We start from the raw sequence: 120375 nt of genomic DNA, 5'->3' as shown, positions 1-120375 counted from the left end.
AAGGGGTGAAACTTGATGGCTCTTCGAGCCACACTATATGCTCACGGCTATTACCTTCCTTAACACGCTTTACATGCACCCGGACGGAATGGCATACTTATATGCCTCAAGAAAGTCTAGAAATGAGTCATCAGAGCTAATTTTGAAGTGGGCTTCCTTGAAATAGCTTACTTTACTCAAGGACCCGTCCTGACGATACAATGGCGACACGCCATCATCACTCTTATGGCTTGATGAAGACATGCTCGAGGAAATTCTACAAAGACGCGAGGAAAATTTGTTAGACGGCTGCACAAAAAGAAAAAAGAAAAGAAAATCGCACACTAGGCCCCACAACCCAAGACCGCAGGAGCTGAGCAAGCCATGCCAGGCCCCACAGCCTAGACGTTCCCACTCTCGACCCAATGGCCTGGTGGCCCAATCCAAATGGAGAGGGGTTGGCGCCCTCCCACCTCCCTTTTTCTCTCATTTCATGCACGAGGCCCAAGCCCAGCAAAAAAAAAAAAAAAAAAAAAAGGAAATGAAGCATGCACATCATCGACCCATCACCAACCTAACCCATGCCAGGCCTAGTCCAACGCTCAGCATCCTAACCCAAGCCAGCCATGCGCTGAAGCCCTAAGCTTGCACTGCCAGCCCTTGACCCAAGCCGAGCCACCACCGCACCATGCTACCCACAACAACAGTGTTGTGGCCACTTCAAGCGCTTTTTCAATCCTTCTCGACCCATGTCGAACCAAATTTCAAACCCCGAGGCTCCCAAAAAATTACAAAGACAAGGAAAAATTAATTTTTTCTTACCTTGCTACAGCGTGAAGACGAAGAAAGCAACGAAAGACGATCCTTTGCACGGGCAAGTGTAGAAGATTGCTAGGGGAGGGGGAACAAATATCCTCTAGCTTTCTCTTTCTTGTAGGGTAGAATGAATTGCTCTCTAAAGTTGATTTAATTATCTACTTAAGATAGACTTAAATAGACTTTAGGGGTAATTTATTTCCCTTTCCTAGAAGGATCTAATTTCCAATTAAAGAGGGAATCTACATCAAAATACAAAACAATCCTATGTTTCCTAAAACAAGAGAATATCTCTACACCTGCTACCCTTTCCTGCGACACATGGACTTTTGGGTATAAAAAGATAAAATTACCCTTGAGGCACACTGGGATTCCCACGAGCATGCATGACACGCCCTGATCCAAATATTCCCTGAATACTAGGATAGGCACGTGTTGGCCGACACTCGAGGGTGACGAAATGCATTTATTGAGTCAAATGCTAACAACAAGGGATAGATAAGACTTAAAATATAAAAGAATAATGAATATGCATTTAAGGAACGTGTTCATAGCATACAACTAACTAGAACGCTAAAAGAAATAATATAAAATTGAATGAAACAAATGATAGATCCTGCACTAAGAGCACTCGAAGATGCCAACGCGAAAGTACCTTGACGCCAGGATTGTATGTCTCGATTCTAAGTCATGAAGGGGCGCAAAACAAACATGAGTGAACCAGGTTGATATATACACACACACACACACACACACTAAAACAATTATCAACATACTAACCTCAAGGTTTTATGAATACACATATATCATGATAAAAATAGGTTTTCCAAAACCTAGGATGCCGTGCAATGTCTCAAATCATAACTCATATATATCGTAATCACTAGTGAATGTCTAATAACTTTCCAGGCCCCATGCCAACTCCCCATCTTTGTGCCAACAGCCAGAGGAAAATTACCATTAGGCCTTGTGCCAGCTCTTTGTCCCTGTGCTAATAACCAGAGGAAAAACACTTCAGGCCTTATGCCAACACCATAACTGTCGCCCAGGACGGACCAGAATATATCCCTCGTCCCGTAGTGGAATATGGACCACTAGGTAAATACAAAACCATTGAACATATATATATATATATATATATATATATTTGAAAAACAACTTCATAGTATAAAGTCATCCATCATTTATACCATAAAAAGGTGTTTGAAACATGTTCTAAATATTTTATCGTCATCCATCAAGTATCCTATAAAGAACATGGGTTATAGGAAAAATAGTAATAATTCAAACTAGCCTCAATAAGCATGTTATCTCAAAGCGTTTCATAGAACATAATTGTTAAATCATGCTTTTCCATGTTTGCATTTCTACTATTAAAACATACATTTTTAGAAAGCGTCCATTCACAGATACTTTGCCACTGAATAGCTATGCAAACTAGTGAATACAAAAACGCCACAACAATTGCCCCTAAGCACATAAATGATACAATTAATCAAACTCTACTCAACCGATTTAATTTGGGAAAACGGACTTCAAAAACGAGTACAGGACGTCGAAATTTCGGACGAAACTAGAAAAGTCAACCCAAAGTCAAAGTCAACAATCAACGGTCAGATCGGGTCAAAGTCAACTGTTCAGGGGTCCGAGTCGGACCAGGTCAATCGGGTCTGGGCTTAGGGTTCAAGGGTCTAAGGGTTTTGGGTTAAAGGGTATTGGGCTTGAAAGCCCGAGCCAATGCCTTTGGGTTTTTAAAAAGAAAATAAATAAATAAATAAAAATAATTGGGTTGGGCTTGGGTAATCCGGCCTAAGGCCTAGACTTAAAAGGATTTGGGTTTGGGGTAATTGGGCTGGGTCTCAGCCCAAATGGGTTTGGATTTCAAGGCAAACGGGTTGGGTTGACCTGTTTTTAGGCCAAGCTTTTGGTCGGTTTCTGAGTTGATTTCCAAGGCTCATAACTTCTTCGATATTCAATGAAATTGGGTGATTTAAAAAGAAAAGTTGTAGTACACAGCGAGACGAAGAGATTGATACCTTGCATGCCGACTCGTCATGGTTTGGCCGGAACTTGCCTCAAAAAGGGCATTGCTTGCCGGAAAACTGGGAAATAAACCTCCGAGTTGTTTCTCACCACAAACCTTCACCAAAGCACCTAAAATGAGTCCTAACTAGAGTTTGATCAGTCTAAGAGAAAGATTAGAGAGAGTTCCGAAGCTTACGAAGGTTGAAGGACGAGAAATCTCGCCAGAGTCGAACTCCAAACAGTGGGGGTACCACTGTGCAGAGAGAGAATACGAGAGAGAGAGAGAGAGAGCGTGGTAGGGTGGTGTGGTGGTGTCGTCGTCAAAGTCTCCTTGGGTGTAAGGTGACTGGGTGTGTGTGTGTGTGTGTGTGTGAGATGATTCTTGGAGAGGGAAGGAGAGAGTTGCAGAGAAAAGGAGAGAGATGACTCACGGGTCCAAGGGAAAAGAGAAGAAAATGGGCCGGGTAGGGGATACCAAAAAGGAAAGAAGGCCCCACGGGCACACATAATAAGACCCAAAAACAATTTTTTTTAAATAAAAACCCAAAACTATATTTAACATCGGGAGTGGAGTGTAACAACGCAACAGACAATAACGGTTCAATCGAGGTCAAAAGTGATCAAAATGATATTTATTCAAAACCCTATCATCACTCTTCATCAAATTCTCCTCACAAGATAACTCCCAATCATTCTTTTCAAATTGGAATTAATTACCAAATTAATTGCAAGATATTATTTGACATAATATCTTGCAATTAGAGCAAAAATTCCACCATAACTCCAAATAAGGCTGGCCACACCGCTATATATAGCCCCACATTTCCCCCAAAACCTAAGTTATTTCTCCACCAAAAATTTCCAAACACTTTTTCTCTCAAATTCTAACTTTGGCATCGGAAATTCTTCGGCCAAAGCCCCCCCCCCCCCAAAAAAAAAATCATCGTGGATTCATGAGACTTTTGGCTTTAATCTTAGATGGTATTATTTTGCAGATGCATTTTCATCAAATGAAAAGATGACGAAAATTTCCATCCACAATTATGATCTTTTTGTTCAACACATTGATTATGTCTGGGTTCAAACTCAGTTTCAAACCCTCACCCCTTATTTACTTTTCAAGTTCCAAGTAAAATGTCAGGGATTTACTTTTCATATTCTATTGGGCCTCTATACATTATTTATTTGGGCTCATAGGCCCATGAAGCAGTCCAATATAGACGCATTCCTAAACGAAGGGCCCAAATCCTTCTGGAATTCACAAATCTAATGTCAAAGATAACTCCTGGAACCAACAAAAATTCTAGAAGAACATCAAAAGCTAATTTCTCTAACTTCATTTTTGTTCACCACTATTTAATGTAGTGTATGTTCATCATCCTATTTATTACCGATATATGAGTTTGAATTCTAAGATTTGTAATTATCAACAAAAATTCTAGAAGTAGGGGTGGGTTCGAAAAACCGAAAACCGAAAAAAACCATACCGAAAACCGAACCGAGACCGAAAAAACCGAACCAAAAAAAAAAACCGAACCGAAAAGGTAAAACCGGACCGAACCGAATCTGGTTCAGTTCGGTTCGGTTTTTGAGGTTTGAAAACCGAACCGGACCGAACCGAACCGAAGTAAGGCAAAACGACGTCGTTTTATATTTAATTATAAATTAATAATTTTTTTTATCTTGAACGGCGTCGTTTTAGGCTAGCACTCACTAGCACTATCGTCTTCACTTCAGTCTTCAGTTGTTCAGTCTGAAAGTGAGAAAAGAAACCCTAAACACTCCGCCGGCCTTCCCTTTCCCTTATCCTCCTCTGCAGCACTCTCACTCTGGACCATCTCCTTCCCAGCTCCGCAGCTCTTCCGATTCGTCTTCTTCCTTCCCTGTGACCTGATGCAGTGCTGCGACCTGCCTCACACATCGACGCCGTCTTACTCTCTCTCAGTCTCTCACCCCCGTGACCTGTGATCAGTAACCCGCGCGCGACCCACGACTTCCTCTCGCCGTTTCTAGTCTCCAGTTTTGACCCACAAATTCCCTCATTTGCAAGGTTAGTCTCTCACCCAGTCACCCTGCTGTGTGCAGATTTTTTTTTCTCGATTTCATTGGTTCTGTAGACATTTCTATTGGGTGCTATATTGCTATAACCATTGTTTTAATTTTGGTTTATAAACATTATTCAGACATTTGTAATTTTGGTTATAAACATTGGTTCTGAATCTTCTGATTAGATAAATCATAAACTCATGAGACACACTGACATAGCAGATGTTTATATGCATAATCCTGCATCAACATTTTTGCCTTTTCTGCATTTTCTGCATAATCCTGCCTCTAATATAGGTTGTCCTTCATGAAATTCAGGGGTAGTTATTTCGTTTGGTGTTCTATCGATCTACCTTGGCTTTACTCCCATAGCACTCTGCCACTCTATGTATTTTAATTTTGTTTCCTTTGGGTTGTGCTTTAATTTTGTTTGGCTTGGCTTCAGTTTGTTGTATTGCATAATTTTAGTTTACTATCTACAATTACAGTGAGTGAGATTACTCTCGGTTTCAATATCTAATTGGGGTTTTTTTGGTAATCAATTTTTCAGAGCTTTCATTCTTTCCTGTATCTAATTGGGTTTCTTTACAGGTACTCTTTGTTTCTTTGTAGAGATACGACTATCATTTCAAGCTTTGCAAATTTTGTGGTGATACTATTCGGTAGGTTCTTACAAATTTTATTTTTGATCTGTATTTTTCTTTCCCCAAAAGATGGTTCAATTACAGAAGTTGTGTATATAACTGTCAATGTGGCTTTCGAAAAGAAAAAGGCTACATTTTTTAGCATATATAGAACAAAGTGTTAGTTTTGTCTGTTTTATCAAAACGTATGTTGAGGGAAATGTATGATTCGTATTTGACACGAGTTTCATTATTAAGATCACTTTCATATGTTACCTAACTGTTATACTAATTTTTCTCATGTATCTTTCACCAAAATTTTTATATGGGAACGAATTATCATGATTGATCAAGTTATTATTACTAAATATGTGGGCTCTAAATTAGTTACCTAACAAAGTCATTGGCTCCAGCTCCACCATTACAAGCTGGATCTCAATTCAAAATTTTTGCTTATCACTTAAAAAGGGTTTTAAATATTATGCGCAGTCTAGACTCTACAAGCACATTTAAAACCAGTTTAAGGTCATTAAAATCATAAGGAAGATGCCCTATATAAAATATTAACTTTTATCATCCAATCAGAGGGTTCTTCCTCTTCGGAACAAACTCCAACCAACTCGAAGTATGTTCTGAGGCTTAATGTCGCAATGTATGATTTGGGTGCTGCACTTTCCCCTCATCAGACCTTAGAGAGAGTGAAATGCAATAATGCATGATAAAGAACCCTATATGATAAAGACCACTGTACCATTCCTAAGCTCCACATTGTTTTCCAAGTATTGCATGATAAAGAACCCTATATGATGTAAATTTCCATTTATACATCCATAATTTTCCTTAGTTTACTAACCAGTACTAGAAGACAAGCATGCATCAATGCATTTCATTCTTAATCAAATTGCATCTAACTTAGTGCAGTTTCTTAAGAACCCATTCCATTGTCATGACTTCATATTAAATTGTTAAAACATTTCTACTTTTAATCATGTTGCGTAAGATTATTTAGGACTCCAGTAGCAAACAATCTGCAAGTATAACCCTTAGAAGCAAATAAAGTTGGTTATAAGAAAAGTTCCACTAAACATTGAAAATATATATTGCAGGCCCATGTTGTTTACACGCACCCACACAGAAGTGTTTCCTAGCTAAAGAAACAATGTGGTAGTTCGAGGATGAAATACAAACAATGATTTCATGCAATTTACACTAGGCTTCAGTTATGCAGAAATTTTTCATGAGAAATAATAATAAAGCAAGCTGCTTCCATTAGTTTCATACAAGGAAAAAACACCCATAATCAGAAATAATGCTTTCCTCTCCTTCAAAGACAAGAACTTCATATGTTTTGTATCTTTGCTTTTGCATGTGCATCGTACCTTTGCTTATTATATGTTTTGTATCTTAATTAGATGAAGTCAAGTGCATCAAAGGCCTCGAGCTCAAGCTCAAACTCAATGAGATCATCAAATAGCTCCCGTGAAAAAATAAACTCACCTACTTCTACTCCATCGCAAGTAAGTTATCATCTCTAATTCTCTATACTTTCTCTATGGTTCTTATGTCTCAATTTATTTAATAATTAATTGTAATGATTCTTACTCTTATTTTTGAAGGACATTGTTGGTGAATCAACTCCACCTCAAGCCCCCATGGTGGCAACTCAATAAGCTCCTCTTACTCAACAAGGTGGCTCAAGTGATCAAGTAAGTAAAGAAGACACTCTCTTGGATTCACTAAAAAGTCATTCAAGATCGACAATTTGGGAGCATTTTGATAGGATAATTGAGGGAGGTAGAGTTAAAGGGGTGTGCAAGTATTGCAACAAATCGTATATGGCCGACACGGATAAAAATGGTACAACTAGCATAAGAAATCACTTAGCTAGATGTAGGAGCTATGGTCCTAATAAGGAAATATTTGCCGCAAATAGGCAAAAGATCTTAACCTTTGCCGACACAAAAGATAAGTTGGAAGCTATTGGTTTTTCTCAAGTGAAAGTTACTAAGGCTTGTGTTGAGATGATAATTATAGACAAGTTACCTTTTTCTTTCGTCGAGGGAGATGGTTTTCGTCATTTTTGCATGTATGCATGTCCTTTGTGGAGAGTGCCTAGTCGTAAGACAATAGCTAAAGATGTACTTGGCTTGTTTTACTCCGAAAAGGAGAAATTGAAAAGTCAATTGAAAACATTTAGGGTGTGTCTAACAACGGATACATGGACTTCTATTCAACAAATAAATTATATGGTTTTCACCGCTCATTTTATTGATGATGATTGGATGTTGCATAAAAAGATTTTGAACTTTTGTGTCATTCCAAATCATAAAGGAGAATCCATTGCTCAACTTTTGGAGGAGTGTTTGGTGGAGTGGGGCATAGAGAAGGTATTAACTATTACGGTTGACAATGCTTCGGCAAATGATTCCGGCTTAAGGGATTTGGTGCACCGAATAAGTGGGTGGGGGATTCCTAATGCACTTTTGCATGATGGAAAGTATTTGCACATGAGGTGTGTTGCTCATATCCTTAATTTGGTGGTGAATTATGGGATAAAGATGTTGAATACCGCCATACAAAGCATTCGTAATGCGGTTAGGTATGTAAGATCTTCCCCTCAAAGGTTGGAGAGCTTTAAAAGGTGTGTTGAGAAGGTGAGAATAGAAAGCAAAGGGCTTGTGATTTTAGATGTGCCTACTAGGTGGAATTCCACATTTTTAATGTTAGAATCGGCTTTGAAGTTCAAGATGGCTTTTGATAGGTTGAAAGTAGATGATGGTCATTACCTTCCTTACTTTACTAAAGAAAATCATGATAATATAAGGGAGGGGCCACCTTCGACTCATGATTGGAGTGAGGCGGGAATATTTGCATCCTTTTTGAGACCTTTCTATGAAGTCACTTTAAAAGTGTGTTGTTCTAATACTCCAACAATTCATACTACTTTTGGTGATTTGTTTAAGATCAAAAGTCTCCTCCTTGAAAACAAAGATAATGAATTCTTGTCTATGATCTCCATGTTGATGCAAGAAAAATATGACAAATATTGGGGTTCAATTGATGATATGAATCAATATGTTTTTATTGCACTTGTTCTTGATCCTCGTCATAAATTGGAGAAGGTGGTTGATTATTATGAGATACTATATGGCGAGGATGAGGAAAAAGTTGAAATTGCAACCAATGCGGTGAAAAATTTGTTGTTTGATCTTTACAAGATTCATGAAGAGTTGTCTTTTGATACACAACAAAGCACAAGTAGTGTTGGTAGTTCTCAATCGGCAACTACAAGTGGAGATCCTTTATCAAGCATGACAGAGATTGAAAGAAAGTTGAAAGAGAAAAGTGAAATGAGAAAAGCAAAGAGAGCCCGTATTGTGCACAATGATTTGGATAGGTATCTTTCGGATCCATTTGAAGGGGAAGAAGAGGCAAACTTTGATATCTTGAATTGGTGGAGGGTGAATGGGCTTTCTAAGTATCATATTTTGGCACGAGTTGCAAAAGAGATTTTAGCTATTCCCGTATCAACCATAGCTTCGGAATCCTCCTTTAGCACAAGTGGACGAATAATTGATCCATATCGTAGTTCTTTGAGTCCAAAAATGGTGGAAGCTTTGATTTGTACACAAAATTGGCTTAGGTCAATTCATGTAGCATTACATCATGAGCCAACCATTGAGGAGATTGAACTTTGTGAAGAAGTTGAGAAAGGTAATTTTACTTATTCCATTTGGTTTTGTTAGAACTTAGACTATTTTAATTACATGCTTGCTTTACATCATGTTGACATGTTTCATTTTTTATTTGTATGTAGAAATGGCAAGTGGAAACTCAAACAAAGGTGCTATGTTGCCGCCTAGGCCGCCTAAGCATTGAGCTTGAGGACTTGGAAGATTTTATTTGTCCCAAGACATGAAATGATGAAACGTTGAAGGTTTATTTGACTTGTGTGATGTTTATTTTAAATTTGGACTTTTTGAAGACTTAAACTTTGATGTTTATTGAAGTTTGGACTTTGGAAATTGGAAGACTTGATTGATGATTCTAGTTGGAACTTAGAAGACTTAAACTTTGGATTCTCATTGTGGTTTTGTTGTTGAATATGGTCTCTAAGGTTATGATAGTAGTAACCACTTCTCAAATGGCATATCTTTCCTTTTATGTCAAATGTAGATGTGTAAAATTGATTTTATACTTGTAGGTTTTCATGTGGATGACTTTGAAGAAGTGGCTTTGAATGTGAACTTTCATATTTCCATTTTTTTTTTTAATAATTTTGGAGGGAGAAAAAAAAAAAAAAAAACCGAAACCGAACCGAAATAAAATTAAACCGAACCGAACCGAACCGAAATTTCGATTCGGTTTCGGTTTTGAGAAAAAACCGAACCGATGAGAACCGAACCCAGCCCTATCTAGAAGAACATTAAAAGCTAATTTCTCTAACTTCATTTTTGTTTACCACTATTTAATGTAGTGTATGTTCATCATCTTATTTATTACAGATATATAAGTTTAAATTTTAAAATTTGTAATTATCCATGTGAATTTTAAAATTCAAATCCATCTAATAAATAAGAAGTAAGCATTATTATACTAATGATGGTGAGCAAAAATGCCCTCTATTTTCTCTTCCTGTTCTGTGGTTTCTTAACCAACACGAACTCCGACTCTGATTTCTGAGAACATCAAAAGCTTCCAAAGACGACCAACGAGCAGAGGGAGAGAGAGAGAGATGGATTTCGAGCTGAGAAGAGCGAGAGAGAAGCTAGAGAAGGAGCAGAAGGAGAGGAAAGAGAGTGCGAGGCGGAAATTGGAGAAGGAGAGGAAGGCCAAAGAGGAAGGTAAGAAGCAGAGAGAAGCCATTGACGCCGAGCGGTCCAGACGCCTCTTCGATGCCGCCCAAGCCCAACTCAAGGTCCCTTCTCAATTCCCATTAATTAATTTCCGGATTGCTTTTGATTGTTGAAATTGGTCATTTTTTCTTCTTGAATTTAAGCTTGTTTTGTACACTGATTGCTCCCACTGTTTAGAAAGGGTGTTTGAAATTGCATTGGGTTTCGAAATTTTGTGACTTTATTTGTAGAAAATCGCCTAGTTGTTCGAAAGCTCATGACTTTATTGGTAGAAAATCGAGTATTTCTTCAAATTTTTATGACTCGATTCATAGAAAATTGAGTAATTCTTTGAAAATTTATGACTTTATTGATAGCAAATCTTCGCTTTTTTCGTTTATCCCTGTAAATTTTAGAACACACAATGGCAATCAATGTCGTTGGAATCGAATAGCTAGTGCCAGATGTTATTCTTATTTTTTCGGAGCATAGGCCTTATGATTACAATGTGCCCGTGTAAATCTTAATGGCTATTGATTTGTTCCTACCGTCCTAAATGTACCAAATATGTATCACATGAATTTGAATCAGTATGGACCTGCTTCCTTTAATCTACATTACCTAAAAAAGCCGTATTTTATCTTTGTTATTAGGGTAGTGATGTGGGAGGTTCAAATTTTTTTCAGTTGATTAATTGGTTTTTTTTTTTTTTTTTTTAATAATTCCAACTATATTTCTTCAGGCTGATCAACAAATGCAAGAAAGTTTACTTGTCGGACGGGGAATCATGTTTTACCGCGTATTTGAAGCTGTACGTTGCCAGGGTAGTGGAGATAAGATTAAGTTGCCAGCTTCCTGCTTCAACGAATTGCAAGATCAAGGTGCGTTTGATCAAGGTCCCTTGTACTTTAAGTTGTCAACAGTACATCAAGGGGGCTCGTCAGAAACAATTGATGCTGATAAGGAGAAGGGTAGGAGCACGCATTCAGGCGTTTTGGAGTTCACTGCAGATGAAGGTTTTGTTGGGCTTCCTCCTCATGTATGGCAGAACTTATTTCCGACTGATACACCAAATATTCCTTTGATAGAAGTTCTCTATGTCTGGCTTTCTAAAGGGACTTATGCAAAACTTCAACCTCTTAGGATAGGTTTTTCAGACTTGCCCAATCACAAGGCCATCCTCGAAACAAGCCTTCGTCAGCATGCCACCCTTTCTCAGGATGATATATTTACAGTCAACTACGGGGAGCTGGTATATAAGTTACAGGTCCTTGAGTTAAAACCCTCTTCAAGTGTATCTGTTCTAGAAACGGATATTGAAGTTGACATAGTTGGTGCTGATAATGATTCGGAGAAGACTCATGAAAATGTCCTAAAACCACTTATATTTGGAACGTTAGAATCTGGAACAGTTGACGAAGGGCACTACACGTATTACAAGTTTACCATAGATAATGATACTTGGGAGAAAATTGCTTCGGGAGATGCGAAAGTTGAGGTGAGGATAGAAGCGGAGCCAAATTCTGGAGATACTGATATTTACATCTCCAAGCATCCTCTAATATTCCCAACAAGGCACCAGCATGAATGGTCATCCCATGACATTGGTTCGAAGGTATTGATCCTTGGCTCAAAAGACAAGAGCTTGGAAGCAGTAACTTACAGTGTTGGTGTGTACGGGTTTAAGGGAACAACCAAGTACCAAGTATCAGTGAATGTTCAAGATGACAGTAATCGGACGATAGGTCAGCAGGCTGTTTCTTCCTCATCACCAATGGACATGGATACTGTAGAGTGTAAGAATTGTAAGCGTTATATACCCAGTCGCACATTATCGCTTCATGAAGCCTATTGTAGCAGACATAATGTTGTTTGTCAGCATGCTGGTTGCGGAGTTGTTCTCAGGGTTGAGGAGGCCAAGAATCACGTCCATTGTCCGAAATGTGAGCAAGCTTTTCATCAGGGGGAAATGGAAAAGCACTTGAAAGTGTTCCATGAGCCACTTCACTGCTCCTGTGGAATTGTGCTCGAGAAGGAAGAGATGGTAAGAACTATTCTACCCCTCCTCCGTATTGCATCATTACATTTTTCATTTACTTTCATTGCTAAAAGTTTTCTTTCAAATTAGATCATTAACTATGAATTTCTTGTAACGGGCCTAATGGCTGAAATTTTCTGTTTTTGCCGTGTGTTCAGGTGCAACACCAAGCATCCGTTTGCCCCCTTCGCCTAATCACATGTCGATTCTGTGGGGACATGGTTCAAGCTGGAAACTCTGCTATAGATGTTCGGGACAGAATGAGAGGATTGTCTGAGCACGAGAGTGCATGTGGGTCGAGAACAGCCCCGTGTGACTCATGTGGGCGTTCTGTCATGCTGAAGGAGATGGACATCCATCGGGTTGCCGTGCATCAAAAGAACTAAAATCGTCACACGCAAGTTCCAAGTTTCCCGGCATTGTCTAAGCTTGCTGGCATGTGTGTTTGAATTGCATCCTTTGTGCATGTGACGATGCATCTGTGTTGTCTTGGACAAACAAGTGGGAACATTTGGGAAAGATGTCTGCCCACTCGCTGCTGCGGATTATTTGTGTTTTCCAAAGAAAATATGTTTGTTAAGCTGTCTGACAAAAGACATTGTAGTCCCAATTTGATATCCTATGTGTTTTTCTTGTGTATTCTTGATAAACTAGCGTTTGTATAAATATAGAGAATGATTCGTTTGGGACGTGTTTATACATGTGTCTTACAAAAGACATTGTCGACGCACCTCAAAACAAGTCTTTCTCTTGCAAAGAACAATTTTGTCACCATTGAATCTCTCATCATCACGTGATTCACGTGTTCAGAGAGACGAGTAACCAAAAAGGGACATGCAAACTTGTATCATATGTTTGCAAGGCCAAATCGGATTAATAATCCATGTGGTGATAAATTATTCGGAAAAGTGCTCTTTTGGTAAAGCTTGCTAACAAATTTTATCCAAAAGTAAGAATTCTGTCAAATCTCTGTTAGGATTTAAACCCCTACCCGACCATCATCCCTTCTCCACCATCTTTAGCTCCCTCTCTTTCAATGAATCCCACCACCTTTTTCTCTATAGTCATGAGTCACCTGCAATTCACTCCATCTATGTCTTATATTTATCAAAATTGCTACTTTTATCACATTTTTTATACCACATTTGTATCACATCTCTAATAGAAGTGGGGTCTGCCAACGCATTTGGGTTACATTTCTATTAAAGATGTGGTATAAAAAATGCGATAAGAGTAGCGGGCTGCAGCCGAAATGTATGCTACTGTATCCAATTGATTGCTATCAATATAAATTCACATTTTGACATTCCTAGTTCTCTCTGTGTTGGTCCAAGTGATTTGACTGCGATGAACATTTTGTTATGGTGGATTGCAGGAAGCAATGACGAAAGGTACACTGGAACGCACAAGAGAGCCTCCCAGTTTTCAACGGCGAAGATGACAGCGAGAACGACCCCCCCTGCCCAGGAATTTGAGAAGGTGCCCGCAGTTGTCCTGACAAAACGCACTTCTCAAAGGAATACACCATTGCCAAGCAAATGTAGCGGTTCTTCATCAGCATCAACTCCCGAGGACGATGCTCAGAAGGTCATCCCTTAAGAGGGTGTTGTGAATTTTGTTTTTCGGCTTAGGAGGTCGACATATCTGCAATCCAGAGGGGGCATTGTAAAGGAATTGTAGGGGGCATTGTCGACATATCTTACCACATTTATTAGGAATCATCTCCAAATTACGAGGTCTCTATGTTTTGATGTCCCTTGATCTACGCTAATCGGACCTAATGTGAGAGCTGCCCTAGGTGGGATGCGCATCGTACTTAGACCCACCCACTGTGAAATTGACCCCGAGAGATACTCTGATGTAACAATGCAAATATCCACAAATATTGAGGCCAATTTTTAGCAATATTCGTTGGACCGGTGACGTCATTAAAACTATGCATTAATAGTAAGAAAGTCTTTTTACTTCTTATGTCTAGTGCCGCATACGAAAGATAGGTACAAAAATAACTCGTTAGACTGACTCGTTAGTCAGCTTTAGCGAAGTTTATCTCCAACTCCACTTATCCTTGTGAACAGTAGAATTTCTTCGTCCATGGAAACTACTTTACTTCTTCCACAGAGAACCGAAATTCCACAAACCAAATCCATCGCATTGATCCCAAAAAAATGTTGGAAAATAAATTAAAAAATCCAGCAAACCCTTTCTCCTGATTGGACGGTGCATATTTAATGTGATCAAAGTAGAAAAAAATAAAAACAGACAATGCATTCCAGCTCATCTCTGATTGGCGGGTTGGACTCGGCTGTGGGGCCCAGTCGACTCATACTGCTCCTCCTCTTTCCTTCTTTTCTGGTTCCCCCGGTATCTGACTCTTGTGAGAGAGAATTGACGAGGTGATGACGGCTGCGGATGCGACGACGTCGTCTTCGCGGTCGACGGCGGCGGCGATCCCATCGAACCTCGCTCTCCTCGCTGCGCTCCTAGCATGCGCTCTCGCTCAGTTCCTCAAGCTCTTCACCACCTGGTCAGTACAATCTCTCATTTCTGCAGCTCAATTTTGCGATTTGAAATTAAATTTGGAATTTCTAGGGTGAAATTGGTGTGGAATTCAGTCTTTTGTGAGTGTTTTTAGGTACAAAGAAAAGAGATGGGACTCGAAGAAAATGCTCGATTCCGGCGGGATGCCGTCGTCACATTCCGCCACGGTGACGGCTCTGGCCGTCGCCGTTGGCCTTAAGGACGGCACCGGAGGACCTGCCTTCGCCATTGCCTTTGTCTTAGCTTGCATTGTATGTATAAAAATTTCAACCTTTTCCCTTCATTTCATGTTTAGCTGCAACGTCGCCGTTTTGGTAAACATATGTGAACGTTTTCAGGTTATGTATGATGCCTCAGGAGTGAGACTTCATGCTGGTCGGCAAGCCGAGGTAACTCTTTGAGCTTTGCGTTACATAAAATTGTAATCTTGTTTTTTTTTTCAACTCGTTATGTTGTTAGAATGTCAATTTGAAAAATCGATTGGGTTGGTTTTTGTTTGGATATGTGCCTCGAGTTATTAGTATTGCACAGTAACATATCAGACTGCTTGATAAGTAGAATGTTTTCACACTTGTGTGTGTGATAATCGTGAACTATTGTTGCAGTTGCTGAACCAAATAGTGTGTGAGCTTCCTCCAGAGCATCCTTTGTCCAGCGTTAGACCTCTGCGCGATTCACTTGGACATACTCCGCTACAGGTTTGTTGCACTACTCTTGATTGTTGCACATCCCTTGAGATTTGAGTTTGTCATGAGATTAGCTGTGTTTGCTGCCTATGATTTGTTGATCCCATTCTGCATTTTGGTCCTCAAATTACCCACCAAATCAATACAGAATCTCCGATTTAACGATAAAAGGATTGTTTTTCTCATAATTTGTTTTCCTACCCCGAGAAGTAAATCAGTTGAACATGTTTTGTAAGCAATGACACGATGTGCGACATAGCTGTCTAATGATAATTCGTTTACACGTATGCAATACTCCTCTTTCCGTGTCTGGAAATGATGTTATTTGGTAGATGTTGTTTCACCGGACAAGACTGGAGTGTTATTCATTGACCGTCGTGTATTTTTCGCTGATCACTAATAATTTTATCAGTATGAAACAATCACAAGGTATTGCTTTAGAATAATTCGGGCTAAAATATCCATACAACGTAGTTAATCGGCAAGTCTTGGTGACTATTTTTCATTTGGTTTGGTCTCAGGTTGTTGCAGGTGCTGTGTTGGGATGCATAGTAGCTTACCTAATGAGTAACACCAAATAAGATACCTTTGCGACCAAATACCGATTCTTTGAGCTTCACACTAGTGGACTGTTAACTAGATGCAGTAGTTTTGGCAACGACAGAGAAAGAGCTGATGTAAGATGAACTCCTAGTTTACCGAAAGCGTGTAATGTAAAGTTGTCTAGGGAATAGGGGCCTCCACCCAAATGTTGGGGGACTTCTAATTTTTTATGGATTTGAACATTGTTCTTGTTGTGTATACCGAAGTTATCTTCACTGAATAAAGACACCCCTTGTGAAACTCTTGATGTTCCAGCTGATGTTGTTCCTATTTACTTGCGAAAAAACTAAATTATCAAATTAAAAACTACTTAATTAACAGAAAGATGCTTGGAGAAAAATTCCTTAAATGAGGAAGGGATGCGTTTCATTGCCGCTGGGTTCTAAACAAATAACAGAAATGGAGAAACAGAAACGCAAAAGTGCAGTTTCAGCTTTCCTTATTAATTGATTGACTCGGTTCAAAACGTTTCCTTCAGTTCTCTCTCTCTCTCTCTCTCTCTCTCTCTCTCTCTCTCTCTCTCTCTCTCACACACACACACACACACACACACAGATTGCATGAGGAAATGAGAGGAAAAGTAACCATGGCCAAGAAGAGAGCTTCTTCATCATCCATGAGCCGGCTTTTGAGCTTCGTTTCAAGGCTATTCATCGTTCTCAGCGTCTTGCTATGTCTATTGGCTTTCCTTAGACTAATCCATTCTCAGTCCAAGGACCAACCACCAGTCTTTGCATCCCCAACAAGGTTTCCCGCTGCCATTCACGATAATCAATTTGAAGGCCCTCCAAAAGTTGCTTTCCTCTTCCTTGCCCGCTGGGATCTTCCTCTTGATTTTCTATGGAACACCTTCTTCAAGGTTTGTTTGATAATCTTACATCCATTTAAAATGGTTGGATCAGGACTGAGTAAGAAAACAAATAACAAGAATGAGGGTTCATAGATCATAACCAAAACATGAAGAGAGAGAGAGAGAGAGAGGTTTTGCATCTTTTGATATGTTTTGTTGGGACCTTTGCAGAATGGTGATGCCGCAAATTTCTCGATTTATATCCATTCGGAGCCTGGTTTTGTGTTTGATGAACCAACCACGAGGTCTGCTTTCTTTCATGGTCGACAGTTGAACAACAGCATTCAGGTGCACTTTTAGCTTCTTCAAGTACTTCTACAATTATGGATTCAATTTGTTCGTATCTTACGCTGTTTTTAACATTGACTGAAAATTTTGTTTCAGGTAGGGTGGGGGGAATCGAGCATGATAGAAGCAGAGCGCATACTACTCCAAGAAGCTCTGCGCGATCCAGCCAATCAAAGATTTGTCCTTCTTTCAGACAGGTAGCTCTTCACCTCTTTCATATTAACCTCTTCCAACCACATTGCAAGCCAGTTTTCTAAATTTTCGTGTAAAAAAAACCTCTGAATCATGTTACTAATTCTTTTCATCTGCTTATTCCATAGCTGTGTACCTCTATACAACTTCAGTTACATTTACAACTACATAATCTCTTCTCCAAAAAGCTTTGTAGACAGGTATATATGGTATCTGCATAACGCAAATGGATTTGTTTTGAAATACCTTTAAACTTGTGTTTCCTGCACATCGAAGAAACAGCGAAGCTGAAATTTTTTTAGTCTGTGCGTTATAGCTTTGTTGATGGTCATGCATTTCGTTATGATCCGAAGATGGCACCTACTATACCTAAGGAGAGATGGCGTAAAGGATCCCAGGTCTTACATCTGTTATCATCCTTGTATATTTGTTAAATTGAGAAAAAAATTATTTAAAAAAAAAAAAGAAAACAGTTTAGGATACGCAGACAATCTTCTAAATTTTGGAATTTTTCATTTCAACATATTAATTCTTCCTCCATTGAGGTAATGTCAACTTGATCGCAGTGGATAGCTTTGGTGAGAAGACATGCAGAAATCATCGTCAATGACAAGACCGTCTTTCCCGTCTTCAGGAAATTCTGTAAGGTATGCAGGGAGGCATTTACAAGTCCTATTTCCATTTTCTGGAACATTTTGAAGAGTTTTGAAGACTGTTACTTTACAGTGATCTGTAAATTGTTTATATCTTGATACCTTGCAATGTTGCTCGGTTTTCAGCGATGGCCGCCTGGAGATTTAAAATGGAGGAGGAAACTTCTTGTGAGTTAATTCCATCCTTTTTAAGCTTTACTTGAGAAAGAAGAAAAAGGTTTAGCCATTTTCTGACCTTCTAAGAGTATGTATTTGCATGTGTTTGTTTTTCACAGGCATTCAATTTCGATATCAAGTATCTATTGCAGACATTTGAGCAAAAACGCAATTGTATCCCCGACGAACATTATGTCCAGACACTACTTGCAGTAAGCCGATGTTTTTCAATCTTTTTTACGTTAACTTTTTAAATTTGAACTGATTTCGGAATGTCTATTGGCGAGTTTTTCATTCAAACTCTTGATGATTTGTGTATTGTAATAAGATAAGTGGACTCGAGGACGAACTTGAACGAAGAGCACTGACCTACACATCATGGAATCAGTCAGCAGCAGGAAGTAAAAAGAGATCTTGGCACCCTATAAAGTTCGATTTTGCAGACGCGGGGCCTCAAAAGATGAGAGAAATTAAGGTGAGTTCTTATATCGAGGTTTTTCTCCGGTGCTTCACTTCTCAAGTGCGAATAACGGTAATGTACTCGCCGGATACCCTAGCTACCACTCCGAGGGGAGCAATGTACTAGTCGGACAATGTGAAAGTGCGACTGCACAAAGTGCAGCGCCGAACTGTGGAAACCGCTTACGTAGAAACAACATGACACTAAAAACAAGTCTCTAACACTGATTTCACCTTGCTCTACAGGATATCGAACATGTATACTACGAGTCTGAAGGCCGAACGGAATTCTGCCGTGCGAATTCCGAAGTCGCTCCTTGCTACTTGTTTGCAAGAAAATTCACTCTTGGAGCTGCTGTGCGGATTATGAGAGAAGGTTTGGTTGGTCCGTACGATGTTCGTTCAAAACCAAATATATATTAGGCATCTGGAAAAGGAAAGAGAGATGGAAACAAACAACGCTTGCAGCATAAGAAGTTGCCAATTTGACAGTGGTTGTATAAGGCAAAACAGAAACAGCAGGCAACCAAACCGAAAAATTGAAAACTTTTTTCTAAAGTGTTATAAATAGGAAAAGTTAGAGAGATAATATTTACTAGGGATATGAGAGAAGCGGATGCAAAATATTACACTATTTAGTTCGTAATTATAACAAAAATATTCCAGGAAAATAGGAAGGAAGGGATACTGATATTATTACTTTCACTTCTTTTCTTTGATGTGTGTTGTAATCACACACAGGAGTGCTCTTTATATAGAGTCACATCCGTGACAAAACAAAATGTGAAGTGATTACTCATTTTGAACACTTCACATAATAACAAACTACTGTGGTCTTTTTGAAAACTTCACATAAAACAAATATATTACCATTGACATTCATTCTCACAATTTTGAAACACTAAGTGATATATTTTGTTATTAAGCTCTAATGGTTAACTTTAAGTTTCGGTTAACACTACTAGTACAATAGAATCCCAAATTTAGGGTTCCCATTGGAGCAAATACACCTTTAAATGATCTTTATAAGTTGCAGTGTGATCTTTATTTTAAAAGTGTTTATTAGAAATGTTCTATATACGAGATATAATTTTTTTATAACATAAAAAATATAAAAAAAAAAAAAACTCTTGTCTTTTTTAGGATTACATAAAGTAGTAACATAGCTAAAAGGAAAAATTCATCAATATGGGCATACATATGTCTGCACATACTAAACATTCTTACTACATTATGTATCACTTAATTAACCTGTAGTTTTTACTGAATGTGTTTAACGCTGTAGTGCGACAACTGCATCGAATTACACTTTTTACAACCACAAATTACATACACACAAACCTTAGCAAAATTTGTAGACAAAATGTTCATAAATGAAAGTTATTCCATTAAAAGATTTTGCTTCATCACTCTACTTGTAATTGTCACTACATTGCATGATGTGTTCTTGCTTTGTTTGTAACTGCACATGCTTCGCGTTTCTGAACTATTTAATTCTATAATCAGGACATCCATAATCTATTTCATACTATTATTAAGAGAAATGTGCTTGTCAACCCCTTTCTTAAAATACCAATCTTATTCCTAATTTTTCTATATTATCTTTGATTGCAATAAAATATTATAAAAAAAAAAGATAAAACATTAAGTGTGTGTGTGTGTGTGTGTATTAAAGTAAAATAATATCTCTCATGTTGTGAAATTGATGTACATGCTCTTGTATAAATTGGGTAATATCTCTAGAATATTTGAAGATGTTTTCTCACATATTCAAACGGAGGCGCTGGCAATTAGAGTTGGGCTTGAGACTCCGGTTGAATGAGGCTTAAATATAATCGACTTTGAGAGTAATTCGCTTCAGATCGTCTTGACATTGTAGGACTCTTCTACTAATATGTCGCACATGGGACCTATTATAGAAGATGTAAAACACTTGCTGTCTATGGTTGTTGGAGCTTGTGTTGCCCACATCCATTGCCAAGTTAACTTGGTAGCTCATCGATTAGCTCATTTTGCTCTCTATTGTGGTAATGATTGTACTTAGTTAGATGTTTCTCCATCTATAATCTGTGACTTTTTTGAAGAGAATGTTCATGTATCTTGTACTAATTAGCCTTTTCACGGCTTCAATAAAATATATGTCATCCTTTCTTTTAAAAAATGCATGAAGAAGCAAAGAAGCAAACAATCACATTTGACTATGGTGGCACCATTGAAAGGCTTTAGGTACAATAGTAATAGGAAGATGAAATAGTAAATTGGATGAGGACTTTCACTTTATGTTATTTACTCCTTACGGGTGTAAAACTTTCTTATATAAAGGGATTCTTGTAAATGTAAAGAATATCTATTTTTTTACTATTTCAATAAACAATTGAACGTTTATACCGAGAAAGTTATACTCCTACACTCACTATAAATTCTAATCTTAATAAAAGATTCTCTCACCTTCTACTCCAATCATACTCTCTAATTTAGAAAGAGGATTCTCTCCCCTCGTACTTCTCTCTCTTCCCATCCCCTCCTTTTAAACTAGCCCATTCAAAAAAAAATCTAATGACTTGAAGTTGTGCCATATACTTTAGAAGCATTATTTTTTCTATTGCTTTTATTCAAACCCAATTGAATAAACAGATCATTAACAACTTTTTCCATCAAATGGTTGAACCTTTTCAACACCAATGGAGATAGAAGATGGCCAACCATGGCTGGTATGTGGAAGGTGAGAAGGGTAAGTGGTGCTGTGATCAGAAGTGGAGAAGAGAAATGAATGTTGAACAACTTTAAACCGTTAGATATATTTTAAACGGTCTAGATTAAAGAAACGGATGAGATGGGAAAGAATTCTAAACAAAAGGTCCATATCGTATGCACGAGAAGCAGCGTATCATACCACTCAAAACCAACATAAATTTCAAACGCATCAAATGGAGGGAAACCAGTTCGTCCCGCATCTCAAACGCTCCCCCACTCTCATAAACATTCCCAATTCAAAACCCTAATTTCCCAATTCGATTTTCCCGATTGCAATGGCCGACACTCTGAGCCCTAATCCGGCAACCCAAAAGCAGAGGCTCCCAATGGCCGCTCGTCTCCAGTCTCCAACGAGCCCCTTCTTCCTCGGCTCCAACGACGACCACCGCGAGCGTGCGCAGGCTCGCGCAGCACGCGCCGCCGCGATAAGAAGAAAGTCCATTGCGCTCAATCTGCCGCCACAGCAGGGCGACCCCGATCCCGGCCTCGGCAAGGAGCAGATCCTCGAGCTGTTCCAGAATTGCATCAAGCTTGCAAGTGAAAATGTCAGTTTAGATTTTTCAAGTAAATGAAAATTTTGAAATTATTATTATTTTTTTAACAAAAAGTTTAAAATTTTCTAGTCATTTATTTGTCAAATTAGTGAGGCCTTTTTACTGTTTTATTTTTATTTTTTGTGAGTACGTGGTTATATTTTTACACTAAGGGGATGAAGTTCGGCTAAACCATACAATGGGCGACCTAATTTGATTTTGATTTAAATGTTAGATATTTATCTGTTTTGTGCAGAAAATTAATCAGAAAAATACATGGGAGCTGAATTTGATTGACCATTTAACGGATATTATTAAGGTTGAAGAGGAAAACGATACAGAGACGAATTTTCAAAAGGTAAATTGCGCATTTGATACTATGACATCAGATTAGTTTCGGTATTTGAAATCTATCAAGACCAAGATTTGGTAAAAACATGCCAAAAGTTCACTTATTCAATTGGATACGCTATGTTTGCTTAAATATGTATCACTTCTCTATCTGTGCAGGCAAGCTGCACTCTTGAAGCTGGAGTCAAAATTTACTCAATGAGAGTAGATTCTGTACACTCTGAGGCATATAAGGTCCTTGGTGGGATGAATAGAGCAGGCCAAGAAGACGAACAAGGTTGAGTTTACTATCTGCTATAACTTTGCCCTTTGTTTTTTACTCAAGTGTTTACGCTTGCAAGCCAAAAAGAAGTATATTGATTTTAAAGTAGTATTGTACTTGGTTCTGAACAAGGACAAACTAATTTTGTGAAAGTTACAGTTATTGGCGTATTAGTTATTCTACTGTTTCAAGGTAGATAAAATTGATAGTGTTGTTGTATTAACATTTGCATTTTATAACCTATAAAATGAATTAGAGAACATATAATCAATGGCCCTTCCTGGCAGAAGCAATGTGATATTTTTATAGTTTGTCGGAATGATGACTATGTGGAATAGTTATCTTTAAGCAGCTCATCTCATCTGTAATAGTAATTTCTTTCACATTGGGTTTGTGCTTCATTGATCTTGTTATTATCTTGATACTGTTGTAATTTTAGATACCAGTGCAGAGGATGCCAATGCTGACAATGGAAAAGATGCGGCTAATTCCAAGCATGAGACGCAGAAAAAGGTTGACTATTCTCTGACTCACTACAATGTTTTACTGAACTCCGGTATACTAAATGCTGACATACATTCATACATGCAGATATCTCCCTTATCAACGCTGGAATCATCTTTTGAGGCTCTAAATGTGAAAAAGTTTGACGGTGATCACTCATCCTGAGCTATCCTTATTACTAGTTTTATAATGTGAGATGCAAGGCCAAGTTTGTAATACAATTTTGTTTGTATTTTCAGTTGCATTTGCAGTTGATCCCCTCTATCATCAGACGTCTGCACAATTTGATGAAGGTGGGGCCAAGGGTCTTTTAATGAATAATCTTGGAGTGTATGGTGGATGCAGAGTGCTCTTTGACTCTTCGGAAGTACCAGGGAAGTGCTACAGCATCTGATAATCAACTCGATAAATCAGATACCATTGATCTTTCTTTTGCTAGTGGTGAGTTGCGTTTTTGGTAGTCTATTGAGTTCTTTGTAAATTTCTGCTTGCCATTTTTTCCCAAATAAGAATGATGTGGTTTACTAACATTAACTTTTCATTGGTCTTTTATAGAATATGTAGAACAGATGGTATTGAACATGCGAATCAAAGATGAAATTTCACCAACTCTGAGGAGTTTAGTTGATCGATTTGATGAGGATAACAGAAGGCCACCAGATATATATACATGTGATCAAGAATCAGCAGAGCAAGTTGATGCTGCCAATAACAATGAAGCTGATTTTGATTGTGATGTATCCGAGAATTGCGGGAACTGGGATTATGATCATGATGACCAAACAAGTGTCGTGGAGGAGGGCCTTAACTGTGAAAGTTCAACTCTCCCTAGTTATCATGAGGTTTTGGAACATACTATTCTTATAAAGTTTGAATTGTATATATTTTTTCCATCAGTCCTTTTTAGTTTTATGAATTATTGAACAATGACTTCATTCTCTGATAATTTTTTCAACTGTTGTAGGAAAATGAACCGGGTGCCTACCATGAACTTGATACGGATGAGAGACTTGAGAAAGTTGATGGGTATTTGTTCTTAAGTCTTGGATTTACTTCGAAACAAAATGCTTGGGCAGGTCCTGATCATTGGAAGTATCGAAAAACTAAAGGTCAGATTCAATGATCATGTCATCAACTAATATGTGTATGTGTATTTATTGTGGTTCAATAGTATGGTAACACATCACACAATCTGGTTTTTCAGTTCCCGAGAACGATCCTCCTGCAGAACAACCAGAAACAGCTAAACAAAAGAAGACCAAAGCACAGCAGGATCTTGATTTCACAAAATCCTTGGAAGAAGAGTTCTCAGATATTTTTGCTCCTCCCAAAAATCCGAAATCCTTACTGCTCCCTGCAAATAGAGCACCCTGTAATACAAAACTTCCTGAGGATTGCCACTATCAACCAGAGGAGCTTATAAAGCTATTTCTTCTACCTCAAGTAAAGGTAATGTGTGTCAACAATCATACCATATAATTTTTGGTGTACTCTTTTTCTTTACATGATATGTTTTTTTTTTTTGTTTTTGGCTGTAGTGCCTTGGAAGGCGATGCAGGAAGCCCTCAGGTGATAAATTCTTTCTCATTTATAACAAATAGATATATCAGTAATTAATTTTTTGGAACGTCCATTTGTTTTATCAATCCTTTTATTTATATATATTTTATTTTATGACTGATGAACTGTGCAAGCAATTTATAGTACTTGGTGTGGTGTCAGATGAATCCAGGCAACAATGTGACGCTGATGGGCAATTTCCATACTACTGATGATGAAAGTGGACTCGGGGGCCAATATGATGACGGAAATATCCATAGTGATGTGGAGGACTTTAGCACACTTGTTTCTCAGCCTCGCCAGGTAGGTTCTAAACTTTTCAGCTTGATGTAATTTGAGTTAGCTCCATGAGTCAGAATCATAGTGTCAAATGGCCTATGAATTATGTCTAGTTTTACAGATGTTCATCCCGGAGATGATAAGGATTGCAATCGTAGGCATAGTTTTACACTTTTAGTATGTAATTCAAAACCCATTAAAACAGATCTAAGCAGTTTTTGCATACGGTTTGCTTCCTACATTTAAACAATGCAGGTAAACAAAGTTGAAGTCCAGTATGACAAGACTTCCAAACAAGTCGATGTCCAGGCTTTGAAAGAAACTCTTTGGAACCATGTACAAGAATCTGTTCAAACATCAATCGAGGTCGGCTAAGTTATTTATTTATATATTTTTCATGAAGCACTTCTAAAAAGCACTTACAGGAAGCACTTTTATTTCTATAAAAAAAAAATCTGACATGCTTTTGATAGAAGTGCTTCCAGTAAAAACGCTGATTAGTACAAGTGCTTTGTAACGTAATTTCTGCATCTACCATCCTACTGTTACGTATTCGATATGACATTATTTTGAGAAGGTGAATTCTGATTATTTGATATTTCTGCTTTTGTGAAGGGTGAAGAACAATTGGTATCCTTCAAGCAAATGTTGGGCAACTTTCCGGGTGACTGCAGGGCTGCTGAAACTATCAATGACATCTCCCCTCATCTGTGTTTCATCTGCCTTCTACATTTGGCCAATGAGCATGGTTTGAGGATCCTGGGCTCCAACAATCTGGATGATCTCAGCGTTCACCTTACGTGAAAAAGTTTGGAGCTTAACTCATCGTCCTGTTTATTATTTGAATAGGAAATGGAAACTGTGTCTAAAAGTGTACTTTACAACTTAATTTTATATTTTAAATTCGTCTTGAAGAGATTGTGACATGGTTAAGAAATGAATTGTGGTTGAATTTGTTAAGACTTAGGAGCGTTTACTTTTGCACTCGAAATTTTATGTTCAAAGTTCCTCCCTCCTAATGTCGCTTGTAAAATAAAAAAGTTAATTGCTAGGCAAATAGCAATAATTCGTCAAAGTGTACTAATTGAGATTTACTAATGCTAAAGAAATAAAGTGATGCTAGCAAGTGAATTCTACAATGAATCCACGATTTTGGACACAACTAATATTGTTACTAGTAAGTGATGAGTTGTTTAAGTGATCAAAATTTTCTTTTCAACCCACTACGTTACAAATTCAAACCTTATCTAATAAATAGGTTAATGTAAAATACCTCTTGTAACATACTTAACATTCAATTATTCAGTAGAATTTCAATGTCATAAAATATAAAGCTTACACAATTTTGAAAGTACCACATAAAATATCGATCAAAGCAATGGGCCACGTTTCCCTTCATGAAAAGAGAGGAGGCAGGACATGTGCACACACGCAGGACGCGGCCACGTATCAATACATTGAATTCTTACTAAAAACGTAAATTAATAAACAGTGACTTCAATCAACTGCCCTACATGTCGTGTCACCACGGCCACCCGACGAGTTCCATGCCTATCATTTATCTTGCATTAGAAATACATATCATGTGTTTCTTCTAACACACGAAGTCGAAACGGTGAAATAAATGCTCTTAATCATTTTAAATACATGTTTTGTTTAACACGATCAATAATTCGTTATAGTGTAACATTGTCATTCTAGTAGAGCAGTATATGTTTTCTAGAAGGAAAATAAATTTTCCACACAAATGTACGCCCTTTTTCTCCTCTAACGCACCATTTTTTGATTTTGTATGTTGTTTTCGTTTGTTTTATTTTATCTGATGGTTAAAAATAAATAAGTGTGTGTGAAAAGCTAAAAAGAGTGTAAAAATCAGCCATCTTTCTCTTTATGCACATGTCTTTTGATTCCTTTTTCATTTATTCAATTTAAGGATCATAAATAAAAGCAAATAATTTGTAATTCAGTTGGTTATGAACATTTATCTTACATCTGATGTCCTTGTACTTAAATTTCTATCTTTATAATTTAATATAGATATTCTATAATTTGTTAAAATAAAAATAGAGCATGCCTTGAAAACGTGTACTATTATTTGTCCCCCTTTCAAACAAACAGACAAACAAAAATCCACTAAAGTTTATTGGCTTATCCACGAAATAAAAGAAATACAAAGAAACATTATATCTGATAAACTAATAAGAAACACGGGTTTTCTTGTCCACCCATCACGCTCAAAACAATTAATGATTTATCTGTCGTTTAAACTTTGATTCATTAACGAAATTTATTTTATGCATAGAGAAAGTTGTTATTCGTAGATTCATCTTCACTTGTGAATTGCAAATGATAAGTTTAATTACGAATCCCGTAGATGACTAGTATGATACTAATTTATTCATTCACTTATCGTTACGTATATAAAATAAATTATTAACAACATAGTTAACGTAGTTGAGATATATATAACAAGCAATTTTGAATATGTACTTGAAACAAGATCACTTTTTTGTTCAAAACGTAAGACATGAATTTGTGTTAGTATATCCTACAACTATAAGTGAAGCAATTTACAGTCAACGAAGTTAAATCAGGACGCCACATTATGGGTGAACAGTTCCATATAAGTTTTTATCATATAGATAATATATCTCGATCACATTATTTACTTCAATTGTAACAGATGAAATAATATAACTTGTTTTAGTTTACAATATAGCAAGTCAAATATTTCCGAAATTTATATGGCCATAGCTCTTAAGCTCACATCTGGAAAGAGCAACCCACAATCGCCTCTCTCATTTCACAACACAAAATCTCAATATCCAACAAAAATAACATAAATCATGGCTTTCATGATGAGCACAACCCCCGGCATCCCACCGTCACCGTCACCACCAACGCTCTCTCAACCACAACCACAACCACCAGCATCTCTGCCAGTCCGTACAATCCCCGGAACGTACGGCTGGCCTCTCCTGGGCCCCATCTCGGATCGCCTGGACTACTTCTGGTTCCAGGGTCCCGAAACATTCTTCAAGAAGCGCACCGAGAAGTACAAGAGCACGGTGTTCCGCACAAATATCCCTCCCAGCTTCCCGCTATTCGTCAACGTCAACCCCAACGTCATCGCCGTCCTCGACTGCAAGTCCTTCTCGTACATGTTCGACATGGAGTTGGTCGAGAAGAAGAATGTTCTTGTCGGAGACTTCATGCCGAGTGTTAAGTTCACCGGCGACTTGAGGACCTGCGCTTATCTTGATACATCCGAACCCCAACACTCCCAGGTTTGAATCAACGCGTATGCAACTTTTCTTTTTCTCTTCTTCTTTTACATATTCGGAACCTATAGATTTCTTTTTGTATTAGAGCGATATTTTGCACTAATCTAATCTAAATTACTAATCTAATCTAAATTACGAGAGCAGAAGTGAGACTAAAACTAGGGTAGAGAGTGAATGTACACATACTCTAACCAACTTAACTACGCTTAGGTTGGCGAAATAGTTAGGAAAATTGGTTGTTCTAATGATTTTATAAGTGCTAAACTAACCAATTTCCAATTTTTTTTGAGTATATAATTAAGGATAACATGATCGGTTTGTCCAATTGATATGGCATCCAAATTAAGTTATTTTATCATAATAGTTCGTTGATTTTTGGTTGAACAGATTTTCAGAGTTTCAGCTAGTACAAGCTTGAATTTCTTTATTTTTTGGGATCAATTACAAGCTTGAAATTTTCAATTGTCCAAAAGGGTTGAGTGAGATTTTTGCAGTGTGGTTAAGAAATTAATTTATCCAGTATTTTACTAGAAATATATAAATATGGATTGTCAGGCTGTAAATGTGGATTAATTTGGTTTTTCGCAACGTAATGTTTGGATGATTTATAAGTGTTAGAATGTACGATTCCGACGGTCATGGCAAAAAAAGAACGTCACCTGGTTTTTAGGAAGAGAAAATTGTGTTGAGCATTTAAAGATATTATTTGTTTCTCGTTGTTGCTGAAGCAGAAGTAGATTTTCCGACGAGGGACTGGTTGGATATGTTGGCTGGAAGAAAAGAACTGGTTTGTGGTTTTTGTGTTCCATAGAAAAGTCCCAGATGGTCCAAATCAATCCAAAATGTACGCGAATATGATAGCGACTCCTACTTGTACTCGTAGGGACCATTAAACAATTGGTTCGTGGTGATTTTTAGTTGCAGATGAGTGTGGGAAATGAGATATATGGGATTCATTTCCTACAGTTTCTCTTTCCCTCTTTTTTTTTTTTTTTTTTGGAGTAATTTTTTTTGTCGGCTGTGATTTTCGCACTCTCAGTATTTCATTGGAATGAAAGGTTGTAAAACTAGGGATCTAGACTCGAAACCACACAAAAATATTTTAGATAGATGAACAAATGTTATTTAAGGGTTTTTCTTTTACTTGTCGTCTATGAAATTTGACCTAAAAATTTCATACAGACCAGGGAGGGTTGTACAGTAGCTTTTTCTATTTTTGTTGATACATGATGTGCTATGCAGGATGATCAAACGGGCTTCAATGGTACAACTCATGAAAAAGGTTTTCGTCTCTTTAGGGTTTAGGTAATCTGGTACCACGGCGGGATTTACTTTGCTAACCTAAATGCTTAGTGTGCTTAATTTGATTTCGACAGGAAGTGAAAAACGTTTTCATCTTGCAAAATATGAATTCTACTGTATAGTTGGTCATCTTTTGGTAAGTTTAATTTCTATTAACTTACCAATACCATCTTAATATATTCTTCACAGATCAAAAACTTTGCCATGGACATCTTAAAAAGAAGCTCCAAGACATGGGTGCCTGAGCTCACTGCCAACCTCTCAACCTTCTGGGACACAATAGAAGCAGACGTCTCCAAAGATGGGAGTGCCAGCTACTTGATCCCACTTCAGAAGTTCATCTTCAAGTTTCTCACTAAATGCTTAGTTGGAGCTGACCCGGCAAGCTCGCCCAAGATAGCGAAGTCCGGCTACGCCATGCTTGACCGGTGGCTCGCCCTCCAGCTTCTCCCCACAGTCAAGATTGGTGTGCTTCAGCCCCTGGAGGAGATTCTCCTCCATTCTTTTGCATACCCTTCTTTTCTAGTCAGTGGAGACTACAACCAGCTTTACCAGTTTATAGAAGAACATGGTAAGTTACTTGGAACTTAAACAAACTATCAATCTCATTCCTTTCGAGATATATTTGAATTCAAAACTTTTTTCTACTTGCATTCATTAACATACTATAGAGTATAGACGACATATCCGTATAAAAGTTTTCTTGTTAGACTATTGATTAAGTTGATTATTGCTTGATGTGCGGTTCAAATTCACAGACTGACAATATAAACGTTTGTATGTTAACATAAGACTAAAGAGAGAGCATTACCATACGTGTCCCATGGAGTCACCTGATATAGTACAAACTATTAGAGATGTGATCGATTTGTCTGCAAACATAAAATTAGTAAGAGAGCATCACCGTACATGTCTCTGACCTATAACTATAAAGGTGCCAACATAATACACGCTATTGGAGATGTGATCAGTAATACATATGACATTGCTCGATAAGTCTAATGCTATCTATATCTTGATTTTATGTGTTCAAGAATACAAATGGACTTGTTTACAGGCAAAGAAGTAGTAAAGAGAGGTGAAACCGATTTCGGACTGACCAAAGAAGTAACAATTCACAACCTTCTCTTTGTACTTGGTTTCAATGCATTTGGTGGGTTTTCTGTCTTTCTGCCAAGTTTGATAGGCACAATAGCAAGCGACACCACCGGTTTACAAGCCAAAATAGTCAAGGAAGTCAGAGAAAACGCCGGTTCAACTTTGAGTTTCGACTCGGTGAAAAACTTGCAACTGGTTCAGTCCGTAGTGTACGAAGCCCTCCGGTTGAACCCACCGGTTCCTCTCCAATTTGCCCGAGCCAGGAAGGACTTCCAACTCAGTTCACACGACTCGGCCTTTGACATCAAGAAGGGTGAGTTGCTCTGTGGGTTTCAACAACAGGTCATGAGGGATGAGAAAGTCTTCGATGAACCGGACACCTTTAAACCGGACCGGTTCATGAAGAACAAAGAGTTACTGAACTACTTGTACTGGTCCAACGGACCGCAGACCGGTTCACCAAGTGAGTCCAACAAGCAGTGCGCTGCAAAGGACTATGTGACCCTCACTGCTACTTTGCTTGTGGCATACGTATTTCAAAGATATGATTCAATCACAGGGACCGGTACTTCAATCACAGCCCTCGAGAAGGCCAAGTGAGAGAGTGGGGTGATCACAGCCGTTGAAATGTGGATTGATGGATCACACATGAATTTTTGTTTGTTTTTGTAAAATTCAGTCTCTGTAGGGGTTTGTAGGTAATTAAATAAACAAGGACAGATATTTGAGGGAAAATGGCCAAAGCTTGGGGTGACCAGTTCAATTAAATAAAGTGAATTAGAAATTTAAGAAATTTATTGTGGATGATGGTTGGTACTTTTAGTGTTTGGTGGATCATGCCCACTCCACTACCTCACTTTGTTTGGGATGATTTGACACAAATGAGTTCAACGAAACATTCAGTGATACAAATTTGACATGAAATTTATTTGGTACAAAGAGCAACTGCATTTCTATATGCAAGATTTAAAATCATTTTTTATGTAGAGGGCAAAAGGTTCAAAAATAAAAAATGATCTGATTATCCAAAAACTCATGTTTAATAGATTGTTAGGCTATAATTTTATAGAGCTCATCAGTCATTATTTGACTGGAAGGCATCAGGCTAGCCAAACGTAGTCCACCCTATTTTTTGGGGCCCAACTCCTTAACTTCATTAGTTGATTCGAATTCAACAGCTAGATTTAAAAACATCAAACGGTAGTTTAATTAAATTAACTAATAAATTTAAGTATAACCTTAAAACTAATAAATTATTGAGAGACTATGTTTAGTACTTTTAGTTGAAGATGATATAATATGAGTATAGTCTGATACTGTTTATTTAATAATAATTTCTTATAAGGCAAAACTCTAAACAGAACTATATCTAATCATTTCAATTGAAGATGACCTGACACTTAATTTTCTGAATCTGAATCACTGCGTCATGCATTCAGTTGAAGATGACCTGACACTTAATTTTCTAAATCTGAATCACTGCATCATGCATACCATAGATGAAAAATTGCACAATGGCTTCAAAATCATGCATGCCCTTCTTAAAGAATCAAGGATTATGTTAGTGATTTCATACCCATTGTCCCACTCTGTTCTTCATTATTTGGTCCATAGATCTTGTAGCATTTTGAGACAACTAAAAGTTCCATTAACTATTGTCGTAGCGCCTCCTTAGAATGGCTAAAAGTTTTTCCAGGAAATCAAAAGCGTTTCTGATAGCGTTTGATAGAAAAAGTTGGACATGCTTCAAGGTCCTAAAAGCACTTTTCAATGCAAAAGCACTTGAAATTTTATAAAGTTTCAATGTGCTTCTAACAGAAGTGCTTATGAGCAAAATCTCTTCCTGCCCAAGTGCACCCCCCACGGACATGATGGTCGAGTAGTCAGCTGAGTTGCTGGGGCAGCCAGGTTTTTATATATGGTCAATGGAATTGAGCTTTTATAGGAATTATTGGACCTGGATTTCAAATGCAAGCATATCGAGTAATTGAAGTACCGACTTCATCGAAGAAGCACAGGAAGTGAAAATTTCCTAGATCAAATACAAAAGAGCTCAACATTAACCAATCATACTCAAGCCAGGACTTCGACAGCCATCGATACTCTGACATTCAATGAAGAATTCTGGTTTCAGTCATACAAGTGAAACTTTCAACTATAATTCGGTGGAGAATGTGATGCTTAAGGTTCTTGCCACAACATCGATTGCTTTTGGAAGGCTAGATAACACAACTAAGTTCTCTATACTTTTAACTGTAAATACAAATAATTCAGTTTCGTAAATGAAATTGATTGCATAGCATGCACGATTTAAGGTGAAGAAGAATAACCTAGTAAAAGTTTATCACTAACCAAGAGAGGAAGTGCCATGTTGAAGAAGACTAGCCTTTGGCTGTTCCAAAAACGCTACAGAGCTTTTCTACACAGTCTGGACATTTCCTTGCGTCTGAGTATTAGACTTTGTAAGCCCTTCTTTCCACCCTCTCTGACGAGCCCTGAGCTCCCATAATGCTGTCTGTTTCCGCTGCGCCTCTAATGTTGCTTCAGCTTTCTCCCTTGCTTCTTCACATGTTTCCATCCCTGAACTGCACTTGTCTGCTTCCTTTTGATACTGGGATGCAATCTTCTTGGCCTCTAGTAGAGCCATATCAGCTCGTTGCTGAGTTTCCAAAGCTTCAGCTTCCCTAAGCTTCAACTCCTCGGTCAAAAGATCCACAAAATTCTTCTCAGTGTCTTCATTCACCTCTGGATCATGCTTTGCACAGTCTGCATAATTTGTACCAAAGAAATAAACAGACTGTAAAAAGAATATAAGAATCGAACCAAATCTGAAACCTTCATGTAGCCAATCACTTGAATCACCAACTTGGCTTGCAAATGCAATGCAAAACCAAATTTAGGACACTAAGTCCACATTCTATGATTTTGAGTTTCAACTTAACCTCCATGTTCAACATTTGAAGGATGGTTCAACCAAAATAAGAAAATAACAGATAAATATCAATGACACAAACTCTTCCTACAAAGTGAAATCAACAACTATAAAAAGCAAGTTGAGGAAAAGGGGTGGTTGGGTTCATTCCAAAACAATGAAAATTGCATGGTAAAATCAGAAGAACAGATCGATTGCCAGTCCCACTAATGAAAGCTACGAGTCCAGAGCTCTGGTTGCAATCTTAACTTCAAAGATTGTAACGAGGAGAAACCACACATAATCTACATAATCAACTCACGTAATGTTGAGAGACAGAATGTAGGAATAAAAGGATTTAAGGAAAATAGGGTAAACAGGGAAGGTTACGTAACTGCAAGATTTGACATTTCTCCCAAGAAACTTTGTCTATCAGGGAAGATCTAAAGGCGAAAAAAAATTGAGAAAATACTACTTCGGATTGAATGATATTTTGGGATTCAGACGGATTTCCTCGAAAGCACTTTGTATTGAATATTTGCCACATTATTACAGTCCTTATCATGTAACACCTCAGGGGAATATTAATTATTCAACATAAACATGAGAAAGTACGCTACTTTATGGCAAGGAGCTATTGATACCACAACACAATCAATCTAGAATCATACATACATGTTACAGCCAAATATATATATATATATATATATCCAGAGAGAGAGAGATATAAAGCAGTCAATTATATCAATACCCAATCAGTTTATATAAACATATATACAAAAAGAGACTAACCTGCAAAGGAAATGTTGCTGAGTCCTGCAGACGAAAGAACAAACCAATATAAGTATACATCCGATAATAATGCCAATCAACAAGTAATAAATTAGTAAATTAGCCGAGTGAATTAAAAACCAGTTGCTTTAAAAATTCAACAAAAACCCAGGAAGGATTGAAATCAGTGAATGGAAATTTGAGCTTATTGGCATCAAATCAGCACAAAATGTGTAAAACCCAACAGAACAAAAAGTGAAAAATGCAAGAGATCTAATCAGATCTGGCAAAAATGGATCATGGGCAAGTGAAAGAAGAGTAAATTACCAATGGGGATGGAGAGGAGAGGCTGAGAAGAGCAATCGCAGGTGCAAGGAGGGCAAGCGGAAGGGGAGGAAGAAGAAGAGTGGGAGACGGCGGCTAAGCCCTCCATGAAGTGCCAGTATAGAGGCGGCCCCACTATGTACCCGGCTATGCACAGCCCAACTATCACCAGCCCCGCCTTCAGCACCGCCTGACTCGTCGCCATCTCTCTCTTAATCTCGATTCTTCCTCAGCTTCAGAAATCGAATCGATCGGAAGTAGCGGAATTGGGAGTCGGCGACGTCGATTCTCAACGGTTCGACCGCCGGTGTTTAGTTGAGACTTGCGAAGATCAAAGATGGCTGCTTTCTGATTGTGGGAGGCAGCGACGCACTGACGCTGTTTTTTTATTTTTATTTTATTTAAGCTTCACTGTTTTGGGAGTGAGATTGCCAGTTGGTCCGACTACGATATTACGAAAATGAATTTTATTTAAATCCATCTAAACTTTTTTTTTTACGTTTAACTTACTCTTTTTAGTCGGAAAGAACACAGGATAAACAAAGAGTGATGTTAAGGTTTAATTAAAATGTGTGAGTTTATTGATAAATTTGAGTATTATTATTAATTTCATTTTGTACTTAATAGTAATTATGCAATCTGATAAAATAGACAATTAACATTTAAAATTTAAATTAAATGTAAAAAAAAGGTTTAAATAAAATTTCCCTATTATGAAACGGTTTCATTTTGCCGGTTTATTTATTTCTTTGGTAAATAATTTTCCCGGTTTACCTGTGTTAAGTAGCGTTTGGGTTTACAAAATTAAATTTTATAAAGAGTTTTGTATAATTCTTCATAATCTGTTAAAATTTTGAGTAAAAGTTAACATGTATAATGGAATATCTTTTCTTCTCTTTTACATTGGTTGTAATGAATAGAGTGCTAAGTTTTACTCATGTGTTCGAATTGAATACTGTTACTCTCTTAGTAAATTTGTAATAGTAAATTTTTTATGAAGCTCTTGGCATTAGTAAATCGCACGACAGCAGACATGAGATACAGAAATATTTTTGTGAATCTTCTCGATCCACAAAAATATTCTCTTGTTTATTTATTGTAGTATGACGATATATATTTTAGGAAGTTTTAACGAAAAGCCAGCAGTACTGTTCACTTTAACGAAAAACCACATTTTTACACTAAAAGTTAAACCTGGTACCATTCACTTTACCCTTTATTTTGTCTTTATCGTTAAAACTCAAAGTTTTGAAGTTTTTTTCATTAATTTTTTTTATATTTTATTGTTGCAAAAAAAACGAGAATAAAAATTTAAAAAAAAAAAAACCCCAACTAAAAAAAAAAAGTAATAATTAACCTCTCAGGATTACCACCGTATTACGAGTGATGAGAATTGAACATAAACTGGTGGGAAGTACGGCGATCTAGTCACTCTGTGTCCCTCATCACTCAACCGCCCTATTCCACCACACGCATCGACAGCCACCAACCCTGAAAGTGGCGATGGAAATCCCGATGGATGTGATAAAGCAGGTGCAGATCTCGCTTCGGAAAGAAGCGAACATGTCGTCCTACGACCCAGACGACGCGCCGTTGCCCAATCTGCCTTCGGTCGAAGAAACCCTGGCGGAGTTGGATCCATCGCCGCCGTACCTGAGGTGCATGCATTGCAAGGGGCGGCTGCTGAGGGGCGTTCAGACGCTGACCTGCGTCTTCTGCGGCAGAGAACTCTGCAAGGACCTGCCTCCTGACCCCGTCAATTTCCGGGATACTTTTGGGTACCGGTGGCTGCTCCAGTCCCTGAGCTTAAGTGGATCGGTATGCGACTTGATTTTCTATCTTTTGTTTGGTTGATGAGAAAATTGAGATTAAGATGGGGAATAAAAAGGGGATTCTTGTTCTGTTTGGTTGATGCGAAAACTAGAAAGAAACGGAATTTGAATTATCAATGCGTTCTTGTGGAATGAAGTTCTGCTTCAGGAAAAAGCAGGGATTTTAACAAATTATTTGTTTTGGTGCTTCTGGATGATGAAAAAGATTGAAGCTTTGATCGTTTTAGTGTACTTAATGTGTTTTACCAGCTTGTTGTAGCCACCCAACGGAGTAATGACTTCGTTAATTGCGTTTTCTGATTCGAAGCTAATTGAGTTAATCTACAGTGCATAGAAAACTAAAAAGCTTGAACGCTTAAAGGCGATTCTGAGATTATGCAGAGATGGAGAAATAATACATTGTATTTGTATATGATTTGTATCAAAATCTACTTAGTAAGATTATAAGCAGATCACACTCGAAATTTTGTAGGTGCTGCATATTTGTAGTCCATTTATTCAGTAACCATATCATGTATGTGGGAAATTATAGTTGTCTGCCTATCATTTGTTTGCTAGAAATGAGGATTATTGTCCTCTTGTTAACGTAGATTGTAAACTTTGATATTAATTTTTGGGACTTCTTGAATACTTGGGTCAAGTTTGAGACTTTGGTTTGCAGGAGATAGTGGATTTACCTATTGGAGCAAATGAATTAAACAGAGGACAGACTGCACGGAAGGATGAGTTAAGTCTGTCTGATCTCTTAAATCTTGAAATAAAATGGACCTCTAGGCCAGAGAAAATTGGGACTGATCTCTCAAATGAGAACCCCAATCTACCCAAATTACCAGATTTGGTTGGAGTCAATCTCGACAACTTTTTCTTTGAAGGAAACAAAGACCGTGCTTCGGGTAGTTCTGAAGGGCTGTTTGGGTCTAACACACAGATTGTCAGTAAAGAGAGTTTCCAAGTTCATGAAACTCTTAGTTTGTTTCAGAATGTAAAGCCTTTTGAGACAGTTGTGCAGACTACTGAAGGAGGGGGTGGTGATTCTGGTTGGGCCGCAAGTTTTCAGTTTGCTGCTTCTGAATCGCTTCCTCAAGCTTCTGGAAACCTTCCTCAAGCTTCTGACACCCTTCCTCGAGCTTTTGAAAACCTTCCTTTAGCTTCTGAAAACCTTCCTCAAGCTTCTGAAACCCTTCCTCAAGCTTCTGAAACCCTTCCTCGAGCTTCTGAAAACCTTCCTTTAGCTTCTGAAAACCTTCCTCAAGCTTCTGAAACCCTTCCTCAAGCTTCTGAAACCCTTCCTCAAGCTCCTGAAAGCTTTCCCCAAGAATCAAAATCCCTTGACCCCTTTGTGGGTTCCACGGTGGATCTTTCTGCTCACATAGACACAGTATTTGGGTCTGTAGTGGACTCAACAAATGAAAAATCAAACCATAGTTTGACTGGGTCTACATCCATGTCCACCGACTGGTTTCAAGATGATCTGGTGGGCGTTTCCAACTCTGTGTTTTCTGGAGGGCCTGAACAGTTAGAAACACTTGCGGAGGTGAAGGGTGGTGTCCAAGATAACCAATTGCGGACCACTAGCAGCAAGGCTTCTGATAATAAGACTACTGATAAAGATGATGATTCATTTGATGCTTGGAATGATTTCGCAAGCTTGAGTAGTGCACCAAATCTTGTGGATGGTTCTGTAAAACAAAATGGTGTTGATTGGGTTCAAGACAACCAATTGCAGACCACTAGCAGCAAGGCTCCTGATAATAAGACTACCGATGAGGATGATGATTCATTTGATGCTTGGAATGATTTTGCAAGCTCGAGTAATGCACCAAAAGTTGTGGATAGTTCTGTAAAACAAAGTGGTGTTGATTGGGTTCAAGACAACCAATTGCAGACCACTGTCAACAAGGCTGCTGATAATAAGACTACTGATGCAGATGACGATTCATTTGACGCTTGGAATGATTTTACTGGCTCAAATAATGCATCAAATCTTGCAGATAGTTCTGTACAACAAAGTAATAATCAGACAACACCTGTTGATCACACTTCAGAAATAAATTTGTTCGGCGCAGCTAGCAACTCCGGTGACTTGGATTTTGGTAGCTTTTTGCAACCAGATTTCTCAGCAGGAGCATTTAACAGCTCCAGCGGTTCAACTGTAGTGGATGGAGCGCAGCCAGAGCCTTCTGTATTAGACAGGTGCGTGTATAAGCCAACTTATATGGGTGCTATTATAGCCTCAGAATACTGTTTGGAGCCACCATGGAATGCTATATTTGCTGTTTTCAATAATCTCATACACAAAGCTTCATGGAAAATGTATCGGTACATTCTTTGATGAACATATCTTAACCACCTTTTCTGTTGCGTGTTTAGGTTGGCTGATGCAAGCACAAACAATGGGAAAAAATCTGAAGATGTGGCGGAGGGCGGAGATGTTTCCAGTGCAAGAGCAGGATCGAAATCTGACGATGTGGAGAGAATAATGTCACAGATGCATGATCTCTCGTTCATGCTCGAAAGCACTCTTTCAATGCCTCCCAAGCAAGACGAATTACATCCCCCTTCTAAAGATTGAGACGGAATTCGTTTATGAGTTTCTATCATGTAATGTTGGTTGTTCATATAATTCTACTTCTGTTTGTTCCCAATTTTGTGTTTTATTCTTTATAATCTCATGTAGAAATGCTAAGCCAGACTAGAAAGAAATGACGGTATCGAGTTCATGATTGAGAATGGAAGAAATATGTTGGAAGTATTTTTTGACCCGGCGATCGGAGACGAGATGCAATACGGCGGGCACAATGCCTCTGCCAGGACGGAAGTTATAGACCCCTCTTTGGTAGAAGTAATTCTTTCTTGTAAAGTGCCCATTTCAGTACCAAGGGTGGGTTGATTACCCACAGTGGAAGGCATTCTACCCAAGAAAGCAGATACTTCGGATCCTTCTTGGACAAAACGGAAGATATTGTTGATAAATAGAAGTACGTCTTGCTCATGAACATCTCGGAAATATTCCACCATAGTTAGGATTGGAGAAAGAAATGAAGAGGAGAATGAAAAAAAAAAAAAAAAAAAAAAAAAATACCAAAGAATGGGGGTCTGTCAGACAACCGTGTGACCACCCCAGCCGGTTTTACAACGGCTGAGAACGATCATCTACTGCTCGAATAATCCAAAGATCACAGGGCTGTTAATCACGCTCTGATCGCACGGTCTTGGTTCATCCACCAGACTGGGGTTCCTGTCTCTCTAGAGATCAAGGATACAGATGTACAACCTATAGAACAGATCCTGTTCAAGTAAGGTCGTGACCGGTGAGGCGCGAAAGAGCTTTATAAAGTCTATATCTTCTTCTCAACTAGTCGATGTGGGACTAACTCAACCAATGCCAAAAAGCAATAAAAAGCAAGGCAACTTTAACACAAACAGCGGTCTACAGGTACATTTCGGTCTAGGAAGAACATTTTACAGCAGTTCGACAACAAGTACAAGCACTAGTAACATGATACAGTTTAAAAGTAAAATTACAACAACGAAAACAAAGTGCACATTAGAAGCAACATATTACAACAGTTTTCAGTCTGCATGGTTTTGGTATTTCATCTGTGGTGGGGATTGACCACCATGGGTGATGATAACATGGTTCGTCTGCTACTCCTGTTCAGTCTTCACCGGGTGCCCGTTTTCAACCTCCGCGCCTGCGTCTGTCGGAGGAGCCCTTCTCGCAGTTGTAAGACACTGAACAAGTCGTCTCATACATGCCATGGATGTTGGGTCGTCCTGGAAATTAAATCAAGAAGAATTGTTTCAGTAAAAAATGAAGGGGCCTGTGGGAAGAAAGCCAACAAAAAGTAATTGAACTTACAGCGATGAGGTTAATGACTTTAGGATCCTTCAAGCTCTTAGGAAGACACAACTTTCTGTAGTCAGCGTCCCTGCAATGAAAAATTCAAACATCAATTAACAAATGTAATTATGTTCCTCGTTTGCTGACTCGATCTGGACTCGACTATTTCAACTAAATTAGACTAATGACATTTGGTAAACTTATAGATAAAGTGGAGAACAGTCTAACATATTGTATGTTACTAGTCTTATTTAGAGTGTTGCAGGCTCGATCCTGAACTCGAATATTTTAGTTAAATTAGACTAAAGAACAACGGATATTTAACGAACTTGAAATTGTTGAGACTGGACTAGTTAATTGTATTAGACAAATATATTAGAACTTGCTCGAACTCAATTCCAATCTTTTCTAGTCCGAGACTCGCGACTGAGCTTGGACCTGGAAGTATTAAGTATGAAGAGTAACTTACTTTTGGCCTTCTGCGAGCCTCATACAGCAACGAACGATAAGTTTAAGCAGCCGGAGGGAAGGCTCTTCTGTAGTAATCCTGTCGAGCATCTTGGTAAGAGCTTGAGTGATTACGAAAAAACGATCATGGAAAGCGCAGCAGTACTTCTGTCCCTCAGGACTCATCAGAATCCTCTCCATTATGAATGTGGCCACCTGCATATACAGATAAAAAGATTTTTCAGCATAATTAAGTTTAGAAATAATTAATTATTATAAACTTCCTTTGTTAGTTTCTTACAGTTTTTGACAGTCCAGTGCCAACTTCAATGCAGCGCATGCAATGGTAGAATATTTGAGTTTGGAGAAGGAAAAGAACAGTCTCTTCATCATTGTCCTGAACCGGGGAAAAGGGGAATCCAAATTTATGTATGTCATTATGTTAATGAACATTCAAGCTCATAGAAAGATATGAAAATGGGATATATAAGAAGTATAAACTATTTGCAGGACACTAAACAAACAATAAAGAGGTGCTAAATCGTTGTTTGTATATGGATTATTGTTTGGATAAAATATTTGTAACTAGTTTCGTCTGTGCATTTCTCAAATGTAATCCATGATTCCATATGTACATGCCTTGACAAGGGCACCAATAACGCCTAAGCTCGACAGCCTTAAGTATTCATGAGGCTTGTCCTTTTCCGTCGTGTTGAGGAAAGGGTAAATATAGAACGGCACAATAGCTGCAAACAAGATCAAAACTCAGTTAAGTATGCATTACTTTTGGGGTCATAAGAGGTCGCGGTTTATACAGATTTATTTAGCAAAAGAAAATTACCCCGGAGGAATGGTTCTCTTGTCTCAGGATGAGCAGCTATGCACTGTTAAAAATCAAAACCAAAATCACAGTAGCAAATGTCATTAGCTTAACACAAAGGAAACATGATGATTTAACCAAAATCACAGTAGCAAATGTCGTTAGCTCAGCAGCTACGCACACACCTTTTTGTTATTGTTCATTGATTCTTCTTTAATTTACTCAATTTAACCAAAATAAACGCAAGCGTTTAAAAGAGAAAAAGAGTACTGTGGAAATCATTTTACTGTAGACAAATTGAACTGAAATTATTGTGAGAGTACTGACCTGAAAGAGAGAGAGAGTATTGCATGCCCGATTTGATGATTCCTGAGTAAGATTTGGGGTTGAAAGTAAGCGGTACACTGCAATTATTTCCTGCATATAACGAAAAATATGAACGAACTAAATCATCGTAAATTTTAATCTGGGAATTAACTCAATTTTAATTGAAACTTATTAATTAAAACAGCCAAGTGACATGCATGCCATACCTTCAACAGCGTAAATGTAGTACCAAATGAGTGCCACAGTAATGGAGCCAAGTCTTCACGAATTTCCCTAATCTGAACTTAGAGAGAGTGATAATTTTCAATAAGAACTTTTTTTCACTGGGTAAGATATGAGTTAGCAGTCGTTTCCTTTACGTGACATCATTTCACTGTACAAACTTCATAATTAAAATTGTTTACTCTTCTTATCAACATCTAAAGATCATCTCTAAGGAAATTATTTCAATTTTAAAATTATGTATTCATCCATTTATGTCAAACAAATTGATAATTATGATGAACGATCGATTTGTTTGACACATATGAATGACTACACATCTCCGAATCATATAAGTTTTTCTACAGATAGATTTTTAGATGATGACAAAGAAAATGAATAGTACTTATTATGACGTTTTATATTGGGTGTTGATGTCAATTTAATGGGAAATTGAGGAAAAAGTATTATCCTTATGAATAAAAAAATTTGATCTGCTAAGCGTTATATCTGTACATAGTCCATATGCATGTATCATATGAAGCAACCCCTTGTCATTACCTATATTTCACAACACTCCATAGCTAGATGAAACTTGAGGTTCTGTATAGAAAACCCGCAATTATCCTGTAATTTTAATAGCTAATTTTCACCCCTTAATATAAAACCCCTCTATCATCAGTGGGAACCAACCAAAAAAGGGGTAAATAAAAACATTTAAAAGAAGAAGTCAACCCTAAACAAGAATTAAACAGAACTGCACCATCAAAATTGCTGCTCCCTCAAAAATATTAATTTTATAATTATAACTTAAAAAAATCAGTGTACGTAACACAAAGACTCTGAACGTGACATGCAAAGCCACTGTTGATGCAGAAAAAATATAATTGACGTAATAAACCAAGAAATATATGTATATAACATGCAATTCGATTAGAAAAGAAATAAGGCAAAAAAAAAAAAAAAAAAAAAAAAAAAGAAGAGAGACAGAGAGAGAGAGAGAGAGAGAGAGAAATGATAAAGGAAATATATGAATTATGATCGTGACCTTAGAGAGGCGTTGTAGGGCATTTTCTCGGGTACGATCATCGTTAAGCTCTAGAATCAACTGCTCCACAGGAACCCTTCTGGACTGGTCGCCGTCACCGGGTTGGGGCGGCCGGGATGTAGGCTGACCAGCTTGGTCTCCCGGTAATGACGATTGATCGGCCAACAAAGATTCTGGAAGGGCAGCCATGGTTCGAGAATTTATTTGACAATGTAGCACAATTAAAGAGAAGAAAAAACCAAGGCACTTGTATGCCTTGGTCTCTTCGGATCTCTATTTCTTTGATTACTGTGTGTAGTAGTGAGGGAAGAGACTGGAGAGATTGGTATGGAGGCGTTTGGTTGGGACTTGGACTCTCAAAAAAATCTCTTGGGTTTTATAGCCTAGCAAAAGGTGTCATTTTGCTATTTTCTTTACTTTTTTTTTTTTTTCCAACTTTTGATTTTGTTTTATCCTTTTTTATCCCCGGAATTTTCGCGATATTTATTAATGTGCATCGCTTGTTCTGCCTCGGCTTACACCCACAGTAAATGAGGCCCGTTGTTTTTCATGAGTCACGTACATTGCGTGCGAGAAAACGCGTCGGTTGAATAAAAATTCCTTACATTTGAGAGCCCGGATCATGCTTAATCATAATACAATGAACTTAAGCGTCCATCATTCATTTGTCCCTCATCCGTAATTAGAATATAATCATAATTCTAAATACAATTACGAATATTGTAAACGAGAATTTAATGTCATAGTGTGAGTCAAAATCCTAGGTTTTTGTTGGATTTAGTCAAATTTTTGGTGGATATAATCTTTGAATGCATATCATGATTTTACATGATTTTTTCGTTGCAAAAAAGAAAGGCTTTTTAGTCAAATTGTCCTTGAAATGACATAACTCTTTATTTTAATCATTGAGATTTAAAATCGATAGAAATGATTATTGAGTTTGTCTACCATTAATTATTTGGGTACTTCCGTGAAATTTTTTGTTAAATAAGGAAAAAATAAAAAAATGTATCCTCTATTTTTGTCATATTATTTTGGCCCATTATTTATTAAATTTAGAGTATATTTTTCATTTTGGTTCTAATTTAACAAGATTTTTCATAGAAGGACCGTAAAAAGATCAAAATGATTGATGATGGATAAATTCAAGGACCATTTCTATCCATTTCAAATATCAGGGCCCAAAATATAAAGTTATACCAATCGCATGGACTATTTTGGATAAAAAGCCTAAAAGAAATGAAATATATATGTGTGTGTGTATATATATATATATATTATATGATAGTAAATGGTGGGGAATAAATTCTTTTTGAACTTACTTTTCACGAGATTCGAACCTAAAACATCTCACGTACAAAATAAAAAAGAATATCACTACACCATAATATTATGTGGCAAATGTTTCTTCTTTTATAATGAATATTTTTTTTAAATGAATATAAACACCAAGGGTAATGTACTTAAACTCTACTTTGTACTCACACTTAACACTATTTTACCTTATGTTGTTACTCAACACATTCCACTTCTCTTCTCCCAAATATCATAAAGTATATCCAAAAAAAGGTTTATTAAATATAAATGAGTGAATCTTCCTTGAAGATTAGATTTTTATTTATTAGACCAAAATAAGAACTTTTACTACACAAGTTAATAAGAAAAGGGAGACAAAAAAATAGTCCATGAAAATAGTGGGAATTCTCATACTTTAAACGAACTTCTAAGTCAAAATTTATTAAGTTAGTAATACTCAACTTCAAACATGCTCTTCTTTATAAGATAAGAAGAGGGACACTGGCTCCAAATGACTAATATTTAATGTTATTTTGAACATTTACTTTTTTTTTTTTATTATTGTTTAGGGTCTTTACTTTTTTTTTAGTACATCGATATTGTTACACTAGGGAGAAGGGGAGTTCGACTAAGCACACAACGGGCAGCCTAATTTGATATCAAATTCGCCATTCACGAGATTTGAACGTAAAGCCTCTTACTTCTAAGCAAAGAGAAATATCATCAGACTGTAGTACTGAGTGATGAATCTTTACTTTAGGTTTTAAGAATTTTACATTTACATAGTATCAAAATTCAATTAAACAATTAATAAAATATTTATTACTCTCTAATAGTGAGCATGGTTGGAGTATAAAGTCATTTTGGTGAACAAGTTTCTAGTTTTTTTAACTAAAATTTTAAAACAAAAAGCATGATAGGAGATGCTTAAGAAGGAAGAGATTTGCACTTTTTATTTCTCCTAGTTTGTGTAACGGCCCTTACTTAGTTCCAAATCCCGACATGCAAATAGCTCAATTTTCTATTCTTTGCTTCATTGTCTGCGTTTATATGCCACCGTGCACTCGTTTTTATAAATATATATCAAAATTGAATTAAAAAAAGAACTTAAATACTTATTACTCCATAAACTAGGGAGCAGTTTGGAGTATAAAAAAAAGTTCTTAAAATAGATTTCTAGTCTTTCTAAATATAACTTAAAATTACTTAGGGCAAAATTAGAGAGGCTCTAAGAAGGAAGAGATTTGCACTCCCTACTTATCCTAACTTATGTAATTTTATGAAGATAAGTTCAACTTTGTCCTCTTTTGTGTCATCGTTTTGTTTCTATGTCAAGTGCACTTAATTTTATGAAAATATCCAAGAATCAAATTTAAATTTAAAAAAAAAACTAGAACATTTATTATTTCATAAACTAGGGAGATAATTTGCCCAATCTACATCTGTAAACCGCTCAACCTTTAGATACCCATGTTTTCAAATAAAGAATTTTCTTACCGGTTGCAAACTTCAAATATGCTAAAATTTGCATTACCACAACCATGTGATCTTCACTGGGTGAGTGCATAAACTGACTTACAACACTTATAACAAAGAAATATCATAACGAGTATGAGATAAATAAATCAATCCCCCACAAGTCTTTGATATCCACCTCCATCAGCAGGAGCTTGATCTAGGTAAATACTCAAGTGATGCTTTTCAACCATAGAAGTATCCACATGTTTACACCCTAACATACTTGCCTTTTTCAACAAATCCAACACATATTTTTTTTGCGATAAGAAAATACCTTTAGGTGTACGAGCAACCTCAACCCCCCAAAGAAGTACTTCAACTCTCTCAAATCTTTCATCTCAAATTTAGATGCAAGATTTACTTGTAACTTATGGATTTCTTCTAAATCATCCCCTGTAATATTCATATCATCCATATAAATTAATAAAGCAGTCAATTTGCTAAGCCTATGCTTAAAAAACAAAGTGTGATCAAAATGACTTTGGCGATACCCGTATTTCTTCATTGCCTGAGTAAACCAGTCAAACCAAGCATTGAGTCCATTAAGAGACATGCAATCTGCACTCATCTTCTACCAAGTTCCCATGAAGGAACACATTCTTCATGTTAAACTGTTTAAGAGACAAATCCATATTTGTAGCTAAGGAAATCAAAACACGTACCGTATTTGTCTTTGCTACCAGAGCAAATGTTTCTTGGTAATCTACATCGTATGTTTGAGTGTACCCCTTAGCCACTAACCTCGCTTTGTACATATCCACTGATCCATCAACCTTATACTTGATTGTAAACACCTAACGACAACCAACATATTCCATCCTTTTTGGTAACTGCACTACCTCCTTGGTTTTATTTTTCTGCAAAGTTGATATCTCTTCATCCATAGCTTGTATCCCCTTAGGTCTCGTAGGGCTTCTTCTACCTAAGTTGGAATTTTGATTGATTCCATGTGATTTATCAGTGTCCTCTGCTCTAGTGAACATTGCTCACATGATACGTAATTAGCGATTGGATAATTTACTTTTCCTTCTAGAGAGAACTTGTCATGTGGAACAGTACGATTTTGCCTTGTTGGAAATTTGTAAGTACTGGCACCATTATTAGGATTAGTTGTATTATCATTTAAAATACTTACCTCTTGGATATTCAGAGGAGATGAAATGGGCACTACATGATTAGAGAGATGGGGTATAACATGCATACTAGGTAGGTAGTTTGGAAAATCCTGCTGAAGAACACGGTGCTGTTCGGTACCGACTGGCCAAACTGGCCTGTTCTGTTTGGTGAGGTCCTGCCGAATTGGACAACTATGTTCGGTGAGATCCTACCAAACTAGACTATTTTGTTCAGTGAGATCCTACTAAGCACCCAGTACTTCCAGGCAGAAGCTGTAACGGCACTGATACACAGATACCCTAAGCATTGTTCACTGACAGCAAGATAGAAAAATAGACTGCAGAACGTGGCAGATTTGCACAAACCATAGCGACAAACACGACATAGAAAAATTGTTGAACCACGACACAAAGATATACGGCTGGACACGTCAAATATACATTGTGCACAATTGTAGAAACATAGCAATTGTACACGATTTATCGTTTAGAATTTGAACGAAACCAAGCTCTTGATGTCAAAAAGAAATATGTTGAATACTTCGTTACTTTATTTATTTTTTAAGGTTCATAATATATTGGCACAATATACCTTATTCTACTAAGAATATAATTACAAGAATACAAAAACTAAGTACAAGATATTACAATCAAGGGTTAATCTCAATTTACTATCCTGAAGTTTCTTGGTTTTCAACATTTGGTACATGAAGTTTTTTTTGTCCAAGTCTAATACCTAAAGTCATAATTTTGGGACATTTTCATACATCCGTTAAGTTTTCCGTTAAGACCTCCATTAACTGAAGATGTGGCGTCCACATGGACAATGATTGGGCGCCACGTGTCAATATGGGTCTATGTGGATATTAAAATAATAATTTTTTTTCTTTTATGGGCGTCCTACTCCCCCCGAACCCTCTCCCTCTCCCCTCCTTCTCCCTCCATTCTCTCCTCTGCACCCACCTTCCCCGCACACCCACCCATTTGCCCCGCTCATCTTCCACTTATCTGGGTATGACGCAGGCCTTGTCGCTGCATAGATGGGTCGGTGTTATCAAAGATTGGCCGCAGGTGACTGTGGATCAACGAAGCCAGTAGCGAATCCGTGTTTCAGAGATAGCGAATCACAGTCTCGACTACTGAATGGTCTTGATCTTGGAGACCATGGTGACGACAACGAGTTTGGGGGTTTCGAATACGGTGACGATCTGATGGGAGGAAATAGGTGAAAAGGGTGGGGTGGGTACAGTATAAAGGTTGACAGGCTCGACCCTGATATTCTCCCAAACACCAGAGTAGGCACGTGTTGGCCGACACCTGAAGGTGACGAAGCCATATTAGAATGCATAAGAACTATGAATATAAATAAAAGTCATGAATTAAAATACAATGATTATGCAAATGAGGAACATGTTCAGAGCATACAACTAACTAAAACACTAAAAAGAAATAATATAACATTGAATGAACAAAGGAGCAGGTCCTACACCGAGATAACTCGAAGATGCCGATGAAGAAGTGCCTTGACGCCAAAATTGTACGCCTCGATTCTAAGTCCTTAGAGGGGTGCAAAACAAACGTAAGTGGACTAAGTTGATATATATATATATATATATATATATATAATATTGAAACAATTAAACAACATACTAACCCCCAAAGTTTTATGAAAACTCATAGTATAATAAGTAATAGGTCTTCCGAAAACCCTAGCATGCCATAAAACCTTTCATGAAACATATCTCGTATATAGTGTGCTAAGTAGAAGTATCAGTATCAATATTTTTCGGTCTGCAGCCAATACGTATATCTCTCGGCCTGAAGCCATCAACATATATCTTCCTTAGCCATATATCTCCCTCGCCCGTAGGCAGAACAGTGACCACTAGATACACACAAAATCATTGAACATAGTCTTTCCAAACATAGGTACATATATCTCAAAACATCTTCATAGCATATAATCATCCATCATATATACTATAAAGAAGTGTGTGAAAACATGTTCATAATTAGTATATAGTCATCCATCATATATACTACAAAGAACATCAATTTCGATAAAATATGGTATTCCAAAATATTCTAAGTAAAGCATGATAATCATAAAGTATAATTCCAATATACTCATAAAACGTAACCATTAAATCATGTTTTTCATGTATGCATTTATACTATTAAAACATGCATTTTAGAAGGGGTCCACTCATAGATACTTCATCGCGTAAAGTCGTACGAAATATGAATGATGGAATCGCCGCTAATAATTGCACCTAAGCACATAAAGGGTACAATTAACAAAACTATACTCAAACGATTTAATTTCAGAAAACGAACGTCATAAATGGGTTCAGAACGTCGAAAAACATAAAAAGGGACCTCAGGTATGGCCACGTGCCGCCGTGGGTCGCCGACAAGGTCATTGGCGTCGCCGTGGACGGTGGCGTGTGTGCTCCACGCATCGGCACTGGCAATCACCCACGCGCAGCTGTGCTAAGGTTTTGAACATGGTTTGAGCCTGGGCTTTTGGGCTTGGGTCAGTGGGTTGGTAACCCAGCCCAAGGGAAAAGGGTTTGGGTTCAACGGATCAAGGGCCATCGGTTGCAAATAAGGGGCTTGGGTTTGAAAGCCCAGCCCAATGCCTTTGGGTTTTGGTTTTTAAAATAAATAAAAATAAAAATAAAAAGGGTTATTGGGTTTGGGCTTCAAGGGGTTAACAGACCTAGGGTCGGAGTTCCAAATTGCCCAAAGGCCTAAAGACAAGGGTTTGGGTTTGGGTTGCCCTAAAGCTTTGGGCTTAGGGTTTAGGCCCAAAGGCCTAGTTTAGTTTCTTGCCGGAAAAGGAGGACGAGGCTTCCCATGCTCTGGTTAATGGCCAACCCACAAATTAATGTACGATCTAACCCCAAAAAGGAAGGTATGAAATAGAGGAAGATGATTTGTACCTTGAACACGTCGAATGGTAGCCGGATCTTTGCTCGAAACTCACGGGCTCGCTGAAGGAACCTCCTAGGTTTCCTGGGTTTCACTGTGCTTCACAAAGATGAGGCAGGAAGAGGGGTGGTCCTCTCGAGTAAATGGTGGTGTCTATGGACCATGGGTTCGAAGGTTTGTGTGGGTGTGTTGCTGGTGTGGGTGAGGGCAGAGGGAGGGAGTTATGTGGGAGTGAGAGAGAGAAATGAGAGTGAGCTGAGAGACTTAGGGAGAAGAGAGAGAAGAGAGGTGATGGGGGTGTAGGAGCTGCCACATGGCAGAAAAAGAAGGGGGGAACCAAGTGGAACAAAAGTAGAAGGTGGGCCCTTTGGCACACCAATTAAGGTTTAAAAGCAACCCATTTCAAAGCAAACATCCCAAAATTAGTGAAATTACAAAAATACTCTTTTTGTTTTGTAAATCCCAGGACGGATTGTTACAGAGGTTTGGTGGGTGCATAAGAGAGAAGGAAGGGAGCGGGGTAGATGGGTAGATGTGCAGGGAGGTTGGTGCAGGGAAGAGAAGAGAGGGAGAAGGAGGGAGGGGTCGTGAGGGGTGAGGTAGGATGCCTAGGAAAGATTTTTTTTTTCTTTCAATTTTTAATATCCACGTGGGTTCATATTGACACGTGGCCCCCAGTCATTGTCTACGTAGGCGTCATGTCATTAGTTAACAGAGGTTCTGATAGAAAACTTAACGGATGTATGAAAGTGTCCCAGAATTATGACTTTAGTTACTAAACTGGGATGAAAAAAACTTCATGTATCAAAGGTTGAAAATAAAGAAACTTCATAATAGTAAACTGAGACTAACCCTACAATCAATTACCAATCGTTATCCTACCTAAAATATTCATAAATTAAGACTCAAATGATCATAATATGCGCACTTTTACCGCCACAATCCCTTTGCTTCCAAATGGATCATCTTTCAAAGTGTCGTGTAACATTTGGGCAATCTGTACTAATGTGCACCTTCTTTTCATGCTTGAAACCAAGCAGTAGGCACATTGCATGAAGAATGATCTTTGGATTGTTGGTGTACATGTCGCAGTCCACGTTTAACATAAATGGGGCATTTGTCATAACACCCGAAGAGCCTCGTCTATGTATATAAAACTAATTCAAAAAATTAGTCACTAGGTATAAAATCTTAGATTTTACACTAGCTAATTAAGCCTAAGTACAACAGTAATTTACAAATTTTACAAATGTATTGGAAAAGAGAGATGGTAACATTTTCTTAGTCAAGCAAATAATTCTCACCAAAGTGTTTATAGCGCCAGCTTTGTAATGATGTGCGTGAATTGGATGCTTCTTCCTGGCTACATAACCAAGTGCACCAGACCATGAGAAATTCTCCTTTTGTTCTCCCATATCACCTGTACAAAAATTAATTCACATTAATGATAGAAAGTTTATTTAGGTTTCACTAATTAAACCTAGAGGAATAGTTGTAGGAGACCACGATATTAGTCGTCGGCCAATTGTTTAGCATATATAATCTAAAAAACTGAATAAGAGCTGATATTGTTACTCCATAAAAGTCATCATGCATATATATATATATATAACTTTACCAGTGAAACTAAATTTAAATTTATTGGGAGGTTTTTTCTTGTAGTATGAATTAAAGAAAAAAACCTTGATTATAGTGGGATGGTTCCTGCTGTCTATGAGTGTCACTAGAAAAATTAAGAGGAGCCAATTTTTGGACAGCATCTTCAATTTCTTGGCAGAGCTTTTCATACTCATCCTACAAAATTAAAGATAAATACATCATACATATATACAGATTCAACTAAGCATATAAGGCCAAATCCTACCTTCATTTTTTGTCCATTCTTGAAGGAGTCCTGATGGACTATAACTTTACAAAATGGGATTGAACATGGTACTCTTTGCAAAAGGGTACCCAACGCTTAGCAAACGCCGAGGCTTCAAGGAGAGAGTAGAGAGTGAGAGGTGAACACCCATCATCTGATGCATAGCAAGCTAGCTTGGGAGTTGGATAATGAACGGCTAGAAGAGAGAGCACTGTGTTCACACTAATGATGATGGCTCCAGCTATGTCACAAACAGCTCTTCATTGGGAGAGATTTTTTTATAAAGCCTCAAAGGTTCCTTGAGACTCTAAAATGAATTATATCTACCATTTTTCCAACCTCATATAGAGCCATTCACTGAGAATGTTCTAAAAACACCAAAAACAAAGCATACACAACAAAATTAAAAAAGTACTGCAAGAGGGGCTTGGGTCTATCCTTGTCCTCATGTGAAGATGTTCTCTTTTGCAACATTTCACTACATGACAAGTTCTTTATGGAATAGTGATTCAATTTTTAAACACATGACAAACATTAATTGGTTTAGTGACGCCATTTAAATTATGAAATGGTTGCAAGAGAAAATATTTCTTTGTGTGGCTCCACCACTAGTCCCAAAGTTAATCACATGGGAATGCTTAATTATATAGTAAACCGGATAAGCATGTGATATCATATATCTTCTAAAGGATGTTTTACTAAGTTGAAATTGTAGCATACACTCTACAGAATTACATACTAAACCTAAGAAGGTAGTACTACCACCGTTTATGGTTTAGAAGCATGAGAGCTAGCAACAGTTTCCGGCAATGCGCACTTCAGCGGTTGTAAGCGGTTGATGAGATGTGAGACCCACTTGCATCAACGCTTGACAACTAGTCATAATTGAGCTTAGGGGCATCACTCTAATTTCTACACAAGGTGTAGAACAGTAGCGTCAAACCAACAGACTTGAATATAGTGGATAGGGGAATTCCATACTTCCCAGTACCAAACAACCCTTTCAAAAATGGCCAGAGGCATAACACCAACCACACACTACTTATAACCTCCAAGGGGCCTGACCCTAGCTTGTCTTGATCTTGCGGCCGCAGACCCAAGAAAGCAGTAGCAAGCGCGGTTAACTGCACCAGCAAAATAGTTGTGGGAGGCACGAAAATTGGAGACGTGTCAAATGTGAATCTGCCAGCTTCACTATCTTCAGAGCCTTCATCACTTGAAGTAGATTGATCTTTTTTGGTAACTTCAAAGACTGTCTCAGTTATCCCTAAGAGCTTGAGTATGACACCAATAAATCCAAATAACCAAGCACTCATTACAGTTATTCTTCCCATTCTTTGGTTATTCCACCATGCTCGGATCGATAGACCGGTTTGAAGGTGCTCCAATAAAGTGTAAATATGGTAAAGGACAAAGAGAGCTATGGGTATATAGTAGGTTGGTTCTTGGCCCTGCATTACACATTTAGATCTAAAGCGATTAGAAAGAGTAAAAACTCTTGAACAATGATGACTCTAATATCATCAAATTTGTTCACCAAATATTGTAGCAATGTATATACAGATTTTCTTGATATATGAACAATTGAAACATTGCCACCATTTTAGCAAAAGAACTTGATAACAACCCGATTAGTAAATATTTTACATGCATGAACAGTACAATATTAAAGGGATGTGGTATATATATCTCTCACCTTGGGTAAGAAATGTGTGTTGGTGATGATACTATAAGCTGGCAAAGCAGCATAACACAGCTCAGGAATACAACGTAGGCCCCAAGAAAGGACCCAGAAGTAACACAAGAACATCCTAAATTGGAGATTTGCAAATAGAGTGCCAAATATGGGACAATTTTTACTAAGCAGGATTTCAAGCAAGCCTGTTGCCCATCTCTTCTGCTGGGTCATGGAATCAGGACCACCTGTAGGTGCACATCCTAGAAACGCCGGTGGGTCTGGTGTACAAAAAATAGAATTCCAACCTTTGTTATGGATTGAAAGGCCAGTAAGGATATCTTCTGTTGTTGATCCATACCTCCATCCCACCTAAGCAAGATAGAGATTGAAAAATGAAATGAAACTCGGAATTGGAAGCGACGCTGCAATTAACCGTAGTAGTACCGAATCCTATCTTAAGTTTTTAAATCTCAACTAATGTGACAAAATTTTATTGATACAAAACAATATTTCATCAATGTACCTTTATACCCCAATTGGTGCCATATTCGTACTCACATTCTCCAACTCGGTGTGCAGCCTCAATGGATTTCGAAGACATGTTTACACATTCTGTATTCCCTTGCAAGGCATCACCAGCTGATTTGGTGAATTCTTCTGAAGTCCCAAAATTTTTAAGCATTTCTACTTTTCCTGCCAAAAAAACAGTAAAACTAGGATCGATCATGCATTCATTGAGTTTACACATCAGGTTTTAGACATTTAATTTGATTTACCAAATTACCACTACCAATATTAGGGTATCTTTCTCCGGTTTTGGTATCAGTAGGGGATAGACCATAGATAACTTTTCGTCTATGAACACATCCTGTTCCCGCATAAATAGGGCCTTGAATTCCTGCTATTCCATGCCCCACAAACTACCATGCATGCATACATAGTAACAGTTATATTATTTAGTTAGCAAATGAAAATCTGACAAAATTGATTTTTGTGTGTACCTTCCACAAAACTACCATCTGATTCCCAAATGGATCATCCTTGAGTCCATCATAGAAGATCTGTGGAAACTGAGCAAACGCATTTTTGGTTTCGTTCTCGGATCCGAGCAACGTACACATTGCATGCAACATAATGTTTGGGTTGTTGACAAACATATCGCAGTCTACGTTCAGCATGAAGGGTGCATTGGTCATTAACCCAGAGACTCTAGTCTACAATCAATAAATTAGTGATCGATTAATTGATCAACTGGTTAAAATTAAATAATTATTAGATATATATATATATATATATATATATATTGAAATTAAACTCATGGTACCAAAACATTCATGGCCCCGGCTTTGGAATGATGGGGATGCTTTGGCCGTTTTTCTCTTGATATATATATCAAATGTGGCGGTCCATCTGAAACATCTTCCTTGTTCTCCCATAGAACCTTCAAAATATAAAATCATCTAATCAATCAGTTTTCTATCTAGTTAGTGTTTTAAAATGCACCCGATCTCCTTTTTGGTTTTTCTTTTTTTGTTTTTGGTTGCAAAGGGAATCAAGCCATCTTAATTCTAACTCATTTCACGACCCACCTCAATTGCTTGTTTCAGATTAGTTTTAATTCGGCAAAGGAAAAATAGCTAGGAAATTCGGTCCATCTAAATTTTTACAGTACGACAAAACCGTAGTATATTGCAGGTGAAGGAGTCACGGGATTGATACAGTTGTAAATGGTCCTAGTTCGGGTATCTTTGTCTAGTTCTTACATCATATAGATATTTTTTGTGTCTGTCTCTGTATCTTTCGGGATAGATATAGTATGTACCACTATATATGTATATATATTTCATAGTTCATATGCTTTATCTAACATACATTTTTCCAAAAATTGAAAACGTTGCTTTGAAGAAAAGCCACAGCGCAGAGGATAAAGGGGCAGAAAGTTTCAGAACATTGAGCCGTATATACCTTGATAATTGTTGGGTGATTATTACGTTCTATATTTGAAAAAACTGGGAAGTCTTGGCTAACATCGAATGGAATAGATTTTCCCACCGCATCCTCAATTTTGCGGCTAAGCTGCTCGTACTCATCCTTCAGAACATGAATACAAACAAGTTCATTTGTCATCATCAGGTATATATACATAAAATAGACAAAATAACAAAAATAATGTTCTCTTGCCAAACAGTCGAAAGTATAAAATGTTGCTACATATTGTGAATATGAATCACTAATCAAGTTAATTATTCTTTTCTGAATATGTGGTATTAGATTCACACAGTCGCAACATATATAAGTATTTTTCTGGTAATATAAATCAAATTGAAATTATTGGTCACCTTCAATAATCTCCATTCTTGCTTGAATTCACTCGAGTCATTACTGGAAAAGGTTGTATTATTATTTGAGAAGTATCTAAAAGGAGCTCTAACTTGAACATTGTATTTCTTGCAAAATGGAACCCAAAGCTTGGCAAACTTTGATGCTTCCGAAAGCGAGTAGAAGGTGAGAGGAGAACAGCCATCATCAGATACATAGCAAGCTAGCTTGTTTGTTGGGTAGTCCACAGCCAACAGAGACAAAACAGTGTTTATGGTAATAATAGGTGGTTCCAACTCCGAGTTTGCAGTTGTCACAAACATGTCCACCGGAGGGAGTTCATGCTTAGAAACCCTAATTATCAACAAAACTACATTATCATCAAAAAGTTCCATATATAATTAAGCAATACATAAAATGAGATGATGTGAATAGATACCGTTGTAAGAGGCGGTCAGGGTAGGTTTTATATTCGACAATGTTCCATTTGTTGCTTATGGTGATGACCCAATTTAAGGTGAACGAGAGCTCACACAGGAAAGCAATGAGCCAAGTGAAACCATGGTCGTTGAAAGAGAGAAGACGATGAACGAGGAGTGAAAGGAGGAGGAAGAGGATTATGAACTCAATGACTTTATGCAGAGTGTATCTAAGCTCTATTCTTTCGTGTAGAGGGAGTGAGTTTTGGTTAGCCATTGGAAAAATGTGAAGAAAATTTATGTGGCTTGGTTTATGCAAAGTGTAGTGAGGGTGGTTCAGCAGCCTGGCTCAATGTTAATTGGCCGGCATCTCTACATATTTATACTGGTATAGCTAGTTGGTCCGTGACTTCTGCGGTCTGCTTGTTTTCTGAGTATGTGGCATACGATTATTGTCTAATAATATTGTGTTGAAAGCATATCCACAGTTGATGTATATATCTTTATTTATAAATATTATATATTCTGTGTCCATGACATATCAACTATGCTAGTTATTCAAATTAAAACATGTGAACAGTAACATCACCGGACTCTCAAAAACTGCTCGCAGATTGCGTGGCCATGGTTATAAAATTTGTCATAGGGCCGCCATATTCTTTCCAGAGAGTTCTTATGGGAGTCCAAGTTTTTAGGATAATTTCAAATACTTGATTTTTGTACGTCCTCGGTCTCCATTTCTTCATCTCTACCTTATTACTTTATTTCTGAACCAGATGACTTCTTATCTGATTCATTCTTTGAAGAGCTCAATTCAAATACGGCCTTTCATTTCATTATAATTTTATTCAACATATATATATGTATATATTATTACCTTCAAACTTTTGGGGACTGGAGAACATGACGTAAGGACTGATATCTTTTTTGGGTCGAAAACGTAAGGACTGATGTCTAACTCTTCCAATAGGAACACATCAAAACCTTTAAAGTGCACGTCTTTTTTTATTTGTATAGTGTGGATGGAATCAAAATAATTCATTTAGAGAAAAACTTCTGACAGCTTCAGACGTGCGTCACCATTAACTTTTGATAATAAAAGTGTGACTCACAGTTCATCAACTGCTCACTGTCACTCATTCGAAGCTAAAAAAATTTACGTCTCAAACACTGCGTCGACTTAGATAATAATATTCTTTCTTAGAAAGTGGGGACTCCCCAGCTAGGACTAACAACGTGACAGATTGAGATTCTGTTCCATATGACGCCAAGGGGATGGAGAATGCAAGTCATTTCTTCTGGAGTCGTTCAAAGGGACAAGTTATGATAGTGGTTCAATTCGTGCCAGTTGTTCTCAAGCAAGCAGGACCAACCATATATTTTGTTGCTAAAACCATATTGGAGTCGCAAGGTAAAATTGTAAATTCTGAAATTCCAATTTTTCTACACAACTTTAAATGGCTAAGACACAAATAGTTAGATAATTAGAAATTCAAGAAATTATCAGTTTCCCTAATTCTAGTTTACATCAATCATACTGTAGGCCGGAATTTTCCGAATTCCAGCTACCACCATTGTTTTCCTCACAGCTGCAGCAAGATCCCATCTCTCCTTCCCAGCATTAATGTTTGACAAAACTACGTACCGTCCACAGTGTTGTGGCTGCAACTCGAGAAGTTTCTCACCAACTTCATTTCCCAGCTCAGCAGTCCCATGAATCTTACAAGAACCTAAAAGAGCCCCCAATACAGAGGCATCAGGCTCGAAAGGCATGCCCTTAATAACTTCAGTTGCCTCCCAAAACAGCCCTGCTCTGCCCAAGAGGTCAACCACACACCCGTAGTGTTCCATTATCGGCTCAACCCCGAAATCATTTGTCATCGATCTAAACAATTCCAAACCAAACTTCACCAGTTTTCCCCGAGCACATGCTGTAAGAACTGCGACAAATGTAACCTCATTAGGCTGCAACCTCTCGATCTTCATTTTTTCAAACAAGTCCAAAGCCTCCTTCTCTTTACCATTCAAAGAAAGTGCAGAAATCATCACATTCCAAGTACAAACTTCTTTAACTACCACTTGCTGGTACACGTATCTGGCGCTGTTCAAACAGCCAGTCTTCCCGTAAAGATCCACCAATGCAGTCCCCAAAAACGCAGTCAATTCAATCTCATTCCTAATAACATGCCCATGTATTTGCTTCCCCCAATAAATAGATCCCCACCCACCCAAATTAGCACAGGAAGAAAGCACACTAACATAAGTAGCTTCATTTGGCTTCACAAAACAACCCATCACATTCTCATGATTCATCATCATCTGAAAAAACCGAATTCCCTCGCTAAAACACCCATCTCTTCCAAACCCGTTTATAACGCTTGTCCATGAAACCACGTCCCTTTCCAGCATGCCTTCAAATAGCAAAACAGCAGAACCCATATCCCCATTCTTCCCAAACCCATTAATCATCGCATTGCACGCAACCACACATGGTTCAGACATTTCCTCAAACACCTTACGCGCATCGCACAATTTACCAAGCTCGAGCATAGAAGCTCACAAACGAGGTCTGTATAAAAGGGTCGCGCAAAACGCCGCGTTTTACGACTTGGGTATGAAGGGGAGAGCCCGGACAGGGCGATGAGGAGGAGGAAGAGGTGGCTGCGGGGGCTTTGATAAGCGGAGGGAATGTGTGGCTGTTGGGAGGGCTTGGTGGGCAAGCATGTGGATGAAGAGGAGGAGGGTCTTGCGGGGTTGGCCGAAACCGAGATGGGCTCTGATCAAAGCGTTGTAGAGGAGGGTTGGCATCCATTTGGAAGCGGAGGGTTTAGGGTTTTGGTTGTGGAGGAGATGACCGTTGGTGATTAGGCGGGAATGGATCTGTTTGATTTGGTTAGGGTGCTTGAGGAAGCATTGGAGGAGTTGAAGTAGAGACTCAGGGTGATGACTCTGGCATAACAGCAATTCATGTGTATCAAAAATTGTGCTTGCTATTTTATCTTATTTGTTTTAAAACTAATTATAAAATTGGGTGAGAGGGAGAAGGGAAGGGTGAAAGAGGAATGCTCAGGTGTATGAGAATTGTGTTATCACGCTTTAGTCTTATATCTTTATTTATACAAGTCATGATGAGTTGGGAAATTTTATTTGAACTCATCTAACCTTCTTTTACACCCAATTTACTCTCCACACTCATATTATTTTTAATTAACGAATTAATATCTCTTTGAACCCAAATTTATTACCTAAAGTACCTTACCAACCCAATTAAAAAGTATATTTATCTTTACACCCATTATAAAATAAAATCTCAAAGAAACTCGAAAATAAAAAATCTTCTGAGTCATTTGTCTCCCCTCCCACCTTGAGCTCTTTAGAAACAGAGCTTTTTGTTTTTCAAAATTTTCTCTGCATTTTTTTGCTGCATCTTATTTGATTTTTGATAAAGTTTCAAATTTCTATTGGAGCTGCGTACAACATTATAGCATTTTCCATGGCTGTTGGTTTTTATTTGTTTGTCTTTTGGTGTTTGTGTGTGTTTGTTTTTTGCTGCAATTTTTTAATTTTATTTGATGAAAGAAATTCATCTAACCTGCACTCACTAACATGCACTACCCCAAGCAATTTCTTAGAAGGAAAACAAATGTCAATTAGAACTCCAACAAATTTGTAATATGAAGTTGAAGTGAAGGGTTTCATATAGGAGTACAAGCTAGCACGAAAACAACTTTCGCTTTCTGATATGCCAAAGCCAAACAAATTACTAATACTTCTCCTTTCCATAGAAAGGGTCTTATATATCAATACTTTGATTACAACTGTTGTAGAATGTTGACGAAAAAAAAATTGAAACCCAAATACTCATCTTTCTACAATCTAAGAAAAATTGAAATCAGACGAACAAAAATTTTCATAAATCGAGCCATACTTTAGTTGGAGAATTCAAGACTTCAAAATCACCATCCATCAATTAAAAAAGAAAAATTGTTTTTCTATATAAAAACTATTAGGGTTTTAGAAAGAATGAACACAAGATAAACAATGAGTAATGATAAATTTAATTATAGTGTGTGGGTTTATTGATAAATTTTAATTTTATTATTAATTTCATTTTGTACCTGATGATAATTATGCAATAGGGTAAAAGGATAATGTACATTTAAAATTTAAGTTAGGTGTAGAAAGAGGTTACATGAGTTTAAATAAAATTTTCCTAATGAGTTTTCTTACCTTAAAAGTAGTACAAAGTGTATGAATAATGATTACATTCCTAATTATTAATTCGATTCATAACAATATTGATTGTCACCATTTTGCTTTTGTTTGCTAAACAAATTGCATCAGAGAGAATCGAACTTGGAATATAAAGTGTATGACTAAATACATTTAACATTAAAAGGTCCAAATCAAAATTGACATTCAAAAGCGATAGTAGTAGTATTTCTTAATTGAAAAGTCAATTCTAATTGGCACAAATTGACAACCATTTCCTTTGCTGCCAAAATTGACAACAACTTCAAATCATTTTCTAATTGATTATTAAATGATTTTTATTTTTTATTATTATTTTTGTTCTAAAACTATTTATTATACTATAATAATAGTTTAATTTGACATATCAGATACAGAACAAAACATTAAAAGATATCAAAATGTCACATTCGTTGTTATATCCAAATTTTATATTTAAAATTTGGCATCTCCATTGAAAATTCTTTAACTTTTTTGTTTTCTTCCCCTATTTTTATATTAAAAACCGATGTAGGATGATTATTTTGAAATGTCTATAACATCTCTATTCAGCTCCTCTCCCTTTCCTCTTCTTCTTCGTTTGTCATGGGCCACAAAAATCAGGTCTTGGGTTGTCAAATAATCAGCTCGGCCCAAATACCATTGCAAACGATGAAATGACCTCGTGAACGTGTTTTATTCCGTCCACCGACAGTTGAGAATATTCATCTATTAAAATATGCCACGGCATTTTCACTTAACGACCCAAACAACTCTGAGGCAGAATTCTCTATCCTTCTATTTATATTCTCTTTCATCTTCTCATTTCATACATTATTTTTCGTCTTATTATTTATATAAAAAAATTAATATAAGATGTTGACGAGTTTAACGAAGGTATGAAAGAATAGAGAGATTAGAAGGGTAAACAACCTCCTCCAACGACTCTCGCTGCTTTTGCTACTGGTAGTGGTCTGCGATCAGCAGCTTCCCGAGCCTTCTTCTTCTCCAAGGCCCTCCCGAACTCCACTGCCACTTCCTTCTCACCCATCCGGACTCTCTCGCCCTCTGCCCTTTCTCTCTTCTCAGTGCGCGCCATGGCCGCCGGCTCTGCTGCCCCCTTCAACAAAATCCAAATCCAAAGAGACGACACCGTGAGTATTCGTTCTTTTGAACTCTTTCCATTTTGTTTTTTTACTGTTAAATTCCGAGGGACTTTGTGCACTTTTTTTCTTTGACAATTATTCATGGGAAATGGGAAAAAAGGAACTGGATTCCATCCCGATTCATTTTGTGGGAATCCTTATATTTTAGTCATTCATCATGTATTTTGCAGTTAAAAATCATTTGACTTTTTTTATTTAAAATTAAACACAAATAGTATCAGACGAAAACTAATCTCACGATACACGATAAACAGATAAAATATAAGTATTCTAAAATCCTCACAAAATGGATCCGGAGTAGATCCCTTTCCTGTCAAAAACACCCCATCAACTATAGGTACTAGGTACAAACATTCCAAGTGCTTGATTGGTAAAAGAAAAACTAATCATCTATCTATATTTTGTGCTCTAATTGATTTGTAGTAGTGAAATTTATTTGGTGCCCTTCTTTTGTAACACAGTTGGGTTTTTTTTCTTAATTATTGAGTTTGAAAGTGTTTTAATCTAGAATACAATGTAATGTTATCAAGACGTATGCGAAAATTTCTTACATATATGTATGTATTAGGGAGGAATCGAGATTGCTTTGTGTCAATTTTTGGACATCTATGTGTTGGAGTAATTGAAATATATCCGTCCATGGAAATATATCTGTCCATATTCTAGTTCGAATTTCCATTTTAGATTAGATTAATTTAGTGTCAACAATCTATTGAATTAAAAAACGAACTTATGCAATGGTTGGAAATAACTCCTAGTGAACCTTATTTCTAATTTGTTCTTCTTTGAGCATAATGACCAGACATTTGATGCATATGTTGTTGGCAAAGATGGTGCTCCGGGGATTGTCGTGCTTCAAGAGTGGTGGGGTGTGGATTTTGAAATTAAGAACCATGCTGTCAAGATTTCTCAACTTGCTCCTGGATTCAAAGCACTTATCCCTAAGTAAATTCGCTGAGCTTACGTTAACCCTTGCTAATATTGTGTGTGTTTGTTGATTTATTTGCTGCATCTCAATGCTAAGTATCTTCTTGCTTCTTTTTCTAGTTTGGTACCCATTTGGTGTGATTCGATTTTGTAATCTAATATTGAATATTACCGTTATTAGAGTATTTTCGGAAGTGGATAAAAGGGTGAGCGAGAAACTACGAAAGACTTGATCCTACTCAAGGGTACGTATACGTAGGCAGTCTAACAGAGGTTAGGCGCAACCTTAAGTAATCAAGAATTTATATTTAGTTGGGAATTTGAACTAAGAGAAGGAAATGGTGATAAATTGAAAATATAATCGTATGTTTTGGTAAGGGAATTATGGTTATAGGTCATGTGTGGGACTAAGGATTTAATTAAAGAATCGTAATTAATGGTTGTTAAATAAACAAGAGTTTAATTTGGGCCTATCACCAATATTATTTTCCAAAATAAATATTTCAGGACATGGCGCTACAACAATATTAGTCGTCAACTAACTCAATATTAGTCGTCAACTAACTGTTTAGTATATAATCAGAAAATTTGAATAAGAGCTGTTATTTTCACTCCATTAAAGTCATCATGCATATATATATCACTTTACCAATGAAACTAAATTTAAATTTATTGGCAGGTTTTTTCTTGTAGTATGAATTAAAAGAAAAAGAACCTTGATTATAGTGGGATGGTTCCTGCTGTCTATGTGAGAAAAATCCAGAGTCACTAGAAAAATCAAGAGAAGCCAATTTTTGGACAGCATCTTCAATTTTTTGGCAGGGCTTTTCGTACTCATCCTACAAAATTACAGATAGATACATCATACATATATACAGATTCAACTAAGCATATAAGGCCAAATTCTACCTTCATTTTTTGTCCATTCTTGAATGAGTCCTGATGGACTATAACTTGATAAAATGGGATTGTCAGAGAAGTATCTGAACGGTGCTCTAACTTGAACATGGTACTATTTGCAAAAGGATACCCAACGCTTAGCAGAGGCTTCAATGAGAGAGTAGAGAGTGAGAGGTGAACACCCATCATCTGATAAATAGCAAGCTATGTCACAAACAGCCCTTCATTAGAAGAGACTCTTTTTTAGAGCCTTAAAGATTCATCAAGACTCTTAAATGAGTTATATCCACCACTTTTCCAACCTCATATAGAGTTACTCACTGAGAATACTTTAAATTAAAACACCAAAAACAAAAGCATACACAACAAAATGAAAAAAAAAAAAAAAAAAGTACTGCAAGAGGGGCCTGAGTCTATTCTTGGCCTCATGTGAAGGGGTTCCCTTTTGCAACATTTCACTACATGGCAAGTTCTTTATGGAATAGTGATTCAGTTTTTAAACATGTGGCAAACATTAATTGGTTTAGTGATGCCACTTAAATTATGAAATGGTTGCAAGAGAAAATATTTCTTTGTGTGGTTCCACCACTAGTCCCAATGTAATCACATGGGAATGCTTAATTATATAGTAAACCAGATAAGCATGTGATATCATATATCTTCTAAAGGATGTTTTACCAAGTTGAAATTGTAGCATACACTACAGAATTAGATACTAAACCCAAGAAAATTTTGGTTTTCGATGGTGAGCGCTAGGGTAATACTACCATCGTTTATGGTTTAGAAGCGTGAGAGCTAGCAACAGTTTCCGACAATGCGCACTTTAGCGGTTGTAAGCGGTTGATGAGATGTGAGACTCACTTGCATCAATGCCTGACAACTAGTCATAATTAAGCTTAGGGGCATCACTCTAATTTCTACACAGGGTGTAAAACAGTAGCGTGAAACCAACAGACTTGAATATGGTGGATAGGGGAATTCCATACTTCCCAGTACCAAACAACCCTTTCAAAAATGGCCAGAGGCATAACACCAACCACACACTACTTATAACTTCCAAGGGGCCTGACCCTAACTTGTCTTGATCTTGCGGCCGCAGACCCAAGAAAGCAGTAGCAAGCGCGGTTAACTGCACCAGCAAAATAGTTGTGGGAGGCACGAAAATTGGAGACGTGTCAAATGTGAATCTGCCAGCTTCACTATCTTTAGAGCCTTCATCACTTGAAGTAGATTGATTTTTTCTGGTAACTTCAAAGACTGTCTCAGATATCCCTAAGAGTTTGAGTATGACACCAATAAATCCAAATAACCAAGCACTCATTACAATTATTCTTCCCATTCTTTGGTTATTCCACCATGCTCGGATCGATAGACCGGTTTCAAGGTGCTCCAATAAAGTGTAAATATGGTAAAGGACGAAGAGAGCTACGGGTATATAGTAGGTTGGTTCTTGGCCCTGCATTACACATTTAGATCTAAACGTTTAGGAAAAGTAAAAACTCTTGAACAACGACTCTAATATCATCAAATTTGTTCACCAATTAATGTAGCAGTGTACATACAGATTTTCTTGATATATAAAAAAATGAAACATTGCCACCATTTTAGCAAAAAAAAATTGATAACGACCCGATTGGTAAATATTAATTTTACTTGCATGAACACTACAATATTCAAGGGATGTGGAATGGTATATATATCTCTCACCTTGGGTAAGAAATGTGTGTTGGTGATGATACTATAAGTTGGCAGAGCAGCATAGTACAGCTCAGGAATACAACGTAGGCCCCAAGTAAGGGCCCAGAAGTAACACAAGAACATCCTAAATTGGAGGTTTGCAAATAGAGTGCCAAATATGGGACAATTTTTACTAAGCAGGATTTCAAGCAAGCCTGTTGCCCATCTCTTCTGCTGGGTCATGGAATCAGGACCACCTGTAGGTGCACATCCTAGAAACCCCGGTGGGTCTGGTGTACAAATAATAGAATTCCAACCTTTGTTATGGATTGAAAGGCCAGTAAGCATATCTTCTGTTGTTGATCCATACCTCCATCCCACCTAAGCAATATAAGGAATTAACAAAGAAAAAAAAAAATATGCACAGATAGAGATTGAAAAATGAAATGAAACTCGTAATTGGAAGGGACGCTGCAATTAACCGTAGTTGTACCGAATCCTATCTTAAGTTTTTAAATCTCAACTAATGTGACAAAATTTTATCGATACAAAACAATATTTCATCAATGTACCTTTATACCCCAATTGGTGCCATATTCGTACTCACATTCTCCAACTCGGTGTGCAGCCTCAATGGATTTGGAAGACATTCTTATACATTCTGTATTCCCTTGCAAGGCATCACCAGCTGATTTGGAAAATTCTTCTGAAGTCCCAAAAGTTTTAAGCATTTCTAGCCAAAAAAACAGTAAAACTAGGATCGATCATGCATTCATTGAGTTTACACATCAGGTTTTAGACATTTAATTTGATTTACCACTACCAATATTAGGGTATCTTTCTCCGGTTTTGGTATCAGTAGGAGATAGACCATAGATAACTTTTCGTCTATGAACACATCCTGTTCCCGCATAAATAGGGCCTTGAATTCCTGCTATTCCATGCCCCACAAACTACCATGCATGCATACATGGTAACAGTTATATTATTTAGTTAGCAAATGAAAATCATGTTTATTCTTCATATATAAGCTTTGATTTATGGACCGTCATAAAATCTGACAAAATTGATTTTTGTGTGTACCTTCATCAAAACTACCATCTGATTCCCGAATGGATCATCCTTGAGTCCGTCATAGAAGATCTGTGGAAACTGAGCAAACGCATTTTTGGTTTCGTTCTCGGATCCGAGCAACGCACACATTGCTTGCAACATAATGTTTGGGTTGTTGACAAACATGTCGCAGTCTACGTTCAGCATGAAGGGTGCATTGGTCATTAATCCAGAGACTCTAGTCTACAATCAATATATTAGTGATCAATTAATTGATCAACTGGTTAAAATTAAATAATGATCAGATATATATATGAAATTAAACTCATGATACCAAAACATTCATGGCCCCGGCTTTGGAATGATGGGGATGCTTTGGCCGTTTTTCTCTTGATATATAAACCAAATGTGGCGGTCCATCTGAAGCATCTTCCTTGTTCTCCCACAGAACCTTCAAAATATAAAATCATCGAATCAATCAGTTTTCTAAGCTATCTAATTAGTGTTTTAAAATGCACCCGAGCTCTTTTTTGGTTTTTCTTTTTTTGTTTTTGGTTGCAAAGGGAATCAAGCCATCGTAATTCTAACTCATTTCACGACCCACCCTCGCAATTGCCTGTTTCAGATTAGTTTTAATTTGGCAAGGGAAAAATAGCTAGGAAATTCGGTCCATCTAAATTCTTACAGAACGACAAAACCGTAGTATAGGTGAAGGAGTCATGGGATTGATACAGTTGTAAATGGTCCTAGCTAGGGTATCTTTGTCTAGTTCTTACATCATATAGATATTTTTTGTGTCTGTCTCTGTATTTTTCTGGATAGATATAGTATGTACCACTATATATATATATATATTTCGTATTTCATATGCTTTATCTAACATACATTTTTCCAAAAACTGAAAACGTTGCTTTGAAGAAAAGCCACAGCGCAAAGGATAAAGGAGCAGAAAGTTCAGAACAATGTGCCGTATATACCTTGATAATTGTTGGGTGATTATTACGTTCTATATTTGAAAAAACTGCAAAGTCTTGGCTAACATCGAATGGAATACATTTTCCCACCGCATCCTCAATTTTGCGGCTAAGCTGCCCGTACTCATCCTTCAGAACAAGAATACAAACAAGTTCATTTGTCATCATCGAGTATATATACATACAATAGACAAAATAACAAAAATAATGTTCTTTTGCCAAACAGTCAAAAGTATAAAGTGTTGCTATATATTGTGAATATGAACCATTGATCAAGTTCTTTTCCTGAATATGTGGTTTAAATTCACACAGTTGCAACATATATAAGTATTTTTCTGGTAATATAAATCAAATTTGAAATTATTGGTCACCTTCAATAATGTCCATTCTTGCTTGAATTCACTCGAGTGATTACTGGAAAATGTGGCACTATTATTTGAGAAGTATCTAAAAGGAGCTCTAACTTGAACATTGTATTTCTTGCAGAATGGAACCCAAAGTTTGGCAAACTTTGATGCTTCCGAAAGCGAGTAGAAGGTGAGAGGAGAACAGCCATCATCAGATACATAGCAAGCTAGCTTGTTTGTTGGGTAGTCCACAGCCAACAGAGACAAAACAGTGTTTATGGTAATAATAGGTGGTTCCAACTCCGAGTCTGCAGTTGTCACAAACATGTCCACCGGAGGGAGTTCATGCTTAGAAACCCTAATTATCAACAAAACTACATTATCATCAAAAAGTTCCATATATAATTAAGCGATACATAAAATGAGATGATGTGAATAGATACCGTTGTAAGAGGCGGTCAGGGTAGGTTTTATATTCGACAATGTTCCATTTGTTGCTTATGATGATGACCCAATTTAAGGTGAATGAGAGCTCACACAGGAAAGCAATGAGCCAAGCGAAACCATGGTTGTTGAAAGAGAGAAGACGATGAACGAGGAGTGAAAGGAGGAGGAAGAGGATTATGAACTCAATGACTTTATGCAGAGTGTATCTAAGCTCTATTCTTTCGTGTAGAGGGAGTGAGTTTTGGTTAGCCATTGGAAAAACGCGAAGAAAATTTATGTGGCTTGGTTTATGCAAAGTGTAGTGAGGGTGGTTCAGCAGCCTGGCTCAATGTTAATTGGCAGGCATCTCTACATATTTATACAGGTATACCTAGTTGGTTTGTGACTTCTGCGGGATGCTTGTTTTCTGAGTATGTGGCATACGATTATTTTCTAATAATATTGTGTTGAAAGTATATCCACAGTTGATGTATATATCTTTATTTATTAATATTATATATTTTGTGTTCCATGACATATCAATTATGTTGCTTATTCAAATTAACACGTAAACAGTAATGCCAGCGAACCCTCAAAAATTGCTCGCGGTTGCATGGCCGTGGTTATAAAATTTGTCACAAGGCCGCCATATATATTCATTCCAAGAGTTCTTATGGGAGTCCAATTTTTTAGTATAATTTCAAATACTTGATTTCTGTACGTCCTCGGTCTCCATTGGTTCATCTCTACCATATTACTTGATTTCTGAACAAGATGACTTCTTATCTGATTAATTCTTTGAAGAGCTCAATTCAACGAGCCCAGATCCTCTCCGGATCCAAAAAATCTGAGCCTAAGGATCAAATGATCCGAATCGTTGAAATTTGATCCAACGGCTACAAACAGGAAGCCCCTATAATAGTTATAATAATTATAGTCGTTGGATTACATTTCAACGGTCCGGATCATTTGATCTTTAAGCTTAGATTTTTTAGATCCGGAAAGAATTTGGGTTTCAATTCAAATATGGCCTTTTCTTTCATTGCAATTTTATTCAATATATTTATGTATATATTATTACCTTCATACTTTTGGGCAACTGGAGAACATGACGTAAGGACTGATGTCTAACTCTTCCAATACGAACAAATCAAGATTCAAAACCTTGACAATACACGTCTTTCGTGTTGTTATTGTGTGGATGGATTCAAAAGAACTCATCTTACAGAAAAACTTTTGATAGCCTCAGACATACGTCGTCATCAACTTTGAATAATGAAAATGTGACTCACAAGTCACAATTTCATCAACAGCTAACTTTGACTTATGCAAAACCGAAAAAAATTTACGTCTCAAAAACTTGTCAATACAAATTATTAATATTCTTTCTTAGAAAGTAGAGACTCCCAACTAGGACTAACAAAGGACGTCCCACCTCTCCCCTATCAAGTGACAGATTGAGATTCTATTCCATGAGATAAATCTCTTATACTAAGATCACCGAATCAAGTGATCCGAACCTTTTAAATTTCATCAAACGGTAAAAAATTATTACGGTTATTAAGGGATTCAAACAGGTGAGCCGTTGGATAAAATTTGAAAAACTCAAATCACTTAATCCGATAATCTTGATGAAAGAGATCCGGAGAGAATCTCTTCTCCTGTTTCATATTACACCAAAAGGATGGAGACTGCAAAGTCATTTCTTTTGGAGTCGTTCAAAGGGACAGGTTACGGTAGTGGTTCGTTTCGTGCCGCTGGCTCTAAGCAAGCAGGACCAACCATATATGTGTGTATTTTTTATTTTTTTTTAATTGACCAAAAAAAAAAAAAAAACCATATATTTTTTTTGCTAAAACCATATTGGAATCGCAAAGTAAAATTGTAAACTCCGAAAATCGGAAATTTTCTACACAACTTTAAATGGCTAAGAGTCTAATACACAAATCCATAGCTCATTAGAAATACAAGAAATTATCAGTTTCCCTAATTCTACTTTGTATCAATCATACTGTAGGCCGGAATTTTCCAAACGGCATCCACCATTGTTTTCCTCACAGCTGCAGCAAGATCCCATCTCTCCTTCCCAGCATTAATGTTTGACAAAACCACGTATCGTCCACAGTGTTGTGGCTGCAACTCGAGAAGTTTCTCACCAACTTCATTTCCCAGCTCAGCAGTCCCATGAATCTTAAGCCTGGTTTGGTATGAGGTGATTCTGAAAAAAGCTGGTATCAAAAAAAGTTGAGAGCTGTTTTTGTGTTTGGTAAACATTCAGCTTCAGTTTTCTTTCACAGTTTTAGGTGAAAAAAAGCTAAAAACAAGAAGCTGCAAAACCTAGCTTTGAAAAACCGGTTTTTTTTCACATCTGTTTTACATAAAAGTTTACCAAACACTATAATACTGCTTTTTTTTTTTTTTTTTCAAAAGCACTTTTACAAAAAAGTTTACCAAACACTCTGCTACTTTATTTCACAGCTGCTTATTCTCTCACAGCACAGCAGAAGCAGTTTTTTTTTCAAGCACAGCAATACCAAACCAGCCCTTACAAGAACCTAAAAGAGCCCCTAATACAGAGGCATCAGGCTCGAAAGGCATGCCTTTGGTATCGTTTGGTATGCAGACGGGACGGGACGGAACGGAACGAAGCGGGAGCAAAGATGCCCTCGGATGGAAACAAGGAGGAAGAAGAAGGAGACGGAGAGGTTATAATTTTGTGTTCCACAGATGTGGAACGAGTCGTTCTAGGGGGGTGAGGTGGAACGAAAATCCACCCAAAACTCGTCCCGTGGAACAGCTCGTTCCACCCGTTTTAGGCGCACCAAACGTGGGACGGAACGCCTTGTCTCACTCTGTTCCGTCCCATCCTACGTACCAAACGGTACCTTTAATAACTTCAATTGCCTCCCAAAACAACCCTGTTCTGCCCAAGAGGTCAACCACACACCCGTAGTGTTCCATTGTTGGCTCAACGCCAAAATCATTGGTCATTGATCTAAACAATTTCGAACCAAACTTCACCAGTTTTCCACAAGCAAATGTTGTAATAACTGCGACAAATGTAACCTCATTAGGCTGCAACCTCTCGATCTTCATTTTTTCAAACAAGTCCAAAGCTTCCTTCTCCTTACCATTCAAAAAAGTGTAGAAATCATCGCATTCCAAGTACAAACTTCTTTAACTACCACTTGTTGGTACACATATCCGGCACTGTTCAAACAACCAGTCTTCCTGTAAAGATGCACCAATGCAGTCGCCAAAAACGCAGTCAATTCAATCCCATTCCGAATAACATGCCCATGTATTTGCTTCTCCCAATAAATAGATCCCCACCCACCCAAATTAGCACAAGAAGAAAGCACACTAACATAAGTAGCTTCATTTGGCTTCACAAAACAACCCATCACATTCTCATGATTCATCATCATTTGAAAAAACCGAATTTCGTCGCTAAGACACCCATTTCTCCCAAACTCGTTTATAACGCTTGTCCATGAAACCACGTCCCTTTCCAGCATGCTTTCAAATAGCAAAACAGCAGAACCTATATACCTATTCTTCCCAAACCCATCAATCATCGCATTGCACGCAACCACACATGGTTCAGACATTTCCTCAAACACCTTACACGCATCGCACAATTTACCAAGCTCGGCATAGAAGCTCACAAACGAGGTCTGTATCAAAGGGTCGCGCAAAATGCCACGTTTTACGACTTGGGTATGAAGCGGAGAGCCCAGACGGGGCGACGAGGAGGAGGAAGAGGTGGCTGCAGCGGCTTTGATAAGCGGAGGGAATGTGTGGCTGTTGGGAGGGGCTTGGTGGGTAAGCATGTGGATGAAGAGGAGGAGGGTCTTGCGGGGTTGGCTGAAACCGAGATGGGCTCTGATCAAAGTGTTGTAGAGGAGGGTTGGCATCCATTTGGAAGCGGAAGGTTTAGGGTTTTGGTTGTGGAGGAGATGACCGTTGGTGATTAGGCGGGAATGGATCTGTTTGATTTGGTTAGGGTGCTTGAGGAAGCATTGGAGGAGTTGAAGTAGAGACTCGGGTGATGACCGTGGTATAACACCAATTCATGTGTATCAAAAATTGTGCTTGCTATTTTATCATATTTGTTTTAAGGAAATTGTTATTAGCACTCCAAAAATCTCATTCTACACTCCAAACTTTCTATGTTAGGAAAAAAAATACACTTATGAGGAGTGTGAATGAGATTTTTGAAGTGCCAATAACACTTTATATAATATATATAATGGAAATTGTTATTGACACTTCAAAATTTTTATTCTACACTCCAAACTTTCTATATTTAGAAAGAAAAATACACTTGTGAGGAGTGTAGAATGAGATTTTTGAAGTGCCAATAACACTTCCCTTGTTTTAAAACTAATTATAAAACTGGGTGAGAGGGAGAAGGGAAGGGTGAGAGAGGAACGCTCAGGCGCATGAGAATTGTGTCCTCATGCTTTAGTCTTATATCTTTATTTTATACGAATCATAATGAGTTGTCTTACCTTAAAAGTAGTACAAAGTGCATGAATAATGATCACATTCCTAATTATTAATTCAACTCATAACAATATTGATTGTCACCATTTTGCTTTTGTTTGCTTAACAAATTGCATCAGAGAGAATCGAACTTGGAATCTAAAGTGTATGACTAAATACAGTTAACATTAAAAGACCCAAATCAAAATTGACATTCAAAAGAGACAGTAGTAGTACTTTTTAATTGAAAAGTGAATTCTAATTGGCGCGAATTGTGAATGGTCCTAGCTAGGGTATCTTTGTCTAGTTCTTCCATCAGATAGATATTTTGTGTGTCTGTCTCTGTATTTTTCTGGATAGATAGAGTATGTATCACTATATATATTTCATGGTTCATATGCTTATCTAACTAACATTTTTCCAAAAACTGAAGAAGTTGCTTTGAAGAAAAGCCACAACGCAGAGGATAAAGGAGCAGAAAGTTTTAGAACAAGGAGCCGTATATACCTTGATAATTGTTGGGTGATTATTACGTTCTACATTTGAAAAAACTGCAAAGTCTTGGCTAACATCGAATGGAATAGATTGTCCCACCGCATCCTCAATTTTGCGGCTAAGCTGCTCGTATTCATCCTTGAGAACATGAATACAAACAAGTTGATTTTGTCATCATCGAGTATATATACATACAATAGACAAAATAACAAAAATAATGTTCTTTTGCCAAACAATCGAAAGTATAAAATGTTGCTATATCTTGTGAATATAAACCACTAATCAAGTTAATTATTCTTTTCGTAAATATGTGGTTTAGATTCACACAGTCGCAACATATATAAGTATTTTTCTGGTAATATAAATCAAAATTGAAATTATTGGTCACCTTCAATAATGTCCATTCTTGCTTGAATTCACTCGAGTCATTACTGGAAAATGTTGTATTATTATTTGAGAAGTATCTAAAAGGAGCTCTAACTTGAACATTGTATTTCTTGCAAAATGGAACCCAAAGCTTGGCAAACTTTGATGCTTCCGAAAGCGAGTAGAAGGTGAGAGGAGAACAGCCATCATCAGATACATAGCAAGCTAGCTTGTTTGTTGGGTAGTCCACAGCCAACAGAGACAAAACAGTGTTTATGGTAATAATAGGTGGTTCCAACTCCGAGTTTGCAGTTGTCACAAACATGTCCACCGGAGGGAGTTCATGCTTAGAAACCCTAATTATCAACAAAACTACATTATCATCAAAAAGTTCCATATATAATTAAGCAATACATAAAATGAGATGATGTGAATAGATACCGTTGTAAGAGGCGGTCAGGGTAGGTTTTATATTCGACAATGTTCCATTTGTTGCTTATGGTGATGACCCAATTTAAGGTGAACGAGAGCTCACACAGGAAAGCAATGAGCCAAGTGAAACCATGGTCGTTGAAAGAGAGAAGACGATGAACGAGGAGTGAAAGGAGGAGGAAGAGGATTATGAACTCAATGACTTTATGCAGAGTGTATCTAAGCTCTATTCTTTCGTGTAGAGGGAGTGAGTTTTGGTTAGCCATTGGAAAAATGTGTAGAGGGAGTGAGTTTTAGTTATTCAAATTAAAACATGTGAACAGTAACACCACCGGACTCTCAAAAACTGCTCGCAGATTGTGTGGCCATGGTTATAAAATTTGTTATAAGGCAGCCATATTCTTTCCAGAGAGTTCTTATGGGAGTCCAAGTTTTTAGGATAATTTCAAATACTTGATTTTTGTACGTCCTTGGTCTCCATTTCTTCATCTCTACCTTATTACTTTATTTCTGAACCAGATGACTTCTTATCTGATTCATTCTTTGAAGAGCTCAATTCAAATATAGCCTTTCATTTCATTATAATTTTATTCAACATATATATGTATATATTATTACCTTCAAACTTTTGGGCACTGGAGAACATGACGTAAGGACTGATATCTTTTTTGGGTCGAAAACGTAAGGACTGATGTCTAACTCTTCCAATAGGAACACATCAAAACCTTTAAAGTGCACGTCTTTTTTTATTTGTATAGTGTGGATGGAATCAAAATAATTCATTTAGAAAAAAACTTCTGATAGCTTCAGAAGTGCATCACCATTAATTTTTGATAATGAAAGTGTGACTCACAGTTCATCAACTGCTCACTGTCGCTCACTCAAAGCTAAAAAAGTTTACGTCTCAAACACTGCGCCGACTTAGATAATAATATTCTTTCTTAGAAAGTGGGGACTCCCCAGCTAGGACTAACAAAGGACGTCTCTCCCTATCAAGTGACAGATTGAGATTCTGTTCCATATGACGCCAAGGGGATGGAGAATGCAAGTCATTTCTTCTGGAGTCGTTCAAGGGGATAAGTTATGATAGTGGTTCATTTCGTGCCAATTGTTCTCAAGCAAGCAGGACCAACCATATATTTTGTTGCTGAAACCATATTGGAATCGCAAGGTAAAATTGTAAATTACGAAATTCCAATTTTTCTACACAACTTTAAATGGCTAAGACACAAATATTTAGATAATTAGAAATTCAAGAAATTATCAGTTTCCCTAATTCTAGTTTACATCAATCATACTGTAGGCCGGAATTTTCCGAATTCCAGCTACCACCATTGTTTTCCTCACAGCTGCAGCAAGATCCCATCTCTCCTTCCCAGCATTAATGTTTGACAAAACTACGTACCGTCCACAGTGTTGTGGCTGCAACTCGAGAAGTTTCTCACCAACTTCATTTCCCAGCTCAACAGTCCCATGAATCTTACAAGAACCTAAAAGAGCCCCCAATACAGAGGCATCAGGCTCGAAAGGCATGCCCTTAATAACTTCAGTTGCCTCCCAAAACAGCCCTGCTCTGCCCAAGAGGTCAACCACACACCCGTAGTGTTCCATTATCGGCTCAACCCCGAAATCATTTGTCATCGATCTAAACAATTCCAAACTAAACTTCACCAGTTTTCCACGAGCACATGCTGTAAGAACTGCGACAAATGTAACCTCATTAGGCTGCAACCTCTCCATCTTCATTTTTTCAAACAAGTCCAAAGCCTCCTTCTCTTTACCATTCAAAGAAAGTGCAGAAATCATCGCATTCCAAGTACAAACTTCTTTAACTACCACTTGCTGGAACATGTATTCAGCGCTGTTCAAACAACCAGTCTTCCCGTAAAGATCCACCAATGCAGTCCCCAAAAACGCAGTCAATTCAATCCCACTTCTAATAACATGCCCATGTATTTGCTTCCCCCAATAAATAGATCCCCACCCACCCAAATTAGCACAGAAAGAAAGCACACTAACATAAGTAGCTTCATTTGGCTTCACAAAACAACCCATCACATTCTCATGATTCATCATCATCCGAAAAAACCGAATTCCGTCGCTAAGACACCCATTTCTCCCAAACCCGTTTATAACGCTTGTCCATGAAACCACGTCCCTTTCCGGCATGCTTTCAAATAGCAAAACAGCAGAACCCATATCCCCATTCTTCCCAAACCCATCAATCATCGCATTGCACGCAACCACACATGGTTCAGACATTTCCTCAAACACCTTACGCGCATCGCACAATTTACCAAGCTCAGCATAAAAGCTCACAAACGAGGTCTGTATAAAAGGGTCGCGCAAAACGCCGCGTTTTACGACTTGGGTATGAAGCGGGGAGCCCAGACGGGGCGATGAGGTGGAGGAAGAGGAGGCGGCGGCGGCTTTGATAAGAGGAGGGAAGGTGTGGCTGTTGGGAGGGGCTTGGTGGGCAAGCATGTGGATGAAGAGGAGGAGGGTCTTGCGGGGTTGGCCGAAACCGAGATGGGCTCTGATCAAAGTGTTGTAGAGGAGGGTTGGCATCCATTTGGAAGCGGAGGGTTTAGGGTTTTGGTTGTGGAGGAGATGACCGTTGGTGATTAGGCGGGAGTGGATCTGTTTGATTTGGTTAGGGTGCTTGAGGAAGCATTGGAGGAGTTGAAGTAGAGACTCGGGTGATGACTCTGGCATAACACCAATTCATGTGTATCAAAAATTGTGCTTGCTATTTTATCATATTTGTTTAAAACTAATTATAAAACTGGGTGAGAGGAAGAAGGGAAGGGTGAGAGAGAAACGCTCAGACCTATGAGAATTGTGTCCTCACACTTTAATTTTATATCTTTATTTATACGAATCATGATGAGTTTTTTTACCTAAGAAATAGTACAAAGTGCATGAATAATGATCACATTCCTAATTATTAATTCAATTCATAACAATATTTTTTTACCTTAGAAATAGTACAAGGTGCATGTTAAGTTAACCTATTGTTTAATCAAAATAGGTGGGTGTTGCTGGATTTTGCATGGGTGGTGCTCTCTCAATTGCAAGTTCTGTTTTGCTCCCTGACGTTGATGCTGTCGTTGCGTTTTATGGAGTGCCGCCATCAGAGCTTGCAGACCCTGCTAAAGCTAAGGCTCCTGTTCAAGCTCATTTTGGAGAGCTTGATAGTTTCGTTGGCTTTTCAGATGTGACGGTACTGAAATTTTCTTTTGCATCTTTCAGTCGTAATTATTTTAGTTACCTCCTAAAGCTTTTTTGAAGTTGTTTTTTCTGGGCTGAGTTGTTGACGCCTAATGGTTGTGAATTTGGGGCACGTGAGCTTAGCATTGTATAGTTGAGACCGCAATAATCTTGGCCATACATGTGCAAGCAGGCCTTGTACTTCATTAGTTATCAAATTCCACGTACTGAAATTGTATCGTGACATAGTTGAATGGCCTTAGTTTCGAAATGCTGAAGGTGATTTTTTTTCCTCTTTAGGTACCTCCCCGTGAAATTATTGTCAAGGTTCATCACTTCATGACTTCAAATCCTTGTAGTATCACCTGTTTAGTCCTTTAGAAAGGGAAGAACTTCTCAGAAGTTGAATATTGGTAATATATCGAGAAGTGCTGCTATACTCAAAGCAATATGTGCATAGGACTATGCATAACATGAACCGTTTGAATCACTTTTACAATTGTATATGCCGTTGGCAATGCAAAGGCGTGTGAGCTCTTTATGCGCATAAGATGATTGTGCACCTGATTTTAGTTCTACGATGATTAAATTTCTGAATTACTTTGAGAAATATATCCTCAAACATACTAATGCAGAATTACTTATGTCGACATTTGGATCTTGATTTTCAGGCTGCCAAGTCTTTGGAGGAGAAGCTGAAAGCATCAGGAATCCCTTACGAGGTGCACATTTATCCCGGCAATGCCCATGCATTCATGAATAGGTCTCAAGAAGGTGTGAAGAGGAGGAAGGACATGGGATTGACTGATGAGGATGAGGCATCATGTCAGCTGGCTTGGTCTGGCTTCCAGTCATGGATGTCTCGCTATTTGTCCGCTTAAGTTTTTGTTCGTGTAGTTTTATATATCTGACACTCCGACGTATGATGGTACTTTCCCGTTCCTACTAGTACCATACGCAGCAGGGTGTCCTATGCAGACTTATGGACTATAGATAAGGTACCGTACTGGTACACTTGTAAGGTGTAACTACCTAACTTAATGGTTTGGCTAGCAATAATATTTCATCTTAGTGAGTTCTGGTGTCCTTAATGGGTTGGCTATACTTATGGCCTTCACCATCACAACTACCACCATCCAACCGCAGTCACCCATCACCATCTTCACTGCTACCTTCCCATGGCCATATCATCATCACCACCACCACGTTCTTATTGCATAACCGCTGACACCAACACATCACCACCTCTGCTATAGCCACATTGTCATGACCATTACACACATGGCCGCCGCCACCTCTCCAACACCATCGATGCCGCCACCACCACTTCGACCCCATCGATGCCACCACTATCCCTCCACCTTCACCACCGTTCCGATCCCACCATCAGCAGTGCACCGACACCAGCCACCATCACTAGCACGTGTCAACAACTCGTGTAGATCGATGACTATATATGTCCACATTAAACACGGTACAAAATATCTATACACTTTTAGGACTATCTAAACAAGAAAGTATACAAATTTTAGAAAATCGAATTTCGTGATTTTAATTTCCATAATTTTGATGCTCTTAAAATTTCTCATATCCAACCGAAGGTAAATTATGAATTATTTGTGTTGTGTGGCACAACATGTATGTGACGGGGTAATGCGTGAGAAGTTGCAAAAATTAAACGAAAAGTAGGGCAAAGGTTAGAAAAAAGCATGAGTGAGGTTTGAGCAAGTTGAGCAAAATGTTGAATGTTCGAATTATAGGAGAAGCAGACCCTTTAACTAATGCCTTGGACCCACTGCATACCAACAATCATTTCTTAAACAAATGGAATGGAATGGACCACATCATCCATCCTTTTGTCACGAATGGATTTAACATGACTAATTGCAAAGGAAGTGATTTTCACACTTCATTTTTAATTTTTACACATTATTTAATTTTTGTCGTTAATTTCGTTTGATATATTCAATCTAATAATTAAAATTAAATATAAATGTGTGAGAAGCTAAAAAATGTGTGAAATTATTCCCGTTATAATCATTTGAAGAGAATGAGAGATGGTGATGCTTTTCACATGTTTCACGTGTCACCACTTGCATATGAATGTATTCACAAATACTTTCCTATGTCCGATAAGCACCATATAATACTGAGAAAAAAAAAAAAGGAACCTTTTTAATGTTTGGATCTGGATAAAAAAAAGCTACTTGAACCAACTTCATTCCTAGACCTACTTTAGGTCTTATCTGTTTTTTTTTTTTTTTAGATAACCGTTTTGGCATTGCTAAACCCTAAACCCTGATTTAGGCATTCCAAGTTCCAACCCTAGCTTTTGGCACTTTTAACCTACTATGAAATACTTACTTCAATTAGTTTTCAGGTGTTTAATGTCAAGCATACTTGGACATTTGTTTCGTGTAGAAAAGTGACTAACTGAAAATTCAATCTTCAAATTATAATTCGACACATGAAAAAGTGACCAACTAAAAAATCACAAATAGATAAGTTGTATTCTACACACTTGTTAAATTATAATTTATATGTAAAGAGTAATGACTGGTGACATATAAGTTGAGTATTTTCCTTCGTGGATCTAGCGTGTTAATGTGAACTTGTGATGATGACCATCCGGTCAGTTGTCTAGGCCGGGAAATTATTGAGAAAATTAACACTTTTTTAGGCTGTGTCAAGAGCATTTATTTAATTTTATTTTACTAGGTAAGAATCGTGTGTTCTGGTTTTCGCAAAATTATTAACAAAATTAGTTGGATTTATGCCTAGCTAGTCATATATATAACCACAATTTCTTCGCCTTTCAACATCAAAATTAAACCTAAAAATATAATTTTTGTGTAAACATGCTTTGTCAACGACGGATCAAAATTTAACACCTTAATCAAATCTAAAACTTGTGAAATTTCTCATTGCGTGATGAGATGCAAATACAAGAGACTGTATCGCTTCTTAAACCCCAAAGGATTTCTTCCAAAACCAGGTCATTCATAATAGGGTTGGTTACTTGTCTGTTCAGTTCTAATCAATTTAAAGGGCAAGATTGATGAAAAAAATGGTTGGGGGGGGGACAAGTTTGCTGTTAGGTTGACACTAAATGATGGGCTACATATAAAACTATTGACGATCTTATACTAATAAGAAAGAAATGCACTCTCAGAGACTCAGAGATCAGCGGAGATCCATACGTGATACATTAATACTTACAAAGAAAAGTATTGCGAACTGACTTTCTGTTCATATATATATATATATATATATTAATTAATTAAATAAAAAATTAGTATCTGGTAATGTTCATTGACTGAGACCTTATTAGTTTTCAAATTTTGATTGAAGTCCCTATCATTAATGTGATAATGAATTTACATGTTTATTACACATTTTTTAAAATAAAAATTAGTAATGGATTTAAGATTTTAATAATCACACCTCTATTATACTCCTACTTAATTTTCAATTCAAACATTTCCAAAATAAAATAAAATAAATTAGAATAAGTTTGTACCCATTAGTTTTTCATAAAAAGATTCTCAATTTTTTAATCTTAAATGTACTTAATCTTCAATATACGAATTTTTTTTATGTAAAATGTACCATTTTTTTCAATATAAAATTTACAAATTTTTCATATAAAATGTACCCAAATTTTTAATATAAAATCCATTCAATTTTTAAATCCATTTTTAAACTTATATGGGTACATTTTTTTTTCGTTGATTTGAGAATGTATCTATATCAAGTTAAATATACTAATGTTATTAAGCCTAATAATCTCTTTTTTTTTTTTTTTTTTTTTTTTGTGTTATGAAGAATGTACCCATATTTTGGTACAATAATTGTTTTTTGTTAATTTTGATGAACGTACCCATATTTACACACACACACACACAAAATATAATAGAGGTATAATTTATATTTTATTATTTTTAATCCCACAAATTATGGGTTATATTTAAAATCTCATTAATATAAACAAATACAACTTTCAAACTTTAATTTTTAATTTAAAAAATATAGTAACTTACACTATTACATTAATGTCAGGGACTTTCGATCAAAAACTAAAAATAGATAAGGTTTCAATCAAAGAATATTAATAGATAGGAGCCGCATCCAAAGTGTCCCTTAATTAAATTATAAGAAAGAAATTAAAGGAAGAATAAGTAGTGTGTCAATTTAAGGCATTGTGCAGATAATTTAATTAACTTTCGAAGTTTTGGAAAATGAAAGCGATTGATGCTTAATAACTTGGCGGGCATAAAAGCATACACGTTGGTACCTCTTTTACAATATCAAATTAAATATATTCTCTAAGAAAATGAAATAATTTTATATTGTTTAATTTATTTAATATATTCAATATATATGATATTTGATTTTGGCATATCCCACGCTGCAATTTTATAAGGGTTGTTTAATCTTTGTAAAGGTGGTAGTTGCAGGCATAACTCATTATCAGTCTAAGTCTTCTCTCCAGCAGCCCAGCTAACCCAATAGTTTATGACCTAATTTGTAATATAATGTTGCTAAATTTTTTTTATGTTTTATTTTCTGCGTGGTATATATGGTCTGCTAATGTTGAACAAATCCTCTGTCGGTAGTCAAATATGAAGATATCATAGAAGGAACGTTCATCAAATTATTGTTTATTGCAGTTTTTGTTTCCTCACCATAATCTGTTTCTGCTTTGATTGTTTCTTAAACTCAAGTAGAAATGCACCGCACAACGGTGGATCCAAACCTAGCATTAAGAAAGAACTTAGTAATTGAAGACCTAACCCCAGGATCTTGAGTCGTTCTTTCCGCTTCACATGGGAAGAGGATAAGACTAGAATAGTAGTTCGACGATCAAATCCTTTATCTGTAGTTAATTTGTTTCACCTAATTCTTTCATTCATGTTGTTTTCTTTTATTGTACAATTGATTTGATTATTCATCAAATAATATAATACTGATCCTCGTAATATAAAAAATAAAAGAAATTACAGTCATACGATATTTCATCAGCATGCAGCTTTTATTTCATTGGTAGACATGGTTAATTATGTAGTTGGGATTTAAACTACCGAGAATTTTAACTAATCCAATCTCTTCCTAAATCCTACGAGCCGCTGTCGCTGAATTAAGGCCTCTCTCATATGTCATTACTTCAATTATATTCAGATGAAGTAGGTTTGGTTTATGCGATTCGATCGTCACTTCTTAATTTAATAGTACTTTGCCTTACCTTATTAACTCGACCTGTTAATTAATCCAGACGGATCAGTTGCTTGTTAATGGAGTATAAAGTTTAAAGTTGAAGTAATCAAATTATGTTAAGGGTTTGTCCTGTTTAATTTAAATGGTATTGTGGAGTAGTGGTTGTAGGAGATATGCTATGACATCAGCAATAGTTGAAACAGTTTAGAAAGACTGACTGTAAGAATACACATACATACATATTATATATATAATCCAGCACTAAATATGCATACATGGGATTTCAAATTATGTCCTATAGCAACCGACCATATGAAACAGAAAAAGTAGCCTTAAACAGAAGGTGACCAACAGGAGGCAACAAACCAAGTAATTAAAAGCGCTTCTGATTGGCTTTTGGATTTTGAACACAGAAAGAAAAATGCACACAGAACATTAAAAAAGCAGTTGCATGAAGTACTTTTGAGAATCGCAGCAGCCTATAGTAGGGCAACGTTGCAATCCACAGTCCACACTTCGGCTTTGTTTTTCAATTCCATAGTTACAATTTTATGTATGTCTCCACGCATTGGCATGCACGTTTTCTTCTATTGCCAGCTAGAATTGTAGCAGTAGTCAACATATATTGAATACACAAGAAAAGAAAAGAAAACGAATGAGCTCAACTCTTTTCATACTTGCCATTATAGAATTTCTAAAGGATGGTGCTATTCACACATCCACTTTTACTTTCCACACACTTTTTCTAATTTTTTTATCATTGATCTTCTTCAGTTCATTCGATTTGACGGCTAAGTGAGTAGCATTACCCTTTCAAAAAAGATTGGAATGCTTATGAGAAAAAGCTCATTTGTTTATAAGCAATGCAGTTTTGTAATTAGAAGAAAAATTAAACAAAAAATAAACCAAAAATTAGAAGTGCATTCTAGAATAGAAGTGACTTTCTAGAGAAGCACATGTATAATGCACTTATACAATCCAGACGCACTTCTAAATGTTTTGGTCTAATGTTGCTACAAACACTTTTGGTTCTCTAAAAGCTTCATAACGGCCATTCTTAAAGCAATAAAAAAACGAATCCTAATTAAGCTCATTTGGAAACAACATTCAGTAGCGTGACTGATCGTGAGCTGCTTCTCTGCTGACTTTGCAAATACTAAAACATAACACAAGCAGGGAAAACATTGTACTACTTCTACTTTAGAGTGACTAGAAAGAACTCGATCAATTGAATCACGTTTTAGTCCTGTAATATTTGCACAAAATACAACTTTTTATCATACTTTTTGAACCAGATCTATGATCTACAAAATCTTCATTAGTTCTCTTCGGACAGCTGCCGCTAACTTTTTTCATTGGACCCTGTTTTCAAACTAAATATAAATTCACATGTAAATTGCTAAAGTGGAACTTCAATTTCAAAGAAGAGCATGGTTCTTCTAATTTGGTCTTGTACGGGAGAAATTCTCTTATGTAGCCGGTAACACCGCATGTTAATTTCTATCTAACGAAAGGATAGTGTGGATTATTTGAATACATTATAACTGTCTATATATATTATCGATGCCACTGTGACAATATATTAGTTTCAAGAGAGTCTCTCTCAAGACTATATATATAAACATTTAGTTAGAGGGAAATTATTACAAAGTCACATGAGTCACGTCCAACTAGTAACAAGTAGTGATAACTTGGAGTTGAATTAATGAAGAGTGTACATATAGGATGGGACATGCAAATTGCAGCTGGTAGAGGAAAAGATGGAAGACCCATTTTGCTCTTTTTTGACGACTTCACATGCCCTTTCAAATAATGCGGCCCCTTCCATTGACTAGAACTGGAAATTTGGAAAGGCAATTGTAACATGCATCATGCAGGAGAGTGGAGAGACGTAGGCGGACATTATCAATTTGATTTAGTAATTAAACATGTATGATGTTACCTTTTTAAGTTCATTGAAACCCATAATAGAACGTTGTTGCACCACGTTTAATGTGTTGTATGGTAAAATATAAGAAAGAATTAATCATGCATTAGTGTTAATTACCTCTAATCATGAAAATATCAAAAGATGTCAAACTAGATTTTGTTTGTTCAAATGGGGTAATTTGAAATTCTTGGAAAATGGTATTGTGGTAATATATCAACAAACTAAAGAAAATACCTCTTAATCATGAAAATTTCAAAAATGGTAAACTAGATTTTGTTTGTTCAAATGGGGTAATTTGAAATGCACGGAAAATGATATCGTGGTAGTGCATCAACAAACCAGCTAGAGAAAATAATGACTAGTTGGCTAAATAGTAATGTCACACTTTTTTTCTAATTATTATAATCAATGAAAATAAAAATAAAAAAATTTCTACCTACTAACATATCTTTAACCATGGGCAGTGCCACTTAAGAATCATGATGATCTCAAACCCCTTCTACGGTCTACCCTCCAAGACACACACACACACACGTACATATAAGCAATATTACAAGAAGAAAGATTCGAATTTAAAATTTTGAATGCAAGAAATAATACTCTTTAAGCTCTTACCTAACTGAGCTACGAGCTGCATTTACCCTCCCTAATTCTCTCCCTTTTCTCATGAGATCTACCTCTTCTTCCAAATGCAAGGCCATTGTCTTTAACTTGGTTTCCAATGGTTCTTTAGCTCTTATCCCAAAGTTTGGACTTCCCTTTCTTGTAATTATCGTCCCTAATTTTTTTTTTTTTTTTTTATCAATTGCATTTAAATCCTTTAGATTTAGAGTGATTTTGAAAACGGGTTAGATATTTTAATTGTCACATATTGCATCATTCTTAGTTGATTGTTTGGTCCCTCGTTAATCTAATGACTTGAAAGGCTAAAAACTCATTCTTACTTGATGTGGAACCATACTTGAACCATGCATCTTTATGAATCAAAACCGGTCATCATGGAATTACGGTTTCTCCCAAATCAATATATGCTTTGTATTCCAAACAACAACCAATCACGCAATTTGATTTTAATGGTGTAAGTTGATTTCAATGGTGGAAGTGTATCTTCTACATGTACAACCTAGTAACGAGTATCCCATATGCCTCATCAATTTACAAAGAAAACTAGAATCATATAGATGAAAAATTATACATTGATACGATTTAAAAAACGTAATGTAAAAAAATTGAAACCTCTGATAATTAGTTTTCTTTTTCCTTTTAATTTTTCTTTGTTAGAAAGCCTTCTTTTCTAGTCTTATTTTCTAGAATTTAGTTCTTTATCACACATATATACAAGTCAAATACACACTTGCGTATTCGACATGCAAAAGATCTTATGCAATAATCTTCACTCATTTGATTTTCTAAAACCATGTCCTTGATTTTTACCACTTAAAACCATTATCACATTGTCTTTTTCAATAACCAAAAACAATCAAAGAACAAAACAAAGCCGAGGACTCAAGAGCCCTGGACCATTATTTCCAATTTTTCAATTATTACTCCTCTTTTCATTTTTAACATTTTATTCTTGGATCAAGTATCTACAAAATAAAACCAAAGGATTAGGTCCATTTGAGCGGACGGAGTCAACCCGTCAACTTCGCCCCTGAATGAAGCTATGGTTCGATGTCAAAACTCTGTTGGTCCAGCAACGAGTCTATAGTGCAACTTATATAAAACGAATTCTAGATTGTATGATTTTCGGTCAATTACCGTAATGTATTATCTTTTATATTATATTATTAAGCAGAAACGCTGTGAGAATAATGAATCCGTTCTATTGAATTCGATATCCCACACTTGGTTCCGGACCAATCTCATGTCAGAAGCGTTGACTCAGACTACGCTTTCCACGAGCGAGAGACGCCGGGCCAGTCGGGAGCCTGTGGAGTTTTGGAACGCGTCAATCTCTCTCCTCCATTTTTTGACTTCAGAGCCAAATCGGACGGCTGTCCCAGCGCAGGACCGTCACGCATGTGGGGTCCAACTGCCTCCCTCCCCACACCGTCAGTCTGTGAATAGCTACCGGGACTACTAGGCTATGACGTGAATAGGTAATATTATCATCGAGATTAAGAAAAGCTTTAGGTAAGACGACGATTGGCACATCTTAATCATTTTTATTTTACAGCCGACATTTTTCCATTCCTGAATATATGTACTCCATTGAAGACAAAGGGTTCAGGTGGACATGATTTCTCTTTGAGTAAGCTAGGGTGATCAACTATTAGATTAAATTTTGTAAATCATATAACGTGGTTGTTGATAATCAAATTATTACTTAAGTGTTGATTAACATGTTTATTTCTTATTAGTGACACATCACATGATTTGCAAATTTGTTTTAAAAAATTGTTCTACCTAAAGCATAACGTTTCACGAAAGTTTGAAATCAAAACTTTCCAATCAACTATAGTCTTTGGTATGGTGGTACTTATCTTCAATCAGTTGCAGAAAGTCTTCGTCGCATGGACATAAGAGTGATATATGATTTATGACCGAAAATGTGATTTCAACTATTATATAACTATAGCATGGATAACCTCAAAAATAAAATAAAATAAAATAAAATAAAAACCCTAAAGCATGTACACTTTTGTTATTACTAATAATGACTTCATTTTCCATAATCAATCAAAACTTTCTAACCAACTAGTGTTTGGTATGGTGGTAATTTTGTCTTCAATCAGTTGTAGATAGTCTTCGTCATATGGACATAAGAACGATATATATTTGTCCTGAGTAAGATACTTAGTTGTGACTAACTCATTTTAATGGCATAGTTTTATTTTTTTTTTAATGTGCTAGATAAGTGTAAGAAGTATCGGCATAAACATTGTTTTTTTTAAATAAAAACTTTCCATATCTCTTTGTTTTTTTTTTCTTTTTTCTTTTTTTTTTTTTTTGTATGATGATTAATCCCAAAAGTCAGATATTGATAATAATGAACAAGCCTTTACTCATGTGACCATATATAAAGTGTATTTAGTCATCACTCATGTGATATTTAAAGCGATAACCAAGTAGCTAGTAAATGCCTTAAATTTGAATCCCTTTTTTTCTCTTCTTAAAACCTTCCAATTGTAGCATCCCTATCCTATTACTTTCCCCAAACACAACTAAATTAAATTAAAATTAAGAGAAATGCTAAGGAGACTTGCTCAAAGTGAGCTCTTCATAAACTCTTTGTCATAGTTTAATGTTAATTTTAGTCTCAACATTTTAAAACATTGTACCAAAAACATGAAGTGACGAAGAATTTATGAAGAGTCTCACTCTTGAGAATCTCCTTAGCATTTCTCTAAAATTAAAACCCTTCCTTTCCCTTCTCTTCCCTTCTCTTCCCTTCTCCTCCTCCTCATTTCTCTCCAAGTCCAAATCCAAAGTGCAACACAAAAAATATTAGGACTCACAAAAAACACACCTCACCCCATCACACCGCACATTCACTTCTAGTACTGCTATAGTCTCTCTCTCTCTCTCTCTCTCTCTCTCTCTCTCTCTCTCCATTGGGGAGGTCTTCTTCTAAAGTCCAACCCCCCTTTTATTGCCGAGTCCATTGCACTCTCTCCCCCTTCACTCACACATTCACTTCCACCTACACACAAACTCTCTCTCTCCACAATTTTTCTTAGGATTTATGGCCAAAGGAAGTGGACTCTCCATTGATTCAGATCCATTTTCCTTCTCTCTCCACAACCCTATAGTCCTCAACTCCTTCCAGGAAGACCAATATAACCACCACCTCCCACCACTCTCCACCACCAAAAAACAACTTCACCACCACCACTCATCACTCATGCTCATGGACAACTCGACCGCTATTCGCCGCCGATCTCCTACGCCCCCTCCTCCCACGACTATCCAGTTCGCAGTCAACCTCAACCGCTCCAACGACGACGATGTTCAGCACTCTCCTGACTCACCACCACCCTCCAACGAGCAACGCAAAGTCATCGACGAGCGGGACTTCTTCGCCGATAGCAAGAACCACCTCGAAAAGTCCGTCGGCTCCGACTACCCTGCCGATAAAATGGACTTACATGGCCCCACAGACATGGAATTCAACGTAAATGTAAGCGACCCTTTTCGCCATTTTGTTCTTGAGGCACGGATCCAGCCTACCCTAGGTATAGTGTTCTTCTTCCTCCTTCACACAGCCTCCATCTGCCCTTTATCCTCCCTCAGCGCCTAATAACCTCAAAATGTTTCTCCTTGCTTTTTTCTTAGTCCAAAATATCCGATTAAACCTTAAAGTTTGACCTCTCGAAAGCTTGGTTGTCATAAGAATCGCCTCAGTCGTGAAGCATGAAGAGCTGGGCTACGGAAGAGTGCATCGCACAGCGCATCTGCGTTTCTTGGCCACCGCAGTTTTGGTCCATGCCAATTACAAAAAATAAATAAATATATATTCGTAATATATAAAACTTGTATCATAGAACGAAGAGTACAACTGCCCCCAATATCTTCCCTTAGCTCAACCCATTTTAAAATTCTAGGTCCGTGCATGCGAGTTTTTGTTCATTGTGTTATTCATTTATAGTTATAGATTTTTTTTTTTCATTCAACTCCTGGTCATTTATAAAATTTGAACTCATAATCTCTTTCATGAGACGGATTTTTGCTGGTTGTAATTTTTGTCTTTGTGTTTTTGTAACTTTGTAGACTGGATTGAATCTTCTGCTTACAAACACTAGTTCTGACCATTCAGTGGCGGAAGATGGTATTCCATCAAACATAGAGGATAAAAGAGCTAAAAGTGAGGTAAAAATGAAAATCTAACTGTTATTTTTTTCCTTCTAATGAAACTTCGACGGTACTAGAGATATTTTATTGAATTGTAAAAAAAACTTACACCTTGATCAATTTAGCTTTACTTTTTTTGACCTGTGATTGAATTTTGGTTCTTCTGTTTTTCTCAGCTCGCTGTTCTTCAAGCTGAGCTCCAGCGGATAAACGTGGAGAATCAACGGTTGAGGGGGATGCTTAATCAGGTGACCACCAATTACAATGCTCTTCAGGTGCAGTTGCTGAATTTGATGCAAAGCCAGAAGGCTGATCAGAACAGTAGTGGTGCCGAAGGCCATCGAGTGGCGTTGGAAGAAAAGAAGCTTATGAATGGAAATGGATCATCACTAGTGGTGCCGAGGCAGTTCATGGATCTTGGGTTGGCTGCTAAAAATGGTGATGCTGATGAGCATTCACAGTCTTCGTCTGATGAACGAAGTCGTGGCGAACGGTCTGGCTCGCTTGGAGATAATGTGAAGGCTGCAGGGCACAGTGATGACCAAGGGATCGGTTTTGATCACGAAAAGAAGGATTTCGGGAAACGAATTGGGAGAGAAGAGAGCCCAGATCAGCCGTCACAGAGTTGGGGGCCTAACAAAGTTCCGAGGCTCAGTTCTCCGAAAGAGGTTGATCAAACTGAGGCTACAATGAGGAAGGCTCGGGTCTCGGTTAGAGCTCGATCCGAGGCGCCTATGGTATGTGCTTTTGTACTGAATTGGAATAGTGTTATGAGTGACATTGAATTTCTGTTCCAACATGCTTGTTGATTTGCTAAATTTGTTGGGTTTTGATATAGATCACTGATGGATGTCAATGGCGAAAGTATGGGCAAAAGATGGCAAAAGGAAACCCTTGTCCTCGTGCTTATTATCGATGCACCATGGCTGCTGGTTGCCCCGTTCGAAAACAAGTAAGCTAAGCTCACTTAGGGTAACTTTCTCTTATTAGATACAGGAAATTTTAACTTGTCAAACTGTGAATTAATTAGGAACATACAATTTTAGTCGTTGTAGTAATTTGAGTTACTATTATGATCAAACAGGTACAAAGATGTGCAGAAGATAGGACAATCCTAATCACTACATATGAAGGCAATCACAACCACCCATTGCCTCCGGCAGCAATGGCAATGGCATCGACTACATCATCCGCGGCGCGGATGTTGCTCTCAGGGGCTATGCCGAGTGCCGACAGCCTAATGGACTCAAACTTCCTCAGCAGGACAATCCTCCCATACTCCACTAGCATGGCCACCATCTCCGCCTCAGCGCCATTCCCTACTGTTACATTGGACTTAACACAGTCACCGAACCCTTTACAACAATTCCAAAGGCCACCAGGCCAATTCAACATTCCATTCCCAAACCCTAATCAGAATTTCACCAGTGGCCCTTCCTCATTGCTGCCTCAAATTTTTAGTCAGGCGCTATACAACCAGTCCAAATTCTCTGGCCTCCAAATGTCACAGGATACAGACCGTGCGGCCGTCCAATTAGGTCACCAGTCGCAACCCGGACAGCAGCAGGGCTCACTGGCCGATCTTACTGCCGTCACCGCTGCCATTGCAGCTGATCCAAACTTCACTGCAGCCCTAGCAGCTGCCATTACCTCTATCATTGGCAATGCTCATCCAAACAACAATGTTGCCAACCCAGCAACCAACTCAAACAACAACAATGTCAATGCCACCAAGCAACAGCAGTAGCGATTGCAAAAATAATCTTAGCAGTTCTAGTTTTTCAGGGAATTAAAGCATGCTTTATTATTATTAGTTTTCGATTAGGATTAATTACTTTTGTTTTGGGATGGGAGAAAAAGAAAGTGAAAATATACATGCTTTTCTTTTTTCTTGTATTTTTTTTCTTTTTTTTGGGTGGAGGGGATAAATTGATGATAGATATTATTTTCTTTGTCATTTGGAATAATATGTTCACATTGTATGTCAGTACAAAGTAACATAAAAACGAAGAAAAAAACAAAGAAAGAGGAAAGAATGCAAATTGGTTCTTCCATGTTTGTATGCATACGGAAATGGAGAGATTGATGTTTTGGCACTCTCTCGTCTTATAATTATTTATGCCAATGTTCTATGTTTTCCGATTGACCAATCAAAACCTAGAAAGAATCACAATTAGTCTCGGTACGATGTGAGCTGTCAGAAGACTTTAGATTCAATTTACATTTAAATAGAGACATAAATTATATTTTAAAAAAGTTTAATATCTAGTTGTGTTTGAGTTCATTGTAGCGGCCCAACTTTATAATAAAATTTGTAAATCGGTGCATAAAATGTTCGTATAAATATCTTATCGTTTGTAAAAGAGACAAAAAAAGGTTGGAAGGAGAAGAACAAAGTGAAAGGATAAAGGAAAATGAGTATGGAAGGAAGAATAAGAGGGGATTTTATTCTTTTTTTGTTGTTGGAGTTATGTGTATTAAAAGGGGAAGTCAAGGGAAGGAGTCAACAAAACCGTCTCGGAGTTATGGGCTTAGTTTGACACGCAAGGAAAGTGAGGAAAGGGGAAGAGAGAGAGACTTTTTTGGTTTTTGTTTGTCACGTTTGGTGCTACCAACTCTTGCCATTTACCTATTTGGCAAAGCTTGTTCTTAAGCTTCACCCAATTGATGACAGGGAAAATATACTGCAAATCATGGAAGCAAAAATGGATTATTAGTTATACCATCTCACAGTGTATATAAGGTTATCTCAAACCAAAGAACTAAACATAGTCCCGTCTAGAATTATAGCCCTGCAAGAAATTATTATTAAATAAATAGTGTTAGGCCATACTTATATATCATCTCTAACCAAAGAGGCTAAACATAGCTCTCTCAATAATTTATTAGTTTTAAGTTTATAGTTTAAATTTATTGATTAATTTAATAAAACTATCGGTGGACATTTTCAAATCTAATCGTTGAATTTGAATCAATTATTGCATGTGAGGAGCTGGGCCCCAAGAAACAGGCTAAGAGTAGGGCTACATTTGGCCAAATAATGGTCTGATGGATTGCATAGAATTATAGCCCAGCCCTCAGTTTGAAGATGATTTTTGGGCACAGCAGACCATTTTTTGGCTCTTGGACCTTTAGCCCTCTCCGTTGGAGATGGCCTAAGGTTAAAAAGACGCTTTAAGGTTAAAATTGGAGAAAAATAAAACCAAATATAAATTTATAGTTGTAAAATATAATGTGAATGTCGCACATATAAATGCATGAAGAAGAAAACCAACATGCAACCAAAGTGAATCTTGGTGACAACAATTAAAAGCTTTAGGTGGAAAAGTGATAGGGAGATGAAAAAGTAAAAATAAATGATGACTTTTCACTCATGCCATTATTTCCTACAGGTGTAAGGCTTCCTATTATAAAGGGACACTTGTAGTGTAAAGATCGTCCCATCTTTCTATCTACCTATCTTAGCAAACAATTTGTGCCAATTTTATTCTTTCTCTTACACAAGATCAAAAGTAGAAAGTGAATACCAATCTCCCTCCCTTCTCTAATTGCATTAATTATTTGATACATTTACGAAAACAAACAATGTGATAAATTGCTTCAATTCCACTTCGATCTCTAGCAAAGGTTCTCTGTCTCACTTTTACCTATTTATAACTGTAGTGTTTGTATGAGACTTCAACTTTTTTGGACTAAAAAGCCACCTATAAATTATGGCAGAATATCTAAAATTAATAAAGTGTGAGAAAATCATTCTCTACAGTTTGGTACATGATGCTAGAGGAATACAATCACCTGTTCTATTTGGTGATTTGTAGGGTGTGCAGTGATATTTTTCTTATAAAGGTATTAGGCTCGAACTTGTAAGTAGTAAATTCGGTACCAATTTATTCTACAACTTTTAATGTAAATATATCGTTATACAAAAAACAAAAATAAAATTTTCCATTGTTCTTTTGCATCCCTTAAGCACTACTCTCTTTAAGTGTGACAAAATACCGCAACTAATCGTGCATTGCTTGTATGTGCTATAGCTACCAAGCTTTAACATAAAATCTCTCGCGCACATTATTTTTCACGAGTGAGCGGCAAGATATGGTTAAATCTCAACCTATGGTTTTTGTGTTTGGACGCTTTGGAGAACACTCCAAGCTTTGACACCATTGGGCCGCCGCAATACTTCCATCAAAGTCCAGCAGGATGCTGACTTACTATTCTGGGCCTGTTTGTGGGCCTGTGGATTGTGACGTCACACAAAAGGCGCCACTACCTACCCAAGTTTCAAAACTAGACTGGTAGTTGCGGCCTAAGGTTAACTGCAATTTTCGGTTGGACCGACAGACGGCCAATCAAAATACGACACATCACCATATCTATTCCGCGAAGCAGCGGAACCCGACCCTCCCTTCTCCGGTTCTTTTATGTTCTCTGGCTTGAGTTTCCTTCTTGCATCAGTTTTCATCTGATCCTTCGCAGTTCGTCGTCGTGCTAAAAAAATGTAAGATTTAATTATAAGTATAATTTAATGCATCAAAATTAAGTTTCTGATAATTTTTTTCAGAGATTAAAGCTTTTGAGTCGTTATTTTTGTACATATTTTGGATTGTTTTCTTCTAATGTTTGCACCTTTATTGCTGATTGAGTTTAGGGTTACTTAGAATCTGTTTGGTTCCTGAGAAAATATCAGGAAAGGTTAAAAATATGGAATTGGAATGCTATTTTATGTGTTTTTAGTGATCAAACATATAGACCATGTTTATGTTTTGTTAGAGCATTTGATTTTCACTACTTGCTTAAGTTAAAAGTGATTTTTGAGCAACAAATTTGCGCACTTTTTGTTGCAGTTGTCGAAAATGGGTACTGAATTTAGAGCTGGTTTGGTCACTTCCTTTCTGTTTCTGCTTCTTTCCCATGTGGTGATTTCCACACCCAATGATGGGTTGGTCAGAATTGGACTGAAAAAGATGAAAATAGATCAAACTTGTCATCTGAATAGAAGAAGTAATGGAACGCCGGGAGGTACGATTAGGAAGTATCATTTACGCAGTAATCTTGGGGAGTCTGAGGACACTGATATCGTTGCACTAAAGAACTATATGGATGCTCAGTATTTTGGTGAGATTGGTATTGGAACTCCTGCTCAGAAGTTCACTGTGATATTTGACACTGGAAGTTCTAATCTTTGGGTGCCCTCAGCAAAGTGTTATTTCTCGGTATAGCTCAGAAAGTCATTTTTTTTCATTTTTGTAATTCTTTTTGTATTAGAAATGTTTAGTCAAATGAAGTTTTCTTACAAGTTGGTTGGCTTTCAAATTGGATTGCAGGTTGCTTGCTATTTACATCCCAAGTACAAGTCTAGCCAGTCAAGTACATACACAAAGAATGGTACGCTTCCATTCCCCGTTTCAATTCATTCACTTTCTTATAAGATTTTGACAGTCCAATGGGAGTGATCAACCATATCCTTAGCTGCTTAACGGGATTTTGGGGTTTTTTTGGGGGGGGGGGGGGGGGGGGGGGGGCGTGGTGCGGCGCGAACTGACACTCTTTAAAGATTGATATAGAGACTGATTGTAAGTTTTGTTCGTAAGCCGTGTTTCATATTCCAATGTAGGCAAATCTGCGGCAATCCAGTATGGCACTGGTGCAATTTCAGGTTTCTTCAGCCAGGACCATGTCCAAGTTGGCGATCTTGTTGTCCAGGATCAGGTTTGTTTTCTTGACAGAAAGTAGATTTGGTGATGTTTGGTGTTGTGGACTTTACCTTTGCTATTTTTGTTGGTTATAGGACTTTATTGAGGCAACCAAAGAGCCTGGCGTCACGTTCGTGGCTGCTAAGTTTGATGGTATTCTTGGACTTGGTTTCCAAGAGATCTCAGTCGGAGATGCTGTTCCTGTCTGGTAATTCAGTGCCACTTTGTTCGTAAAAATCATGAATCAGTCGATTCAATTTATAAATTAAAACTAACACTCCAAATTCTGTATTTTACTTGCCTCTCCACAGTTGTAAGTCCTCGTTGCTAATCTATTTTTACTGTACATTTGCTATTATAACAGGTATAATTTGGTCAATCAAGGTCTTGTTAAAGAACCAGTTTTCTCATTTTGGTTAAATCGCAATACTGAAGGGGAAGAAGGGGGTGAGATTGTCTTTGGTGGGGTTGATTCTAGTCATTTCAAGGGTGAGCATACATATGTTCCCGTGACTCAAAAAGGCTACTGGCAGGTTCGCTATCCAAAATCTTTTCATCTTTTGCAGATTTTTCTACTTGATATATTTTTTTGTTTCATACTTGCTTTTTGTTTCTGTTATTTGCAGTTTGATATGGGTGATGTCTTAATTGGTGGTGAATCATCTGGTACTGATCCGGAACTTGTTTTTGAAACCTTATTATGTCTAGAGTAGATGCTTCCTATGGCCTCGGCCAGCTTGCTTGTTATTGTATTTGAAAGATTGCCATCGCACTTTCCAGGATATTGTGCAAGTGGTTGTTCAGCAATTGCGGATTCAGGAACCTCCCTATTGGCTGGGCCAACGGTATGCCTTGTCGATACTCTTATTTCTTAGTACTCAGTTGCCAATATATCAAGAAGCACAGCACATGACATACAGATACAATGCTAAGGCATATCCGTTGCTTACAGGAATCCCAGTTCAACCGTGATCTTATCATGCTTATATTCACATTTAGCACTTCTGATTAATGTTATTAACTTATTTTATAATCTCGCTTTTTCAGACTGTTATAACTCAAATCAATCATGCCATTGGAGCCTCTGGTGTTGTAAGCCAGGAATGTAAGATAGTGGTTGAACAGTATGGGAAAACCATTATAGAAATGTTGGTAGCCAAGGTATATAGATTTGAGTTTTACTTAACATTTCTATTGGTGCATTTTAATGAAACTTTCCTGTTCTTTAATCATTTTAATTGATATAAGTAGATAATATTGCTTGGTCAGTTTCTCTTTGGTTCTGCTTGCCATAAAATCTCCTTGCAGTAAATTGAATTTTTCTTTTACTGGCATGTTTTATAGGCACAACCCCAAAAGATCTGCTCTCAAATTGGTTTCTGTACTTTTGACGGAACTCGTGGTGTGAGGTTAGATGCAGTTCAACCTATTTTCTGAAAGTTATGGTAGAAGGGATGGTGGTAATAATGAGCTAATTAGGTCATCCTGGTTTTAATGTGCCTACGTCTTTACAGCACGGGGATTGAAAGTATGGTGGATCAGAAACAAGAAAAGAAATCTGATGGCGTGCATGATGCTACATGTGCTGCTTGTGAGATGGCAGTGGTGTGGATGCAGAATAAGCTAATGAAAAATCAGACGGAGGAGCAGATCTTGGATTATGTCAATCAGGTAACTCAACTTCCCTATCATCTCTATGTGAAACGTCCCTTGCAGCATGCTCATCTTGGCATTTGCACTTGCAGCTCTGTGAACGACTTCCCAGTCCCAGTGGAGAATCAGTAGTAGAGTGTGATGCTCTATCTTCATTGCCCAGTGTCTCATTTACCATTGGTGCTAAAGTATTTGACCTTGCTCCAGAACAGGTATGGTGTCGTGACATTACCCTAAATCTTTTCATCTCGTTTGAGCACGCGAGTAAACTACTTATCGACTTTATGTACATGCCCTATTGTGAAACGATCTCCAATTTTCCGTCCTTTTTGTACTTAATCTTGAAGCTTCCTGAATCTAATTTCTGGAAATCTAGTAGTACACACGAGATTGTGTATTTTTCAGTCTCTACAATCCATATAGGCCCCAAGGATGACCTAAGCAGTTTTCGTAAGCTATTTTCCAATCTAACTTCATTAACCATGAAGCAGTTATACATATAGCTAGGTTGTCAGACTTAAACTTTTACCGGTTACTGGTTAGGTTTCCGAATAGTCTTAGAATTGATTTTATGCGTGCAATATGTTGTTTTTGTGGAACTGCGTTAATACACTTACGAAAGACTTATCAACTTCGAGCTGTCATAGTGAGTTCTCTGCTGGAAACTGTACTGTAGTACATTTTAGTATCAGTTACTATTCGCATTACATTTATTTTTTTTCGGTACAAAGGATACGATGAATGACATTTAATTATTGCCACAGTAGATATTATGGAAGTTGATGGATTATTATCATTGTTGATAAAACCATTCTTCGCCCTTTTTGGCCGGTATTCAATTGTTCATTTCGTGTGTTATCTGTTGGTATCAGTACGTTCTCAAAGTTGGGGAGGGAGTCGCAGCTCAATGCATCAGCGGATTCATAGCTTTAGACATCGCACCTCCTCGTGGACCACTGTGGTATTTATCTCTTTGAACTTCTACCTTCTTTCCAGCAATGTCACACAGAAATAATTTGCAACTAAAAACAATGGTGTATATGCATGTGATGCAGGATTTTGGGAGACGTTTTCATGGGTAAGTATCACACCGTGTTCGACTACGGAAACTCGTCAGTTGGATTTGCAGAAGCAGCTTAGACGCAGGGCTGATTCTATATTTTCTGCTTGCCTACTTTTGTATGTAATCTCTACTTACATCACAAAAAGTTAGATACAATGGAAGTTGTTTATGTGATGGATGATGGACACGATCCTTGGATAATCTTGCATCTGTGAATAAATCAGGACAAGATTTGCTAACTTCTGTACAAGAAAACTTGGTATTGCAATATATACATGGTGTTGAAATTGACAATTTCGTTTTCTTTAATTTTTTTGCAATACCTAACTTTTATCAAGTGTCCATGTTTCACACAGGGTGGCCTAAGGGTTGGGAACGAATTTCTGATCCGTATTCTAAACGTCACTTCTTCGGTTCGATTCCTGACGCTGGTGACTAATGGGAATTGAAATGGCTTTGTAAGTCTTTTCGGCCTCTAAAAAAATTAAATTACTGTAGCAAAATCATCAGCTGGGGTTTTTATGAAGAAAAAAAAAAACTTTTATCAAGCGTCACAATGACTCCAATGTGACATGAGACATCTTCAGGCTTCTGCCAATATTTGTACACGTGGCTAATTGCAAAACCATTTTATAAAAAGCTGATATCATTTGTTTGCATTTTGAGCTCACAGATGAAGCAAAAAAACCTTAGGGGCTTTAACAAAAAAATTCCGGTACTGTTCACTTTAACAAAAAATTATATTTTTATACTAAAAAGTCAATCATGGTACCATTCATTTTATCTTTTATTTTGTTATTTTTGTAAAAACTCAAAGTTTTCAAGTCATTTTCATTAGTTTTTCCAAAAACGTTTCCTTCCTCCACCTTCGATGTTGTTGTTGCTGGTATTCCAGCCCAAAATTGTGTGATTCACTTTGAAATATCACTAGCATGTAACTCTACATGATCGATTTGAAATACTGTCAGTGTAGGTCTTAATTGCATGCGAGTTTTGTTTTAGGAATCACGCCTGCATGCAATAGTAGTGTTAATGATATACGTGTATAAGAATCATATGCGATTTCATCAATACTACGTTGATAGTTTTTCAAATTAATCATGTATTATTATATAAGAAAATCAAAATATTTAAGTGTCACATGACAATGCTCAATTAACTTAAGATACCATCACATGACATTTCGAGTTTTACCTACAAATCACAATTATATGTTCTAGAAGCGTTAACGATATGATATCGTTTTCAATTTGGACTCGCCTAAGTACGTGGTTGAAGCAGAAAGAGACACAATATTGGAAAGCACTTTTAGTCATCAAAGTCTCTAACTAACAAACTACAAGGTGACATATAAACAAACTTGTTACGTGTGCCGAGTCATTTATGATTTCCATCTGTCCCATCACCCACACAGACAGATAGAACGAAAGCACTTCCTCTAACGGCACGTCCAAGCAAGCAAATCCATTATCCATCTTTACTCATTGAGATGCCGGCTACAACAAACCCTAGCTATCATGCTAAACCAAAGCAAACCCTCATTTAAATTTTCCAACAACCCTAACAACTCACAACATTGTAAAACTCAAATAATTTTAGATGAAGCACAAATTAGGTCAAGGTAAACTGATACCATGACTCGCAATCGAGGTCTTGGCATTTTGAAATTGATTAAGACACCGACGTCTATGACTTGGCCTGAGGACTGAGGACTGATGATGCCCTGAACAAATATGATGTCGTCATAACAGATCATTGTGAATTGAAATTCCTAAATTTTGGACTTTGGGTATGGCATTACCCCCAAAATACTGATTAGCTCCATGCCATTTGCATGATTGGCTGCGTTGTTGTTACTTCAGCTCACCGGCCTCATGCTTTGCGTTTAAAACGAGCTAAGATAAGTGGGGCTGCGAACTTTATAAGCAAATATTTTTAGGGCAAATAATGGTCCAAATCAAGTAGGACCAATGCAGTTCATAGGGTTTCAAGTTCTTGTTTCATCTTATGCCAAATCAAAAGTGCAAAGCCTTTAATTCAGTACCCTTTAATTGTTAGAAAAGCTAGCAAAGATGGCAAGCTCACACTCACAATGTTACATGAAACGGGGTAATTGTTAAGAGTATGAGTCTCACATTAGGGAAAGAATGAACTTTGCATGTGCTGGTTAGAAGTAATTGGGCGGCTTTTATGGTGAAACCCCAACTTCTTTTATGGTAACAGAGCAGATTGTCTCACATGTGAAGTCCAACGGGACGTGCTCCACATCACCTGATTTGTGTTGTCCACGTGTTAAACTTGAACATTCGCCACACGTGAGGGGACGTGTTAAGAGTACAAGTCCCACATTGGGAAAATAATTAACCTTGCATGTGCTTATAAGCAATTGAACTCTCCTTCATATTACCAATTTATTTTATAGTGAAACCCATATTCTTTGGGTAATTGCTATCATAATATCTTGGTCTAATAATATGATAATGGTTATCATGATGTCTTGATGTAATAATATGATAATATTTGCAAGTTTCTCTTGACATTGTACTGTGCTATTTCACTGAAACACCATACATACGAACTGCTTGATGCAAGTTGCTCTGCAGAGTCACAACTATATGGTTTAATTTACAAGAAAAAGCATTCTGCAATTTGTTTATCCTCTGCCGCAAGGGAGACATAAGCCACCTATCATTAGTGTGCCGAGGACCACAGCCCACACCAACAACCCTTCCTTTTTGTACTTTTCATTTCAATTGCATCAAAGGCACGTAAACCTTGTCACTTCCACAAATACAACACACATAAAACGTGCCCTTTAATAACCCTCAACACCTACGTGTTCCATTCCCTATGGTTCATTTTAGCCTCCAATTGCACGAGTAACGAGTACTGAATGATGAGTTTTTCTCTCATTGAAAATGAACTAGAATCATATACGAAAATGTTATATTGTCATTGCTTCGTTGGATTGGAAATCTGTGTCACACATTAGTTAATTCAATCTCGAATTCAAATAATATTGTTCATATTCTTAGTCATATTATAGTTTGAATCTAACTCTGAATATGTACCGCATATTTAGTCAACTCATGTTTAATTATGTTATTTAGTTTTACCGTGCTTGTCATAATATTGTTCAACATTTGATTGTGAATCTGTAACACACAATAGTTTAACACATTCTTAGTAATGTTTTTTAGTTTCAGTCTACAACTCAAGTATTTTTCTTGCAACATAACACTGGTAAGGAAACATTACTCTAATTATATATAAACATAACTTATGTATAGTTATCTTACAAGCCACGCATAAAATTTGAGAATTGTTGGTGGGGATACTCACTCTTGGTCCAACTAACTAAACAAGTTTTGGACAGAAATTAGATATTTAGATGGTGGTTAAGTATGTGTGTGAGTGAGACAACAAATAGAAGATTTTTAATTAGGTTTTTGTTGCCATTTTACTTTTATAACCCCAAAAACAACTAATCTCACCTGCTTATTTACTGTGGATATTGTTTAGTCAATCGGGACTCACTTTGTTTTCCCCCTTTTTTTGCTTCTGAATTGATTCCTCTCTTTAACTCTTTCGCAAGTTCAAACCACCACCCCACTTTCTAGCTTTTATTGGTGCATCAAGTTTATCTACCATCTTGTGTTTTATTAATTAAAGAGTCGATCAAATATACTATATAATTTAATTTAATTTAACCACTGCAAGGTGGCTTAATGGTTAGTGAAGAATTTCAGGCTAGTATTTCACACAGTTCATCTTGAATTCAATTTTTAGCGTTGGTGAATCATACGATGATAGCCATTGGAAGGTTGAAATGTCTCTATGAGTTTTTTCAACCTCCAAAAGGCTGAACTACCTTGGCGATACCACCAATTGGCCCCACTTAAAGAGAAAAACAAAAAAATAATATAATACAATTTATAGATATTCATATATACATATTGAAAAATGCTAGGGAAATCATATTTTGTAGACCACACATGATGTGATCGTTAATGGTTGGATATCTTCTTTAATGATTAAAAAAAAAAAAAAACTCATCAACGTACATCATATGATCTACAAAAATAATTTAAGAAGATCATCTATCTACCATCACCCATTCATATATTTTTTTGGTTGGCATAATAATGTAGCGTGTACGTACGGTGGAAGTTAGAGATCGAACGACGTTTAATATTTCAATTAATTTTAAAATAAAAAAAATAAAAAAGTTTAAGAGTAGATGAATTCACATGAGGTTTTTTTTTTTTTTGGGAAATGAAACATGAGGTTTGAAGCAACAAAACGTAGCACATGCATTAATGAACCCTTATATATGCTACGTGTGGTTTATTAGTGATTAATATAATTTAATGGTTTCATTCCCTTCGTTATTTAATTATAATTAATGGTATGTACCTTCTAATTTACTACCAAGATTATTCTTTTAGTGCCTTAAATGACACTTTTCGTCCATGATTATAACTTCTTTTTATTATTGTTCTTTCTAGAAAGGATGAAAGTGCTTTATTTAGCATGGTAGAAATCATGTTCACACTCATGTCATGGTAGTTTCTTTTGTGGTGTGTAAGTTACATTTGTGAATCATCGTCTTTCCTTTTGGTGTCCCGAGTACACGGCACAGTAGATCAAGATTAATAACACAATTAATTGGAAATTAAAATTAAAATTTTTTTTACCTAATTAACACTTGGTGTACTAGATTGTATTTCTGGCTCACTGAAGAATTTCTCATGAAATTGGGATGAATTATTTTAGAGATGGTGCTATCCACACATATTTTTACCTATCACATATTCCTTGTTAATTTTTACCCTTTGATTTTCTTCAATTTGTTCGATTCGATAGTCGAAATACGAAAAAGAGGTATAGAAGATAAAAATGTTGAGTGACGGCATATCATCAATCATGATAATCCATCGGCAAAGGGTCAATGCAACTTTAGATGGGGTATGTCAAAGATCTGAAAAATAACTAGTGTCACAAAATAACAATATAAATTTGCTACGAAAAATTAAGAGACATGTTAAGGAGATTCTCTTAAAAGTGGAATTTTTTATGAATTATTTGTCACCTCATGTTTTGGTACAATGTTTTAGAACATCATTCATAGATCATTTTTGCAAAAACTTCGACAAATCTAAAACCATTAAGACATTTATTTGTAGTGAAGAAAGTTGATGAATACGACTCTACAAAGAAATTATAAACTCTTAATCCAACAATCATATGGTTTCAAACTTGGGTGATTTTTGGTAAACATGCTCTTTGAGAAAAGAAAGATCTAAAAGATATACGATTCGAATCGTTGAAATACATTATGAAGTGGGTTGCACACAAAAAATGTCAAAAATTGTGTAAAAAAAATAGTATCATAGATCCGTCCCGATATATATATTTTTAGTTGGTGAAGACAATTTAGACAAATTAGACAAATAAATAAAATTTGCAGACATTGTTTTAGATCAGGTAAAGCACATTCTTTGAATTTTTGATGTGCCGGTGATGACAATACAAATTTCAACAAAATATGGGGGTGAAGCATTATAATCTTAAGTCAATCAAATTATGTAGCTTCAATTGAGGAAAATTTTGGGTTATTGATTCCTGAACAGAAAAATTACGAATATTGCCTTTGCATAAATTCCACTAATCCAAGATATCTCATTCTAAGTTGTGAATCTATTTAACCGTGACCAAAGGTAGGGTACAATTCCCAATTAGCCTCTTTCGAGTACGAATGAGTAGACAACCATGGTTCGTTACCAATTATTCATTTAAAAAAAAAAAAAAAAAAAAAAATCTAGGGTACCAAAAATCATTTTAAAAAGAAAAGGATTATGCAATGGTGGTAGAGTAAAAATTGGTCAATGCCTACATACAAAAAATAATTATTATCTTGTCTTAACCCTCCTTTTAATTATACCAAATTGGCATATTCCTTTTCTCAACCAAAGAAAGACTTCAAATTTGACAAGACTTGTATGTAGAGTGGCAAACCACATGCTTAAATTCAACCATATACCAAAACTAAAAATTGAGAAAGTGATACTAAAATTCAACCCTGTTTTGGTGGTTCAACGCACCCCCTAACACCTTACCCAATTTTAATTTCACACATCCTTCCAAATTACAGAATCCCATCCCATTAGCATTATCCAATCCAAGCTAACTCTATCCAACCTCTCCCATCTCTTGCACCAAACCAAAACCAAATGTCTACCCCAATTTTCCGGTTTGCAGTTGCATGAGGGAGTTTTCAATGTGTCGGGAGCACGGCCAGCATACCAAGTGTTATAATACAAGTGGTTTGATACTTGAAAAAAAAAAATTTCAACCACTTATATTATAACACTTAGCATACTGGACCGTATTTTCGACGTATTGAAAAATTTCTCACAGTTGCACACTCTTAAACCCCATTGTTGACACGTGTTGGCATCTTATTTTGCCAAATCACACCCGTATAGGAGGCCAATGCCGTCAACCCCACCCAAATTTCGACACTTGGCCGAATTAAGTTAGGGAATTGTCAACCGTAATGGCGGTAGAGAGAGAGAGAGAGAGACCCAACCAACCAATTAAACTACCCCCTTAAAATATGCCACCTTATATTTGCAAGTGAGTTGGTCCATATATAAAGGCGAAGGCAATAGGCATCTTAACCAACACAAAAGTTTTGTATTTTGTACATTCTATTCTTTGCTCATCACCAAATGGAATGGACAAGAGGCTGCACCATTGGCCAAGGCTCATCAGCCACCGTCTCCTTAGCCACTTCTTGCCGCTCCGGTGACAAGTTTGCCGTCAAGTCCGCTGAAATGTTCCATTCCGAGTTCTTGCAAAGGGAGCAGAAAATTTTCTCTGTTTTGAGCAGTCCACATATAGTAAGCTACATGGGGCATGACATTACTAGTGAGAACAACAAGCTCGTGTACAATCTTCTCATGGAGTACATGCCCGGCGGCACGATCATCGATGCAATTCACAGCAGTGGAGGCCTAGTTGACGAATCAATAATCAGAAACTACACGAGGGGAATGGTGAAAGGGCTAGACTACTTGCATTCACTTGGGTTGGTACATTGTGACATAAAAGGCAGGAACATCTTGGTTGGTGAAAACGGTCCAAAAATTGCAGATTTTGGATGTGCTAGGTGGGCTAATCCGGCAGGAGCTTCCGTCGCCACAATTGGCGGCACGCCAATGTTTATGGCGCCGGAGGTGGCACGCGGAGAAGAGCAGGGGTTCGCGTGCGATGTATGGGCTCTCGGGTGTACAATTATCGAAATGGCTACCGGAGGATCAGCACCGTGGCCTAATGCAGCTGACCCAGTAACTGTTCTTTATCAAATTGCATACTCTAATGAGTTGCCTGAGATTCCAAGCTTCCTCTCAGATCAAGCAAAGCACTTTTTGGAAAAGTGCTTACGGAGGGACCCAACGGAGCGTTGGACGGCTAGTCAGCTTCTAAAGCATTCATTTCTTGGGGAGGAAGAAGAAGAAAAAGTTTTAATTAGTTTTTCTAGCAGTACAAAACAAGTTCAAGGATCCACTTCATTTTCTCCAACAAGTATTCTCGATCAAGATATATGGAATTCTTTTGGGGAATCAGAGACTTCGGGCAGCCTTGATCGAAACCCGAGTTTCGAAAACTCCTCCGATGATCAGAGGATCAGGCGGCTGTCATTGTTTTCGGGGGACCCCGGGTGGAGTTGGGATGATGAAACTTGGATCACTGTTAGAGGGAATGATTGTGATGAAAGCAACAGTATCGCGGATGATGATGAAGCTGTAGGTAGTGAGGAGGATTTGGATTTAAATTTCTTAGATTGCAATAATCTTAGTTGTAGAATTAATGTGGATATTTTAGAGGCCTGCAAAAATGGTAGGAGAAATAGTAGTAGTGTAGGTTTGAGCAATCTCCTTCTTGAGAGGGACAGACTCGACAGCGACAATTTGTTGCTTCCTTCAGTTTCAAGCTTTTGGTAATCATAAAAATCTTTATTTTTCTGTCTGTTCTTTTGTTTTACTGCGGTTACTTTTAGTCCGGATGGTGTTGAGTGAACATAATAAGCACAACAACCGCACAAAAGACTATCTTTGTGCTAGTAAGCTCTGTTAAGTTCACACTGTCACGCGATATTATTAATCCTTTCACGTTATAACAATATCTTAAAGATATGTTTGAGATTGCTTTTAGAAAGCGTACATAATTTATAACAGCTAAAAGCGTTTTTAAATGCGTTTGACATAAAAAGTTAAAAGTGTTTCTGAGTCATAGAAGCGTTTTCTGGAGAATAACTTATTGAATGCTTCTTTTGGAAGTAGTTAGATTCTTTTAAAATATCAATGTGATCCAGTTGAAAGTATTTTGAGCATAAATGCCTATGAACAGAAGTGCTTCCTACCAAAACAATCACAAACGAGACTTAAGTATATGAAATATCTTTCATACATATATTATGACACGAATGCCACTAACATGGTAAAACTCCCAGAACAGAGTGACAGTCCGATTGAAAAACTTCTTGTGCTGGTGGGCCAGTTTGGCTTAATTCCCATGGCATAGAGGAGGAGCCATAATACTAGTTCTTGGTAGAAAAGGTGTATGCTCATCAGTTTCTTCATTTGGTAGGTAAAAGAAGGGTGCCAAATTGGGTGTCTACAGTTCCATTCTGCCAACTGCTGCTCGAGTTTGGTGTAGTTCCTCAAATGCAAGTGGCTTAGGAATTAAAATTTTCAGGTCAATATTTACTGTTCTTGGCAACTGTCAGAAAAGATGGGCTAGTTTGAGTTGGTATTTGGTAAGCCAGGAACCAACATTTAAAACTGGATCACCAGATTTCTGTTCCCTCTGTTGAAAATAAAAACCAATTGACAAATTTGCAATCATAATCTTATATCCTTCAAAGAATATGCAACACCATTTGGGTGGATATAGTTCTTCCAAGATGAATTGGCCTAAAGTTTTGTTAGTAGCTGGAGAAAGGGTCTAGAAGCACCGGAAGTTTTCAATTCAATACTAATTCACAAACTTTTTTATTAACAATTATGTAATAAAAAAGATATTTGCCTCTCATTTCACAATTGTTGAGATTTAATAATCTTTGATTGAGGATGAGCGCATTGATATTTTTAATTACAAAATAAATCTTTTATTGAGGACTTAGGTATAAACTATAAAGAGGAGTCATGAAAGGACCACGATGCATGGTCACAGGCCCAATTTGATATTTTCTTTCACGCTAAAAAGTTTAGTGTTATGCTTCTAATTTTTAAGGTTTTTCCGTAAGTTTAGGGGTCCACTATGACGTTTTTACTTTAATTTCTTTCATCGATTTTGATTTGAGGTTAATGGCTCCTATGCAGTGGGATAGCCAAGAATTTACATTAAGGAGGTCACGAACAAGAAAATTCTCAAAACTATATATACTTTCATTTATAATTGGTGACTACATATTCTCATATTTTTGAACGTCGTATCACAACATTATTATCAATAGAATCAAATACATTTTTCATTGTACGTAACCAAGTAATCATTAAACTATTGATGTCCATTCATCTTCATTGTATACAACCAAGTTATTATTCACCATTGATTTTTATATGATGTGAATTCTTTACAATATTGATCACTAAAAATGGTCTCCCCATTTTGGAAAGGTTGTAGTTTTGGTATGTTTTAATTAAAAAATATTGATAAATGGTCTCTATGTGCTGTTTGCCTTTAGCTATTATAGGGGTTATATAAAAATTCAAAGGGGAGATATTTGAAGTTATTAGGGTCAGTGGCAGTCAATGACCCATATTGACCTCGCCACTATTCCTATGGAGTTCAAGCAATTCGTTGCTTATAAGTTTTGAGGAGGAGGGAGAGAGGAAGAAAGTCAGAGAGGTTTAGGGTTTACATCTAAAGAAATGATGATGAGGACGACACCATATCTGATCCAAACTACAGTGGTCGGTTGCTCAACACACTGAAAAGTTAATTTTGTAAGATTAGGAGAGCATTTCATATTGAGACTCTTGATATAGGCTTTGCATGATTAAACAAAATGGGCACATTTCTCAAGCCTCAAGGTTGACCTACAAATTATAATTACAAACCAAAGCATTTGCTACAAAAGAGAACATGAACTGCAGGTACACCGTACTTACATGCATAGTAGAACAAATGAACATGATATTCTAGTAGTGCTTACTGTTTCAAATGTAGCATATCCCCTAACAAATTGAAATTTCCCGGTACCTGAAATCGCCTATAGTTCTCTAATCTCCTCAAATTGCTTACTAATTCCTTTATCTCCTAAGTGCTGCCATTGTACTCCTTGTTTGTGAACACAATCGATATCAATACAAGGGCATTTCGTCCTTCCAATCCCGATGTCATAGTTAACCCTTGAGCCCTGCCAACGGAGGCTGAGTTTGGGTCTAAGCCTTCCGTTATGGGTCATCAACGGTGTAAATTGTGGCAAATTGGGTGTAGCTCCAAAGCTTGCCGGAAATACCTACAAGTGGAATGTCTGTGGCATTTGGACCGGCAGTGATGTCTTGAAGGTAGAGGGAGAGTTGGGTTTCTTTGGACTTGGGAGTAGCTCGGACTGGAAGTGGAAATGGAGCCATGGCTAGAACCATGACTAGTATTATGAATTGAGCACTGAGCTTTGGTACGAAGTTTAATGCCATTGGTTAATGCATTGGAGCTAATTGAGAAACGAAGAACAAGCAATTTAGCTTTAGAAATAGCTTTGTGATCTTCAGTTTCATACGGTTAGGGTTTCAAATTATAATTTGAACAAGGGAGCAATTATTTAACTTCTAATTTTTATGCAAAATAATTTATTTACAATATATGTAACAATCTATGCAAGTGTATTATTTTCATGCTAGTGTATTGTTTGTTGCAAGTTTTTCCTAGTTTGTATCAACTCCCACTGGCCTTGTGGTTTTTTTCAATTGGGGCCTTTTGGCTCACCCTTTGTAATTGCTTGCCTGCTTTTGGCTTCTTTGAATCTACGATCTTTCGAATAAAAATAAATAAAAATGCAAGGCATGAGAAATAACATAAAGGATTATCAAGCCATTCTCTCTCCCTCTCTCTCTTTGCCACAACCTTTTAGTAAAATATATCACAACGCATTATCTCATGTTGTTGTGAATTGAAAGTTTTTTTGCTACAAACTCGTTCACAAGATTCACCATCATAATTCAAATTATTTTAAAACACGGTCTAAATTGTTGATATTTTTTCAGTCTGATTGCATGAAACATTGTTTTTTTTTTTTCCGGTTGAGCATGAACCCTAATTTTCGATTGCTGAATTTTATATTTTACTGAAATTATTATTTACAGTTAATCAGTTATATTATATTACTGTTGTTGTAATTGTCATGAATTGCATCTTTGTGAGTAACAAAGGAGCAATTATTTAACTTCTTAATTAGTTGCATGTTCCTTTCAATACTAATCCACAACCTATTTGTTAATGTTTTGAAATTTTGTAATATTATTGAATCTGCATATAATTAAACATCCCTTTCACTTGCAGTCAAATTTGAGCATTGCCAAATTAGGTTGAAGCCATTCAGCCATTTGACCACCATTAAAGTCTGCATTGAATCCCCTACAAATTAATGAATGTAAACAAATAGCATGTCATTTTAGGGTTAGAACAGCTGTATGCCTAACCTATGCAGAGTAGGCATCATATTCAGTAATAGGGGATCATAACTTCCTAAAGTATTTCCCATACAACCGGCTCTTTTTTCCCGAATTTTTAGTCGAGGGCAAAACAATTGCGGAAAATTTTATTAGAACTCAATTATCTTATCTCTATATCTTACTAGAATTTTTTCTCCACCAAACTTGCAAATTTGTCCTTAAATAATTAAGAATAAGAGAATAAAAGAATATAAACATTGGTGTTTCTATCTCTATACCCAGTGACCCAAAACCTAGCACACCACTACACCCCTCCATTATTTCCGGCAAAACCAACCTAAGACCATCTCCAACCCTTGGGCTAAAAGCCAAAATGTTTAGCCCCGAAAATTTAGCTTGTAGCCCAGAAAGAGTTTTTCTGCTCCAACTCTTCTAGCCTAATTTTTTTTAGCCCGACATTATTAAAGAATAAATTTAGGCTAATTTTTTCTTTTAAATTAACTTTAAAAAAAATTATGTACACTATCGTAAATTAATTTTATAGACATTTTAACCTAAAAATATTTAGATTCCGATAAATATTGAAAAATTACTAAATCGTAAATTATTCTTAAGTTAAATATTTTTTTAATTATTTTAGCAGTTAGATTTAAATTTGGGCCATTACATTTTTTTTTTTACCATTTTATTTGATTATATTCAATTTCAACCGTTGGATTCAATAAATATATAAATATAAAACTAAAAAAAATTGTTTGAATCTAGGCCGTTAGATTAACCAACGGCCCATTTAATCTAGCTGTTGGATCACAAATATAGCCGTTAGACTATCCGACACATGGGTGGGGTCCCGCTGTGATTGTCTCTGGCACATTCCGTGCGTTGGCAAGTGTGGGATCAGCAAGTGGGTTTCACAGCCCACTTTTCAATCACATTGGTGGGGCCCACACCAAATCCTGGGCTAATTCTTGGGGGGGGGGGTATTTAGCTTTTGTTTGGCATTTCACTTTTAGCCCAAACTTTTAGCTTCGGTTGGGCTGTGTTAGGTTTGGAGGGGGAATAAATGGGAAAAGTTGGCCTTTAGCCCAGGATTGAGTTTGGTCTAAGTGCCGGCAAAATAGTCCCTCGAGGCTATCGATAAACGTTATATCCTTCCATTCTTTTAAATTTTTGTTAATATAAAAATTATAAATCTAACTAGTTTAAAAACCCTATTAAAATCGGAATCCCCTCTTCTTTCCTCAGTAATAACCAAAGCAAGCTTGAAGATGGTAACCATAAGACCAATTTGTTTTCGTCATAACAATCCGTTTCTTGTTATAAAATAGGTCAAAGTTAGCAAGATAACCTTTACTAGTGACAGAAGCGAAGTAGGTGTAAAATATTACACTGTAACTATAACATAAGAGGATGACAAATAAAGGAGGTAGGAATAAATAATGATGTTATTATTCTTTCCTTTCTTTCTCTCTATATTTTGATTGCAGTCGAGTGCTCTATTTATAGAGCAACTCGCATTATTACATGTTGAAATTTACATCACATGACTTTGAAAATACAATCTTTTTGTTTCCAAAGTCTACATCTCATTTGTGGGCATTGAAAAACCTGTGTGTGGGCATTCATAACAATGCCAATGTTTTCAACACTCCCCCTTAGATGTCCACATATCAACATCAGTTGCCTCGTTAAAACCTAATTGGAAAAACCCAGTGGGAAAAAACCATAACAAAGGAAAAAGAGTACAACTTTACTTAGATTGTTGATATAGTGTTAAATATGCTTATGTTGACTCATTAAAACCTTGATAGGAAAAACCCAATGGGAAAAATCCTAATCGAAGGAAAAAGAGTACAACATGCATGTATCATGGATGCTCTTCCTGATATATATCTCTTCATGATTCTGCATTCTTCAAATTTAGCTGTTTGGTAAGTTGACGTAATCCAATACTTGCATTATCTTTTGAAACATGCACTTTGGTAGAGATTTGGTGAACAAATTTGCCAGATTTTCATTGGAACGGATTTGTCTGACTTCAATAACTTTAGCCTTCTGAAGCTCATGTGCATTGAAAAACTTTGGAGATATATGTTTAGTCTTATCGCCCTTGATGAATCATTCATTCATTTAGGCAACACAGGTTGCATTATCTTTATGAATAACAGTTAGAGTGTCTATCTTTGAAGGTAAACCACATGAATTCCAAATATGATGGATCATTGATCTTAACTAAAAACATTCACGACTTGCTTCATGTAAAGCAAGTATTTCTGAATGATTTGAAGATGTAGCAACTAATGTTTGCTTTGTTGAGTGCCATGAGATAGATGTATCTTCATTCTTGAACACATATCCATTTTGTGAGCGGGCATTATGTGGATCAGAGAGAAAACCAGCATCTGCATATCCAACAAGGATCTGGTCATTTGTGGATTTCTTTGCTTTCATGTACCTCTATTTCTTCAAGTACATGTGTCTCGTCAAAGACATTTTCTTTTCTGAAAGTACAGAATCATGAATTGTAGATGTGTCATTCATTTTTTTTCTTGAATGATTTCATTTGGATTCAGTTGTGCCCTCGACTTTTTCTTTCAAGGGGCTGAATCTTTTGAACCTGGAGGTCTACCACCCTTCAGGCGTGCACCAGATAAATCATTCGCTACCACTTTATTTTATCCAACAAGGACATCAATTCTTACAGGTGCATTGCAGCTGGTATATGTGATTTTGTCACTTTCATAGCATCATTAAATGCATCTGGCGTTTGATTAGTAATACTTTGAAAATGAATGATCTTTTTCACTTCATTTTCACATTGAGTGCTACATGGATCAAAATGAGATAAGGTGAGAACAACCCATGTCAGCTCTTTCTGTTTTTCTGGAACGGTCTTCTCCCACTAACAAAGGGAATACTGTCTCATCAAAGTGACAATCAGCAAAACGAGCTGTAAACATATCACCTGTCAAAGGTTTCAAATATCTAATGATAAATGGTGAATCAAAACCCACATAAATTCCCAGTCGACACTGAGGTCCCATTTTAGTGCGTTATGGTGGTGCAATAGGTACATAAACAGTACAACCAAAAACTCGTAAATGTGAAATGTTTGGCTGATGCCCAAATACGAGTTGTATTGATGAGTATTGGTGGTTGGTTATAGATCTCAATCGAACCAATGATGTAGCATGTAAGATGACATGTCTCTATGCAGAAACTAGTAATTTTGTTTTCATAAGCAGAATGCGAGCTATTAACTAAAGCTGCTTGATCAATGTTTTTGCTCAACCATTTTGAGTATGGACATGAAGAACATGGTGTTCAACATCAATGCGCAATGTCATGCAGTAATCATTAAAGATTTGAGATGTAAATTCACCAGTGTTATCAAGTCGGATTGACTTAATGGAGTAATCTGAAAAATGTGCTCGTAACTTAATTATCTGAGCAAGAAGTCTCGCAAAAGCTACATTCTGAGTAGACAAGAGACAAACATATGACCATCGGGTAGATGTATCAACCAAAACCATAAAATATCGAAATGGTCCACAAGATTGTTGAATAGACCCACAAATATCTCATTGAATTCTTTGCAAAAATGATGGGGATTCAACATCAACCTTTAATTGTGATGGTCTAATTACCAACTTCCCTTGAGAACAAGCATTGCAAGGGTTATCATTTAAGATAGCAATGTGTCTGCTCAATAATGGATGTCCATTAGAGTTGGTAATGATTCTACGCATCATGACAAATCCTGGGTGACCTAGACGGTCATGCCAAAGCATGTAAACTTTTGAATCAATGAACTTTTGGTTCATGATAACATGTGATTCAATTGTCTTTATGTATGTATAATATAATTCACTCGTCAAACCACGCAACATCTCCAATATACGCTTCTGGGTATCATTGGAGGTAATGCATAGATACTCCACATTTTCTGCACTTTTTGTTTCAATGTAGTATCCTTCAAAAGTATATCTTTAAAACTCAACAAATTTCTAGTAGATCGAGTATCATACAACGCATTTTGTATGGACAATATTGTTCCATTCGGTAACATAATCTGGGCTTTTCCTGAGCCTTCAATCACATCTAATTGCTCTGATATTGTTGTTACCCTTACTTTTGTAAGCATCAATCTTGAGAAATACTTTCGATCTTGAAGTATTGTATGCGTGGTTGCGCTGTCTGCAAAACAAATATCTCTGCTATTTTTCATGTTTTGAAAATAACCATAACTTTTATCTATGCTATTTAAGTAAGGGAATCACAGTTAAAAGCAATTTATAACAGGAAATTTAAATGCCACTTTTATTGAATCTGAAATGCTAGTTTTTAAACTACAAGTTCAATATAATAAAAGGACATCAAACATCAATGATTCAATCGAACCAGTATACTTCATTTTCCCTTTCCACCATGAAGTCCGAGACCTCTAGGTGGGTTTTGTTCAACTGTCCTGATAAGTTGCACAATAGATCAAGTATATCCATTGGTTTAGTATGGTCGAGAAAATTGGTCTCGATATCCTTTTCCTTGAGAGAAGCTTGATACAAATCCACCAGATGTTTTGGGGTACGACAAGTACGCGTCCAGTGCCCATTGCCTCCACACCTATGGCATGCTCATTCAGAGTTTCTGGGAGCATTGTTCCTATGAGCTATGCCTTTATGGCGATTTACATTTTTAAAGTTTGGGCTTGAATTATGCCTCAGAATCTGGTTGTGAAACTGGACGCTATGATTCTTGCTTTTCCCTTCCACCATCTTTACATGTGGCCACGCCCTCGTTTATGATTATTGCCACTAAAGGATGTGGCGTTCACTTCAAGGGAAGCAGCATTCACTTATGGGAATGGTGCAGATCGAGCAGGTCGAGAATGATGATTTTTTAACAGGAGCTCATTTTTTTTGTTCAACAACCAGGAGCACAGAGGTCAACTAGTTGTATTCAGTGAAGCCTAGCGCTCTATACTGCTGCTAGAGAAGCACGTTAGAGGCATGAAATGTGCTGAAAGTCTTTTCCAGCATATCTTCCTTAATAATGGTATCCCCGCAGAGCTTCATCTGAGAGGTAATTCTGAACAACGTAGAATTGTACTCGGCGACTGACTTGAAATCATGGATCCTTAGGTAAGTCTATTAATAGCGAGCCCTTAGAAGAATCACCGTTGTCTGGTGATTGTATCTATTTCTCAATGCCTTCCAGAAAGCTAACGGATCTTCAACCCTTAAGTACTCGCTCTTTAGTCCCTCATTAAGATGGCGACGAATAAAAATCATGTTCTTCGCCTGATCTTGAGGGGATGAGCTGCTTTCTTCCCTAATGGTATCCCCAAGATTCTCTGCTTACAGATGGATCTTGGTATCCGGTACCCAAATAAGGTAATTATTCTCAGTAATGTCCAGGGCAGCAAAATCAAGCTTTGCCAAATTCACCAATTTACTTTTCTAAAAGAAAATTGAGATGTATAAGAACTTGTAATAATATGTAATATGGGAGATGTAGTGTTAAAACTTCTGTTTCTTACAAATTTTTCATTTTGATCTTCAAGCCAAAATAATAAGCACTTGAAACTTTTGGCTCGAGATTTACATGATGAATGAGGAGAACGATTGTACCGCACCATTCTCAGAACATAGGATGGGCGATTATTCCGCACCACTTAAGTAGCAGGAAAATTTAAATTTGTAAAGCAGGGTGGACGATTATACCGCACCACCTAAAATTGCAATAAAATTAAACAGTAGACAAATTTTAAATATACAGGGTATGATGGCCGATAATACCGCTTCACCTAAAATTGCAGTAAAATTAGATATGCAATCTAAGATAAGCAAGGATACCGCACCATCATGGATTGCAGTAAGATTAAATTTGCAGTTCAAGATGGGCGATTGTACCGCACCATCTTGGATTGCAGTAAAATTAATATAAATAAACACTGGGTTAGTAATCAAGATCTACACCAAACAAGAAATCAAAGATATATGTAACTGTTAAGTTGAGAACTAAAAGCAGACATGGTGTAAATAGTTCTTCGCAAGAGTATATCCAACAGTTGAGGCATAGGAAGAAGATAAACAGTAAAATCCTTAAAGGAAACATTTTTGTTTTTTCTTTCGGCGAAGAGAAATGATGAATAGTTACATTTAGATAGTTGTGCTGGTAACGTATTATAAAATAGGTTAAAATTAAAGAGATAATATTTACTAGTGACAGAAGCGAAGCAGATGTAAAATATTACACTGTAATTATAGCATAAGAGGATGATAAATAAAGGAGATAGGAATAGATAATGATGTTATTATTCTTTCTTTTCTTTCTCTCTGTTCTTTTATTGCAGTCGAGTGCTCTATTTATAGATAAACTCGTATTATTATATGTTGAAATTTACATCACATAACTTTGAAAATACAATCATTTTGTTTTCAAAGTCTACATCTCATTTATGGGCATTGAAAAACCTGTGTATGGGCATTTATAACAATGCCAATATTTTCAACTTTTCTGATATTCATTTAAAATCATTTCATCAAAGTCTTAAATTATTGGATTTATAATATATAACGATAGCCGTCTTATCTGAATACATTGCCAGCATGTGACACGAAAAAGACATGACGCAGATTTGATATTAGCAACAGTTATATCGAATTCGAAGCATATGTTTGGGATTACAGATAAATTAACAAAAGTAAGAGGCCATGGCATCAACACAGAGATCTTCTAGTAATGTTCCACTGTAACGTTGCATCTCTCAACCGAGTAGAAAGTTGCAGCATCCACAAGCAACGTTTCGAACGTAGCGTATCCTCTCGCAAATCGAAACTTTCCGGTACCGGAGACCACCGAAACCTCCCTAACCGCCTCGAACTGCTTACTGGTTCCTTGTATCTCTAATGTGCTGCCATTGTACTTCTTGTTTGCGAACACAATCGATATCAACACATGAGTGTTGAGTCCGTCCAGCCCGGATGTCACATACACGCCTTGGCCTCGCCCGACTACGGCTGAGTTTAGATCCGGTGTTGCGGTTAACGGATCATCAGTCACGTAAACTGTTCCGAACTGAGTGAAGGTCCAAAGTTTGCCGGCAATACCTGCAACTGGGATTACTGTGGTATTCGGACCGGCAACGAAGTCATGGAAGAACACGGTCAGTTTGGTTTCTTTGAGCTGACTTCTTGTAGCACCGGCCGAAAAAGCGGCAAAGGTTAGAACTAACAGCAACTTTGCTATGAAGTTCAATGCCATTGGAGTAGGCAGGAAGATGAAGGATGTAGAGAAGTTTTATTGCGTTGCGATTTTCTCAGTTGGTTTCTATTCTATTTATAATAATCGGGTTCTTGAACATTAATCCTTACAAAAGATTAAAATTAAAAAAAAAAAAAAACCTAATGTTAGATTACATATTCAATTTAATCCCTTGAAGTATACTTTTATCAAAATTTATATTCAATTGTTGTCATTTAAATGTGTATTTTTATTTAATCTCTCCACATTGAATTTTAATTTAATTAATATGCACATATTTAGTTCTTTAATTGTAAATGAACATAAATGAGAAAATATTAAAAGAAATTTGTGATACAAAAGTATATAAATACATAAGCGTACGGAAATGACTGTGCCAAAATATATATAATTGACTTTTTTGTACCGAAATATTTGTACCTACATGATTGTACCGAAATATATTATAATAAACCTAAATATATGTATTGAAATGTATTATATTGAATTAATCTACCTAAATGTCAAATCGAAATGTATGTACCAAAATACATGTATCGAAATATAGTATATTGAATTAATGTACCTAATAGTTAATACTCAATTGTGTGTACCAAAATGTACGTACTAAAATGCATTATATTTAATTAATGTACCTATATATTTGTATCGGTGGATATACCAAAATATTCAAATGTATTGATGTACCTAAATGAAGAATATACAAAATTGTTATCGGAATATATATTATAAAAAAATAGTTGCCTAAATGTAGAAATTAAAATATATTATGATGAACAAAATGAAAATGAAAATGAAATGTAATTAATACAATAAAATAGGAATAAAAAAATAAATAAAATATCAAAATATAACTAATAGATGAGATTAAATGTACTAGGGACTAAAATTTGATTTTAATATTACATAAAGTTATAGTCTAAAACTCATCTTTTTTAAGGATTAAGATGAAGTTTTATATATAATTATATCACTAACGAGAAATGATAGCTCCCTACGTATGACTTTCTATCTTCATTTTTATATGACAAAATGGAAATTGTATAAGCACCAAAAAGTCTACTGCCAGTGCTTGCAGAGATTTTTAGTGTGCTCGAACACGTAGTGGTACATCACATATCATTATTAAAGTGGAGAAAAAATTATTCTTTGCCAAATGTTGAAGAAGTTGAGATTTCACCATAAATCAATTGGCAATATGAAGAGCAGCTCAACCTCTTCTAAGTTTATGAGGGTATTTCTTCACGTTAATGTGAGATTCATTCTCAACAAAAATCCTCCACTTATGTAATGATATGTGGTGTATTGTAACATCCCACATCGCCTAGGGGAGTGGATCCTGCAAGCCTTATATGTGTATTCCCATCTCTACCTAACACGAGACCTTTTAGGAGCTCACTGGCTTCGGATTCTATGGAAACTCCGAAGTTAAGCAAGTAGCGCGCGAGATCACTTCTATGATGGGTGACCCAATGGGAAGTTCTCGTGTGAGTTCCCAGAAACAAAACCGTGAGGGCGTGGTCGGGGCCCAAAGCGGACAATATCGTGCTACGGTGTTGGCCAGCACGGCTCGATTCAGGGTCCTAGTGGACATTCCAGTTCGGGGTGTGTCAATTTGGTATCGGAGCCTAACCCTAGTCGTGGTGTGCCGACGAGGATGTCGAGCCCCTAAGATGGGTGGATTGTAACATCCCACATGGTCCAGGAGAGTGGATCATGTAAGCTTTATATGTATATTCTCATTTCTACCTAGCACGAGGCCTTTTGGGAGCTCACTGACTTCAGGTTCCATGGGAACTCCGAAGTTAAGTGAGTAGCGCGCAAGAGCACTCCCATGATAGGTGACCTACTGGGAAGTTCTCGTGTGAGTTCCCAGAAATAATATTATGAGGGCGTGATCGGAATACAAAGCAAACAATATCGTGCTATAATGATAGAGCATGCCCAGGATGTGATGGACCCCGGGCCAGAATATGACATGTATCCCATATTTTGGGCGCATTGAAAAACCTCTCAGACCCTTGAAGCTGGCTCGAATCAGATGATAGTCAACTATTGGTAATGCATAATCTAATAGGGATTACTGTTCTTAACCGCAACTCTTTGGAAGTAATTTTTTATATTTTTTTATTTTTACTTCTTTTATTTTTATTTTTATTTTTTTTATGTTTGGAAGTATTTTTAAGATAACTAAACTAGCTATCAGCCCTATTTGGATTTGAACTCTCCATTCTACAAATCTTTAAGGCTTGTTTGGTATTTTATATATTTAAAAGTTTTGATCCTTTTTAAAAGAGGTATTTATCAATCTACCTCACGAACTTGTATAAATTTGCCAATTCTTCTCCGAACTTTAATTTGGATCGATTATCCTCCTGAATTTTTATAATTAACCAATTTCTTCTGAACCGTTATAAATAGCCAATTTTTCCCAGTCATTAGATTTTAAAATTTTTCATCCAATGTTTCATTCTTTTTGCCCTCATACAGCTGTCATGTGTTATTTGCGTGATCAAAATGAATAGAAAATTAACGTCATGGGGAAAATTGGTTATATAAAATTCAATGGGAAAATTGACTAATTTTAAAAATTCAATAAAGTAATCGAATGAAGTGAAAATTGTAAAAATTGACAGCTCCATACAAGTTTGAAGATATATCAACAAATATGCCTTCTTAAAAATTAGTTTAATTAACTTCTTTTAAGTAAAGTTTTTTATAAAACTTAAAAACTTATTTGGTAGTTAACTTCCAAAACTACTTTGAACACTACCGTCCAGGAACAATATTGGGAATTAATCCATTGGAACAGCTCATCAACTTTATTTTAAGTCAACAGTCCGAGCTGAGTTCGGATCCAGCGTCTCCGTTAACAGATCACCAGTCAAGAAAGCTATTCCAAATAAACGAGTGAAGAACCAAAGCTTGCTGGCAATACTTGCATCTCGGATCACTGATGGAAGAACATGGCCAGTTTGGTTTCTTTAAGCTTACTTCTTGTAGCTCCAGCCGAAAAAGTAGCGGAGGAAGCGAACGAAGTTTAATGCCATTGGACGATAACTAGTAGGCAATGAAGGGTCTGTTTGGTGGGGCAGTTGGGATGAGTTATGACCAGTTTAAATAGACTTTAGTCCAGTTAATTGTTTGTTGTGTCAAAATAGAAATTGATGAAACATAGTAGGATATGATGGGTTATGAATTCACAATAAAGTGAATTATCTAACTCATCCTCACACACTAGTTATGATCGCACTGCGAGGCAACGACATTCAATCTTCCTCTCCTCCCTATAGACTTGAGTCTACTCAGTTGTTTGATTTTTTCTGTTTGTTTTGGTTGGATTGGAAAGACCGTAATTGGGAGAGATAGAGGGGGAGGAGAGAGGGTGAAGTGAGAGAGGGAGTGGGAGAACGCTCATCCTACATGATTGTACCGAAATACATTATAATGAACCTAAATATATGTACTGAAATGTATCATATTGAATTAATGTACCTACATGTCAAACCGAAATGTATGTACCAAAATGTGTGTATCGAAATATAGTATATTGAATTAATGTACCTAAAAGTTAATACTCAAATATGTACCAAAATGTATGTACTGAAATGCATTATATGGAATTAATGTACCTATATATTTGTATCGATGGATATACCGGAATATTCAAATGTATTAATGTACCTAAATGAAGAACATACAAAATTGTTGTCAGAATATATATATTATAAAAAAATTAGTTGCCTAAATGTAGAAATTAAAATATATTATGATGAATGAAATGAAAATTAAATTTAAATGTAATTAATTCATTAAAATAGGAATAAAAAGATAAATAAAATATCAAAATATAACTAATAAATGAAATGATTAAATGTACTAGGGACAAAAATTAGATTTTAATCTTACATAAAATTATAGTCTAAAACTCATTTTTTTTAAGCATTAAAATGAAGTTTTCTATATAATATATCACCAGCGAGAAACGATAGCTCCCTACGT

General features: G+C 36.9%; 20 protein-coding genes, 1 long non-coding RNA gene, 1 other non-coding gene and 1 pseudogene across 30 annotated transcripts; 11 read left to right on the top strand and 12 right to left on the bottom strand.

The window, feature by feature from the left end:
* The first annotated feature begins 10094 nt into the window (after positions 1 to 10094).
* LOC103938821 lies at positions 10095 to 13059 on the top strand. The gene is made up of 3 exons (XM_009348867.3): positions 10095 to 10407; positions 11067 to 12368; positions 12521 to 13059. The coding sequence occupies exons 1-3, from the start codon at positions 10225 to 10227 to the stop codon at positions 12746 to 12748; spliced, it is 1713 nt and encodes a 570-aa protein (XP_009347142.1). The 5' UTR covers positions 10095 to 10224; the 3' UTR covers positions 12749 to 13059.
* A 1678-nt stretch (positions 13060 to 14737) lies between these two features.
* On the top strand, positions 14738 to 16432 carry LOC103938820 (uncharacterized membrane protein YuiD). Its single transcript, XM_009348864.3, has 5 exons — positions 14738 to 14889; positions 14998 to 15154; positions 15242 to 15292; positions 15509 to 15601; positions 16111 to 16432. The coding sequence occupies exons 1-5, from the start codon at positions 14762 to 14764 to the stop codon at positions 16168 to 16170; spliced, it is 489 nt and encodes a 162-aa protein (XP_009347139.2). The 5' UTR covers positions 14738 to 14761; the 3' UTR covers positions 16171 to 16432.
* A 144-nt stretch (positions 16433 to 16576) lies between these two features.
* Positions 16577 to 19480, top strand: LOC103938819 (glycosyltransferase BC10-like). Its single transcript, XM_009348863.3, has 10 exons — positions 16577 to 17051; positions 17214 to 17330; positions 17427 to 17527; positions 17651 to 17722; positions 17839 to 17920; positions 18089 to 18169; positions 18302 to 18343; positions 18451 to 18543; positions 18660 to 18806; positions 19037 to 19480. Exons 1-10 carry the CDS (start codon positions 16761 to 16763, stop codon positions 19211 to 19213), a joined length of 1203 nt encoding a protein of 400 aa, XP_009347138.2. The 5' UTR covers positions 16577 to 16760; the 3' UTR covers positions 19214 to 19480.
* A 2212-nt stretch (positions 19481 to 21692) lies between these two features.
* On the top strand, positions 21693 to 26009 carry LOC103938830 (condensin complex subunit 2-like). The gene is given in 15 exon segments (XM_009348874.3): positions 21693 to 22089; positions 22334 to 22435; positions 22588 to 22705; positions 23130 to 23203; positions 23282 to 23342; positions 23434 to 23576; positions 23578 to 23635; positions 23750 to 24036; positions 24159 to 24303; positions 24399 to 24643; positions 24733 to 24763; positions 24917 to 24963; positions 24965 to 25057; positions 25289 to 25399; positions 25649 to 26009. Coding segments are annotated over 15 exon segments (1974 nt in total). The 5' UTR covers positions 21693 to 21819; the 3' UTR covers positions 25838 to 26009.
* Positions 26010 to 27701: 1692 nt separating this feature from the next.
* On the top strand, positions 27702 to 31510 carry LOC103938818 (fatty acid hydroperoxide lyase, chloroplastic). Its single transcript, XM_009348862.3, has 3 exons — positions 27702 to 28320; positions 29809 to 30190; positions 30677 to 31510. The coding sequence occupies exons 1-3, from the start codon at positions 27880 to 27882 to the stop codon at positions 31315 to 31317; spliced, it is 1464 nt and encodes a 487-aa protein (XP_009347137.1). The 5' UTR covers positions 27702 to 27879; the 3' UTR covers positions 31318 to 31510.
* A 1292-nt stretch (positions 31511 to 32802) lies between these two features.
* LOC103938815 lies at positions 32803 to 35112 on the bottom strand. The gene is made up of 3 exons (XM_009348859.3): positions 34727 to 35112; positions 34421 to 34444; positions 32803 to 33483 (listed from the first exon to the last, which is right to left on the bottom strand). Exons 1-3 carry the CDS (start codon positions 34926 to 34928, stop codon positions 33137 to 33139), a joined length of 573 nt encoding a protein of 190 aa, XP_009347134.1. The 5' UTR covers positions 34929 to 35112; the 3' UTR covers positions 32803 to 33136.
* Positions 35113 to 36086: 974 nt separating this feature from the next.
* LOC103944559 lies at positions 36087 to 39313 on the top strand. Its single transcript, XM_009355030.3, has 3 exons — positions 36087 to 36541; positions 37217 to 38748; positions 38926 to 39313. Exons 1-3 carry the CDS (start codon positions 36227 to 36229, stop codon positions 39125 to 39127), a joined length of 2049 nt encoding a protein of 682 aa, XP_009353305.2. The 5' UTR covers positions 36087 to 36226; the 3' UTR covers positions 39128 to 39313.
* Positions 39314 to 39648: 335 nt separating this feature from the next.
* On the bottom strand, positions 39649 to 39861 carry LOC125474606. Its single transcript, XR_007256076.1, has one exon. It is a non-coding gene; the product is annotated as a small nucleolar RNA U3 (small nucleolar RNA).
* Positions 39862 to 39987: 126 nt separating this feature from the next.
* On the bottom strand, positions 39988 to 41237 carry LOC103938827 (CCR4-NOT transcription complex subunit 9). Its single transcript, XM_009348872.3, has 4 exons — positions 41148 to 41237; positions 40869 to 41062; positions 40418 to 40487; positions 39988 to 40332 (listed from the first exon to the last, which is right to left on the bottom strand). The coding sequence occupies exons 1-4, from the start codon at positions 41184 to 41186 to the stop codon at positions 40204 to 40206; spliced, it is 432 nt and encodes a 143-aa protein (XP_009347147.2). The 5' UTR covers positions 41187 to 41237; the 3' UTR covers positions 39988 to 40203.
* Positions 41238 to 41452: 215 nt separating this feature from the next.
* On the bottom strand, positions 41453 to 43967 carry LOC103944627 (CCR4-NOT transcription complex subunit 9-like). Its single transcript, XM_009355099.3, has 5 exons — positions 43243 to 43967; positions 42200 to 42271; positions 41994 to 42083; positions 41688 to 41730; positions 41453 to 41592 (listed from the first exon to the last, which is right to left on the bottom strand). Exons 1-5 carry the CDS (start codon positions 43429 to 43431, stop codon positions 41453 to 41455), a joined length of 534 nt encoding a protein of 177 aa, XP_009353374.2. The 5' UTR covers positions 43432 to 43967.
* A 7041-nt stretch (positions 43968 to 51008) lies between these two features.
* On the bottom strand, positions 51009 to 52856 carry LOC125474425 (cellulose synthase-like protein B4). The gene is made up of 4 exons (XM_048578166.1): positions 52735 to 52856; positions 51970 to 52123; positions 51788 to 51899; positions 51009 to 51525 (listed from the first exon to the last, which is right to left on the bottom strand). Exons 2-4 carry the CDS (start codon positions 51973 to 51975, stop codon positions 51323 to 51325), a joined length of 321 nt encoding a protein of 106 aa, XP_048434123.1. The 5' UTR covers positions 51976 to 52123; positions 52735 to 52856; the 3' UTR covers positions 51009 to 51322.
* On the bottom strand, positions 52618 to 56766 carry LOC103944558 (cellulose synthase-like protein H1). 2 transcript variants are annotated; one of them, XM_048578157.1, is made up of 9 exons: positions 56406 to 56766; positions 55987 to 56320; positions 55613 to 55738; positions 54972 to 55088; positions 54649 to 54861; positions 54438 to 54567; positions 54171 to 54340; positions 53666 to 54016; positions 52618 to 53420 (listed from the first exon to the last, which is right to left on the bottom strand). In XM_048578157.1, exons 1-9 carry the CDS (start codon positions 56660 to 56662, stop codon positions 52875 to 52877), a joined length of 2244 nt encoding a protein of 747 aa, XP_048434114.1. In that variant the 5' UTR covers positions 56663 to 56766; the 3' UTR covers positions 52618 to 52874. The 2 variants fall into 2 exon arrangements, with proteins under 2 accessions (XP_048434114.1, XP_048434113.1); XM_048578156.1 differs by having other exon boundaries at positions 54432 to 54567; positions 56406 to 56762.
* Positions 56767 to 57783: 1017 nt separating this feature from the next.
* LOC103944556 (putative pentatricopeptide repeat-containing protein At1g10330) lies at positions 57784 to 59681 on the bottom strand. Its single transcript, XM_048578460.1, is given in 4 exon segments — positions 57784 to 58929; positions 58931 to 59094; positions 59097 to 59334; positions 59640 to 59681. Coding segments are annotated over 4 exon segments (1470 nt in total). The 3' UTR covers positions 57784 to 57903.
* A 1710-nt stretch (positions 59682 to 61391) lies between these two features.
* On the bottom strand, positions 61392 to 64468 carry LOC108866552. The gene is made up of 4 exons (XM_048578165.1): positions 64376 to 64468; positions 63618 to 63794; positions 63424 to 63547; positions 61392 to 61735 (listed from the first exon to the last, which is right to left on the bottom strand). The coding sequence occupies exons 1-4, from the start codon at positions 64376 to 64378 to the stop codon at positions 61701 to 61703; spliced, it is 339 nt and encodes a 112-aa protein (XP_048434122.1). The 5' UTR covers positions 64379 to 64468; the 3' UTR covers positions 61392 to 61700.
* On the top strand, positions 61630 to 62912 carry LOC108866553. The gene is made up of 2 exons (XR_001952428.2): positions 61630 to 61769; positions 62584 to 62912. It is a non-coding gene; the product is annotated as an uncharacterized LOC108866553 (long non-coding RNA).
* Positions 63989 to 74160, bottom strand: LOC103938817 (cellulose synthase-like protein H1). Of its 4 annotated transcripts, none has more exons than XM_048578158.1 (9): positions 73876 to 74158; positions 73457 to 73790; positions 73081 to 73206; positions 66673 to 66789; positions 66369 to 66581; positions 66103 to 66238; positions 65858 to 66021; positions 65316 to 65666; positions 63989 to 65064 (listed from the first exon to the last, which is right to left on the bottom strand). In XM_048578158.1, exons 1-9 carry the CDS (start codon positions 74130 to 74132, stop codon positions 64519 to 64521), a joined length of 2244 nt encoding a protein of 747 aa, XP_048434115.1. In that variant the 5' UTR covers positions 74133 to 74158; the 3' UTR covers positions 63989 to 64518. The 4 variants fall into 4 exon arrangements, with proteins under 4 accessions (XP_048434115.1, XP_048434116.1, XP_048434117.1 ...); XM_048578159.1 differs by having other exon boundaries at positions 65858 to 66018; XM_048578160.1 differs by having other exon boundaries at positions 65858 to 66018; positions 66109 to 66238; positions 73876 to 74157.
* Positions 74161 to 74850: 690 nt separating this feature from the next.
* LOC103938813 (carboxymethylenebutenolidase homolog) lies at positions 74851 to 78151 on the top strand. Of its 4 annotated transcripts, none has more exons than XR_007255978.1 (4): positions 74851 to 75037; positions 76898 to 77089; positions 77377 to 77489; positions 77748 to 78151. XR_007255978.1 is itself a non-coding variant. In XM_048578162.1 (4 exons), the coding sequence occupies exons 2-4, from the start codon at positions 76919 to 76921 to the stop codon at positions 77955 to 77957; spliced, it is 408 nt and encodes a 135-aa protein (XP_048434119.1). In that variant the 5' UTR covers positions 74851 to 75037; positions 76898 to 76918; the 3' UTR covers positions 77958 to 78151. The 4 variants fall into 4 exon arrangements, 3 of the variants coding, with proteins under 3 accessions (XP_048434119.1, XP_048434121.1, XP_048434120.1); XM_048578162.1 differs by having other exon boundaries at positions 77377 to 77403; XM_048578163.1 differs by lacking the exon at positions 74851 to 75037 and adding an exon at positions 76424 to 76565 and having other exon boundaries at positions 77377 to 77403.
* On the bottom strand, positions 75025 to 76876 carry LOC103944555 (putative pentatricopeptide repeat-containing protein At1g10330). The gene has a single exon (XM_009355027.3). The coding sequence runs from the start codon at positions 76579 to 76581 to the stop codon at positions 75145 to 75147; it is 1437 nt and encodes a 478-aa protein (XP_009353302.2). The 5' UTR covers positions 76582 to 76876; the 3' UTR covers positions 75025 to 75144.
* A 9757-nt stretch (positions 78152 to 87908) lies between the features above and the next one.
* On the top strand, positions 87909 to 91151 carry LOC103944553 (probable WRKY transcription factor 31). Of its 2 annotated transcripts, XM_018646798.2 has the most exons (5): positions 87909 to 88343; positions 88934 to 89032; positions 89191 to 89751; positions 89853 to 89966; positions 90099 to 91151. In XM_018646798.2, the coding sequence occupies exons 1-5, from the start codon at positions 87909 to 87911 to the stop codon at positions 90759 to 90761; spliced, it is 1872 nt and encodes a 623-aa protein (XP_018502314.1). In that variant the 3' UTR covers positions 90762 to 91151. The 2 variants fall into 2 exon arrangements, with proteins under 2 accessions (XP_018502314.1, XP_048434111.1); XM_048578154.1 differs by lacking the exon at positions 88934 to 89032 and having other exon boundaries at positions 87933 to 88343.
* Positions 91152 to 93353: 2202 nt separating this feature from the next.
* LOC103944551 (aspartic proteinase A1) lies at positions 93354 to 97717 on the top strand. The gene is made up of 14 exons (XM_009355023.2): positions 93354 to 93512; positions 93859 to 94227; positions 94339 to 94399; positions 94629 to 94723; positions 94803 to 94915; positions 95072 to 95240; positions 95334 to 95373; positions 95488 to 95552; positions 95755 to 95868; positions 96052 to 96116; positions 96222 to 96378; positions 96453 to 96572; positions 97233 to 97321; positions 97416 to 97717. The coding sequence occupies exons 2-14, from the start codon at positions 93868 to 93870 to the stop codon at positions 97498 to 97500; spliced, it is 1533 nt and encodes a 510-aa protein (XP_009353298.1). The 5' UTR covers positions 93354 to 93512; positions 93859 to 93867; the 3' UTR covers positions 97501 to 97717.
* A 6382-nt stretch (positions 97718 to 104099) lies between these two features.
* Positions 104100 to 105457, top strand: LOC103944552 (mitogen-activated protein kinase kinase kinase 18-like). Its single transcript, XM_009355024.3, has one exon. It carries the CDS (start codon positions 104158 to 104160, stop codon positions 105430 to 105432), a length of 1275 nt encoding a protein of 424 aa, XP_009353299.1. The 5' UTR covers positions 104100 to 104157; the 3' UTR covers positions 105433 to 105457.
* A 2057-nt stretch (positions 105458 to 107514) lies between these two features.
* Positions 107515 to 108144, bottom strand: LOC108867038 (annotated as a pseudogene).
* Positions 108145 to 115657: 7513 nt separating this feature from the next.
* On the bottom strand, positions 115658 to 116443 carry LOC103938809 (dirigent protein 22-like). Its single transcript, XM_009348853.3, has one exon. The coding sequence runs from the start codon at positions 116371 to 116373 to the stop codon at positions 115846 to 115848; it is 528 nt and encodes a 175-aa protein (XP_009347128.2). The 5' UTR covers positions 116374 to 116443; the 3' UTR covers positions 115658 to 115845.
* Between the last annotated feature and the right edge of the window lie 3932 nt (positions 116444 to 120375).

This window comes from the organism of the source record quoted next, unplaced genomic scaffold (genome assembly GCF_019419815.1).
Source record: "Pyrus x bretschneideri cultivar Hongxiangsu unplaced genomic scaffold, Pyrus_bretschneideri_v1 Contig12, whole genome shotgun sequence".
In the NCBI taxonomy this organism is placed as follows: Eukaryota; Viridiplantae; Streptophyta; class Magnoliopsida; order Rosales; family Rosaceae; genus Pyrus; species Pyrus x bretschneideri.
The sequence above is the reverse complement of the archived record's forward strand: the minus strand, read 5'-3'. Positions and strand labels throughout refer to the sequence as shown.

What these genes read in the sequence shown, in the direction of transcription:
- LOC103938821 (XM_009348867.3), top strand. Translation starts at nt 10,225, where the DNA reads ATGGATTTCGAGCTGAGAAGAGCGAGAGAGAAGCTAGAGAAGGAGCAG. An exon ending in CCGCCCAAGCCCAACTCAAG is followed by an intron (nt 10,408 to 11,066) that starts GTCCCTTCTCAA and finishes ATATTTCTTCAG; the next exon opens with GCTGATCAACAAATGCAAGA. An exon ending in TGCTCGAGAAGGAAGAGATG is followed by an intron (nt 12,369 to 12,520) that starts GTAAGAACTATT and finishes CCGTGTGTTCAG; the next exon opens with GTGCAACACCAAGCATCCGT.
- LOC103938820 (XM_009348864.3), top strand. Translation starts at nt 14,762, where the DNA reads ATGACGGCTGCGGATGCGACGACGTCGTCTTCGCGGTCGACGGCGGCG. An exon ending in CTCAAGCTCTTCACCACCTG is followed by an intron (nt 14,890 to 14,997) that starts GTCAGTACAATC and finishes GAGTGTTTTTAG; the next exon opens with GTACAAAGAAAAGAGATGGG. An exon ending in ATGCTGGTCGGCAAGCCGAG is followed by an intron (nt 15,293 to 15,508) that starts GTAACTCTTTGA and finishes CTATTGTTGCAG; the next exon opens with TTGCTGAACCAAATAGTGTG.
- LOC103938819 (XM_009348863.3), top strand. Translation starts at nt 16,761, where the DNA reads ATGAGAGGAAAAGTAACCATGGCCAAGAAGAGAGCTTCTTCATCATCC. An exon ending in TATGGAACACCTTCTTCAAG is followed by an intron (nt 17,052 to 17,213) that starts GTTTGTTTGATA and finishes GGACCTTTGCAG; the next exon opens with AATGGTGATGCCGCAAATTT. An exon ending in TCTTCAGGAAATTCTGTAAG is followed by an intron (nt 18,170 to 18,301) that starts GTATGCAGGGAG and finishes CTCGGTTTTCAG; the next exon opens with CGATGGCCGCCTGGAGATTT.
- LOC103938818 (XM_009348862.3), top strand. Translation starts at nt 27,880, where the DNA reads ATGGCTTTCATGATGAGCACAACCCCCGGCATCCCACCGTCACCGTCA. An exon ending in CCGAACCCCAACACTCCCAG is followed by an intron (nt 28,321 to 29,808) that starts GTTTGAATCAAC and finishes TATTCTTCACAG; the next exon opens with ATCAAAAACTTTGCCATGGA. An exon ending in CCAGTTTATAGAAGAACATG is followed by an intron (nt 30,191 to 30,676) that starts GTAAGTTACTTG and finishes ACTTGTTTACAG; the next exon opens with GCAAAGAAGTAGTAAAGAGA.
- LOC103938815 (XM_009348859.3), bottom strand. Translation starts at nt 34,928, where the DNA reads ATGGCGACGAGTCAGGCGGTGCTGAAGGCGGGGCTGGTGATAGTTGGG. An exon ending in TCTCCTCTCCATCCCCATTG is followed by an intron (nt 34,445 to 34,726) that starts GTAATTTACTCT and finishes TTTCGTCTGCAG; the next exon opens with GACTCAGCAACATTTCCTTT. An exon ending in CAGCAACATTTCCTTTGCAG is followed by an intron (nt 33,484 to 34,420) that starts GTTAGTCTCTTT and finishes CAAATTATGCAG; the next exon opens with ACTGTGCAAAGCATGATCCA.
- LOC103944559 (XM_009355030.3), top strand. Translation starts at nt 36,227, where the DNA reads ATGGAAATCCCGATGGATGTGATAAAGCAGGTGCAGATCTCGCTTCGG. An exon ending in CCCTGAGCTTAAGTGGATCG is followed by an intron (nt 36,542 to 37,216) that starts GTATGCGACTTG and finishes TTTGGTTTGCAG; the next exon opens with GAGATAGTGGATTTACCTAT. An exon ending in GAGCCTTCTGTATTAGACAG is followed by an intron (nt 38,749 to 38,925) that starts GTGCGTGTATAA and finishes TTGCGTGTTTAG; the next exon opens with GTTGGCTGATGCAAGCACAA.
- LOC103938827 (XM_009348872.3), bottom strand. Translation starts at nt 41,186, where the DNA reads ATGCGCTGCATTGAAGTTGGCACTGGACTGTCAAAAACT. An exon ending in AGGCTCGCAGAAGGCCAAAA is followed by an intron (nt 40,488 to 40,868) that starts GTAAGTTACTCT and finishes TTTTCATTGCAG; the next exon opens with GGACGCTGACTACAGAAAGT. An exon ending in AAGTCATTAACCTCATCGCT is followed by an intron (nt 40,333 to 40,417) that starts GTAAGTTCAATT and finishes TTTAATTTCCAG; the next exon opens with GACGACCCAACATCCATGGC.
- LOC103944627 (XM_009355099.3), bottom strand. Translation starts at nt 43,431, where the DNA reads ATGGCTGCCCTTCCAGAATCTTTGTTGGCCGATCAATCGTCATTACCG. An exon ending in CCCTACAACGCCTCTCTAAG is followed by an intron (nt 42,272 to 43,242) that starts GTCACGATCATA and finishes CTCTAAGTTCAG; the next exon opens with ATTAGGGAAATTCGTGAAGA. An exon ending in ATACTCTCTCTCTCTTTCAG is followed by an intron (nt 41,731 to 41,993) that starts GTCAGTACTCTC and finishes GATTTTTAACAG; the next exon opens with TGCATAGCTGCTCATCCTGA.
- LOC125474425 (XM_048578166.1), bottom strand. An exon ending in ACCATCCCACTATAATCAAG is followed by an intron (nt 51,526 to 51,787) that starts GTTTTTTTCTTT and finishes ATTTTTGTACAG; the next exon opens with GTGATATGGGAGAACAAAAG.
- LOC103944558 (XM_048578156.1), bottom strand. Translation starts at nt 56,662, where the DNA reads ATGGCTAACCAAAACTCACTCCCTCTACACGAAAGAATAGAGCTTAGA. An exon ending in GCACCAATTGGGGTATAAAG is followed by an intron (nt 54,017 to 54,170) that starts GTACATTGATGA and finishes TATCTTGCTTAG; the next exon opens with GTGGGATGGAGGTATGGATC. An exon ending in ACACACATTTCTTACCCAAG is followed by an intron (nt 53,421 to 53,665) that starts GTGAGAGATATA and finishes TGTGTAATGCAG; the next exon opens with GGCCAAGAACCAACCTACTA.
- LOC108866552 (XM_048578165.1), bottom strand. An exon ending in AGAATGGACAAAAAATGAAG is followed by an intron (nt 63,548 to 63,617) that starts GTAGAATTTGGC and finishes GTAATTTTGTAG; the next exon opens with GATGAGTACGAAAAGCCCTG. An exon ending in ACCATCCCACTATAATCAAG is followed by an intron (nt 61,736 to 63,423) that starts GTTCTTTTTCTT and finishes ATTTTGTTGAAG; the next exon opens with GGGGCAGCAGAGCCGGCGGC.
- LOC103938817 (XM_048578158.1), bottom strand. Translation starts at nt 74,132, where the DNA reads ATGGCTAACCAAAACTCACTCCCTCTACACGAAAGAATAGAGCTTAGA. An exon ending in CCGGGGCCATGAATGTTTTG is followed by an intron (nt 66,582 to 66,672) that starts GTATCATGAGTT and finishes TATTGATTGTAG; the next exon opens with ACTAGAGTCTCTGGATTAAT. An exon ending in AGATGGTAGTTTTGATGAAG is followed by an intron (nt 66,239 to 66,368) that starts GTACACACAAAA and finishes CATGCATGGTAG; the next exon opens with TTTGTGGGGCATGGAATAGC.
- LOC103944555 (XM_009355027.3), bottom strand. Translation starts at nt 76,581, where the DNA reads ATGCCAGAGTCATCACCCGAGTCTCTACTTCAACTCCTCCAATGCTTC.
- LOC103938813 (XM_048578162.1), top strand. Translation starts at nt 76,919, where the DNA reads ATGGGTGGTGCTCTCTCAATTGCAAGTTCTGTTTTGCTCCCTGACGTT. An exon ending in TTGGCTTTTCAGATGTGACG is followed by an intron (nt 77,090 to 77,376) that starts GTACTGAAATTT and finishes TTTCCTCTTTAG; the next exon opens with GTACCTCCCCGTGAAATTAT. An exon ending in CCCGTGAAATTATTGTCAAG is followed by an intron (nt 77,404 to 77,747) that starts GTTCATCACTTC and finishes CTTGATTTTCAG; the next exon opens with GCTGCCAAGTCTTTGGAGGA.
- LOC103944553 (XM_018646798.2), top strand. Translation starts at nt 87,909, where the DNA reads ATGGCCAAAGGAAGTGGACTCTCCATTGATTCAGATCCATTTTCCTTC. An exon ending in ATAAAAGAGCTAAAAGTGAG is followed by an intron (nt 89,033 to 89,190) that starts GTAAAAATGAAA and finishes TGTTTTTCTCAG; the next exon opens with CTCGCTGTTCTTCAAGCTGA. An exon ending in GTTGCCCCGTTCGAAAACAA is followed by an intron (nt 89,967 to 90,098) that starts GTAAGCTAAGCT and finishes ATGATCAAACAG; the next exon opens with GTACAAAGATGTGCAGAAGA.
- LOC103944551 (XM_009355023.2), top strand. Translation starts at nt 93,868, where the DNA reads ATGGGTACTGAATTTAGAGCTGGTTTGGTCACTTCCTTTCTGTTTCTG. An exon ending in TCTTGGATTATGTCAATCAG is followed by an intron (nt 96,379 to 96,452) that starts GTAACTCAACTT and finishes TTGCACTTGCAG; the next exon opens with CTCTGTGAACGACTTCCCAG. An exon ending in CCTCCTCGTGGACCACTGTG is followed by an intron (nt 97,322 to 97,415) that starts GTATTTATCTCT and finishes CATGTGATGCAG; the next exon opens with GATTTTGGGAGACGTTTTCA.
- LOC103944552 (XM_009355024.3), top strand. Translation starts at nt 104,158, where the DNA reads ATGGAATGGACAAGAGGCTGCACCATTGGCCAAGGCTCATCAGCCACC.
- LOC103938809 (XM_009348853.3), bottom strand. Translation starts at nt 116,373, where the DNA reads ATGGCATTGAACTTCATAGCAAAGTTGCTGTTAGTTCTAACCTTTGCC.